We start from the raw sequence: 131,999 nt of genomic DNA on the forward strand, positions 1-131,999 counted from the left end.
CAATTATTTGGAGGAATTCGGTTGTGAAGTAGAAGGAACGGTGGAAGAGCAAAGACGCAGATTCGCTATGTTCTTGGCCCAATTGCACGACCCTGAAGCAATGAAGAGACTGCTGGAACTCCAAGCTATCCACGAGAAGGAAACGAAGACAGCATCACCGCGGAAGCTTAGTGAAACGGAAGGCGCAGCGTCCACACGGTTAGAAGTGCCATCCTCAAGAAGTCGGAAAACACTCGACCTGCAGAGTACCGCTGAGCAGGTTCGGAAATGGGGTATCAGTTTTACTGGGGAGAGTAAGCCGTTTGAATTCGTGGAGAGACTAGAAGAACGAGCCGAGATGTACCAAATTCCCATTAACGACCTTGTAAAAATGTTGCCTGAGGTTCTCCACGGACGGGCATTAATGTGGTTCCGCAATAACCGTAAGTCATGGCAATCTTGGGAGGCATTCCGTAAAGACCTTTTAAAGTTCTTCCTCCCTCCGCGATTCATGGAAAACTTAGAGGACGAGATACGCCAAAGGAAGCAGAAGCCTCGGGAGTTATTTAAGGACTACATGTTGTCCATGCAGGACCTAATGAGGCATACCGACTACACCGAGGAGCAAAGAGTGGAGCGAATCTTTAAAAATGCCCGTCCCGAGTATATGTGGTACATCAAGCGAAAGGACTTTACCGACTTGGCAAGCCTCCTGGAGATGGCGGAAGATCTCGAAGATATACCATCCATACCAAGCATTGCCAGAGACCACCATAGACAGATCGAGCATGTCGAACCAAGAAAGGACCAAGAAAGAGCTTTCAACCCTGCCAATGCCTGCCGTAGATGTGGTCAAGAGGGATACTTTGCCACCGGATGTCGCAACCCACTGAAACTCTTTTGCTGGGAATGTGGTCGACAAGGTATACGGACAATAGAGTGTTGCCGAAAACGTTCGGGAAACGAGCGTCGAGCCCGCATGGAAGTAGGAAATGTGGGTTCGATGACAGTTACCCCTACCACCGAGCCACAACCCTTTATTTCGCGGACTCACGTCTAATTGCTAAGATTGTGATAAATGATCGTGTGTATTCAGCCACGGTGGACACCGGGGCAACCAGAAGCTTTATGAGTAAGAAAATGGCGCAGACGATTGATCCCAAGGCAGTGAAAAGCATGCGAGGAACCATAATTAGGTTAGCCGACGGATCAGAGCGAAAAATTCACCAAATAATGAGAACAGAGGTATCCTTTGGTCGGAGTAGACCCCAAATCGACTTTTTTGTGATGACAGATGCCAGTGAAGACATAATTCTTGGGTTAGATTTCCTCCGGATGAGCCAGACAAGAATCCAGTGCGCCGGGCTGTGCTGCGATATTCCGATTCTCAAAGCAAACCAAGCTACAGTTACACACTCAGCGAAAAGTCGGCATCTCGCGGTGACATCCTCCAGCAACATATCAACCAATAAAACACTGCAACAGCGGATACACCGGACCAAGCTTCGCAGTCATCGACTCCAAGGCGAAATCAAGACAGCAAAGACCACGAGAAACACCCTTAAAAAGGGTACCGATTCGCCTACCACGACATACTGCAAAATACGACAACCTATTCCAGCCCAAAGAGTTCCAAAAGCGGAACCAGTACCAATGGTAACATGCATTTCGGCGAACGACAAACATGGCACAGCTCCGAAACTTAGGAAACGAGACATTAACACAACATCCAAATATCCGCGACCCGCGACTTCGCCGAAGTCAGTCCAAATATCGCAGCCAAACAATTACTCAATTACTTCTATGAGAAACTCAACCGTTGCCACCCATCGCAACGCTGCTACAAAGACTCCAGGTAGTATCACAGTATTTATGGAAAATTTTAGAGAGGAAACATCTAGACAACCCCAAGAACTTAGAAGCGTGGCGGCTACACCGGCGAGAGTGGAGTGTGACGTCAACTTTCGTTGTGAAGTAAGGCTTCCCGCGGATGTGTGCGAAAGTCTGCAGTCCCATATTAGGGCAGCATTAAAATTACATAGGCCAGGAGAGCAATATAAGCGAGTGGTTGCGGTCGAAAGCCGTAAATTTCGAGTATTGGTAGGACGCAAGGGTCACGTAGTTGTCATACCTCGAGCTTAAGGACCCCACCCCAGGAAGGGAGGAAGTGTGACGGCAAAAATCCTTCGTCATTTTTGCCCACACAAAACACTATCTTAAATCCCAATTGCCTAGCAAAATTCTTGCGAGCAACCACACTAAAGAGTGGTAAACCGTTATCGCAACAACACACAGCATCACTCATCACTACCATTGGCGGTGATGAGCACATGTGATGTTGTTGTGATAACCAAATTTTTCGTAAACAAGTTCCCGTTACTCCACTGCGAACACGTGGTGGAGCCGGGTATAAAAGGGCAGGCAATGGCAGAATCGGGACAGTGAGTGCAAAACAGTGAACGAGACAACACCAGACCGGTAAGTGCCTATATAGAAATTTATCCTGGACATCCTTGCCTAGAGTACTTATCCAGGTCTCCAGTCCTTGAATCCCAGTGGTATCCTTAAACATATCCTAGATCCTTGCAAACGTATCCTAGATCCTTGTAGTGCCTGAGTACTTATTAAGGTCTCTCGCAATCGTATCCTTGAACATCCTGTAGTGCTTGAGTACCTATTAAGGTCTCTTGCAAACGTATCCTAGATCCTTGTAGTGCCTGAGTACTTATTAAGGTCTCTCGCAAACACATCCTTGAACATCCTGTAGTGCTTGAGTACTTATTAAGGTCTCTAGCAAACGTATCCTAGATCCTTGTAGTGCCTGAGTACGTATTAAGGTCTCTCGCAATCGTATCCTTGAACATCCTGTAGTGCTTGAGTACTTATTAAGGTCTCTTGCAAACGTATCCTAGATCCTTGTAGTGCCTGAGTACTTATTAAGGTCTCTCGCAAACACATCCTTGAACATCCTGTAGTGCTTGAGTACTTATTAAGGTCTCTAGCAAACGTATCCTAGATCCTTGTAGTGCCTGAGTACGTATTAAGGTCTCTCGCAATCGTATCCTTGAACATCCTGTAGTGCTTGAGTACTTATTAAGGTCTCTTGCAAACGTATCCTAGATCCTTGTAGTGCCTGAGTACTTATTAAGGTCTCTCGCAAACACATCCTTGAACATCCTGTAGTGCTTGAGTACTTATTAAGGTCTCTTGCAAACGTATCCTAGATCCTTGTAGTGCCTGAGTACTTATTAAGGTCTCTCGCAATCGTATCCTTGAACATCCTGTAGTGCTTGAGTACCTATTAAGGTCTCTTGCAAACGTATCCTAGATCCTTGTAGTGCCTGAGTACTTATTAAGGTCTCTCGCAAACACATCCTTGAACATCCTGTAGTGCTTGAGTACTTATTAAGGTCTCTTGCAAACGTATCCTAGACCCTTGTAGTGCCTGAGTACTTATTAAGGTCTCTCGCAATCGTATCCTTGAACATCCTGTAGTGCTTGAGTACTTATTAAGGTCTCTTGCAAACGTATCCTAGATCCTTGTAGTGCCTGAGTACTTATTAAGGTCTCTCGCAAACACATCCTTGAACATCCTGTAGTGCTTGAGTACTTATTAAGGTCTCTTGCAAACGTATCCTAGATCCTTGTAGTGCCTGAGTACTTATTAAGGTCTCTCGCAATCGTATCCTTGAACATCCTGTAGTGCTTGAGTACTTATTAAGGTCTCTTGCAAACGTAGCCTAGATCCTTGTAGTGCCTGAGTACTTATTAAGGTCTCTCGCAAACACATCCCTGAACATCCTGTAGTGCTTGAGTACTTATTAAGGTCTCTTGCAAACGTATCCTAGATCCTTGTAGTGCCTGAGTACTTATTAAGGTCTCTCGCAAACACATCCTTGAACATCCTGTAGTGCTTGAGTACTTATTAAGGTCTCTTGCAAACGTATCCTAGATCCTTGTAGTGCCTGAGTACTTATTAAGGTCTCTCGCAATCGTATCCTTGAACATCCTGTAGTGCTTGAGTACTTATTAAGGTCTCTTGCAAACGTATCCTAGATCCTTGTAGTGCCTGAGTACTGATTAAGGTCTCCCGCAACCGTATCCTTGAACATCCTGTAGTGCTTGAGTACTTATTAAGGTCTCTTGCAAACGTACCCTAGATCCTTGTAGTGCCTGAGTACTTATTAAGGTCTCTGGCAACCCTAGTCTAGATCCCTATAGCGTATCCTTGAATATCCAGTAGCCTGCTTGAGTACTTATCCAGGTCTCTCGCACGGAATCCATCCCGAATCCTGAACACCTTGATCCTGTATCCTTGTCCCGTTCTCGAGTACTTATCCAGGTCCCGAGTGGAAGAACCACCAAACCCGGACCGAAGACGATTAGGCTAGTTAGAATATATAGAGTTTATATATAATTCAAATTCCTTTTTTAAATAAAACATAATATCAAAACGAAAACCACTGTCTTTCTCTTTCTGTCTCGATAAATAAAATATCTGTACGAACCCCTGGACCCCGACGAGCTATTCCAGCCCAAGGGGAGAAATCCTGTCGTTACAAGTTTCCCTTCAGCTCGTCTATAGAGTTTCACCCTGCAGCTCCCTAAAGATACTCTCCCTCCTGCTTGACAATAGAGACCCTCCAGCTCGTCGGTAGAGCTTTCCCAACAGCTTTTCTCTAAATAACCTTACCGGATAGCCTATATTTATTCATTTCACAGCTTGGCCGTCTTCTTAATTTTTCTTTTAGATTTTTCCAAGTCCCAGAAATGTTCTGTTAATTCTCAAAACTGAACTGATTTCCATAAAAAGGATATCATCCTCAGGGTTTTGGCAAAATTCTTTCCTAATGCCCAGCAATGCTCTTTCTTCCACCCCCCCCCCCCCCCCCCTGCTTCTTCATCTTCTCCATCCAGTTTGTGTTTATTGCACTCTATTTGTCTGCTACTAGTTTCATTTCCGTTTTCGAAGACACTCAGCTACAAACACACCTTGAGGACAGATTATTTTCAGCAGCAACAACAAAAACAACAACGGGAAACAACAGCAGATTCTCAATGTGAAATATGGATTTTGAAGTAGAAAATTTTACCGAGACAAGATGTGAAAGCATAAAAAAGTCAGGTATGAGGCGTGAATGGAGAAAAAAATAGCAACTACAACGACAACAACAAATATTTGGAATGAAATTGAGAGGTTCACTTGACACTGATGTGTCAACACCAGAACTAGGTAAGAATGCAATATAAGGCGTAAAAGATTTTAAGCTGCACACGTACACACATACATATGCATATCAAAGTGCATGTGTGTTGTTTCAAATGCTGTGTAGGAAAAAAATCCGAGAAGTTTTCATTCTTTTGACATGCATTTTAACCCATGACGTTGAAGTGGTTAACATATTTGAAATGCATGGAGGTACATACACGCACACACACTAACACCAACATACATACATACACCCATGTGTGTGTGTGTGTGTATATATAAAAATATAAGTGATTTTGTATGTAATTTGCCGGAAAGTAGCTACGTTCTACTTCTGCCAAAAGAGGATACTTGCCAGGAAACGATTTATTGTCGAAAAAAGAACGGGAATTTCTTTGAGAATCTTTTATCAAATTGTAATGCAGCAAGGAGATGGGAATTAAGGTTACTTAGCTACTTGAGAGTGGGTGGCGGGAATAGGGGTAGTGTTTAAGGGTAGAATAATTAAATTTATTTAAGAAATATGAAAATTACCCAGAAATCTGTACTCCTGAAGCCAATGGGTGATATTCTACATCGTTCGAATCACCCTGGAATTTTGATTCAGGTATAATCAAAATGATGAGGAAAAGCAGAAGCGATTTCTATAAACGAACTGGATGGAGTCTCTAGGAGCTAGGCGAGTCTTTATAGATAAACAGGATCGACTCTTCATAGACGAGCTGGAGAGGGTATGTCTAAATGCGCTGGGATAAAACTCCATAGACCAGCTGCAGACAGACTACAAAAAAAAAATAAAAATAAAATAAATTTCAAATCATTTGATCCCCATTTACAATCCTCCCCCATTCCGCCTAAAAATTCCCGAATTTTTCTAAGCTCTCCAAAGAAAACCAATTATTTCCACAATATTTTCATAACGACATTAGTTTCTCCATGTGAGGTAGTTAAAATCTCTTTCAGTTATCTTTTGTTTCATTATCATCATCATTTCGAGGTCTGAAAGGGGAGGGAGGGGGACATAATAAAAATCGCATGCTGCCAAAATTTAATGGCCATAAATATTTTCGTATAAATCTTCAACGTCACAGACATTGTTTGGAGTTATCTCCATACCCACACACACACACAAACCAACGACCTACAAATACCTCCACCCCCTTCTCTCACACGCCATCCTAAACAGCATTGCCCAATTAAATGCTCATAAAATGGCTAAGTGTTTTCCTGTCATGAAATCCACAATATAATGTGGTCCTTGACAATCAGAATCGGGAGGATCACGGGAGAAGAGGATGGGGTATTTTTTCCAAATGGAAATGACAGTAATCTCTGGAAGCATTGCAACGAAGTAATCTACATTTAGCAATCATTATCCATCCCCCTTTCAGCGTCCTTTTTTTTGCAATCGACCGACCATTGTTGTTGGAATGCAGGATAATTGCTTTTTAGCTAAATCATTTGTAATTGATGTTTTGTGGGAGGGGGAAAGAGCACCTCGACATCGCTTTTAAACACGGGAATGTTCTGCAATTAACTGAAAAACAAAAAAAGATTTATTGCCAAATAATTGGCGGAAAAGCTGAAGAGAGATTGAGTCAGAAATTGAAAATTGGGGTTTGGAGAATTATTTGCAGAAGTTTTTAAAGACGAGCTGAAGAAGTCTTTGTAGAGCAGGTAGAGAAAGTACTTTTTTAGACCAGATGGAGGGAGTCGTAGAAGGTGTCTCAATAGACAAATCGGAGGAAAATCCGATTCCTTCCCGAACCGAAGGAAGTCTTCACAAATTAGCTGGATTGGGTCTTTATAGATATACCGGAAGTAGTTTTTAGGAACGTACTAGAGGTAGTGTCAAGACGTCTCTATAGACCAAACGGACTGGGACTTTATAGGCGAGATAAACATAGTCTTTGTAGACTACCTGGAGAATGTCCCTAAGGATGACCTGGAGGTTGTCCCAAAAAATTAACCGGAGTGAATCTCAATAAATAAGGTGGATATACGAAGGGGGATGGAGTCTCTATAGTTCAGACGGGCTGAACAAAATCTCTAAAGACGAGCGAAGCTCTAGAGGCGACTTGAAGCTCTTTTTATAGACCAGGAGGAGGAAGTCCTACTGAGCAGAGCGAGTCTCTACTGAGCAGTCAGAGAGAGAGTCTGTACTGAGCAGCTGGGGCGAGTCTCTACTGATGAGCCGGAGAAAGACTCCACTGAGGAGCCGCAGCAAGTCTATACTAAAGAGCCGGAGCAAGTCTCTACTGAAGATCCGGAGCAAGGCTCTACAGACGAGCTGGATGGGGTATCTACAGGCGAGCTGGGGGAGTTTTTATAGGCCAAAGGTTGAGGAAGTCTCTACTGACGACCAGTAGCAAACATCTACTGAGGAGCTGTAGCGGATCTATACATAAGAACTAGAGTGAATCTCTGCTTCCAAGCTTGAGCGACTCTCTACTGACGATCTTGAGCGAATCTCTACTATTGCGCTGTAGCGGATCTCTACTGAAGATGTGGAGTGAATTTCTACTGTCGGACTGGAACGAATCTTTACTGACGAACTGGAGCGAGTCACTATTGACTAGCTTGAGCGAGTCGCTACTCTAACGACGCGCCGGAGCGAGACGAATCTCCACTGAGGAGCCGGGGTAAGTCTCTACTGAGGACCCAGGGCGAGTCCCTACCGAGGACCTAGGGCGTGTTTCCACTGAGGAGCCGGGGCAAAACTGTACTGACAAGCTGAAGGTAGTCTTTACAGACGAGCTGCAGCAGATTTTATAGACCAGATTAGGGAAGTCTCTACTTACGATCAGGAGCAAATCCCTACTGACGATCAGGAGCAAATCTCTACTGACGAGCTGTAGCGGTTCTCTACTGACAAACTGTAGTGAATCGCTACTGACGACCTTAAGCGAATCTCTACTGACGAACTGAAACGAGTCTCAGCTGACGAACTGGAGTGAATCTCTACTGACGAATTGGAGAGAGGTACTACTGACGAGTTCGACCGAGTGGCTACACTACTGACGAGCTAAAGCGAATCTCCACTGAGGAGCCGGGGCAAGTCTTTACTGATTGACTCAAGAGAGTCCCTTGAGACAAGATGAAGGATTTCTCTTAAGACGAACTGCGAAGGGAAACTCTGCCGAGGCGGATGGCGTTTTCATAGAAAAATTGATGAGAGTCTCTTTGGACCTTTTCTTAACTTAACAGAACTTGGCATCTTCAAAACACCCATGGCGAACTTCTAACTCCAAATTCGTCTAACGAGTCTAGGTTTCTCTTCAGGCGAATTAAGATTTACTGAAATCCTTGAGATCACCTATAAAGGCCCAGTATTCCCTCAGCTAGATTACAGAAATTACTTGGCCATTAAGCAGACCTACAGGGACTTCTTGGACCTTCAGCTCTCCTACAGTGACTCCGTGACCTTTCTACTCCCCCACAAAAAATCCCTGGCCCTTTTGCTCGTTAACAGAGATTCTTTGGCGCTTTCCTTTAGCCCGCCTACAGAGACTCTGCCGCCCTTCGGCTCACCTGGATAGACTCACAATTCCTCAAATGAGTCTAGATTCCTCTTCAGCGAATCAGAAGTTACTGGAATCCTTTGAGAATACAGAATCTTCTTGTACCTTTAACAGGCCTACATAGATTTCCTGGACCTTCAGCTCGCCTAAAACTCCGTGGTCCCTCTGCACCCCCAACAGGGACTCCTTGATCCAGCAGCTGACCCTTTTGCTCGTCAACGGAGACTCTTTGGCCCTTAAGTTTGCCTATAAAGAATCCTTGTTCCTTCACCCCTAGGTGAAGGAGAGTCCCTAATCCTTCAGCTTGACTACAGAGTCCCTTGACTCTTCAGCTCGGCTACAGAGACTTCATGGCCCTTCAGCTTGCCTACAAAAACTCTGTTGCCTTACAGCTTGCCCATTTTCTGTTTCTATTGAATATTAAAACTAAAACCTCCAACATAAAACAACATTGTTGCGGTACTCATGTTGTCAAACAATGTTGCAACATAATACCTACAACATCTCAACAAGATTTCATTTCGGAGCAATATCCTCTTTATTTTCAGAGTCTGCGCTCTCGAATCTACCTCATCTCCATAGAATGGCAATTAAAAACGCATTTTGTCTTCAATGAATGGATGGCAACAAAGTCGGAGAATTAGTCAAACTGAACACCTTCGAACAGATGATTATAGGTCAGCAGTTGTTCGGTTAGGCTTCATTGAATTTCAAAACAGCTTTCAACATGCTGTTAAAAATCCTTATGAATAATAATAACAACAACAACAACAACGAAAAAGGAAAATGAAAATGGGTTGTTGTTGTTGATTGATTCATCATTACAAACGAAATTTGCTTTGTTTTCACTTTTCTTGGGGGAGAGTAAAGAATCTGGAGGGCTGAGCTGGGTGTGAAGTGTCCGGAAAAGTCGAAACTCAAACCCCATGGAATATCAAAGAAAATTAATGATTATGATGGCTATTATGTGCTTTTCTTTTTTTCCCCTTTTATATTCTGCTGAGAGAGATTTTATTTTTATTTTTGTAGGTCGGAACTTATTTGGTATATTCTCTATGTTTTATTTCTTTCATCAAATGTGCTAATTAGAGGAAATTAATCATGATTGCCATCATGAATATATGTTAATGGGGTGATATATGTTTATAAATATATCTGAGTATGATAAGAATGCTGGGGGCATTGCCTGACTTCCGATTTGATAATGAAAATTGGGGTGAATTTTTCGCCAAAGAAAAGATCGAGATGAAAGAGAAATCAATCTTTAGAGCCTCTATCGACGAGCTGAAGGGTTATCGAACCGCTATAGACGAAATGAAATATCTTGAACTTCTATAAGTGAGCTGAAGTGTTATCGAAGCTCTATAGACGACCTAAGGCGCTATCGAAGCTCTATAGATGAGCTGAAGGGTCATCGAACATCTGTAGATGAGCTAAAGTGTCATCGAACCTCGATAGGTAAGCTAATATGTCATCGAACATATATAGACGAACTATAGCGCCATCGAACCACTATAATAAGCCTGAGCGCCAATAAAACTCTTTAGACAAGCTGAAGTACCCTCGAGGCTCTGCAATAACCTAAAACACCAGCGAGCACCCCATAGAATTCAAGGTCCAGTAGAGGGATTCTCTAATTCATTTTTTCATACCGTTTGTAACATCCCTAAATATTCGTCGTATACCCCATAAAGCACATGCAGGGTGAAATGAAAAAACTGCAGTCAACTTCAGACTGCTGTCATTTCTAAGCCACGCGTCCGACAGATGTTAAATTTATTCCAGTGACAGCTAACAAGCGTACAAAAGCATTTTGTTGAGAATTTTCCAGAAAAAAACGTTATTCCTGATGGAATTCAAGCGTGACAGTGTGATTTCTTTATATTTAGCTGGAAACCCACAAGTGGCTATCGTTAAAGCAACCCCGCATTTAAATGTAAATAAATCTTTTGTGTCTCATACCATCGCTCGTTACCGTGGTACTGGTAGCATAGCCCGACGTCAAGGAAGTGGACGGAAAAAAACAGCAACATCAGCAGAAATAGTTCGAAAAGTAAAGAAGCGACTTGATCGAAACACGCGTCGCAGAGGCCGTAAAATGGCTAGTGAACTGAAAATATCGCAATATTCCATTCGGCAAATATTGAAAAATGAGCTCGGAGTAAAGCCAAGACTCGAAAGAGCTACATTTATGCTTCGCTTGGCCGAAAGTGCTGAGGTGCCGAATTTGGTTTTCTCCGATGAGAAAACATTCGTTGTCCAGCAGTTTGCAAACAAACAAAATTATCGCGTTTACTTGCTAAAGAGGTCAGCTGAAAATTCGGTTGGCCACTAGAACTCAAAAGCCGGCCATGGGGATGGTGTGAGCCGCCGTAACAGCCGATGGCCGCTCTCCGCTCGTATTAATCGACCGTGGCATCAGAATAAATGCCGAATATTATCGCGAAAATATTCTGGAGGGTGTATTAAAGCCTTGGGTAAGCCAAAACTTTGGCCGCAGACCTTAGACAGGACTCAACAGGACTCGACACCATCGCACTCAGCACGCGCCACCTAAGAATGGTTACAAAATGAGGTTGTTCGCTTCATTTCCAGCGCACAATGGCCACCAAAATCTCCGGATGCCAATCCGTTGGACTATTGTGTCTGGAGTATTTGTATTAATAATAAGAATGAATAGCGACTATTATAGCGAAAATATTCTGGAGGGTGTATTGAACCCTTGGGCACGCAAACATTTTGGCCGCAGACCTTGGACATTCTAACAGGACTCAACACCATCGCACTCAGCACGCACCACCCAAGTATGGTTACAAAATGAGGATCCTCGCTTCATTTCCGGAGCAACATTTGGGCAGCGTGTGACGGTTTCATTAGCCGGTTGAAGGCCATAACTCGTGCCAAAGGTGACCAGTTCGAACAAATCGAAACTTATTCTAAAATTTGATGCTTTTTCCGACATTTTTTGCTTTCATTCAATAAAATTTAAAAATATGTTAAAATGATGACGTTTGACTTTGTTGCAGTTTTTTTATCTCACCCTGTAACGTACAAATATTCATGATCAGCATACAATTCTAAGTCGATTAAACGATGTCCGTCTGTCTGTTCAAATCACGAGGATGGTTGGTATTGATAACGAAATGTATCGGTCCACGTTTTGGTATAGCCACCATACAGCAGTACCTCCCAATATTCGGTATTTTTATGATTTTCCCCACATTTTTTTATGGATTTGTCTAAAAATTTGTATTTGTGGGTCATTAGGGGTTAGCTCCGGTGACGGAACATAGTATATATAGGTCCACGTTTTGGTATAGTCCCCATATAACGGTACTTCCCGATTTCCGATATTTATATGATTTTCGACACATTTTTTCACGGATTTGTCTAAAAACTAATATTTGTAGTTCGAAATGGGTTCTAGCTCCTGTGGTGGAACATAGTGTTTATAGGTCCACGGTTTTATATATCCCCCATATGACCCCATTTTTATGATTCTTGCCACATTTTTCCACGGATTTGTCTAAAAATTGTTTTTGTGGTTCGCAATCGGTTCTAGCTCCCGCAATGTGGATATAAAAAAAAAAAAACAAGAAAAAAAGCAGTAAGTTCGGCCGGGCCAAACTTTGAATACCCTCCACCATTTGGAACAAATTAGAGAATTTTCAAAAAAAAAAAAAATAAAACCCATTGAAAATTAAAATCTTTAAAATATCTAATATCGGAAGGTGCCGTTATATGGGGGATATACGATATTGTGGACCTATATAGACAAATATATGTCTGGGGTTAAAGTGCTCACAAAAAAATCCTTATGTGGATTTTCAGAGAATACCATTGGAATATATAGCTAAAATCATCAAAATGCCGAATATCGGGGGGGTACCGTTATATGGGGGCTATACGATATCGTTAACCTATATAGAGAACTCTATGTCAGGGGGTAAAGTGCTCACAAAGAACACCTTGTGTGGAATTTCGGACAATTCCGTTGAAAAATATGGGTAAAATCATCAAAATACCGAATATCGGGGGGTACCGTTATGTGGGGGTAATACGATATCGTGAACCTATACATAATTCTTTTTCAAGGGACGAAGTAATCACAAGTAACTCCTTGTGTGAATTTTCAGACCATTCCATTAGAAAATGTGGCTATAATCATCAAAATACCGAACGAATACGGTACCCCCCGATACCGTTATATGGGGACTATACGATATCGTCGACCTATATAGATGATTTTATTCCGAGGTATAAAGTACCCATAAGGAACTCCTTATGTGGATTTTCAGACAATTCCGTTGAAAAATGTGAGTAAAATCATCAAAATACCGAATATCGGGGTGTACCGTTATATGGGGGCTATACGATATCGTGGACCGATATAGCCCATCATCGAACTTAACCTGCCTGCAGACAAAAGAGAGATCTGTGCAAAATTTTAGCTTCCTATCTTAATTCGTTTAGACTGTAGCGTGATTACAACAGACGGACAGACGGACGGACAGTGCTAAATCGTCTTAGAATTTTACGCTGATCTAGAAAATATAAACTTCGTTGGGTCTAAAATGATTATTTCTATGACTTACAAACAGAATGACGAACTTAATATATCCTCCATACTATGTATGGTCGAGGGTATAAAAAATAAGTTAAAGCTCACCACATTGGGGTCTATCGGCAGGTCCTAGCGACTACTTTTATTTCGTCGCTTACTTATCGACAAATTTCGTTAAGTACCGAATTTTTAATTTTACCGATTATTGTCGGCTAAAAAAAAAACAATATTTAGAGAATTCCACAATATGTGTCTATATTGGCGAGTCACACTGTCTACAAAAGCCAATTGAGGGTATAGGAGACTATTCTCTTTTGTTTCAATTCCTCAGTATCATCTTTATTTTTGGCAAAAAAAAACTCGCTCCACTACTCCTATGGCACAAACAGAATCATTTTAAATATTGAAATTGAAAATTCTCTGTGTAATCTTGTGAATTACAACTAATCCCAGGGACAAAGGGACTTCTTTAATACTCACAAATGTTCATTTCATTTCTCCGCCAATAATGAACAGACAGAAGTGGGTATGTGTACAAATCCTCTTATGTCTGTAGTAGTCATAAGCCTTTGAATAACAACAAAAATCTACCATTTCTAGGTAGGAATCCTTTTTTGGGAATTTGCATAAAAAACTAAAATTCTAACTTTAACCATATCCTCAATTCACATCCTGACCAAATACGAAAAGAAAATATCCTTGAATAAATTCAACAAATATTTTTTTTAAAGCAATAAACAGTTTTTCTCTCCCTCTCTATGTCTCTCTCCTCGCAGCAGAAGAACGAACAGCAAGAATTGGTAATCTGCCCCAGCATTAAGCCAACAAAAGTTAAGGACATTTACAATTTTAAGGAAAATCCTCTAGAATTTCGAAAATAGTCAATATTTCCAAACTATTGAATTGTATGTGGAATGCTAATCCCTTTCCTTTTGGGTATTTCTAACTCTTAAGAATTTATTTGTTGGCTTTCGATGCCCGAGGAGAACAATAAAACAAAATAGAATACCCTTAAAGCTCTACCTTCAAAAAACGACACCAATACACCTCCATGTTATGGGTATTTGCTCCGCAATTCAAATGTATGTTTGTATGCACATACGAATGAAAGTCGTGTTACGGCGCGAAATTTGGTAGACAGGGTATTCGCTATCATCCTGACATGGGGCATAGTTTGTAACATGTCATGTTAACAATTTTGCAGTCATGTTTGGTTACATTTCTAAAAAATTCCTCCATAGATATTGACACCCAAAGGCAACAGCAATAACAACAAAACACAGAAAGAATATAACGAGAAAGAATGAAGGGATTAAAGAATATAGACGAGGGATGAAGGGTTTTATTTGCAGACTGGCTGAAGATTACGTTTTGAAGGGACCTAAAGACTATATCGATGAGCTGAAGGGCAAATAATAACGAGAAAGATAATCGAGAAATCTCTTTTGACAGGCTGGAGGCCAATGAGTCTCAAATGAGTAGCTGAATGGCAGAAAGTCTCCATAGACGAGCTGTAGGCCAGATAATCTCAAAAGACCAGCTGGAGCCCGAGAGACCCAGACGATCTAAACATCAGAAAGTCGCAACGGACGAACTAAAGGCTAGAGAGTCTTAAAAGACTAGCTAAAGGTCAGAAAGTCTCAATAGACGAGCTGGAGCCAGATAGACTCAACAGACGAGTTTAAATAGATGAACTGGAAGCTAAAGAGGCTAGGGCGCCTAAATAGACGTTCTTGAGACCAAAGAGTCTCGAAGACGAGCTGGAGGTTAGGGCGCCTCAATAGACTTTCTTGAGACCAAAGAGTCCTAAAGACAAGCTGGGTGTCCAGTAAGTCCACAAAGGCGAGATGAGAATGCTGGAAGCTAGAGAGTCTTACCAGAAAAACTAAAGCTCAGAGGGCCCCAATAGAAGAGCTCAAAACCAGAAAGCCACTATTCACAAGCGATAGGCCAGAGAGTTTTAATAGACGAACTAGAAGCTAAAGTTTCTTAATTGACGAGATGGAAGCCAGAGAGACTTAAAAGATGAGCTGGAGTCTAGAGGGCCTCAATAGACGTTCTTGAGGTCAGTGCTAGAAAGCTGAAGGCCGTAGAGTCTCAAAAAGGGAGCTGAAGGCTAGAGCGCCTTAATGGACGCTGTTGGCGCCAAAGAGTCTCAATGACGTGTTCGGGGTCGAGTAGGTCTCAAAGGCGAGCTTAGAATGATGGAGGCCAGAGAGTCTCAAGAGACGAACAAACCCAGAAATCCTCTATACCCGACCAGGAGGCCGGGAGATGGAGACGAACTGGAGGCTTAAGTTTCTCTATAGACGAGCTGAAGGCAATAGACGTTCTTGAGGCCAGAGAATCCCAGAAGACGAGCTGGGATCTCCAAAGGCGAGCTGAGAATCTTTATAGGTGAAATGGAGGCCAAATGGTCGCAATTGATGAGCTGGAAGTCAGAGAGAAGTCAAAAGAGGAGCTGAAGGATGACAAAATAGTCTTTAAAGACAAAAAAGTCTTTATTGACGAGCTCTAGGGGGAGTCTTTAAAGACGAGCTCTAGAGGGAGTCTTTTTAGACAAGCCGTAGAGGGAGTCTTTCAAGACGAGCGTTAGGGGGAGTATTTTGTGTAGACGAGCTGAAGAGGGAACTGTAGAGGGTGTCTTTCTGGATAAGCGGTAGAGGGAGTTTTTCTAGACGAGCTGTAGAGGGTGTCTTTATAGACGAGCTGCAGAGGGAGTCCTTATAGACGAGCTGTAGAGGGAGTCTTTATAGACGAGCTGTAGAGGGAGTCTTTATAGACCAGCTGTAGAGGGAGTCTTTATAGACGAGCTGTAGAGGGAGTCTTTATAGACGAGGGAGTCTTTATAGACGAACTGTAGAGGGAGTCTCTATAGACGAGCTCTAGAGGGAGTCTTTATGGACGAACTCTAGAGGGAGTCTTTGTGGACGAACTCTAGAGGGAGTCTTTATATACGAGCTCTAGAGGGAGTCTTTATATACGAGCTCTAGAGGGACTCTTTATAGACGAGCTCTAGAGGGAGTCTTTATAGACGAGCTCTAGAGGGAGTCTTTATAGACGAGCTCTAGAGGGAGTCTTTATAGACGAGCTTTAGAGGGAGTCTTTATAGACGAGCTGTAGAGGGAGTCTTTATAGACGAGCTGTAGAGGGAGTCTTTATAGACGAGCTCTAGAGGGAGTCTTCATACACGATCTGCAGAGGGAGTCTTTATAGACGAGCTCTAGAGGGAGTCTTCATACACGATCTGCAGAGGGAGTCTTTCTGGACGAGCTCTAAAGGGTGTCTTTCTAGACGAATCTTTTCAGACGAGCTGTAGAGGGAGTCTTTATAGTCGAACTGTATAGGGATTCTTTCAAGACGAGCTGTAGAGGAAACTGTTGAGGGTGTCTTTCTAGATGAGCGGCCGAGGGAGTCTTTCTAGACAAGCTGTAGAGGGAGTCTTCATACACGAGCTGTTGAGGGAGTCTTTATGAACGAACTGTAGAGCTGTAGAGGGAGTCTTTATAGACGAACTGCAGGAGGAATTTTCAAATGCCGCCACAAGAAATTTTTCATTGAGAATTCTTCATGTATCCTTTTAATCCCCCATCTTATTTCTCTCCGTGTACAGGCAATTTGTTAACATTTAAGACTGACAGCAATTACAACGACAACAACAGAAACAACAACAAAAAAGTGAAACAAAAAACCTTGCAACAAATCGACACATTTATCCGTTGTTTAGGGATCCAACCAACCATCATGGTTTCACCTTTTTTCTGTTTTGGTTTCGGAATTGTGGTGCGACGTTTTTATGGGTTGTCAGCAAAACATTTAGTATTTTAGACACAATCTAAGGAAAACAAACAGTCTCCAGTTACCCGCCAATGCATTGATACACACGTGCCCTGAAACAACCGGGGAAATGTGAGAAATAATTGAAGTGAAACGATGAAATGAAACGGAATCCATGTAGGAGTCTATGAAAATGTTTAAGGAAGTGTAATTGAATTTCTACCAAAAGTCATTCCAAGCGGGTGTTGGCGTTTTGGTTTTTCTTCAAATTCTTGGATTAAGGAATAGAAATGAAAATTTTTTGAAATTGGGAAGCTCATTACACCTAACCTTTTTGATTGAAAAAAAGTTACATTTTTCTTACAGCAATTTGTTTTGGGAATTAATTTCTAATATTTCCCCGAAATTATATGAAATTTCATGACCCTGTTTCCAAACTCTCTGCCTTCCTGCAGTCTTTAACAACTAGTTTATTTTCTATTTTTTTTCCTCCACTAATCTCATTTAATCAACCTCCTCTAAGTTTATCAATTCTTTGAACATGAACATTTTTTTCCTTTCACATCCTTTCAATTACGACAGCGACCAAACAACGCAACGTGTGCTGTAATACGGTCTGGCGAACATCAAACGAAGCATATACGTACGGGACCTTCGATAATATCGCCATTCACATTACCTTAATTCTCGCCAAACTTTCCGAAAAGTCATGTTCACAAAAGATGTTCTCGCTATTTTATTCAACCTCACGCTAGGCGGATTATCATCATGGCCATCTTCATCATCGTCAGCACCATCTTCGAATCAATAATCAAATTGTGTTGTATTTTTTTTCACAACAGGAATATTAAACAAGGCGTTCAGTGAAATCCTTTCCAGGGAAGGTTAACAGCGTGGATTGAAGGCAACAACAAAAACAAACAAATATTGAGTCTCTTTTTAACAAATTGCAACATATTGATCTTCAAACATAAGGATATACAAGTAGCAATAATAAATTCCAATGGGTAATATATAACAAATACACCGCTGAGCATTTGTTTAGGGACAAATTTCACAAGTACCTACAGAGAGAGAGAGAGAGAGAGAGAGAGAGAGAGAAGGGAAACAGTAGTGAGTCGTATAGATGAGGTGAAATGAGTTCTCTAGGCGAGAGGTCTTCATAGACCTGTTAGAACTGGTGGTCTTTATAGACCAGCAGGAGCTGTTGGTTTTCATAGACCAGCTGGTCCTGGAGAGTTGGTCTTCACAGACCAGCTGGAGCTGCGGAGTTGGTCTTCATAGAGCAGCTGGAGCTGGGGAGTTGGTCTTCATAGATCAGCTGGAGTTGGTCTTCATAGACCAGCTGGAGCTGAGGAGTTGGTCTTCATAGACCAGGTGGAGCTGGGGAGTTGGACTTCATAGACCAGCTGCAGCTGGGGAGTTGGTCTTCATAGATCAGGTGGAGCTGGGGATTTCGTCTTAATAGACCAGCTGGAGCTGAGGAGTTGGCCTTCATAGACCAGCTGGGGAATTCGTCTTAATAGACCAGCTGGAGCTGAGGAGTTGGCCTTCATAGATCAGTTGGAGCCGGGGAGTTGGTCTTCATAGATCAGTTGGACCTGGGGAATTGGTCTTCATAGACCAGCTGCAGCTGTAGAGTTAGTCTTCACAGACCAGCTGCAGCTGTGGTGTTGGTCTTCATAGACCAGCTGGAGCTGGGGAATTGGTCTTCATAGACCAGCTGCAGCTGTAGAGTTGGTCTTCATAGACCAGAGTTGGAGCTGGGGAGTTGGTCTTCATAGACCAACTGGAGCTGTGGTGTTGGTCTTCATAAACCAGCTGGGGGGAATTGGTCTTCATAGACCAGCTGGAGCTGGGGAGTTGGTCTTCATAGACCAGCTGGAGCTGCGGTGTTGGTCTTCATAGACCAGCTGGGGGGAATTGGTCTTTATAGACCAGAGGTGGAGCTGGGGAATTGGTCTTCATAGACCAGCTGCAGCTGTAGAGTTGGTCTTCATAGCCAGCTGGAGCTGGGGAGTTGGTCTTCATAGACCAGCTGCAGCTGGGGAATTGGTCTTCATAGAGCAGCTGCAGCTGGGGAATTGGTCTTCATAGAGCAGCTGCAGCTGGGGAGTTGGTCTTCATGGAGCAGCTGCAGCTGGGGAGTTGGTCTTCATAGAGCAGCTGCAGCTGTTGGAGCTGGAGTCTTCATAGACCAGCTGCAGCTGTTGGAGGTGGGGTCTTCATAGACCAGCTGCAGCTGTTGGAGCTGTGGTCTTCATAGACCAGCTGGAGCTACTGGTCTTCATAAAACAGCTGGAGCTACTGGTCTTCATAAAACAGCTTGGGAGTTGATTTAAATGGACCATCTCTTCGAAAATTCTCTGGTCATTCATCTAATCTTAACGACTCCCTGGACCTTCACCTCGCGTACGAAATTTCCATGGCCCTCAAATTCCTCTATGAACTCGCCCCACATCAATCATATCTATGTGTACCTCTCCTGAATTTAAACTTTCTATCTCTCTATGACATTCGCAAGTTTTCAGAGGCTGTCTTCAGTCTTCCGAAAAAGACTTCCTTTGTCCCCTCGTTAAAGACCAAAGTTTGCTACAGCTAGGCTAGAAAGACTTCTTCAAAAGGTATTCTTAAAAAAAAGAAACGATCATTTCTCTTGCTGTCTTTGAAATGAAAGCTAGTTTTAATCTCAAGGGCGCCTAGAAAAATCCTTTTTTAAACATTCGGACCCTTAGTAATTTCCCAAAAGATGTCTTATTTATTTAGCCCGCAGTATGACTTAGTTACATCGAAGGAAACCCATCAGAGTGACAGGAAGAAGAAAAAGAACAGGCAATAATTTATTTTTTTCTTCTTCTACTCATACGCACGTTTTATGGCATAACCTCAAACTTGAAAAGTTTCCAATATTCGTTGCCTCCCCAACTTTTGCCGGCAAATAGAAATGGCCAAAAGCGCCTCGTCACAACAATGTTGCAACAAAAAAGTTAAAAGTCAAAGTTTTACTTTTTGGCCATGGAACAAAGTATTAACGTGTATGTGTGTGGTTATGTGGTCTTTGTGTGTATGTGTGAATACCAGCGCCAAAGAAAGTAATTGAACGACGCCAACGACAAACACATCATAAATCTTTAGCCAACATTTTCATTGAAAACGCGCTGACATTTGCTTTAACATTCGTCAAAGTAAAGGAAGTAAATTTATCAGAACAGCCGCACATTTGCGAACGTCAAGAGAGGAAATTCCTCAAGAGGCTACAAAAAATCTATTACAGCCTAACACCTTTTTGTCTATTCGGAAAGTTGGGGGATTTGTCGATACTTGTTGGAACAAATTTCCAAAAGACGTCAAAGAATTTAAATAGCTTTAATGATAAGTATCGGGTAGGGATACAACTAAAACTGAAAGGGCACGAGAAATTTTTTTCAGGATATACTTGAAAGAATTTTCTTAAAAACCACTTTTGACCCTCTATGGAGGAGGTTCCGATGGAATGGACCAATATTGACCATTTCGTCTCGGACCTTAATAAGTATGATATACCAGAAGGTTCGCAGATATATATAAACTTCACAACAGATCTTGTGTTAGCAAAAATATTTGGAGTTGGATGCGATCTCTACCATCCTTATAACAGATCTTGTGTTAATGGAAATATTGCGATGTAACAAGTCTTGAATGGAATCGAATGTTAATTTCGCTTTTTAATGAGCAGAAGGAGTGCACCGATATTGCCCATCTCCGAACTCGATCTAAGTTTGATAAACATATTACGATGTACCAAGTTTGAAACAAATCGGATACTCCCTTCGAGAGTTATCGTGCTTGGGAGCCAGCCAAATGTCCTGAAACGGATTTGGTCCAGAGAGACCTAGCGTCTAAAACCGTTATTTTTACTAGGCACGTTTTGACTATATCAAATGATATATACCCTCTGTAGCCATATGCCTGAGGGTATAATGATCCACGTTTAGTCGTTAAAAAAAAATATATTCCGAAAAAAGTTCTTAAAATGCACATTTAGTCAAAGAAATCTTTTTAAAAAATTCACGTTTAGTCTCAAAAATGGCCTAAAAAATGTCACATTAAGTCCTTGGAAAAAGTGTAAAAAAGTCCTTGAAAAGTCCACGTTTAGTCCTAAAAACCGGATCCTAAAATTTCGTTTAGTTCTTGAAAAAAAAAAATAGAACTCTCAAAAGTTCCACATTTAGTCCTTGAAAAATGTTCTTCACAATATACTCAAAAATCAACATTTAGTCCTTGGAAAAACAATTCCTAAAAAATCACGTTTAGTCCTTGGAAAAACAATTCCTAAAAATTCACGTTTAGTCCTTGGAAAAATTCAGGTTTATGGTCCCTTGAAAAAAAAAACACTCTTTAAAAATTCTCGACAGTTAGTCCTTTGAAAAAAATATTGGTTTAAAAAATCCACGTTTAGTCCTTAAAAAAATAACACATATATTAAAACTTTGTAAGAATTATCAAAAATTACGCTTTTGGTCCTTAAAAATGTTCTTCATTTGAAAAATGTTAATCCTTGCAAAATGAAAAAAAGTTTATCATTAAAAATCCACGTTTGGTCCTTTGAAAAAATATTTTTTAAAACCACGTTTGGTCCTTACAAAAAAAATTTAAAAATCCACGTTTGGTCCTTGAAAAAATTTCTTAAAAATCCACGTTTAGTCCTTGAAAAAAATCTTAAGTCCTTGAAAAATATTCTTTCTATTCTTTAAAAAATCTACGTCTGTTGGTCCTTGAAAAAATTTTCTTGAAAACCACGTTTAGTCTTAAAAAAATAGCCTTAAAAACAATGTTTAGTCCTTAAAAAAATTCTTAAAAACCACGTTTAGTATTAAAAACAATGTCTAGTCCTTAAAAAAATATTCTTTAAAAATCCTCGATTGTTGGTCCTTGGAAAAATATTTTTTAAAAATCCTCGATTGTTGGTCCTTGAAAAAATATTCTTTAAAAATCCTCGATTGTTGGTCCTTGAAAAAATATTCTTTAAAAATCCTCTATTGTTGGTCCTTGGAAAAATTTTTTTAAAAATCCTCGATTGTTGGTCTTTGAAAAAATATTCTTTAAAAATCCTCTATTGTTGGTCCTTGGAAAAATATTTTTTAAAAATCCTCGATTGTTGGTCCTTGAAAAAATATTCTTTAAAAATCCTCTATTGTTGGTCCTTGGAAAAATATTTTTTAAAAAATCCACGTTTATTGGTCTTTGAAAAAAAATTTTCTTTAAAAAATCCACGTTTATTGGTCTTTGAAAAATATTCTTTAAAAAATCCACGTTCATTGGTCCTTGGAAAAATATTCTTTAAAAAATCCACGTCTGGTCCTTGGAAAAATATTTTTTTAAAAAATCCACGTCTGGTCCTTGGAAAAAATATTCTTTAAAAAATCCACGTCTGGTCCTTGGAAAAAATATTCTTTAAAAAATCCACGTTCATTGGTCCTTGAAAAAAATATTCTTTAAAAAATCCACGTTCATTGGTCCTTGAAAAAAAATATTCTTTAAAAAATCCACGTTCATTGGTCCTTGGAAAAATATTCTTTAAAAAATCCAAGTCTCGTCCTTGGAAAAAATATTTTTTTAAAAATCCACGTCTCGTCCTTGGAAAAAAATATTCTTTAAAAAGTCCACGTTCATTTGTCCTTGGAAAAATATCCTTTAAAAAATCCACGTTCATTGGTCCTTGAAAAAATATTCTTAAAAATCCACGTCTGGTCCTTGGCAAAAATATTCTTAAAAATCCACGTCTGGTCCTTGGCAAAAATATTCTTAAAAATCCACGTCTGGTTCTTCGAAAAAAATATTCTTAAAAATCCACGTCTGGTCCTTCGAAAAAATATTCTTTAAAAAATCCACGTTCATTGGTCCTTGGAAAAAATATTCTTAAAAATCCACGCCTTGGAACACCTTGAAAAAAATATTCTTTAAAAAATTCACGTCTATTGGTACTTGAAAAAAAAAATATTCTTTAAAAAATCCACGTTCATTGGTCCTTGAAAAAAATATTCGTTAAAAAATCCACATTCATTGGTCCTTGAAAAAAATGTTCTTTAAAAAATCCACATTCATTGGTCCTTGAAAAAAATATTCTTTTAAATCCACGTTTGTTGGTCTTTGAAAAAAATTTTCTTTAAAAAATCCACGTTCATTGGTCTTTGAAAAAATATTCTTTAAGGAATCCACAAATTTTTGGTCATTTGAAAAAATATTCTGAAAAATCCAAGTAAATTCTTTAGAAAAAAAATTTTTGTTGGTCCTTTGAAAAAATATTCGTTAAAAAATTTAAGTTCTTTGGTAAGTTGATCCCTAAAAAATATTCCTCAAAAAATACACGTCTGTTGTTCCAATGAAAAAAAAACTTTTTTTAATCCACGTTTGTTGGTCCTTCGAAAAAGAATTCTTTAAAAAGTCCAAGTTTGTTGGTCCTTGAAAAAAATTGTTGGTACTTCGAAAAAAGAATTCTTTAAAAAATTAACTTTTGTTGGTCCTTTAAAGATAATTCTTCAAAAGATCCACGTTTCTTGTTCATTTGAAAAAAAATCCACGTTTGTTGGTCTTTTGAAAAAATATTCTTTTAAAAAATTCAGGTTCTTCAAATAAAAATATTTTTTAAAAATTTTCGTTTAAATAAATTAATAAAAATTTTTCAAAATATTCTTTATCTAAAAAGGATATCCATTTCCTGATTATTATTTTTGAAATGTTTTAATATTCTTTTCCGTACCTCCTTTTCTGATCAATTTTCTATTACCCAACCTGGCCAGGAGTTATTACGTTACCATAAATGGAAAGAAATAAAATACTGAAAAATATTACCGTACTTGACCTTAACCGCTGGCAAGGGACAAGGCTAAATGGGGAAAAACGTCCTTTTACTTTCTCCAGGACCTCCAACGCTAACAAAAGAGTAATGGCTGGCCTCATTCAAACAGTCAGCCAACTAAGCGGCCAACCATTCATCCATCCAGTCAACTTTATTGTTACAAGTTTTAATTTATAGACCATTTTCGTTTTAGTTCCATCCTGAGTATCCTTAGCAAGGATATTATTTACTCAATCTTTTTTTTTTCCTGAACCCTCAACATGTTTGTATTCATAAAATGTAATGGCAAGTGATTTTGAGTGTGGGGAGGGTCTCTTGCTTTTTATGTTGCAGAAAATGTCCCAAAAAATGTGCTGAAAAAAATATTTGAAAATCATAAATTAGTCTATGGACAAAGGTCACAAGGAACTCCCTTACCACCACCACCCTCCCATTCATACAGCAATTCCATGCAATGTCAAAGATGATGACATTATGGCTGAAAGAATTTCGTTCCCTTCTCAGCGTGGCCAAAGTCATGTTTCATAATTCTCAAATATTCGAATCTGCTTGGGGCATAAATCCATAATATTTACCTCACAAAAGGTTTTCCCATCTCTTTGGGATATTTTTAGTGTCGATACAAGGGAAACATTTACTTCAGTGGAAAAATGGAGAAAATGCCATTAAAACATTCCTCTGGCCGTTAAGGAAGCTGACTGAGATGTAAAACGTCCACAAATGGCCCAAGGGTCATGAACTCAATTTTACACAGGGTGAGGTAAAAAAGCTGCAACAAAATCAAACGCCATAATTTTTACATATTTTTTTATTAAATTTTATTGAATGAAAGCAAAAATGTCGGAAATATCATCAAATTTTAGAATAAGTTTAGATTTGTTCGAATTGGTCACCTTTGGCACGAAGTATGGCCTTCAAACGGCCAATGAAACCGTCACACACTGCCCGAATGTTGCTCTGCGTTTGTTTGGTCCATTCCCGACGAAGCGCTTGCTTGAGGTGATCCAACGGATTGGTATCCGGAGATTTTGGTGGCCATTGTGCGCTGGAAAAGAAGCGAGGAATCTCATTTTGTAACCATTCTTGGCGGGCGCGTGCTGAGTGCGATGATGCTGAGTCCTGTTGGAATGTCCAAGGTCTGCGGCCAAAATGTTTCCATGCCCAAGACTTTAATACACCCTCCAGAATATTTTCGCATTTATTCTGATGCCACGGTCGATTAAAACGAGCGGAGAGCGACAATCGGCTGTTATGGCGGACCACACCATCACCATGGCCGGCGCTAGAGTTCTGATGGCCAGCCGAAGCTGCACATTTTCAGCTGATCTCTTTGGCAAGTAAACACGAACGCGAATGTTTTCTCTTCGGAGAAAACCAAATTCGGCAGTCCACCACTTTCGGCCACTTTCTTTTGAGTCCATTTTCTTTCTGTTGCGGTGTATGTTCTTGCACTTTTTGGAATTTCAATGGCTTTACCCCGAGCTCGTTTTTCAATATTTGCCAAATTTAATATTACGATATGTTCAGCTCATGAGTCATTTTTCGGCCACTGCGATGCGGATTTCGATCAAGTCGTTTCTTTACTTTTCGAACCATATCTGCTAATTTTGCTGTTTTTTTTCCGTCCACTTCCTTGACGTCGGGCTACGCTACCAGAATCACGGTTACGAGCGATGGTACGAGACACACACGATTTATTCATATTTAAATGCTGGAGTGCTCTAACGATAGCCACTTGTGGTTGTCCAGCTAAATATAAAGAAATCACAATATCACGCTCGAATTCCGTCGCGAATAACTTTTTTTTCTGAAAAATTATCACCAAAATGCTTTTGCACGATTGTAAATAATATAATTATCTGTCACTGGAATAATTTTAATATCCGTCGGACGAGTGGCCTTGAAATGACAGCAGTCTGAAATTGGTTGCAGTTTTTTCATCCCACCCTGTATGGTGGGAATATTTTTTTTTTTTTTTTTTTGGGAAATTGTGTCCAGTTTGAACTTATATCATTTTTGGTAAAATACGGGTTTATGTGTGTGTGATGCCTGAATCCTACATAAAATTCTAAGCACGAAATCTGTTACAAATACAAACACACAGTTATACACACATGCAGATTCACAACTAAAGGCTACATAAATTTCAACATAAAATCCCACATTCTGGACTAAATTATCTAATATCCAAGACAACAAAATTTCGATGCTGTGGCAAATATTATTGTTTTCGACCACATTACCACAAATCGACATATGTATGTATGTATGCATGCCTACATGTGTGCGTGTGTGTTTTTTGTCATACGAACACACATACCTTAAGCCACATTCAAATTCCATATTCGAATAATACAATTAATTAAATTGAAGCCCTTTAATTTCCATTAACCAACACACACTCACCATATCCAGCCATGACCCGAACACTTTCAGGTATTCTTTAATTAAATTCCACTTCCGGCGGTTAAATGATTTTCAATTCTAATTTTCCATTCATGTTTGAGGTGTAGATTTTATTGGGATCATGTTTTCATTGAATTCAATATTCAATTTGTTTAAAATTAGAATCTCATTATTCTCCCTCAGAACCACTTGTTGTTGTCGTTGCTACAGCTGTTGTTGTTGTTGAGGAAAGTGCTGAACATTTCCAGCTTAATGGCAATTTCGGGTCTAGATTGAATTCGATAGAATTGTCAAAACAGTTATTGTCATATATTATGGAAGACGTACGTACATACATATGTATCCATAGCAAGCAATAACAACAACATTGACAAGGACATTTTGAATGTCTTTGAGAGACATAGCTGGAAATAGGGCACAGTGTTTGAAAATAAATAAAAAATGAATTGGATGTTCTTTGTGCATTTGTGTTTGTCCGTATTGGATCGAAATCGGTTAAGATATAGCTATAGCTCCCATATATATTGTTCATCCGATTTGTTATTTTTGTCCTCCGCTGCCGTAATATGCACTCTGTAACAACAATATTTGGGGAAATATATCACATGCAGCTCAGAAATACCTTTGCTAAATTTTATCAAGATCTGTTCAGATTTGGATATAGCTCCCATATATGACTTCGTTCGATTTACTTTTTATTAGCAAGATTATTCTGCGGAATTGTTTCAAATTTGGTGTTTGAATGAATACTACAGCCTAAGACAGAAAATTGGCTGTACTGGCCCACGTCTTCTTATAACGGTACCACCCGATATTCGGTATTTTGATGATTTTAGCGACATTATTCATTATTCAAATTTTATATTCGAAGTTCGTTATGGTTATTACAGCCTATACCCGAAAATTGTCTGTGCAGGTCCACGTCATCATATAGACCCTAATATAACGGCTACATTCGGTATTTTTAAGATTTTAACAGTAAATTTTTTTTTATTTTTTTGAAAATTGCCAAATTCGATCCAAATGCTGGAGGGTATTCAAAGATCGGCTCGGCCGAACTTGCAGCTTTTTTACTTGTTTTTAAAATAAAAAGTTTTGAAAGTCCTTGCAAAAATATTTTAATAATCCACGTCATTAAATGTCCTTGAAGAAATATTTTTTAAAAGTTCACGCCAATAAATTTCCTTGAAAATAAATTTAAAAGGTCATTTTCTATTATATTTTTTAACGATCCACGTTCTTAATTGTCCTTGAAAAAAACCACGTCCTTAAATCCACGTCTTAAAAAATGTCTTTAAAGAATCCCTACCCTTAAATATTCATGAAATGTCGTAAAATATTTTAAAAAATCCACGACCTTAAATGCCCTTGAAAAAGTATTTTTAAAAAATCCACGTCTCTAAATTTCTTTGAAAAATTATGTCTAACAAATCTAAGTCCTTAAATGCCCTCAAAAATTATTTTTAAAAAATCCATGTTCCTATAAGTCATTGAAAAATATTTTTAAATATTAATAATTGTCTTTAAGGTGCGTAAAAAACCCCTAAAAAAGTATTTTTAAAATGACCCTGTCCTCGGAAAATTATTTTTACAAAATCCACGTCCTTAAATGTCTTTGAAATATAATTTTTAAAAAATACACGTCCTTAAATGTCTTTGAAAAATAATTTTTAAAAATACACGTTCTTAAATGTCTGTGAAAAATAATTTTTAAAAAATCCACGGCCTTAAATGTATTTGAAAAATAATTTTTAAAAAATCCACGTCATTAAATGTCTTTGAAAAATAATTTTTAAAAAATCCACGTCCTTAAATGTCTTTGAAAACTAATTTTTAAAAAATCCACGTCCTTAAATGTCTTTGAAAAATAATTTTCAAAAAAATCCACGTCCTTAAATGTTTTTGAAAAATAGTTTTCAAAAAATCCACGTCCTTAAATGTCTTTGAAAAATAATTATTAGAAAATCCACGTCCTTAAATGTCTTTTAAAAAATATTTTTTAAAAAATCCACGTCCTTAAATGTCCTTGAAAAAGTATTTTTAAAAAATCCACGTCCCTAAATTTCCTTGAAAAATTATTTTTAAAAGATCAACGTCCTTAAATGTCCTTGAAAAAGTATTTTTAAAAAATCCACGTCTCTAAATTTTTTTTTAAAAAATCCTTGTCCCTAATTTTTTTTTTGAAAAATTATTTTTAAAAAATCCACGTCTCTAAATTTTTTTTTTAAAAAATCCTTGTCCCTAATTTTTTTTTGAAAAATTATTTTTAAAAAATCCACGTCCTTAAATGTCCTTGAAAAATTTAATTTAAATTTAATTTAATTTAAAAAATCTACTTTAATTATCTTTAAAGTACGTAAAAAGCCCCTAGAAAAGTATTTTTTAAATGACCCTGTCCTCGGAAAATTATTTTTACAAAATCCACGTCTTTAAATGTCTTTGAAAAATAATTTTTAAAAAATCCACATCCTTAAATGTCTTTGAAAAATAATTTTTAAAAAATCCACGTCCTTAAATGTCTTTGAAAAATAATTTTTAAAAAACCCACGTCCTTAAATGTCTTTAATAAATGTTTTTAAAAAATCCACGTTTTTAAATGTCTTTGAAAAATAATTTTTAAAAAATCCACGTTCTTAAATGTTTTTGAAAAATAATTTTTAAAAAACCCACGTCCTTAAATGTCTTTAATAAATGTTTTTAAAAAATCCACGTTTTTAAATGTCTTTGAAAAATAATTTTTAAAAGATCCACGTTCATAAATGTCTTTGAAAAATAATTTTTAAAAAATCCACGTCCTTAAATGTTTTTGAAAAATAATTTTTAAAAAATCCATGTCCTTAAATGTTTTTGAAAAATAATTTTTAAAAAATCCACGTCCTATAAAGTCTTTTAAAAATATCTTTGAAAAATAATTTTTAAAAAATCCACGTCCTTAAATGTCTTTGAAAAATAATTTTTAAAAAATCCAAGTCCTTAAATGTCTTTGAAAAATAATTTTTAAAAAATCCACGTCCTTAAATGTCTTTGAAAAATAATTTTTAAAAAATCCACGTCCTTAAATGTCTTTGAAAAATAATTTTTAAAAAATCCACGTCCTTAAATGTCTTTGAAAAATAATTTTTAAAAAATCCACGTCCTTAATGTCTTTGAAAAAATTGTTTTTTAAAAAATCCACGTTCTTAAATGTTGTTGAAAAATAATTAAAAAAAAAAAAAACACTTCTTTGAATGACTTTAAAAAATAATTTTTAAAAAATCCACGACCTTAAACTTCCTTGTGTACACGTTTATTCTGTTTGGCAGTCAACTCACAACTGACTCGATTTATTCATACAACTCTTATTGTGTAGCAATGTGGTTATCGATTACTTGTTATCTTGCTACACTTGAAAAATTATTTTTAAAAAATCCACGTCTTTAAATGTTTTTGAAAATTATTTTTTTTTAAATCCACGTCCTTAAATGTCCCTGATTTTTTTTTTTTAAATCAACGACTTTAAAGGTCCTTGAAAATTATTTTTTAAAAACTGCACGTCATTAAATGTCCCTGTCCCAACCAAAATCTAGATTTGTAATGTAGAGACTGTCGGAGACCGTAGCATAGCCCGACCAACTAACCTCTGATACGAGTTACCGATCATCTACTCCTTTTACACGACCCGAACACCTACAAGCCAAAAGCTTTTCGCCAGAATTCCTCGATTGCAACCCGAACATCATTGTGGTCCCCGTTTTCCTGTAACACGAACATCATGATCCCCCACCTTTTTAGATGCTTAAAAATATATTTTAAAATTACACACATGTTGTGTTGTATCTTCTTTTAGCACCAGTTATGCTTCTATCGAAATAGTCCTCTCATTTCAAAACACTGTTATGCCTTCCTCTCTATCTCTCGCGCTCCCTCTCTCTATCCGAGAAAAATCAAATCAACACTTAACATTATGTCAAAGATATACTTGGGAAATTTCCTCGTGCAAGTTCATAAATATTTTGGCAAATGGCATTTTTGGTGGTAACAACAACGACAAACAATTTCAAATTAATAAAAAATTGTCATTGAACAGCAACTACAACAACTTGGGGGAAACAGCAACTACAACACTAACAAATTGGTCTGAAATAATATTCATTTACTCGATACCAATTCAATTCGTTTAATAAACAAGGGAGAAATGAGGGAGGGGGACACATCATCCACACGCAGAATACACCTGACAAGGAAAATCTTTAGCTATCGCCTCCCCCCGATCTGAGTAACTTCAATTAGGCAAATAAACATTTATAAGACAGACGAGCAAACCAAGTGCTTGGGATGATCAAAAGGTGTTGTATGACGACGATGACGACAACAATCCAATCCAATGAGACGACAACATCTCATTGCCAACAACAAGGAGATGATGTACTTCTGGATAGATTTTGCACAAATCTAGGTATTTGCACAATGTCAATACGATGGTGTCTATGTATTTGGTGTGGGTGGGGTGCGGGTGAGTGTACCATTGTGTAGTTTTAGAAGTTGTGTAAATATTTATGGCTGGCTAAGTACATCCGCCCATTCACCCCCTGTGCAAATGTGATTCCAACCGACCTTTCGTACAAGCAGACATCTCCTCTCCATTCTCCACCGTGACGAGACCCCATACAAGGTAAATGTAAATGAAAATCTTGGAAAATGTCTGTTCCTCTCCTGTCCTATTGTGGCTGTTGTTGTTGTTGCCAAACGATAAATAAACAAATAATATTTACATAAAATTAAATATCCCATGGCGTCAAAATGAATGACAATATTCTCTATTTCTGGATTAAGGACTTTAGTTGTAGTTGTGATGTAGGACGACACAACATTTCTATTCCATGTACATTCGTTGTCCATTGAGTGGTAGTTGTATCTGAAAGCTTATGTTGTCTCACATATTTACATTGTATTAATGGAAATGCACGGGGAGAAAATTTCGGGCGAGACCCAGCTAGGACGTATATCAAAGGTGTATTTTTGAAAATATTTTATAAAGTATTAAATGTTGAATTGAAAAAAAAAATAAAAGTAAAAAAGCTGTAAGTTCGGCCGGGTTGAACTTTTAATACCCTCCACCATTGGGATCAAATTTGGCAATTCTCAAAAAAAAACTAAATGCGTTAAAAATTCTGTTAAAATCTTAAAAATACCGAATGTAGCCATTATATTAGGATCTATACGACGTCATGGACCTGCATATGTAACACTTGTCATAAGCCATTACAACATTCAAATGCGAAAAAAATTTTGTGAATAATGTAGCTAAGATCATCAGAATATAGGGATGTACTACTATATGGGGGCTATACCAAAACGTTGACCTGCACAGACAATTTTCTGTCATAGGCTCTAGTATCTATAACTAATTTCAAATACCAAATTAGAAACAATTCCGGTGAATAATGTCGCTAAAATCATCGAAATACCGATTATAGGGAGGTACTGTTACATGGGGGCTATACGAAGACGTGGACCTTCACAATTTTCTGTCAACAATTGTCTGTCTTAGACTGTAGCATCCGTTTGGAACTTCAAATACCAAAAATGAAACAATTCTGGTAGATATCGGCAAAATCTTCAAGATACTAAATGTCAGGAGGTACCGTTATATGGGGGTTATACGAAGACCAGGATATGCACAGACAATTTTCTGCCATAGGCTTTAGTATCTATTACGAACTTCAAATACCAAATTTGAAACAATTCCGATAAAAAATGTCGGTAAAATCATTAAAATACCGAATATTGGGAAGTGCCGTTATATGGGAGCTATACGAAGACCTGGATCTGAACAGACAATTTTCTGTCATATTTTTTAGCATCCATTACGAACTTCAAATACCAAATTTGGAACAATTCCGGTAAATAATGCCGCTAAAATCATCAAAATACCGAATATCGGGTGGTGCCGTTATATGGGGGCTAAAGTAAGGCACCGACCTGCATGAACAATTTCTTGTCTTAGCCTGTAGTATCCGTTACGAACTTCAAATACCAAATTTAAAACAATTCCGGTGAATAATGTGGCTTAAATCATTAAAATACCGAAAATAGGTAGGTTCCATTATATGGGGGCTTTACCAAAACGTGGACCTACATGACCCATTTTCAATAAAAAATAAATAAGTTATGATTATTCTAATTCCCTTTATGGGGGAGTTTCCGAAGCAGTTGCCCAATATTGTCCAATTCGTATCTAACCCAAGGAAGGAAGGTATCAGAAGGAGGGAACATATCTCTACAACCTTCACAGCAATTCTTGTGTTAGTAGAAATAGTGGGATGTGGGAAGCATGAACAGAACCGGAAGCTTATTTCGAATTATATGATAGTTTTGGTCATTTAAAACTTTGACCCTTTGTGGGGGAGGTACCAGAAGTAGTAGACCGATGTATTATATTTTCACACCCGACCTTGGGGTAACAAAAAATCGAAGACAATCGGACTCTATAAAAGTTGTAATTTCTGAAAATGTTGACTCTTTATCGGGGAGGTACTTGACGGAGTAGACCGATATTGTCCATTTTCCCGCCTGACCTAGCATTGTCGCAAATATTAAGATTTCTTTTCTCTTTCTGTGCAGTAAAATGACGAGGTCTAAGTTTGATAATAATATTACGATGTACCAAGATTGGACCGAATCGGATACTCCCTTCAAGTGTTATTGTGCGCACCAGCCAAACGAATTTGGTTCCAAGAGACCTAGGATCTAAAACCTTTATTTCGATAAAGCACGTTTTGGCCGTATCAAATGTTTGGCAACCCAGAACCCTTAGACATTGAACTCGGTTGTCCTCACATCACTCCTCAACTTGTGACTTAGGTCGCCTTCGTTGACGTTGTCTGTGAAGGTGAGTTTTTCATTAAGTCGTTGGTCAAGGGTTCTCACTGTGTACGTCCAGACATTTGGTGTCGATTTAGCGATGTCCGTCCGTCCATCCATCCATCTGTCAGTCTGTCTACCTGCTGCTGCTCACGATAACTCTAGAAGAAAGTAACCGATTTGGTCCAAACTTGGTACCTCGCACTATTGTTGTCAAACTTAGATCGAGTTCGGAGATGGACAATATCGATCCACTTCTTCTGGTACCTCCCCCAAAAAAGGTCGAAATTCTTAAAAAATATTTTTCTGCACAGAAAGAGAAAGGATAATCCGATTTTGCTACAACTTTGCAAATCGTAATATTTGCATCAGTGCTAGGTCAGGTGAACAAATTGACAATGTCGATATGTATAAAGTACCTCCACACAAAGGGTCAACATTTTGAATAATTATAACTCTTATAAAATGTCATCAAATTGCACAGATTACAATATTTTGATTAACCTTAAGTCTGGGGTGATGATGGAATATAGCGGTCAACTCCATCTGGTACATCCCCCACAAAGGGTCAAAATTTTGAATATCCGTGAAGCTCATGAAATTCGAAATTAACATCCAATTCCATTTGGACTCAATATTTTTATCAACACAGGATCTGTTATAAAAATGATAGAGATCGGACAATTTCTTCTTGTACCTCCCCCACATAGGTTTCAAAATTTTAAAAAACAAAACGATCAAGGAAATCAAAACAAGCATTCATCTCTTTAAAATTTAATTTTTTATTATTTTAACTAAAACCTAGATTCTTGTAAATATTTCATTCTGTTTTTCTTTATTTTCGCAGTGTAGATCCCAGTCCCTGCATGAGGTAGACAAACTTTTGTTTGGCTTTTAGGGTTTCAAATCAATGTAGCATAAAATCTAAATAGACAAGCCGACACACCCATACCCTCGCACAGACGCACACATTTTCCTTCCCACGTACCAAACAGCATTCAAACTTTATAATACTGCGATTAGAACGAGCTAAGTTAGACCCAAGCAAATGAGAAGAAGCCAACAGAGAAACTGAACGGGTGTTAATAGAAAACAAGCTGTTGGATACTTTACCTAGCAGCAGCGAAGGCACTCAGCAATGGTATCAGGATCCTTAATGTATGTAAATTATCATTAATGGGATTTTGTATAGATGAAAATCGGTGCGTGTTAACCACCACCCAGGCGGCAGCAGAAGCAGCGTGCTGAAAACAGACATCATCAATGATGCCTAGGCAATTGGCAAAGTTCTGACTACCCATTGACAATATCGATGGATGCCATCAGCAGTGGCAACAGCAGTCTCAGGCAACGACAGACGTTAAAAATTAAAAATTATGTTAATGTTGTGTTCCGCTCCATGAAGATTAGGCAGACTGCCTGGCAGTCGGGCATTCTAAATTGCCACACCAATCTTGTAATCAAATTTCAATTACATGGATTTGAATTCATTTATTAATTAGAGAAAATTCGAAATTGATGAGCATCATCGTCATCAACACTTATTTCGATTATTAAATGGAGACAAAATCTCGACAAATGACCAGAGTTTTATCATCAGGCATCCTCATCATCCAGTATTGGTTGGTTGGCTGGCACAATTTTAATGAACCAAACAAAGAAAATTAGGCAATTAGAAAACTATTTGCTGGAAAAAAAGCTGGCCAACTGGTGGGCGATTGAAATTCTAGGAAATATTAAAATGTAAGTTTGTTGTTATTGTTGTTGATTTGAAAAATATCTTGAATATTTTATTTGTTTTAATGGCTAATTGCTGGCAATTGGATTTTATGGGCAATTGGGGGGAGGAATATTATGGAGATTTAGCTAAGGAGATTATAATGCTTCTAAAATCACGATGATGTTTGATCAACGTGAAATTCCGCATGCTGAAAATATCTTTTTCAAAATTGTTAATTAAAAATGCAGGAAAGTAGAGAGAGAAGAAGAAGAGAGAGGTGGGAAGAGAGAGAGAGAGAAGAAGGAGAGAGAGAGGAAGGCATACAGAGGAATGAGGAAGAAATGTCATTGACCCCATGTCCAAAGGTCACTGACGACTTCTCTTCCCACCTCTCTCTCTTCTTCTCTCCCCTCCTCTCCCACTCTTCTTCTTTCTCTTTATATTCCTCATATCTCTCTTCCTTTCTCTCTTTCTTCCTTTCCCTATCTCTATCTCTTCCTCTCCCTGTCGGGGGGTCATTGTGCCTATGTCCAGAGGTCATTGATCTTGAAAAGGGGTCAATGAACTCTCTTCCCTTCCTCTTCATATCTCCCTCTTCCTTTCTCTGTCTCTTCCTCTCTCTCTTTTCTTCTCTCTCTCTCTTCATTTCTCCCTTCCCCTCTCTCTCCTCCTCTCCCACTCTTTTTCTTTCTCTTCATATCTCTCTTTTCATTTCTCTCTCTCTTCCTCTCTCTATCTCTATTTCTGCCTCTCTTCCTCTCCCTGTCAGGGGGTCATTGTCCCTAAGTCCAGAGGTCATTGATCTTGATATGGGGTCAATGACCTCCCTCTCTCTCTCCCTCTTACTCTCTCTCTCATCCGCTCTCTCTCTCTTCCTCTCTCCCTCTTCCTCTCCTAACGAAAATTAGAGAGACTAAGAGAGAGAGAGAGAGGAGAAGTGAGAGGAAACGAGATAGGAAGAGGAAGAGAGAGAGATAGAGAGAGATAAAAAGATAAAGAGAGGTCCTTGACCCATATCAAGGTCAATGACCTCTATACATAGGGTCAATGACCCCCTGACAGGGAGAGGAAGAAAGAGAAGAAGAGAGAGAGAGGGAGGAAGAGAGAGAGATAGAGAGAGGGGAAGAGAGACAAGTTATTCATTGGCCCCATATCAAAGTCAGTGACCTCTTGACATGGGATCCTCTCTCGTCCTCCTCCTCTTCCTCACCCTCTTCTATTTCTTCTCCCTCTTCCTCTCTCTCCCTCTCTCCTTCTCTCTCCCTCTCTCCCTCTCTTCCTCTCTTCCTCTCTTCCTCTCTCTCCCTCTCTCCTTCTCTCTCCCTCTCTTCCTCTCTTCCTCTCTCATCCTCTCCCTCATCCTCTCCTTCTTCCTCTCCTTCTTCCTCTCTCGCTCCTTCTTTCCATCCATCGCTCTTCACCTCTCTCCCTCTCCCTTTGACCCCTGACATGGGGTCAATAAGAATTATATCTTGATCTCTCCCTCTTCGTCTCCCCTCTCTCTATTATTCTCTCTCTCTCTTTGACCCCCCTGGCATGGGGTCAATGACCACTCTTCCTCTCTCTCAACTTCTTACTCTCTCTTTCTCTCTTCAACCCCTGACATGGATTCAATGACCTTGACATGGGTCAATCCATTTCATTCTTTACAATGTTACCCTATATAATCTTAGAATTTTTAAGAACACATTTTCAAACTATAAATAACAATTAAGGCATGCCCATAAATTTTAATTGAAGTTCAAATTTTTTATTGCAGTTTCAAAACAACCATATCATTGTCTTCAATGTGGCTTCTTGAACCAAACAATGCTTGTTGCAATCTCAAAGCCCAGTTTACGATGTAACTGCATTGACCGTTCATTGTGAACAACGACAAAGGTAAACAAATCTAAATTGTGAAGTTTGAGTAACCGTTTAAGCTCCAGTTTCATAATCAGTGCGCCATAGCCCTTGCGCCGTTCCGACGGCATAGTATAGAGGAATCTGAAAATGCAAAAATTCGTTAGTTTTTTCTTAAAAGAAAATTTAAATTCTCTATAATAGAATCATACCCTGGTGACAAGAATTCATTCTCCAGGATCCAACACAGAGGCTGACTTTCACCGCGCCGAAACAGACCCAGACCACCATTGAATTCGATCGATTGTCGCACTAAACCCAATGAGGTTTCGTTTTTGTACTTCCAATTTTCGTTAATTGTGACAGCATGTTTTTCAGCATCCAGGTGTGCAACATACAAATCTTCGGGAAGTATTCTGAAAAGAAGGATAATATGTTAAGATTTTATAAAATAAAATCGAAAAAATACATGAAAACGATAAAAATATTGCGATTTGTCCAATTTGAAGACAATCAGACTCTTACATCTTATTTTATAAAAATTATAATTATTCAAAATTTTGACCCTTTGTCCATATTGCCCATTTTCGCCTTGACCTAGGACGGATGCAAATATTAGGATTTGCAAAGTTGGAGCAAAATTGGGTTATCCTTTCTCTTTCTGTGCAGCAAAATATTTTTTTGAACATTTCGACCTCTTGTGGGGGAGGTACAAGAAGGAGTGGACCGATATTGCCTATCTCCAAACTCGATCTAAGTTTGATAATAATATTTCAATGTACCAAGTTTGGACTAAATCGAGTACTCCCTGCAAGCGTTATCGTACGCACCAGCCAGACAGACGGATGGACATCGCTGGATCGACTCCAAATGTCCTGAAACGGATTTGGTCCAAAGAGACCTAGGGTCTAAAACCGATGAGGCACGTTTTGGCCAAATGGCTGAGGGTATACAAATGTTTACCCTAAACCTTAGGGTAAAGAAAACATTAGAACTCATTATGACCCACAAATAACAATTTTTAGGCAAATTCGTTATTATATAAAAATTATAATTATTCAAAATTTTGACCCTTTGTCCATATTGCCCATTTTCGCCTTGACCTAGGACGGATGCAAATATTAGGATTTGCAAAGTTGGAGCAAAATTGGGTTATCCTTTCTCTTTCTGTGCAGCAAAATATTTTTTTGAACATTTCGACCTCTTGTGGGGGAGGTACAAGAAGGAGTGGACCGATATTGCCTATCTCCAAACTCGATCTAAGTTTGATAATAATATTTCAATGTACCAAGTTTGGACTAAATCGAGTACTCCCTGCAAGCGTTATCGTACGCACCAGCCAGACAGACGGATGGACATCGCTGGATCGACTCCAAATGTCCTGAAACGGATTTGGTCCAAAGAGACCTAGGGTCTAAAACCGATGAGGCACGTTTTGGCCAAATGGCTGAGGGTATACAAATGTTTACCCTAAACCTTAGGGTAAAGAAAACATTAGAACTCATTATGACCCACAAATAACAATTTTTAGGCAAATTCGTGGGAAATTGTGGCAAAAATCATCAAAATGCCAAATATCGGAAGCAGTGTGACCGCTGGAAATTTTCAAAAAGTATCACAAAAAGTATCATTTCTTAAAAAAAGTGGCACATATCACTTTAAATGGTGGCACATAAAGTGGCACAATTTATTTCACATTTAATTTAAAACAAGTAAAAAAGTTGTAAGTTCGGCCGGGCCGAACTTTGAATACCCTCTTTTCACAAAAAAAAATAAAATAAAATCGGTTAAAAATTCTGTTAAAATCTTAAAAATACCGAATGTAGCCGTATATTAGGGTCTATACGACGACGTGGGTCTGCATAGGTAAATTTTGTCATAAGCTATTATAATATTTAAATGCGAAACTTGAAAAAAAAAATCTGTTTATAATGTAGCTAAAATAAATAAAATACCGAATATAGGGAGGTGCATTGGGGTTATAAAACGTGAACCTGCACAGACAATTTTCCGGCATAGGCTGTAGTATCCATTACGAAGTACAAATACAGAATTTGAAATAATTCCCGTAAATAATGTCGCTAAAATCATCAAAATACCGAATATCAGGGTACCGTTATATAGAGGCTATAAGAAGACGTAAACCTACATAGACAATCTCCTGTCATATGCTTTAGTATCTATTACGAACTTCAAATACCAAGTTTGAAACAATTCCGATAAAAAATGTCGCTAAAATCATCCAAATGCCGAATATCGGGGGTACCGTTATATGGGGGCTATACGAAGACGTAGACCTGCACTTATTTCAACTTACTTCATTTCGTTCGGAAGCTAGAGTGATTTCCACAGACGGACAGACGGAGGGCACAATGTATAAAAAAGTGGCACAAAAATTCAAAAAAGTGGTTCATTTAGGATCAAAATAAAAAAGTGGCACAAAGGTATCAAAGCCCAAAAAAAGTAGCAAAATTGATACTTTAGTGGCACAACGGTCACGCTGATCGGGAGGTACCGTTATATGGGGGTATACCAAAACTTGGACCTATGCATACAATGTTTCGCCACAGGAGCAGAACCCATTACCAATACCAATTTTTAGACAAATCCGTGAACAAATGTTGCAAAAATCATCAAAATATCGAATATCGGAAGGTACCTTTATATGGGGACTACAACAAATCGTGGACCGATATATATCATTCTCAATACCAACCATCCTAGAGACAATACAAATTGTTCTAATGTTATGTTACAAACGGAATAACAAAGTTAATATACCCTCCTTTCTAAGGTGAGGAGTATAAAAGTAATGATTGTGGCCGTCAAAGTAAATACAGAAGACCTAAAAACTATTTCTATTTAACTCCTTTAAAAGTCTTCCTGCTGATGTACAGAATAAAGGCCTTCCATAGACGAAAGATCTGTTTAGGTATTTTAACCTCTTATGGATCCTCCATTGATGGGCGATTTTAACAGAGAAATTTTTTGTGCTGAAAACCTATTACTCCTCTGTTGAGAGAAAATATTTAATTGACTCCTTGGATCATATACAGGTCTTCTTTTTGTAGCTACATTTTATTCCACTTACTCGTCTACTTTTAGTGCAGCAATCTTTTCCTTTGTTATATACATTATGTTCTCCAAAGAGTAACATTCCCAAGCTATATCCAATCTTTGGGGTAGCATTTCTTTCATCAGTGGAATTATGCTTTCATCGCATATCACATACATCGGTTTGGCTTGCCATTCAATTAAATTTGTCTTAGCAAGACATTCCCTCAGTTCCTCTTGGGATTCTTGTAGGCTAAAACATAAGACAATGTAATCCTGGAAAAAGAAATAACAACAAGAAATCGTATTTATCATTTATCTAAAAAAAAATCTCAACTTCCATCTTACCCCAAAACCATTCAAACTTATTAGCGTGCAATTATCCAGATTACCATAGCGATGCGTGTAGAGTCTCAAATTCCATTGTCCCGATTTCAAATGTTCTCGATTTGCATTTATGCGCTCGTAATGATAGAGATAACTGTAAATGAAATTGTGTTGTTGTATACGACGCGGTAGCTGGGATTTGAGAATATCCAACATTGTCCTCAGCTGTTGCTGGGAACATTCCAAGAGAATATCCAACATTTTGATGATTTTTTTTCGAATGGAAAAGTAGGAAGTACTCTTAAACGCCGTAAACAATTAACAAAGTCGTCTGTTTTGATATCGAATCAATTTGTATTTTTAAATCAACTGTAGAGATAAGCTATCACTGATTTCCACTAAAACATAATTGATCTTATCTATGTTTAGTTCAAATCATAATTATCCGACCGACTACGAAAAAAACGTACCGGAAACGATTAATTTGTCAGTTTTAGTGGAGGAATAAGTGCTGCCAATGTTCAGACTTTCATAACACTTGATATTTACGGTAATAGGAATCCAACCTCACTCTTCCCTTGTCAATTTAATTCTGGTTTTTATTTAAAAATATGTTCCTAAACTACTACTGAAACTAATCCAATTTAACCTAATCGCAGCCACACAAGTTATCTTATCTATTCTGATGTTGGATGGAAAACATTGCAGGGCTGTTTGTTCCATCATTCAAGTGGTCTTGGCTGTCCACTGAACACATCGATATCTATGTGTTTAGGTCATAACCTTTATTATCTTACACATTATCGTCTGCGCATGTTAGAAGAATACAGGTCAACACTTGGAAATTTTTTAATGTTTTTGTTTTCAAAAAATGGTAGATTTTTATATTTTTCTTTTACGTCGCCAATCGAAGGTTGTTATGACGATGCGACTACCTGTACTCTTCTACCATGCGTATGCGGCAGCGCACAAGATCACTGCCCAGTTTTATTGTAGCTGAATAATTAATCATTTTTATTTTTGGAATATTTAGTTCTTAGATTTTCCCAGCGGAAATTTTTAAGTCAAAAATTCTAAAATCTTAAGAAAAACAAGTTAAAAAGCCGTAAGTTCGGCCGGGCCAAACTTTATATACTCTCCACCATTTGGAACAAATTTGTCAATTTTCAAAAAAAAAAAAAAAAAATCGTTAAAAATTCTGTTAAAATCTTAAAAATACCGAATGTAGCCGTTATATTATAATATATACGACGACATGAACCTGCATAAGCAACTTTTGTCATAAGTAATTACAATGTTTAAATGCTCAGCTCGAAAAAAAATCGGTGAATAATGTCGCAAAAATCGTCTAAATACCGAATATCGGAGGGTGCCGCTATATGTAAGCTATATGTAGACGTGGACCGGAAAAGACAATTTTCTGTCTTAGGCTGTAGTATCCATTACGAATTTCAAACACCAAATTTGAAACATTTCCGGTGAATAATGTCGCTACAATCATCAAAATACCGAATATCGGGGGGTGCCGCTATATGGGAGCTATACGAAAACATGGACTTGCACAGAAAATTTCCTGTCATAGGCTGTAGTATCTATTACGAACTTCAAATACCAAATTTGAAACAATTCCGGTCAATAATGTCGCTAAAATCATCAAAATACCGAATATCGGAGGGTGCGGCTATATAGGAGCTATACGCAGACGTTGACCTGCACAGACAAGTTTCTGCCATAGGCTGGAGTATCTCTTACGAACTTCAAACACCAAATTTGAAACATTTCCGGTGAATAATCTCGCTTTAATCATCAAAATGCGGAATATAGGGAGGTACCATTATATGGGGACTATACGAAGAAGTGGACCTGCACAGATAATTTTCTATCTTAGGCTGTAGTATACATTAGGAACTTCAAACTAAAATCATCAAAATACCGAATATTGGGAGGTTCCGTTATATGAGGGCTACACGAAGACGTGGACCAGCACCTACAATCTCCTGTCATAGGCTGTAGTATCCATTACGAACTTTAATAATGTCGCTAAAATCATCAAAATACCGAATATTGGGGGTTGTCGCCATATGGTGGCTATACGAAGACGTGGACCTGCACAGACAATTTTATGTCTTAGGCTGTAGTATCCATAGCGAACTTCAAATATCAAATGTGAACATTTTCGATGAATAATGTCGCTTAAATCACCAAAATACCGAAAATAGGGAAGTACCATTATATGCGGGCTATACCAAAACGTGGACCTACATGGCCTATTTTCAATACTAAAAGTCCTGCAGACATAATATACATTTAAGTAAAATTTTATCAATCTACTTTATTTCTTTCGGAAGCTAGAGTGATTTCCACAGACGGGCGGACAATCGACATAGAATTTTATGCTGATCAAGAATATTTATACTTTGTGGGGTCTAAAATTTATTTTTCGAAGTGTTACAAACGGAACGACAAACTTAATATACCATCCATGCTATGGTGGAGGGTATAAAAACACAAGACATATTGTGGTATGGCATGGCCAAAAATTTTTATTTAGATTTAAATTTTCTATTGCTCTTTTAAAACACCCATTTCATTGTCTTTAATGTGGCTTGCCGAACCAAACAATTCGTGTGGCAATTTCAAAACCCAATTTACGATGTAACTGCAATGACCGCTCATTGGTGACAATGACATAGGTAAACAAGTCCAAATTGTGGAGTTTGAGTAGACGCTTAAGTTCCAGTTTCATAATTAATTCGCCATAACCTTTGCGCCGTTCCGATGGCATGGTATAGAGGAAACTGAAAATACAATAAGTCATTATTTTTTCTCTAAGAAAATATAAGTTTTATTCACGAAAGCATACCCTGGAGACAAAAATTCATTTTCCAGCATCCAGCAAAGCGGCTGACTTTCGCCGCGGCGAAACAGTCCCAGACCACCATTGAATTCTATAGATTGACGCACTAAACCCAAGGAATTTTCATATTTGTGAGTCCAATTTTCGTTAATTGTGGCGGCATGTTTTTCAGCATCCAGGGGTGCAACATATAAATCCTCGGGTATGATTCTGGAGACGAAAAAATGTGTTAAGATTTTATTAAATAATACAAACAAGTAAAAAAGTTGTAAGTTCGGCCGGGCCGAAATTTGAATGCACTCCACCATTTGGAACGAATTTGGCAATTCTTAAAAATCAAAAAATCGGTTAAAATTTCTGTTAAAATCTTAAAAATACCGAATGTAGCTGTTATATATAGGGTCTATGCGACGACATGGACCTGCGTAGGTAATTTTTGTAACAAGCCATTACTATATTCAAATGCGAATCTTAAAAAAATCGGTGAATAATGTAGTTAAAATCATAAAAATACCGAATATCGGGAGGTACCGTTATATGGGGGCTATACGAAGATGTGAACCTGCACAGACAATCTCCTGCCATAGGCTGTAGCATCCATGTCGAACTTCAAATACCAATTATGAAATAATTCCGGGGAATAATGTCGCTAAAATCATCAAAATACCGAATATAAGGAGGTACTGTTATATGGGGGCTATACGAAGACGTGGACCTGCACAGACAATCTCCTGTCATGGGCTGTAGCATCCATTTCGAACTTCAAATGCCAAATTTGAAACAATTCCGGTCAATAATGTCGCTAAAATCATCAAAATACCGAATATCGGAGGGTGCCGCTATATGGGAGCTATACGCAGACGTTGACCTGCACAGACAATTTTCTCTCATAGGCTGGAGTATCTATTACGAACATCAAATACCAAATATCGGAGGGTTCCGATATATGGGAGCTATACGCAGACGTTGAACTGCACAAACAATTTTCTGTCTTATCCATTACGAACTTCAAACACCAAATTTGAAGCAATTCCGGTAAATAATGCCGCTAAAATCATCAAAATACCGAATATCGGGAGGTACCGTTATATGAGGGCTATACGAAGACGTGGACCTGCACAGACAATTTCCTGTCATAGGCTGTAGTATCGATTACGAACTGCAAATACCAAATTTGAAACAATTCCGGTGAATAATGTCGTTAAAATCATCAAAATACCGAAAAACGTGGACCTACATGGCCCATTTTTAATACCAAAAGTCCTGCAAACATAATATACATTTAAATAAAATTTTATCAACCTACTTCATTTCGTTCGGAAGCTAGAGTGATTTCCACAGACAAACAGACGGACGGACATCGCTAAATCGACATAGAATTTTATGCTGATCAAGAATATACATATATACTTCGTTGGGTCTAAAATGTATATTTCGAGGTGTTACAAACGGAATGACAAACTTAATATACCCTCCATACTATGGTGGAGGGTATAAAACCATAACACATATTGTGGTATGGCATGGCCATAAATTTTTATTTAGATTTAAATTTTGTATTGCTCTTTTAAAACACCCATTTCATTGTCTTTAATGTGGCTTGCCGAACCAAACAATTCGTGTGGCAATTTCAAAACCCAATTTACGATGTAACTGCAATGATCGTTCGTTGGTGACAATGACATAGGTAAACAAGTCCAAATTGTGGAGTTTGAGTAGACGCTTAAGTTCCAGTTTCATAATTAATTCGCCATAACCTTTGCGCCGTTCCGACGGCATGGTATAGAGGAAACTAAAAATACAATAAGTCATTATTTTTTCTCTAAGAAAATGTAAAGTTTTATTCATGAAAGCATACCCTGGAGACAAAAATTCATTTTCCAGCATCCAGCAAAGCGGCTGGCTTTCGCCGCGGCGAAACAGTCCCAGACCACCATTGAATTCGATAGATTGACGTACTAAACCCAAGGAATTTTCATATTTGTGAGTCCAATTTTCGTTGATAGTGGCGGCATGTTTTTCAGCATCCAGGGGTGCAACATATAAATCCTGGGGTAGGATTCTGAAAAGGAAGAAATTGTGTAGATTTTATAAAATAATAAAAACAAGTAAAAAAACTGTAAGTTCGGCCGGGCCGAAGTTTGTATGCCCTCCACCATTTGGAACGAATTTGGCAATTCTTAAAAATCATAAAATCGGTTAAAAATTCTGTTAAAATCTTAAAAATACCGAATGTAGCTGTTATATATAGGTTCTATGCAACGACATGGACCTGTGTAGGTAATTTTTGCAATAAGCCATTACTATATTCAAATGCGAAACTTAAAAAAGTCGGTGAACAATGTAGCTAAAATCATCAAAATATCGAATATCGGGAGATACCGTTATATTGAGGGCTATGCGAAGACGTGGACCTGCACAGACAATTTTCTGTCTTAGGCTGTAATATCCATTACGAACTTCAAATACCAAATTTGAAACAATTCCAGTGAATAATGTCGCTAAAATCATCAAAATACCGAATATAAGGAGGTACTGTTATATGGCGGCTATACGAAGACGTGAACCTGTACAGACCATTTTTTGTCTTATGCCGTAGTATCCATTACGAACTTCAAGTACCAAATTTGAAACAATTCCGCTGAATAATGTCGCTAAGATCATCAAAATACCGAATATGGGGAGGCATCGTTGTATGGGGGCTTTACCAAAACCATGGCCCAATTTTCATACCGAAAGTCCTGCAGATTAGTATACATTTGAGTAAAATTTTATCAACCTACTTCAATTCGTTTGGAAGCTAGAGTGATTTCCACAGACGTCAAACGGACATCGCTGAATCGACATTGAATTTTACGCTCATCAAGAATATAAATACTTTGTGGGGTCTAAAATGTATATTTCGAGGTGTTACAAACGGAATGACACACTTAATATACCCTCCATACTATGGTAGAGGGTATAAAAATAATATTTTTGAAAAATTCACGGCTCTCTAAGTATATTCAGAAGTAATTAAAAGTTATTCTATTAACGGAAGACCTCTTAGGGTCTTTTATACATAAGAAACCTCTTATAGGATTCACCATTCAAAGACGATGTCATTAAAACTTGCATTCAGTGTATCTTCTAGATACCATTTGAACGTATTCTTCTATAGACAGAAGCTCACCCATGGATCCTCTTTTGACAGAAAACATTTCATTGGTTTTATTGGACCATCTACGGCTCTTCCTTCTGTATAGCAACATATTTATTTATTCCTTAGGTAGAAAAAGGCCTCTGCGCCACTAATGCATTTTCGAGGACCATTTATATGCAAGAAATACTAATCAAATTTTAAAATGTTCAAAAAAAAATGGTTTTAAAGATTTATCACAAAAGCTCATCAACATTTCCTAACAGATACTTTTTAATTTCTGATCCATAAAGTAAATAAATCTTTATTCGACTTACTCATCAACTTGTAGTGCAGCAATCTTTTCCTTTGTTATATACATTATATTTTCAAACGGCGTACAATCCCAATCTATATTCAACCTCAGAGGAAGCATCTCTTTCATCAGTGGAATTATACTTTCATCGCAGATCAAATACATACGTTTGGCACGCCATTCGATTAAATTCGTTTTGGCAAGGCATTCTCTTAGCTCCTCTTGGGATTCTTGCAGGGTAAAACATAACACAATGTAATCCTGAAAAAACAACAGCAATTCAATTCTTCTGAATCTTGGAAAAATAAGACAAAACTTACCCCACAACCATTCAAAGTTATAAGCGTACAATTCTCCAGCTTGCCATAGCGATGGGTATAGAATCTCAAATTCCATCGTTCCGATTTCAGCTGTTCTCGATTTGCATTTATGCGCTCGTAATGATAGAGATAACTGTAAATGAAATTATGTTGTTGTATACGACGCGGTAGCTGCGATTTGAGAATATCCAACATTGTCCTCAACTGTAGCTGGGAACATTCCAAGAGAATATCCGACATTTTGATGATTTTTCAATGGAAAACTAGCCAGGGCAGTCAGTCCAACGACTGCAACGGAATCACAAAGGCGTCTGCTTTGATATCGATTTGATTTGTATTTTTCCACAAATCATTTCTGTTTGTATGAATGGAGAGTGCTTAGCCGGTGAATTGCTTTGAAAGAAATGCTTTTGATTAGTCTGCACACAAGTTCATTGTAAACTACAATAAAAATAAAAATTGCCAAGCTAGAAAACAGCTGTTGAGATAAGCTATCACTAATTGTATACTAATTCAATTGTTAACCGAAACACATTCAACACATTCATACACACGACTGTATATTAGAACATATTTCTGTTGGCAATAGATTTAATTTGAGAGGGCCCAAAGAAAGTCACCTCAGCAAGCAGATTATAACCCCAACAAGTATTTTAGTTTCTAGACCAAAGGTTCTATTGGTTCTATTTACTGCAACCTAAAAACAAAATTCACAAAAATCATTAGTCTTCGGACTTCCAAAACGTGGATATATATTAACGGCAATACGTACAAACTAATCCAAAGTTGTCTTCGAAGTCTAGGGCAATAACCTGGGGGATACTTCCATTTTAGTTCAAATTGAATATGCAGTAAAGTGGGTTTAATACAAATTTTAATTTCTAAGACAGGTTTTTAGTCAAACTCCCACTAACTGACCCTCAGTTTTTTGTGGTGCTTAATATACCTTGATCTTCACTTGAAATGATGGCCTTTTGTTTTAACTTATTTATTATTTACATAAATCCATTACCTTCAACATAAAACCACAATCTTAACGCCATCAAATATGAAAGCTGTCAATATTCATTGCATTCATTGGCAAATCTTTGTCATAATGACAAATTAATGAATATCCTGACACGATGTGTAACCGCATCGATTTACATGGCATACCACAACTAAAAAGGGGTTTTATTTTAAACCATTACACAACAAAAACACGCACGCGCACACAAATTTCAATGCATTTTAGAATTCGACCGGAGCGAACTTTTAATACCTTCCACTATTTTGAAGGAACTTGAAAATTAAAAAAAAAAACTAACCCTCTCTTATAGGGGGGCCTATACGAAGACGTGTTTTTCTTCTCTTTACACACTCTTCAGGGGGAAAACATTTTAGTTTTACCGGAAACAAACTTTTGTACCCTTTACCAGGCGGAGAGGATCAGGAGAAACCACAAAATGCCCATCTTCTCCAAAAACTCGGAATTCAAAGAATAGTGTTAGCATTCATAACAAAATAGGAAACCAATTTCATGTTTTAATTGAGAATGGTAACGCCGCTACACTGGATATATACTAAATCCAACATTTGATATTAACATTTTCATGCATTCAAGCAAAGCAAAGAAGAAGTTGAAGTGTCGTTATATGGGGGCTATACGAAGACGAGGACTTGCAAACGCAATTTTTTGTCATATGTTGAAGCATCCATTACGAACTTCAAATACGTAAATTGACAAATTCCATCGAATAATCTCGCTAAAATCATCAAAAAAAATTTTTTTATCAACCTACTTCATTTCGTTCGGAAGCTAGAGTGATTTCCACAGACGGACGGACATCGCCAATATCATTACATTATTTTAATAGGATTATTGTAATGCTATGTACTACTTTATTTTGGCCTGAAGGCTTCTGTGTTACAAGCGAATATATAAATAAATAAAATAAATAAATCGACATAAACTTTTATGCTGATCAAGAATATATGTACTTTATGGAGTTACAAACGGAATGACAAACTTAATATACCCTCCATACTATGGTGGAAGGTATAAAAATGATTTGGGTGAAAATGAGAGATTTTAGAAATTGAATTAGAAAAGTACACTCTTTAAGGGGGAAATGATTTTAGTTTTACCGGAAACAAACTTTTGTATGCTTTACCAAGCGGTGTAAGTGATACAACAAAATACCCATCCTTTGCAAAAACTCAAACTTAGTCGCCTGCATTGTTTTTTTGTGTGAAAGTTAGCTGCTCGTTCAAAAACAAACTTCCAAATTCGAAAACTTATGGAAAAATTAAAATAAAACCTGTAAATGCTTCCAAAAAGACAATCTAACTATTAAAGGATGTTTACCAAAGAGATTTTGAAGGCCTTTTACAGAATTTTAAACTAGGTCCTTGAAGAGAAATTAAAGCCATTTCTATAAATCTTAAAATGCTTATATCTATAAAAGATTTTTCTATCTTTGAAAGACTTTAAGGTTTTTATATCTTTAGGAGACAGAATTCCTATACAAGAAATTTAGAACGGAAGACTTTTCACAGCTCTTCTATAGAAGGTCTTTAACAGGTATTCAGAAAAATGCCTCCGAAAGCTCTTTTAACTGCTCTTCGGCTTCTTTGGGCTCTCAAAAGCTTTTCTACAAAAGGCCTTATATTTTCTATTGGTCTTCAACTGCTCTTCTTTGAAAAGCCTTCAAGAATTCATCTATAGAAAGACTACAAGCTCTTCCGATTTTAGATATAATAAATTGATTATAATTTTACTCACATACATACTTTGAAAAAAATGTATAATAAAAAGATATATTAAACCGAAAATGTAAAATTGGTTGGAATAGAATTGGTGTTATTACCAGAAACAAAAACATTAAAAGGTACTTTAGTGTTGAATTGTGATCATCATCTGATTTGTGAATTGCTTCTGTCACATTCTTGTTTTGCTATTGCATCATACAGCCTTAAGTTCGTTTTCACAGAGCATTTAAAAAAATAAAATATAATTGAATAGCTCACATCAATGTAATGATTAGTGTATCCGTTGAAAACCAGTTTAGATAGTAGTAGAAGAATGCAGGTAGATGCATCAACAATTGTGAACATTGATATGCCAAAAATATTATAAAATATGTTCAAATATAAATAGATTTTAATATAATTTCTTATACGATGCGGTTCTGAGGTTGATATGGTATGTGATTTTCAACAAATTTCACTAATTTAAACAATTTTTCATTCCACAGTTTGAATTCCAAATTTTAATTCCAAATTTTTGAAAGCTTATTGAACCAGCAACTTTTTTGATGGGCTTACCTATATCATTTTATCATGGATAGTAGATACTTTTGTATTTTTTTCTATCCCATTTTTAAAAACTCCATTTGACAATTCTTTGACATCCCTATAGTTTTCTTTAAAATTTCTTCAAACTTTATATCCAATTCCGTCTATGTAATTCACATTTGATGCAAATATATACAAATACATGTAATTACAAAAATTGTACAAACAAATTTTATTCTTGTAATGTTCTCTTTCAAGATGTTTATATCTTCCTTCAAAACGTTTAACACTTAAAAAACCAATATTTTATTACTGTATATCAATTTCCATGTAACCATCGGCATGTGTTAAATGTTTTGCCTCCAATTGTGATCCTTCGTCCACAATGAAATTGGCACCAACTAAACAATTTTTCAGTTTTGTACCCTTCTTGACAACGGCCTTTGGACCAATAATACAGTTATCGATATTACATCTGCAAAAAAAAAAACAATTAAGGAAAATGTACTAAAAATATTTTGAATAATCGTACCCCTCCTCCACAATTGCATGGGCCATAATCAGCGATTTATTAACAATATTCTTGGGATTAATAAAGCAATTTGGACCGAATACACTGAAATTCAGTGAAGTCTTTTCCGAGAGTTTGGCATTATCAGCCACGGCAATTTCTTTAGTCTGTGTTGAGTTGACAACAGCATTGGGGGAAACTAAAGGCAATTCCAAGCCACCACAAAGTATAGGCCAAATAGATGAGAGCTAATGGAAACGCACAATGAAATCAATTTAAATAATCGAACAATCGATTCCTTTACCTTTTGATTAATGGCAAAGAATGACAGCGTCGTGTTGACTCGCACACCAATTGCTTCTTTTGGAGCCTCCAGGGCATAACATCTCAAAATATCACCATTATACAGGGGTTTTGTTCGATTATCATTGAAGAGAGTTGTTTTGAATATTTGTTGTTCCAAATTTGATTGTGGTATAAACTGAAATGGTAGAAAGAATAGTTTGATATAAAAATATAGAGATCAATATTTCTCTGTGCATTACTTACATCGAAAATGTTATCACCTTGTTTGGTTCCCAGGCCCAATTCAGACTGTGTATCGGATACAGGATTTGTTGTCGAGTGACCACTTGCTTTGGCCATTTGTTTTTTAATTAAATATGGCAAAAATTCACCCTTCAGGGTGGAGAAATTTTCATTCTGCAAAAAAAAAAAAAAAATATACTTGAATTAGGAATTCTCAAGTTACTATTCATACCGATTAAGTTGGATGATCTAAAGTAGTACAACTGTCATACGACAAAAGACATGGATATAAAGTTAATGACAATGGAATTAGCAACAATATTAGCGCTATTTTGTCTGCTAACAAGGCACATTAGCGCATCGATAAGTGAAAGTGTTTAAGTCGACATTCTGGGCATTTAAAAGGCAGCGGAGGCCATGGAAGTCATTAAAAGTATCATTAGAAAGGCGATACCTATACATGTCAGTAGTCAAAGACCGGGTACCAAAAACTAGAAAATCCTCCAAGTTTGTTCTGGTTTTGAAACATACTATTTTTCTATGTTTGGGAATGAAGCGACATATAAACTACCTAGTGAGGCTCAAACCATCAATTATTGGAAGCAGACGACACTTGAAATAGGCCTACCATGGGCACTATTATGGTTGATAGTTGGGAAAATACTTTAATGTTTTTTTTTAGAAAATGGACCCCAATCCCATCATTAGCTTTCTCAAAGACTTTATATCGATTTGACAAAAAAACCTCTATGTACTAACAAGTAAAAAAGCTGTAAGTTCGGCCGGGCCGAACTTTGAATACCCTCCACCATTTGGAACGAATTTGGCAATTCTCAAAAACAATAAAAGCCATTAAAAATTCTGTTAAAATCTTAAAAATACCGAATGTAGGGTCTATAGGACGACATGGACCTGCATAGGTAATTTTTGTCATAAGCCATTAGAATATTCAAATTTGAAAATTAAAAAAAAATTGGTGAATAATGTAGCTAAAATCATCAAAATCCCGAATATCGGGAGGTACTTTTATATGGGGTCTATACGAAGACGTGGACCTGCACAGACAATTTTCCGACGTAGGCTGTAGTATCCATTACGAACTTCAAATACCAAATTTAAAACAATTCCGGTGAATAATGTCGCTAAAATCATCAAAATACCGAATATCGGAAGGTACCGTTATATGGGAGCTATACGAAGACGTGGATCTGCACAGACAATTTTCTGACGTAGGCTGTAGTATCCATTACGAACTTCAAATACCAAATTTAAAACAATTCCGGTGAATAATGTCGCTAAAATCATCAAAATACCGAATATCGGGAGGTACCGTTATATAGGGGCTATACAAAGACGTGGACCTGCACAGATAATTTTCTGTCTTAGGCTGTAGTATCCATTACCAACTTCAAATACCAAATTTAAAACAATTCCGGTGAATAATGTCGCTGAAATCATCAAAATACCGAATATCGGGAGGTACCGTTATATGGGGGCTATACGAAGACGAGGACCTGCACAGACAATCTCCTGTCATAGACTGTAGCATCCATTTCGAACTTCAAATACCAAATTTGAAACAATTCCGATGAATATTGACGTTAAAATCATCAAAATACCGAATATCGGCAGGTACCATTATATGAGGGCTATACCAAAACGTGGAACTACATGGCCCATTTTCAATACCAAAAATTCTGCAGACATAATATACATTTCAGTAAAATTTTATCAATCTACTTTAATTCCTTCTGGAACTAGAGTGATTTCCACAGCGATGTCCGTCCATCGCTATCGACATAGAATGTTATGCTGATCAAGAATATATATACTTTGTGGGGTCAAAAATGTATATTTCGAGGTGTTACAAACGGAATGACAAACTTAATATACCCTCCATACCACTTACCTGTTTCAAAAACTCCAATACCCATTTCTTCATAACATAAATATGAGAGTCTGTCATCCTTGAATATATTGTCATTTTACCGTTCTTCCTCAGCAAGTGGGCATTAACACTCATCACCTCTTCGAAATCACTTGCGGAGGCCAGAAACAGTAAACGTCTAGTTTCCGGATGTATGCCAATCAAATCTCTCTCCGGTTTATGTTTTGTCTTGGGACCTGGCAACGTAACATCCGATTCAAAACCACTTTTGAACAACAAAGCCGTAAATGAGGCATCATGTTGACGGAATTTGTTAATTAAAGGAAACAAACTGACATTGGAAACAATGTCACAGCTGAGGACTAGGAAGTCCGATTGAATCTTATCGTGAATATAACGCAAACTGTCGGCAGTACCGAAATCACTGTCTGTGGGAATGCTAACAAAATCCAGTTTCATTTTTAGCGATGTCTTCTCCAGAGCCAATTGGATTTCGCTGCGTTCACTTTCCAAGACAATGATTATGACCTCTAGAATGAATTTTATTTCGGATTAACTCATATTTTATTCAAACCATTTGCCACATACCTTGGAAATTATGCGTTTGCAGCAGATTTAGTGGGTACCACAACAAGGGGTATGGACCAACTGGAAGAAGACATTTGGGAGTCTTTCCCAATACTTCGGGCAGACGAGTACCACGTCCCGCAGCCAAGACAACAGCCTGAAATTCTTGTGTGACCATTTTTCTATTGTTTCAGTCAAGGTTCTCCCAATTGTTAAATCCCAACACCACCGTTCGAAAAGTATGCAATTCTTCACACGTCGGCCAAAATGTCAAAATCAGCTGTTTGTTTTGTTTTCTTCTGGTGCGTTGCCAATTGTTATTTAGACAACAATTATCAATGCAAGTCCGGCAACGCAGCAGAGGTCTTCGCGGCAACAGCGTTGACAATTGAATATATAGACAACGGAATGTTGTTTTCTTTTTATCCAGATGGCTCTTAGCACGCTTTTGCATGGCCAGTCGACCTACACAAATTCGAAACACACATTTACTGGTTGAGTGACTTCATTTTTATACCCTCCACAATACACAGTATGGAGGGTATAATAAGTTCGTCATCCCTTTTTTAACTCATCGAAATAATTGCATAAAATTTCATTCTAAAATCAAAAATCAAGCACAGATCAGTCTTTTGCCCGCAGACTGGGCTATATCGGACCTCGATATCGTATAGCCCCCATATAACGGTACCCGCCGATATTCGGTGTTTTGATGATTGCAGCCAAAATTTTCAATTAAACTGTCTGAAAATCCACGAAAGGAGTTCCTTCTGAGCACTTTACCCCCTGGAAGAGAAATGTCTATATAGGTCCACGATATCGTATAGCCCACATACAACGGTACCTCCCGATATTCGGTATTTTGATGATTTTAGCGACATTATTGTTGTTTCAAATTTCGTATTTAGAGTTCGTAATGGGTGCTTCAGCCTATGACAACAAATTGCGTTTGCAGGCCCCTGTCTTCGTATAGCCACCATATAACCGTATCTCCCAATATTCGGTATTTTGATGATTTCCACATTATTCACCGGCGTTGTTTGAAATTTCGTATTCAGAGTTCGATTTTAGGTACGTTATTTACCGGAATTATTTCAAATTTCGTATTTGAAGTTGGTAATAGGTACTCTAGCCTATGGCATCCGCATCTTCGTATAAGCCCCCATTTGACGGTACCTTCCGATACTCAACATTTTCATGATTTCTGTGACAAAGCCTCACCACCGACAAATTTTTAAGATGTTTTTTTGGTCGTAATTTTAAAGCGAATTACCGTAAAATGATAGTTTGCAAACATCCTTGCAAAGTTCTATGTATATAGGTTTAAGTTTTGGGATAGTTGGGTCATATTTTTCACCAATAACAGAAAACATTCTTCGTATAGGCTATGGTGCAATAAGGAGGTAGAACAGCTTCGTAAAACTAAAGAAGTACAGCCCTGAGGCTATGCCCGCTTCCTGTCAAATTTCCATACAAACAAGTTATTTTTCATACATTCAATATTTTTCCTCATTTTTAATATCACTTAAACAGCGGGAAAAATTAATTAAATGCCTGCATCTTCTTTCAAACATATGATCTAAAAAGTTACATATTTCATTATATGGTAAAACTGGCGAATAAATTTTATGCGCCTCTCGCAATGTACGCGTCTCCCATTCATTGATTTTGAAAATATTCTGTTTTTAATTTTCAAAACAATAAATACATACACAAAATTGACATAAGTCGGGCACACTTAGAAACAAATTGTAATCAACTGATAGCTCTACCTTACCTTTTTATTGTACCATGGTATAGTACTCATATTGCAGTACCAACAATTTTTTTTTTTTTTTGAAAATTTCTATCGACATAAAATATATATGCATCTTCAATACTGTGAACAGTTCGGCCTGAGCGAACTTAACTGCTTTTTACTTGATTGAGTTAAAAACTAAAATTTTAAAAACTTATAAAATAACTCCCATGTCTAACTTCCATGGAAAACAATAATACACAAGAAATATGATTTGTTTTTTTTTTTTTTTTTTTATTATACTTTATTTCGAAAAATACATTTTAATACATTCAAAATATTAATTTAAAACTAGATTGACTTACCGATGTAGTAGCAGATTCCTTGAGTGCCATGATAAGAGAAATAATACATTGCATCAAAGGAAAAGGCAACTCTGTATCGTATTAGTAGGGAACTCTGGAATTTTTTAGAAAGTCTAGAAATTTAGAATTTTTTTATGGTTAATGCCAATTTCAACTTTTTCAGGTATGAGATGTTATCAATCGATGAATTTTAAAAATGGCGATAGTTTCAACTTTTTTCGCTATCTGTTTTTTTTTAGGTATAAAGAATTTGATTGAAATAATGAGAAAACAGAGTCCAAAATAATTGTTCATTCAAATTATTATTATACTATGTTTCTTTTATGCTTTTTTTCTAAATTTTGCATCGATATTCGATATTTTTCATCCCATACGTGATTTGTTTTACAAACTATTTTCTTTCATTATGGTTTTATTTTCCTCATATTTATTTATTAGATATTATAAAGAATTTGCAGTTAGCTTCCTTGGATACCAATGTTAATTTTTAATTTTATATTTATATAATATGAACTTATTCGATTCTTATATTATATAGAGAAGTTTTCATTTTTAAGTATTTTTATATTTTAGTTCTGCAATTTATTGCGGTTATATTTTTATATAACGTATTTTTGTTCCTTATGCATTAAAAATATTTTTTATATATTAAATAATATAGATTTTATAAATTTAATTATTATTTGTTAGCAGACTTTAATCTGCTTCTTTAATATCGCTTTATAGGTATGTATACGATTGTTGTTAAATATCATCGTAGATTTTTTTTATTCCAATTGTGATTTTATTTCAGTTTCTTATGTTATAGAGGTTTTTGCGTCTCATTATATTGTTTTATAGATCGTTAGGTTTTTATGGATTTGCTTTGGGTTTGAATGGTGAATTCCTGGCATATGGTTGCTTACGTATGTTTTTATATCTTGGAACAATTGGTGCTGTTTCGGTCCGTTTTATTTGTTTCTCTAAAATTATTTAAAATTTATGTTATTCATTTTTTAATAATGTTTTATGGAAATATTATTTATATATGGGGTTTATAGTAAGTATTATAATTATATTTTAATTTATTAGACAGATTTGTCAATATGCAGTGTGGTTCATCATATCAGATATGTTGGCTGAGGTGGAACTTTCATATTATTCTCTTAGAAACTCAAGTTTTACTAAAATGTTGCTTTTATATTTTTTCTGAAACCCCAAAGCATTACAAATTTTAGTGCAGAAATAAGTAATTGGTCTAGCCTCTCAATCCTTCCAAAACATAACTTTAGAAAAATAGTTTAAAAATAGAAATTTATTTCTAAGTTGAAATTTGTTGAAGTTATTTTGAAAAACAATTTGGGAAACTAGATAAAATAATAATAAAGGTAGAAGTACAAAGCAGATATTTTTTATTCGCTTAAGTCATTGGCATCTTCGTTTAAGAACAAAAGAGCGTGGGTTATGTAGGGAGATGACACAGTAAAAAAACTTGTTCTATAGGGTGAAATAAAAAAACTGCAACGAACTTCAGACTGCTGTAATTGCTAAGCCACTCGTCCGACAGCTGTTAAAATTATTCCAGTGACAGCTCATTATATTGTTTACAAGCGTACAAAAGCATTTTGTGAGAATTTCCCAGAAAAAAAATTATTCACCATTATCGCGTAAAAATTGTGAATATTTGTTCGCATGACAATTGTGAATCCCCATTACCAAAATTAATATAATTATAATTTCTTTTTGTGAACTTTTGTGAAAAAAAGTAATGATTGCATTTTTGGGAATGGTGAATCTTTTTTTTGGGAAAATTTATTACGCGATAAGGTGGAATTGAAGCGTGATAGTGTGATTTCATTATATTTGGCTGGAGAACCACCAGAGATTGAAACCCGCGTTGCAGTGGCCGAAAGCTGAGCTGAACATATCGCAATATTTCATTCGCAAATATTGAAAAATGAGCTCGGGATAAAGCCCTAGAAATTCCAAAAAGTTCAAGAACTTACACCGCAACAGAAAGAAAATAGACTAAAAAGAGCTAGGGAGTTGCTTCGCTTGGCCGAAAACATTCGTTGTCCAGCAGTTTGTAAACAAACAAAATTATCGTGTTTACTTTCCAAAGAGACCAGCTGAAAATGTGCACCTTCGGTTGGCCACCATAACTCAAACGTGATGGTGTGGGCGCCATAATAGCCGATGGTCGCTCTCCGCTTGTATTAATCGATCGTGGCATCAGAATAAACGAATATTATCGCGAAAATATTTTGGAGGGTGTATTTAAGCCTTGGGAGCGCAAACATTTTGGCCGCAGACATAGGACTTTCCAACAGGACTCAACAACATCGCACTCAGCACGCACCACCCAGGAATTGTTACAAAATGAGACTCCTCGCTTCATTTCCAGCGCACAATGGCCACCAAAATCTTCGGATACCAATCCGTTGAACTATTGTGTCTAGAGTATTTTGGAAAGCAAGGTTGCCAATAAAAAAATACCAAAGTGTCGATCATCTCAAGCAAGCGCTTCCCGTGAATGGGCCAAAATAACGCAGATCAACATACGGGAGGGTGTGACGGTTTCATTGACCGTTTGAAGGCCATAATTCATGCCAAATGTGACCAATTCGAACAAATCTAAACTTATTCTAAAATTTGATGATATTTCCGACTTTTTTGACTTTGTTGCAGTTTCTGTTAGGCTATCTATGTGGGCATACGAAGAGAAGACTTCGCAGTAAAAGGTGACTACGTTAAAAACGCTAGATTCTACTTTTGGCCACAAACAAATATTGAAAAACGCTCGAAAAAAATACCTAACGACAACATAATTATGACGGAATATAGGTAAGGACGAGGAGTTAACATCACATGCTATTTATCGCTAGATAAAAAGTCTTATAGACAACTAGGATGGAGTTTAAAGAACTGCATCAACCGTGAGCTAAGGTACACTTAAGAGTAATCCCATTAAGTGCCTTTATACCGTTACAGGCTTCGAAAGGTTCCCTAACTCTCAATGAACTAAAGTTGGGTCTAATCTCTCCTGAAAAGGATAACAATCCGTATGGGATATTTTAAAGGCATAGCAATATTCTTCCAACAACCGAATATAAACGCGATTTTACTTGTTTTATGTTTGATCTATAATATATGTTGTTTAAGGAAATTTGGCGGAGAATTGGTACATATTGGTCTTACCTGAAAAGCTATGACTGGAGGGTGAATGGTGATCTTCTTGTTCCCTAAAAGAGAAAAAAATGTTATTTTCCACATAAACAATACTTAACAGATATTTAATGTTAAACAGGAAAAGAGCTAATATTAGGTAGGTACATTGACTTTTTGCGACCCTTTTCGGAAAGGAACAATTTATTCTTGATATAAGGTTGGTGTTGAGGTATAGCAAAACTACAGATTTACTGTTCGTTTTTATTTTACTAATATATGAATACTAAAAGGAAAAGAGATCGCATTAAGAAAAATTATTTTTACATTTCTCCTAAAATCCACCTTCTAAATATTGAACTGCAATTTCAATAAAAAAAAAAAAAAACTAAAAAGAAAACTTACTCTCTTTGACCCAGTTCTGCTAGTTTTTGGAACATCGATCTGAAAGAAAAGGAAACATTGTCATGAAGTTCAAAATTAAAAATTATTTCCCCACTTACTTGTGTGGCACAACAGGCTTGGCGCCAAATGACGTTTTCACCAATTTCGGATCGATTTCCATTAGCTCTCGATACTGTTCCTGTGAAATATCATCATTCTTATCGGGTATTATGTATTTACGAATCTCTTTCAAAGCATATGCCATGCGAGCATGTGCTTCGGCTGGTGATGCCACCGTTGATATTTCAACAAAAAGATTCTTATTCAAATGATTGTAGGCTGGATCACCGGACTGACGTAGCGCTTCCTCACGTTCTGGATCACGCATTGAATTACGACCCTTTATGGCAATGCTACAGAGTGTCTCCTGATGCAATCGCTTCAATGTATTTCCCTTGGGACCCAGAATTTTACCTTGAAAGTTAAATTTCGGATATTGTTTGACGGGTAAATAGACATTTTGTGTTAGCTTGATAGGTTTCTGTTGATACACATCGGCCTTCAGTTCTTTGCCTGGTGTACGCCCCGTGGCGTAGATTCGATCCATGGCTGTAAGTGAAACAAAAATATATTTTAGTATGGATTGGTACATAAAGTTGTTTACTAAAAAAATGGAAAATCTTAAAGGTGTCTTCTGAGATAGATATGGTGAATTTGTATCCCCCATCCAAGCGTGCCAGGAAGAACATACATAATCTAGAAAGGGAGGTCCAACGCTATAAGAGAGGCTCTCTCTCTCTATATCATGAAGCCCATCAGGCAGGTCTGAATGGCATTCATATTGATGCTATCACAGATACCATCAGGAATTGCAGGATGAATTCCGTCCTCGGAGTCCACCCCCATATCCATTGCAGCCGAAGAACGTCAACTGCCTATACAAACCAGGTTTGTTTTGACGCAATTACGCACCATCCTGAGGTGCAGTCGTCTCAATTCGTATTGGGCACGAATTGACGAAGATGTGCGTGACGTCTGGCCGGCGTGTGATACAGACCCGCACAATACGCTACACCTCTTTAATTATATCGCCAAACCTACCCAACTCACTGCAGAAGATCTCTAGTTACAGCCTATACACCATTTTTTATAGTGGCTTAATTTCTACTCAAATATCGGTAGCTGTGCTTAAACACCTCTGTTGAAAACGGTTTGAAGGAAACATTTGTTTCTTTTGCTAACATTCTATTGAGCTTTCGATCATCACTTTGGTATGCTACGTTTTAATAACACCCACGGACAATATTTCCTATTTCGATTTAGCAATCGAGGAGTGGTTGGTGAATCATTAACATCAAACTAGAGAAGCCGTATATGAATATTGACCACTTCAGATGCCCACCTTCAACGTTACATATGTGGGTGCAATATTCATACTTATAAAAACAACTAAAAAAGCTGTAGTTCGGCCAGGCCGAAATTTTAATACCATCCACCATTTTAATACCATCCACCATTTGGAACGAATTTTCCATTAAAAATTCTGTTTAAATCTTAAAAATGACGAATGTTGCCTTTATATTATGGTCTATACGATGCGAAACATGTACCTATAATCATCAAAATACAGAATACAGCGATATACCATTATATGTTGGCCATACCAAAACGTGGACCTGCACAGAAAATTTTCTGACATAGGCTGTAGTATCCATTACGAACTTCAAATAGCAAATTTGAAATAATTCCGGTGAATAATGTCGCTAAAATCATCAAAATACAGAATATTGGAAGGTACCGTTATATGTGGGCTATACGAAGACGTGGACCTGCACAGACAATTTTCTGTCTTAAACTGTAGTGTCCATTACGAACTTTAAATAGCAAATTTGAAACACTTTCGGTGAATGATGTCGCCTAAGTCACCAAAATACCGAAAATAGGGAGGTACCATTATATGGGGGCTATACGAAGACATGGACCTACATGGCCCATTTTCAGTACCAAAAGTCCTGCAGACATAATACACATTTGAGTAAATTTTTCTCAATTTACTTCATTTCGTTCGGAAGCTAGAGTGATTTCCTCAGACGGACGGAAATCACTAAATCAAGATAGAAATTTATGCTGATCAAGAATATATATACTTTGTGGGGTCTTAAATGTATATTTAAAGGTGTTACAAATGGAATGACAAACTTAATATACCCCATACTATGGGGGAGGGTATAAAAAGAACGGCGACTTAGATAGACCTCCCCAAACTTGATATCATACTGACGGCCTATTAGGTATGGATTATTTCCCTATTATTTTTTAGAAATTAATTTTGATGCGTAATAAAACTAATTTTTACTCTTCAAATCATGCTCAATTCTTTCTTCTTCGCGTATATATGTATACTGTTGTTTGTGTGTATGTTCAGCGATGCATTTACCGGTATACATACACAATTTTGTGGCTTCCCAACATTGGCTGCTTGGCTGGTGATAATGCCATAGCAGTTGATGTACATTTAATATACATATATTTTTATTATTTTATTATAAACAGCAGTTTCCTGTTCCATAGATCCATGGACGCTTCCACAAAAACTTATATATTCTACTCTAAATAGATTTTAATGGATTGATATCTTACCATCTCTTATTAATTCAGCACAAAGTGGAAATTCCTTGGGTAGGCGGGCTTCCTCCTTTCGCAGCGCTTCAATATATTCCTGGGCATATTGATTGATTTTCGGGACATAGCCTTCATTGTGTTTTTCATTTCCATTGTCATAACTCATTTTTTTTCTGTCTTCTTTCACTGACTTATTGTGGGCGATTTATAAAATAGCGACGACTTCTTCTTCGTATGAAAACTGAATCAACACTGGCAGAACTGTTGATGGTGAAATACTTGGGGTTGGAAATTTCATTAATGGTACGAAAAAGTGTACAAATCCATTAGGGATGGCAAACAAATGAATGAATGAATGTGCTGCTATTTCGTGTGAAAACTGAGTATTTCGAAAAAGATAAATAATTAAAATAAAAATAATTTAAAAAAAAAATTAAGGAAAATAAAATAAAATTACATAGTCCGATTTATACTAGGCGAGCATAGTGTCGGCAATTTTTATCGTTCTCTTTCGAACTTTCCTCTTGCATTTATAAAAGGCTATTATTTCAGCAATTTTCTTTTTCATTGTTATATTTTCTATCAGTTTTATTATTTTTATTGTAGTTTGGCCACAAAAATGCAATTTTTTACCGTTTCTATTCCCCTTACCCATAGTAGAAGAATACAGGTAGTCACATCGACACGTCTGATGGGACAATGAACTGTCAAACCAATTTTGGGATTGAAATTTTTATATGAAAAATTATTCAAATTTGTAAAAATTGTTGAAAAATACATATCATTACAACCTCCGATTCGCGTCATATAAGAAAACATATAAAAATCTACTTATATTTGAAAATGCTTTAAAATTTTTTGACATATCAATATTCCCAAGCGTTGATGCATCTACCTGTATTTTTCTACCATACCCTTTCCACACACCCCCGTTTGGGAGATATTATAAATGGTTCTGAACGGAATGGAAAGGCTAGACTAAAGCCGAGAATATATAAAACGCTTTTCACTTGTCAGCATTTCTTTTCAAAATTACACAATTGACATCTCGTTGTCAAAATGTATATCTATAATTCTCATGGTAGAAGAATACTGGTAGTCGCATTGAAACAGCTGTTGGGCAAATGAACTGTCAGACCAATTTTGGAATTGAAAATTTTGAATGAAAAATTATTAAAATTTGTAAAAATTGTTAAATAATACATATAACTTCCAATTTGTGTCGTACAAGAATACATATAAAAAACCTACTTATTTTTGACAAAAGATTTTAAAAATTGATCTGAACTGATCATTTACACGAGTTGTCAAAATAATTATTGTGATTTGAGTCATCGTGTGAAACATGGTCCAAGTCATGGTAGAAGAATATAGGTAGACGCATCGACACAGCTGCTGGGACAATGAACTGTCAAACCAATTTTGGAATTGAAAATGTTGAATGAAAAATTATATAAATTTGCAAAAACTGTTGAAAAACACGGATTATAATAACCACCGAATGAAAAATCTACTTATATTTGAAAAAACATTTAAATTATTTTGACATATAAATGCTCCCAAGCGTTGATGCATCTACCTGTATTCTTCTGCCAAGTATAAGGCCCAAAACCAAGCCATCTGACTACCAAATTTAATAGAAGAATGCATTATTGTGATTGAAATCACAATAAAAGATAAAACATGGTAGAAGAATACAGGAACGCTTGGTAATATTGGTAAATCAAAATCTTTAAAATGTTTTGTCAAAAATAAGTAGATTTTTATATGTTTTCTTATATGAAGCCAATCGGAGGTTATTATGATATGCATTATTTAAAAGAATTTACAATGTTCAATAAATTTTCATTGAAAATTTTCAATTCCAAATTTGGTTAGACTGTTCATCCTCCCAGCAGCCTACCTGCATTCTTCTACTATGAGATAAACATTATAGAACGAGAATTGATCCCAAGTTCTGCATTTTCAGTCATTTACCATCTCAGCTTTAACTGCATGAACAACAGGATCCGAGCTCTGATTTTTTATATATGTAGAAGATTTATAAATATACATTTTGATAATGAGTTGTCATTTTGAAAAAATTGTAAACATATGATTTCACGATGTTACCTTTTTAATTCTAACATGATATACAAACAAATCTGTGAGTTTTCTATGCGGTTAGATTTGACAAGAATATTACAGAAAATGCAGAGATAGACATTTACCTCTGAAAAGAATTGGATGTAGTTTAAGTACACCAAAAAATTAAAAATGAGAAATGTGGTGTAAAGGGATCTAAATGAAGTAGATTTCACCTTTTCTTCGACCCTTTGACCACAAAACTCACTCTTCTTTCCGACAAGGTACAAAAATCCTGCCATCGAATAGGGATGGTAAATCTTCATTTATTATTCGCTCTGAAAACTGTGTCTGTCGAATTAAGTAGAGTGTTAAATAATTAAGCGAATAGAGAGCAGTGCAAGTCCCGTGTGAACTTGGTATAAGGGAACGCCTTCCGAATAAAACGCGCAAAAGTTGAAGATAATCACACGTAAAGGATCACCTGGATGGACACCAGTCATACATAGTATTCCAAAAAAACTACCTAACAAGTTCGAACAAAGCTATTTAGATTTGAATCAGACGCCAGTCATACATAGTATTTTCTAGAAAGGAGCTCAACACATGTTTCTTGAGGTAGGGTGATACCTCCGAAATTATTCTTTCTAGGTTTCATAAATTGTACAACACCCAAACGGTATAGATTCCGTTTATTATGTAGGTTATGGTACGATTATGACGTCCAGTCGTATATGTGTATAAAGTTGAAATCGAAATGATCGAGTTTAGAGTCCATTTCCATGCGAAGAACATGAAGATATCTATGACGAAATCAACGGTACTACACTTTACCACGTAAACTGTAGGAATCTGAATGAGTTTTATTTACATTTTCTTTGGACTAGTCACCTTTAAAAAGGAAAACTCTGGTCTTTATGGACATAAAACTTTAAAGTAGATTTGTGTAAGAGAATCTTCAAATGATGTTCTTTAGAGAGTAGGGCTCATGAGGTCCATAACTAACTCTTACGTTCTACGGGTATTTCAACAAGGTTTTTTTCTACCTTTAGCAGATTTCCTATAAAAATAAGAACAGGTATTCCATAGATAGAAAACATCTGACCAAGTCTTTTGTAGATTAAACATGTTTCAACAGGTCTTTTAGATGTAGAACGAACCCCTGTCTAAACCAAGACTTAAATACGTAAAATTTTGACAAAACTCATTTCGAGAAAATGGCTTGTGGCTATAATATGTAGAGGAACAGATCATGCCTATGTATGTTAATAGTAAAAATTCAAGTGTAGAGCAGCATGACAAATAAATGCTCTGTTCCAGAACCTGCAATAATTTACTAGTTTTGTCATATTTTCGATATCATAAAGGAAAAATCGGTTATTGTAGTAAAGACTTTTAAATTCTTGCAGTTCTGGAACAGATAAAACATTTACACCAGACCAAATATATGGCCACAAATTGTACTCCATTAACGTTAAAACGTAATATAATATCGACTGAGCGGTTAAAATCAATTAATATTGGTAACTATGTTTTTATGACATCATAACAACAGAATTATATCCACCTAGTATCAATATTTTGAGTCTGCAATGTCCCGCTTCTGTCCTTGTAAAAAATTCAAGAGATCTTCTAAGCGGTAATGTTTTTTTTTTTTTTTTCAAAATCTATTGATATATCTTACATATTTAAATCATTTAAATTCATTCATTTATATTTTATTGTATATTCTTTTATTTTCATATGTTTTACAATTATCAGATTTAAAGTTATATTATTTATCCCATTATCAATTATGTTATTTTTGTGGTTGCAATAGTCATACAAAATTATATTATTATTTTATTGTTAATATGAATATTTAGGCTCTCAATGGGTGGAACATTACATATTTTGAAACAACATACAGTGTTGCTTCGCGCGTTTGTGTTTTTTTTTTTTTTTTGTTTTTATGCAAAATTGTCAATGTTCAAATTTACGGGAGTCCTCTTACTTTTTATACATTGAAAAAGACTGGTAGGGTCTTGGGCGATATTCTTTTCTGTCATGAAATGGTGATGGTTCTGGTGGACGTCTTGGTGCTGGAGCTATAAATAATTGTTTAGTTAAATTTATATGGTTATTATTTATTTTTAATAATTATTTTTTATTCTTATATTATTTATTTCTTGTTGATTACAATTTATGTTTTATCCATAACTTATGTTTTACTGAAACCATTCAGGCCAATAAATATTCGTTACAAAATCCTAAGTAAAACGTAGCACTAACTAGTACACTAGTACCCAGAATATACACAGAATATTGAATTCAATATTTTCTTCAATTTAATTCTACAAATTAAATATTCCTTGGATTTATTGGTATCACGCAAAAGGTATTTAAATACAGAAAATAAGTATATTTTATTTCTCTTTCCTTTTCGGACGGGATTTTTATTGTTTTAATGGAAAATACTTAAACGCTACCAACTGGTTCTAAATATGAAATAAAAAAAAAAATACTATACTTAGGTATGTTTAAACAAAAGAATGACATGCAAAATTCTACAAAATGTTAACGTTTACCTTGACATTTTAATTTTTTCGAACAAATCTTTTTTGTTGTAAATTAAGATTACTTGAATTTCGAAAAAACATAAACTTACCTCTATAAGCTCCTGCAGATCTAGATGAAATTGGTGGCGGTGGTGGAGGAACCGGTGTTGCATAGTGTGGTTCATATTCATCATAGTCATCATATCTACGAAAAATAAGTAATTTTACATGCATTATTTCATAAGTTATCTTCGCAACCAAATGGTGGACTGACCTAAAGATACTTACTCAGTTCCATGATAACCTCTGTAGCTCTCATGACCTCCGAATTTGCCTAAAACTGACCTAAACCACAATTCAGCTTTAAGTATTATAACAAAATAACTCTATACATGATTTACATCTTACCTATATGCAATGGGTGGCTTTCCCCTGGCATATTCTGGATGCATTTGCATTAGTTCACGATATTGTTCCTGAGAAATCTCATCATTTTTATCCGGTATAATATATTTACGTATCTCGGCCAGGGCATAACCTATGCGGTTATATGCTTCGGCTGGTGGTGCCACAGTACTTATTTCCACAAATAAATTCTTGTTGAGATGATTAAATGCTGGATTTCCAGATTGTCGTAGGGCTTCTTCCTTTTCTTCATCGCGCATACTGGAACGACCTTTAATGGCAATGTGACACAATGTCTCCTGATTCAATTTCTTGAGACTGTGACCTTTGGGTCCAATTAGTTTGCCAACGAAATTAAACTTGGGAAATTGTTTCACCGGTATGTGGACATTTTGTGTTACCTTTATGGGCAACTGTTTGTACACATCGGCCTGTAATTCCTTGCCGGGTATACGTCCCGTAGCATAGATACGATCAATGGCTGTTGGAATTAAAAAAGTACCGAGTAAAGAAAAGATAATTTGTGGCGCGCTGACCTATCCATACACATACCATCATCAATTACTTGAGCACACAGCGTGAATTCTTTAGGCAATCGAGATTTTTCCGCTAACAAATCATCAATGTACTTCTGGGCCACATCATTTATTTTCGGAGTAAACGCCTCGTAATATGATTCACCACCGCCTTGTGACATTTCTTTTAGGAATTTTAAATTGTTAAGGATCCTTATTAATTCTCTTTTAGATGCGTCGTCCCGGAATGAACTAGTTCAATTAAAAGATGCATTAAAATGAGATTCGTTCCGGAAAAACAAGTGTGATTGAACTATTCATTAAACTGAGCGCAGGAACTAGTTCTGGGTTTCATTTCCCTTTAGAGAATAAAAAAATACATTAGAAAAATAAGAATTATGAATGTAAAATATGTAATTAATTGTTGAAAGTATAATTGGCTAAAGGTAAGAATGCATACAACGCTTAAGTCATCGGCTGGCTTCTTTGCAAGGTAGAAGAATATAGGTAGATGCATCAACGCTTGGGAACATCGATATGTCAAAAGTTTTAAAATGTTTTATCAAAAATACGTATATTTTTAAATACTTTCTTATACGACACAAATTGGAGGTTGTTATAACATAAATTTTTCAACATTTTTTATAAATTTCAATAATTTTCCTTCAACATTTTCAATTTCAGAATCGGGTTGACAGTTCATCGTCCCAGCAGCTGTGTCCATGCGACTACCTGTATTCTTCAACCATGCTTCTTTGTAAAAGAGCAAAAGGACATAGGGTGAACAAGTTTAAATTATGGACCGAAATAGAACTAAGTCGTCCTAAACCTCCTTTGTTCTTTTACGAATAAAAAACAGTTCTCATATGTGTGTACACATGGTAAAATTAAGATGGTAAAGTCATTTCAAATAAGCATTCCCACGTCTGCATTTTCTGTAATTTACCTTGTCAAATTTCACTGCAAAGAAAGCAGGTTCCCATCTTTGATTTGTGTATGTACAATGGATTTAAAAATAAACATTTTGACAATGAGATGCTGTCAAAAAATTATTTAAAAAAATTGTAAACATATGATTACCGTCTTAATTCTACCATTTGTATACAATAGATTTATAAATATATATATATTGACAATGAAATGCTGTCAAATGAATAAAAAAAATAAACACGTGACGTGATTTTCTAAATTTTACGATAGTTACTATATTCAACATACAAAAAATAAATTGTTCAATTATTAATGTTGAAAAGGTTCAACCTTGTAAATTTTGTATGCCTGACGTATTTGGTTAAAATTCATTTAAATACGGGTGAAAAATAGAGCGCATATTTGTCTGGCTTCTTCCTAGATGAACCAAGGAGTTTTAGGTTGACTCACTTCGATTTTGGCCCTAGGTTCCTTTGTTCATTTCCGAAGAAGCCAGCCATATAAGCGCTATAAGTATTCCCGCCTTTAAACTTGTTTGGTGAAAAACGTCAACCGAGTACGTCAAATGTTAGGTAACGCTGTAAATTTGAAACATTTTGTAATACATCAAATCAAAATCCACTGAATTTGAGAGTCCTTATCATTTGACGGAAAATTACAATTGGAATACACTCGATTTAGTAAGTGTAAACGTACTTTTAACCCACATTATCAGGATTTATTGATTAGCCTGGATTTATTCGACCTGTGTGGGTTTTTGAGTTGCCGACAAATATCGGTAAAATGAAAACAAAGAAATATGAATGAAAATTGTTTATTATAGTTGGCAGAACTTTTGCTATCGGTAGACTTAATTTCGGACGCTTCATTTTGGTAATTACTGAAAATATAAGCAAAAAATTAAAAAATTCTAAGGCTGGAAATACATAAAGCGCATATTTGGCTGGCTTAAGTCATCGGCTGGCTTCTTCGTAGATGAACAAAGGAGTTTTAGGTTGACCTAGTTCGATTTTGGCTCCTTTGTTCATTTCCGAAGAAGTCAGGCACATAAGTGCTTTATATATTCCATGGTAGAAGAATATAGGTAGACGCATCGACGTAGTTGCTGGGATAATGAACTGTCAAACTAATTTTGGAATTGAAAATATTGAATTAAAATTATTTCAATAAGTAAAAATTATTGAAGAGCGCGAATTATAATAACCTTCGAATGGCGTCGTATAAGAAACATATAAAAATCTACTTATATTTGAAAAAAACATTTAAAATTTTTTGACATAGCAATGTTCTCAGGCGCTGATGCATCTACATGTATTCTTCTATCATGGTATATTCCCACCTTAAATATTTTTGTCGATTACCTAAAAATTGAGTTAGAGAATCCCACTTCTATTTTCTGATGAAAATAGGGCTCGCTGTGATCGAAAAACTACATGTGTTTCACCACTGAAATGTAGTCCATATATCACACGATACATATCGAAAAGTTGACACTACATATGTAAAACCCTTTTCGTCTGAGAGCAGCGGAAGTCAGTAAAAACCTTGTTCTATGCGTTCTCGCCTTTAGAGAATCCCAGATCCAATTTATACCGATCTAATTTAACTTCATTGAAAACAGGTTTTATCTCTGAGGTTAGCATTTTAAATCATTAAAAGAATGAAAATATAATGGAAATTGAAAAAAAATGCTTGTAAAGCTTTAAACATTTACACAATTTTTTTAATTAGTATTATGTTCTTTATAAATGTATTAATTTCAAATTTTCATAGAACTGGGATCAAGGCCCTGGGGTGAATTTAAGGATTTAACAAATCGAGTGGATTTAGGAATGTATCTATGCAGATGTTTTTAGAAGACTTTACCAACATCATTTATTATAAATGTCACAAAAAAATACCTTATCATTTAATGCGACATTGTTTTCGCGTTGCCAATTGTCATAAACCACAAAAATTTATTATTTCATATCTCAGCTGCTATTCCAAATAAAGAAAAAAAACATGAACAATAAAAAGAAAATGCAACCATGGCAAGGGGTAAATACATAACAGGAGTATGTACGAACAATAAGTTCATTATTTTCCTTTACCCGAAAAGGGTTAACCCGGATAAAAATTTGTATGTAAACATACTTTTACATTTTCCACCTGTAAATAAATTGAAACAAAAAGTGTATTTTTTATAAACATATTTATTTTTATTTATATTCGTACTAGAATCAAAAAAAACTTATATTCAAAATAAATCTCATTTGTTGTTGTTGCTGGTTTTTTTCATTTTTGTAATAAGGAGTATTTTGCTTTCTATATATGGGACTATTCGCAGTATTTCTTCTTTATTTCGTGAAAAAAAAGAAAAAAAAAACTTAATAAAATTAAATTAAACTTAAAATAACTAGAAAAAGTTCTTGTTGTTGTTGTAGTAGTAGTAGAGCGATATAAAGCAATAAAATTATAAAATGGATATAAAATACAAATTAAATAAATGTATGTAGGTATGTGGGTGGTATTGTATATTGACAAAATGTGGGACAAGAGGTGAATTGGGTGAAAATAGAATATATTCAATACTGTGCCAAGAGGCCAAACATGTGAAGGATGTGATTATTGGCAAAAATTCTTTTTGTTTTGATCCAAACATTTGAGGAAGCTCAGGATGAGAATAAATGGATGAAAGGCCAAGACCGCGATCAGGTCTTACTTTCTTTCATACAAATATTCATCCTCATAATAGCGCGGTGTAGTACTGGCTATGAAGATCTGGGGACGTCGCTGTTGCAGTGAAATATTGATTTCTTCGGGAGTTCTATAGACTTGCTGGTGTTGAGGTTGTTGCTGTTGCAAATGGTGCAATTGTGGTGTGGCCGTAAAGAATCGATAGGGTGATGGAGTTGCGGTCGGTGTTGGAGGTTGCGAACGAATTTGTTGAATCTGAGGTTGAATTTGGGGTTGAATTGTGGTCACTGGCAAGGGTTTGCGATAAATCGTGGTTTGCTGTGGCTGAGAGTATTGTTGCTGTTGTTGTTGCTGTTGCTGATGTACGGGCTGATGGCGAATAGGCTGTTGCAGAGGAGCCACAGATGTTTGGGGTCTTTGGTATTGCGGTTGGGTGTGATGTTGTTGCTGCTGTTGTTGTTGGGGTTGTTGTTGGTGATGGAAGCCGACTTGAAGCTGGAATGAAATTATATTTATTTCAAAAATTTTTGAGAATTTGAAAAGTATCTTTGAGGCCATTTATGAGAAGACCTTCTGAAATTTCTGACTTTCTTCTTTGGGAAGGCTTTACTGGCCTTTTATGAGAAGACCTTCTGGCCTTCTATGAGAAGACCTTTGGCCTTCTATGAGAAGAATTTCTGGCCTTCTATGAGATGACCTTCTGGCCTTCTTTGAGAAGACCTTCTGGCCTTCTATGAAAATACCTTCTGGCTTTCTATGAGAAGACCTTCTGGCTTTCTCTTAGAAGACTTTTTGCTCTTCTATGCGAAGATTTTCGGCTCTTCTCTGAGAAGACCTTCTGCTCTTCTTTGAGAAGACCTTATGCTCTTCTCTGATAAAACCTTATGTTCTTCATGAAGACCTTCTGCTATTCTCTGAGAATACCCTCTGCTCCTCTCTGAGAATACCTTCTGCTCCTCTCTGAGAAGACCTTCTGCTCTTCTCTGAAAACACCTTCTGGCCTTCTATGAGAAAACTTTCTGGCCTTCAATGAGAAGACCTACTGGCCTTCTACTCCTCTTTGAGGAGACCTTCTGCTCTTCTCTGAGAAGACATTTGCTCTTCTCTGAGATGACCTTCTGCTCTTTTCTGAGAAGATATTCTGCTTCTCTCTGAGAAAACCTTAAGTTCCTCTCTGAGAAGACCTTCTGCTCCTCTCTGAGAAGACCTTCTGCTCCTGTATGAGAAAACCTTCTGTTCTTCTATGAGACGACCTTCTGCTCTTCTATGAGAAGACCTTCTGCTCTTCCATAAGAAGACCTTCTGCTATTCTATGAGAAGGCCTTCTGCTTTTTTTGGGATATTCTATGAGAACTCTTTGTTATATCTCATTAAACTACTTACAGGTTGTCTATGATGTTGGACACGTTGTCTGGGAGCATCATCCTCTTCATCATAACGATCACGATCTTGATCATAGAAATTCTCGGGATAATAACGTTCCGAATAGCGTAGAGTTACATTGGGTTTACTTTGATGTTCTTGGAGATTGACTGGCTTGTAAAGATACTCATTGACAATGTGATATTTCGAAGATTGTTGGCATGAGTTGTCGTTGGAGGGAGGCATGCAAATCAAATGGATTTGATGGAATGTAAAACCTTCGGGACAGATCCAGGAGTGGCGTTGATTTTCCTGACAATAATGGAATACTTCGCAGTTGAGTGTGTCATCGGCGTAGTAACTAAAGAGAGAGAGAGGGAGAGAGAGAGAGAATTTAATTAAGAGACTACTATTTAATGGAAGATTTCTCTTTACTTACCCTGTTGTCTTTCCATTGCAATTGAATTTCGATTGGGCCAACAATAGTGACAGACGATCTGGTTCCTCTTCTTCCTCCTCGACTTCTTCTTCGCTTGATTGTTTCTTCGATCCTTTGCCACCCTGATATTGTTGCTGTTGTTGTTTACGTGTTTGATAGACGGGACGTGGTGGCTCCTCTTGATCCTCTTCCGATTGGGAATAATCATAGAGCGGTTGTTGTTGCTGCTGTTGGTGTTGTCTATAACCTAAATGTGTTTGGGCCTGTGTCTCGAAGAGATCATCATCGTTGGCCTCTATGGAACGTGATTGAAAGCCCTGAGGCTTGGCCGTGGTTGCGGAGGCTGTTAAACTATCGGTGGCCGCTGTTTGACTGTAACCGATCAGACAGGACAGGAGGGAGACTAGCAGCAAGAAATACAAGCTGGAAAAAGAGAGGGATAATGTAAAAAATGTACATCAATTTAAAGTATTTTGAATTTTAGAAAGTGTTGGATTCTCTAAAAATTTTAAGTATTGGTCCCAAAAATTGAATAATTATTTTCCATGAGAAAGTAAATATTAATGTTGTCAATAGTTTTAATAACGTCATTTGCATTAAACTACAAATGCAGCTCATATGAAATTCAATCAGTTTCGATTTTTTTTTGGCAGTCACATTGGCAAAAACAACCGTAGATCATTGTTTCAATCATCTCAAATACAGTCACGTTCATTAACCACCTGTTATCTGTAAAGTATGGGTTTAATTTATGCAATGACTTTGTAATGACCTTACCATTTGACATTTGCCAAAAAACATACAAGAAACATAACAATATTAAGGCGGAAGGAAAATATTATGGTTTTGTCATGGGAAAATATGAGAATTTTGTAGTCTGAGGTATCAATAAACTGGTATTGAAAGTAAGATTTGAAAATATGGAGAGCTATGCAACCGACACAAGCAGATCAAGGCGAAACTATAAACTGAAAATGGGCCTGGGAATAAATCATGTGGGACATATTTTCACTACAACCCTGCTTAATATTGAATTAAAATCAAAGGATGGAGCCCAAGCTTTATACCAGTTTGGAAAAAATATCACTTTTGTTAGTACTTTTTAAATAATTCTGATTTGAGTTTCCTTGAGGAAAATATAGGAACTTTGTAGTCTGAAGTATCGAGTGACTGGTATTGAAAAAAAAATGCAAAAATGGAGAAGTATACAACAGACACAAGCAGATCAAGCAGATTTTAATGAAAATAAGTCCGGAAATAAAACATATCGGACAAAATTTAACACAAACCTGCTTAACCTTAAAATAAACTCAAAAAATGGCGCCCTAGATGCATACCACGACGGATAATAAGACCAATTTTGATAGTTGTTGTTACACAATTGTGATTTGAGTTTCCTTGAGGAAAACATAGAAACTTTGCAGTCTGATCTCAAAGTAAAAGCAAAGAGTGGCGCCCAAGATGCATACCAGGGCGAACAATAAGACAGTTTTTTACAGGTGGTTTGAATTACAATTTTGAGTTGCCTTGAATTTAAATACTTTGACAGGAAATTTAACGGGTAAATTGACTTACTCACCGTTCTCCATTTATTATGGCTACTCATAACACAAGCTGTCAAAATACTTACTGTCGCTATAAGGTCTTCCAGAGAGAAAATTCTCTTAAGATCTTTAATCTGACTTCTAAGTATGATATGATAGATCTTTTTTTTTAAAAAAACAAGAGGGCATAGAACTGAAAGTCTTTTCATAGAAGAGCTTTAGCTGCTCTCAAAGAAGAGCAGTAGTTCTTCCCCAAGAGAATATGTAGTTCCTCTTCTAAAAGAGCTGGAACTACTCTCATAGAAGAGCTGAAGCTCCCCTTAACGAAGAGCTGAAGCTCCCCTCAACGAAGAGCTGAAGCTCCTCACATAGAAGAGCTCTCAACGAAGAGCTGAAGCTCCTCTCATGGAAGAGCTAAAGCTCCTCTCATGGAACAGCTAAAGCTCCTCTCATTGAAATGCTGAAGCTCCTCTCATAGAAAAGCTGAAGCTCCTTTCAACGAAGAGCTGAAGCTCCTCTCATGGAAGAGCTAAAGCTCCTCTCATTGAAATGCTGAAGCTCCTCTCATAGAAAAGCTGAAGCTCCTTTCAAAGAAGGGCTGAAGCTCATCTCATACAAGAGTTGAAGCTCCTATCATACAAGAGTTGAAGCTCCTATCATAGAAGAGCTGAACCTCCTCTCATCGAAGAGCTGAAGCTCCTCTCTCATAGAAGAGCTGAAGTTCTCTCTCATAGAAGAGCTGAAGCTCCTCTCTCATAGAAGAGCTGAAGCTCCTCTCTCATAGAAGAGCTGAAGCTCCTCTCTCATAGAAGAGCTGAAGCTCCTCTCTCATAGAAGAGCTGAAGCTCCTCTCTCATAGAAGAGCTGAAGCTCCTCTCTCATAGAAGAGCTGAAGCTCCTCTCTCATAGAAGAGCTGAAGCTCCTCTCTCATAGAAGAGCTGAAGCTCCTCTCTCATAGAAGAGCTGAAGCTCCTCTCTCATAGAAGAGCTGAAGCTCCTCTCTCATAGAAGAGCTGAAGCTCCTCTCTCATAGAAGAGCTGAAGCTCCTCTCTCATAGAAGAGCTGAAGCTCCTCTCTCATAGAAGAGCTGAAGCTCCTCTCTCATAGAAGATCTGAAGCTCCTCTCTCATAGAAGAGCTGAAGCTCCTCTCATCGAAGAGCTGAAGCTCCTCTCATGGAAGAGCTGAAGCTCCTCTCCTAGAAGAGCTGAAGCTCCTCTTATAGAAGAGCTGAAGCTCCTCTTATAGAAGAGCTGAAACTCCTCTTATAGAAGAGCTGAAGCTCCTCTCAGAGAAGAGCTGTAGTTCCCCCATTGAAGAGCTACAGCTTATCTTATAGAAGAGCTGCAGCTCCTCTCTTGGAAGAGATGTAGTTTTTTCCTTGAACAGATATAGTTCCTCTTGAGGAAGTGCTATGGTTCTTCTCCTAGTAATGCTATAGGTCTTCTATAGAAGATATATCTCCATTCCTAGAATAGCTCTAGATTTTTTTCCTAGAACAGCTGTAGCTTATATACTAGAGATGCAACCCTCTTCAAGAGGAGCTATAACTGCTCACAAAGAGATGCAGCTCCTCTCCCAGAAAATCTGTAGCATCAGACATTGAAAAGCAGAAGATCCTCTCAGATAGAGTCCTAGCTCATTTCATAGAAAATGTGTAGGTCCTCTCATAGCGGAATAGTAACTCCGCTTATTGAAAATCTGTATTTGCTCTCCTAGAAAAGTTGTAGCTGTTCTCAAAGAAGAACTGTAAATCCTCGCAATGAAGATCTGATACTCCTCTCCTAGTAAAGCTTAAGCTTCTCTCAGAAAGAGCTCTAGTTCCATTCATAGAAGTTGTTTAGCTCTTCTCATAACGGAATACTAGCTCCTTTTATTGAGAATCTGTAAAAGCTCTCCTAAAAAAATTGTAGCTGCTCTCGTAGAAATACTCCAGCTCCTCTCTTTCTAATGAATTCATATCACAGAGTTCTTCTCGTTTCGTTTATGCCTGATGTACCTACCAGAGAAATATGGAATAATTTATAACCCTTACATGACAATGCATCCAAATACATAAAACAACAACCACAAGAAAACTGCATTTCATTTTCAATTGCAATAGGTTAATTTTTACAACAAAAAAGCCAAACGATGTTGTTTAACAATTTATTTTATTGTTGTTTATTTTCACCATGCAACTGGTTTCTGTTGTTGCAAATGCAAAACAGTTCCCATCATAAAAAATCTGAAATATATGTGTGTGTATATATAATGGCATGCATACATATGTTTTCTTTGACGTCACTACTTTATCAACAGCTGAAAACCCCCTCCTCCTCGGCAGATGAGCTTAGTTGCAATTTTCTGTTGCCAGTAAATTTCAATAAACTGCATTTGATTATTGTTTTTGTTGTTGTTGGAACGGTTATCTCGTAAAGGTTGTTGCTACTCTGCATGCTAAGTGAGCCCAGAGAAATAGAAAACAAGAAAACAGATGAGCTGCTCTTTGTGAAGAGGCTATGTTAAATAAATTTTACTTTTTTTTTCGTCTTGGCATGTTGGCGCATCTTCAATTTTTATACCCTCCACCATACTATGGAGGGTATATTAATTTTGTCATTCCGTTTGTAACTTCTCGTAATACTCATGTCAGACCCAACAAAGTATATATATTCTTGATCAGCTAAGACGATTTAGCCATGTCCGTCTGTCTGTCCGTCTGTCTGTTGTAATCACGCTATCTTTCGAAAGAATTGAGATAGAAGACTAAAATTTTGCACACATGTTTATTTTGCCAGTAGGCAGGTTAAGTTCGTAAATGCACTATATTGGTCCACGTTTTCATATAGCCCCCATATAACGGTACCTCCCGATATTCGATATTTTGATAATTTTAGCGAAATTATTCACCGGAATTGTTTCAAATTTGGTGTTTGAAGTTCGAAATGGATACTACAGCCTAAGACAGAAAATTGTCTCTGCAGGTCCACCTCTTCGTATAACCCCGATATAACTGTACCTCCCAATATTCGGTATTTTGATGATTTTAGCGACATTATTCACCGGAATCGTTTCAAATTTGGCATTTGAAGTTCGAAATGGATACTACAGCCTAAGACAGAAAATTGTCTGTGCAGCCCACGTCTTCGTATAGCCTCCATATAACTGTACCTCCCTATACTCGGTATTTTGATGATTTTAGCAAAATTATTCACTGGAATTGTTTACAATTTGGCATTTGAAGTTCAAAATGGATACTACAGCCTAAGACAGAAAATTGTCTGTGCAGGTTCACGTCTTCGTATAGCCCCCATATAACGGTAAGTCCCTGTATTCGGTATTTTGATGATTTTAGCGAAATTATTCACCGGAATTGTTTCCAATTTGGCGTTTGAAGTTCGAAATGGATACTACAGCCTAAGACAGAAAATTGTCTCTGCAGGTCCACCTCTTCGTATAACCCCGATATAACTGTACCTCCCAATATTCGGTATTTTGATGATTTTAGCGTCATAATTCACTGTAGTAGTTTTAAATTACGTATTTAGAGTTTGTAATGGAAACTACAGTCTGTGACAGAAAATTGTCTATGCAGGTCCAGATCTTCGTATAGGCCCCATATAAAGATACCTCCCTATATTCGGTATTTTGACGATTTTAGGTACAATACCCACCGAAATAGTTTGAGATGTCATATTTGAAGTTGGTAATGGAAGCTACAGCCTGTGACAGAAAATTGTCTATGCAGGTCCAGGTCTTCGTATAGCTCTATGCAGGTCCAGGTCTTCGTATAGCAGAATTTTTGGCGAATGTAATTTTTTATCGAAAATTTTCCAAATTCTTTCTAAATGGTGGAGGGTATTCAAAGTTCGGTCCGGCCGAACTTATTGCTTTTTTACTTGCTGTTGTTGTTTTTGCCATCATGGACGGCAATTGTTGGCCACTGTGAATTAGCTGGCAGCCAATGGAGTTTCGGACTCCAACATCACATAAGGCTTTTTTTTTTGAGAGTAGTTAACATATTTCACTTTGTAACGCATTTGTTGTGTCAATATTTAAAAGGTCAGTTGCAAGTGCTGGCAATCAGAGGGGCAGACAGACAGAAACACACTCACACAGTCGATATATGCTTGTACATAGACAGCAAATTGCATGCATGCATATACGTCATGAATATAACATTGTCAAAATCTATCAGCAAATAAATATCTTAACTGTTAAGTAAAAGTGATGATCTTTGTTGAGGTGCCTCTTGATGGAAAATGTTACGAAGATTTTTTTTTTTCCGAAACTTTTAGAGAATTCAAGAAGCTTGTGATTTTTCGCCATAAAATATGACTGTGAGAAATATTAAGAAGTGTTTTTTCTTGATAATTGAAAAAAAAAATCATCCTCATCAGCCAATTTTGATTGAAACGATAGCCATTTACGAAAAGCGTTTGTGTCTTAAGTCTTTCGTTTCGCATCTTCACTTTAGTTTCTTGTTTTTTTTTTTTTAATATTGTGATTTATTGTCCCCTTCATTTAGCCACATTATTTTTGTTTGTGTACATGTGTGCATTGAACTTTTTAATTAGATTTGACCAACATTTTTATCATTGTAGTTTTGTTGTTGTTGTTGCAATACATTTTTTGTTAATTGCAATTACCATAATAAGGTGACAAGCGGCAAACAAGTTGTGGCTGGAAATGCAACAGGTTTTGAAGTGTTTGAATTTGAAATCGTCTTTTTTCGTAGACGGCCTTTGCTTCCGTTCAATGTTTGTCACCAAATGCTTGTTGTGTGGCGGAAAAAGAAACCAGGGAGGAAATTGTATTTAAAAACTAAGCTATTACATTAATGTTCGGTTAACTACTTTGGAATTGTGTGTCAGTTTATTACATTGACTTTGAGGTGGTTATGTGCCAGAGGAAGCACTTTTTTATGGTTATTTTGTATTTATTTTTTTTCTTGTATTTGAGAAACGAAAACTTAGAAAAGTTTTTTTTTTTTATAAAAAAGGAACTAAATAATTTAAAATTTAACTTTAATAGATCTTCTATTGAATAAATACCTCCTGTAGATCTTTGATTGAAAGTAGAAGTTCAAAAAGTCGATTATATATATTTAATAAAAAAAATACTTTCAGAAAACAGAAATTTCAGAAAAACTATCTTCAAGAATTCTTTCATTGGTAGTAGACCTTTAACAATCTTCTAAACAAAAGTAAAAAAATGTTAATAATTAAGATAAAGGAGACTCTTTAAGCTGTCTTTCAAAATGTATGAGACCTTTAAGAATCCGTCTATATATAAAATTACCTTAAAGCGGTTCTATAGGCAGATAATCTTTCAATAGGATTTCTATAGACCCAAACATTTCGAAGATTTTTTATAGACAGAAGATCTTTAAGAGGTGACATAATAACTGCAGATGTTATTCGGAAGATGGTACTCTTTAGGCGATTTCTAAAAAGAGAAGACCCACTGGTTTTTTCTCAGAGAAGACTCCCTGGTTTTTCATGAGAGGATATCCCATGGCATTCTATAAGAGAAGATCAAGTAATCTTCTATGAGAGAAGTCCCACTGGTCTTCTTTTAGGGGAAGGTCTTATATGAAAAAGACCCACTGCTCTTCTTTGAGAGAAGTTTTACTGGTCTTCTGGTCAGAGAAACCCCACTAATCTTCTTTGAGAGACGATACCCAATGGTCTTCTATGAGAGAAGACCCAATAGCCTTCCCTCAAGGAGTCCTTCTATAGCAGAAAGATCTTCAGGATGCAATGAAATAGCAAAATAACCTCCCGATGTTTGTTTTATGTACAAGACAGTCAATAGGTCTTCGATAAATAAAGGGGGCCTGAAGAGTTCCTCTATGAATAGAACACCACTAAAAAGATCTTTTGTGGGTAGAAGTGGGCTCTCGTAAGATTCGAAAATCTCACTTGGTTGCCTAGAGGGCCCCTCAAAACGCCTTCTATTAAGATTTTATAGTTGGAAGACCATAAATAAGGATTTCGTATATGGAAGGTCCTCGAAAGGTCTTTTATGAATAGAATTTCCTCAATAAGGACCAGACCATTTGGAGCCCTTTTAAGAAACCTTATCTGGTCTTTTTTAATATAAAACGCTCAAGATGATTCTTAAGATGTCATCTATCGTTTGGAGATCACCAGGATGTCTTCTAAATGATCTTCCATAGATAGAAGACCCTTAAGCGATATACTTGTTACAAAATATTCTTAGGAGGTTTGAATGGAAGGATGGTCCTATAAAGCTTTCCTATATTCTCTATGAATATAATACCCAAAAGAGGTATTCAATAGACATTAGACTCTGAAGAGATCTTCGACAGCTAGAAGGCCTCTAAGAGGTGTTTTAATCCAATATCTTCAAGAGGTCTTCTAAAGATAAAAAGCACGTTACATATAGACATGCCTTCAAGAAGCTTTCCAATTAGCAGAAGACTCTTATGAGGTCTATTATATACTTAAGACCCTAAGAATATCTTCAATTGATAGAAGACCCTCACGAGGCCTTTTCTGAATATGGAAGACCCTAAGGAGATCTTCTACAGGTAAAATGACCTATCAATAGATATTCAAAAAAGCTTCTCAAGTAGTCTCCCCCAGACAAACGACTTTCAAGAGGTCTTCAATAGCCCCTCGAAATATGACGCCTTCTATGAGTAGAGTTTCCTACAGAGACCTTCTACCCACTCCAGTGGTATTTTATAGGTAAATATGGAATACCCTCAAGGACTTTCAAGAGGTCTACAATAGACCCTCAATATATAGGATGCCTTCTATGAAAAGAGTTCCCTCAAGCGGCCTTCTAAAAACTCCAGTGGTCTTTTATAGGTGAAGATGGAACCCCTTTAAGGATCTTCAATTAATAGATAGCTGACTCTCAAGAGATCTTCTACAGATATACAGTTGGAGGCAAAAGCTCTTTCTTTGGCAGAAGATCCTCAAGAAGACACTGAGGAGTTTTTCAGTAAAGACGAAGACCCGAAAAAACTTTTCTATAAAAGAAATTATTCTCAGGATAAAAAGGAACATATTTCGGGAACCTTAAATAAAAAGAGGATCCTTATGAAGTCTTCTTCTTCTTCCTCAGGCAGTTTGTTCTATAAAAAACAACCTTAAAAAGTTCTACAGAAATATGTTCAGCCAGATGTCTTATATTAGAAAGTATTCTGTAAATAGATTCTCATAAAGTCTCCTACTGAGTGAAGATATTTAGGAGGGCTTCTATATGAAATAAGTAAAAAATCTGTAAGTTCGGCCGGGCCGAACTTTTAATACCCTCCACCAATTGGTACAAATTTGGCAATTTCCAAAAAATAAAATCCGTTAAAAATTCTGTTAATATCTTAAGAATGCCGAATGCTTATACGACGACGTGGGCCTGCATAGGCAACTTTTGTCATAAGTTATTACAATATTTAAATGCGAAACTTGAAGAAAAATCTGTTATAATGTAGCTAAAATCATTAAAATACCGAATATCGGGGGGTACGGTATATGAGGGCTATATGAAGACTTGGACCTATATAGCCCATTTTCTTTTTTATGCTGCAGTATCTATTACGAACTTCAAATACCAAATTTGGAACGATTTCGCTAAATAATGTCGCTAAAATCATCAAAATACCGATTATCGGGGACTACCGTTATATGGGGGCTATATGAGGACGTAGACCTACAAGGCTCCTTTTTTGACTTTGGATTACGAATCCATTACGAACTTCAAATACCAAATTTGAAACGATTCCGGTAAACAATGTCGCTGAAATCATCAAAATACCGAATATCGGGGGGTACCGTTATATGGGGGCTGCACGAAGACGTGGACCTGCACAGATAATTTTCTGTCTTAGGCTGTAGTATTCATTACGAACTTCAAATGCCAAATTTGAAACAATTCCGGCGAATAATGTCGCTAAAATCATCAAAATACTGAATATCGGGGGGTACGGTATATGAGGGCTATACGAAGATGTGGACCTACATGACCATTTTCTGTTTAATGCTGCAGCATCTATTACGAACTTCAAGTGCCCACTTTGAAACGGTTCCGGTAAATAAAGTCGCTAAAATCATCAAAATACCGAATATCGGGGGGTATGGTATATGGGGGCTATACGAAGACGTGGACCTGCACAGATAATTTTCTGTCCTAGGCTGTAGTATCTATTACGAACTTCAAATGCCAAATTTGGAACGATTCTGTTAAATAAAGTCGCTAAAATCATCAAAATACCGAATATGGGGGGTACCATTATATAGGGGTTATACTAAGACGTGGACCTACATAGATTATTTTCTGTCTTAGGCTGTAGTATCCATTACGAACTTCAAATGCCAAATTTGAAACAATTCCGGTGAATAATGTCGCAAAAATCATCAAAATACCGAATATCGGGAGGTACCGTTATATGGGGCTATATGATTTCTTGGACCTATATGGCCCATTTACGAACTTAATCTGCCTACTGGCAAAATATACATGTGTGCAAAATTTTAGCCATCTATCTTAATTTGTTCGAAAGATAGCGTGATTACAACAGACAGACAGACACACAGATAGACAGACGGGCATGGTATTTCGAGGAGTTACAAACGGAATGACAAAATTAATATACCCTCCATAGTATGGTGGAGGGTATAAAAACACCTTGGGGGCTTGCTATATATAAAATATCCTCAGGATTTTTTTTATGGCTCAGGAGGTCTTCTGCAAACAGAAGGAACTCCTATTATATTCTACCAATGTATAGATAGATCCTTCAGGATTTATTAGATTAGAGATCTCCAATAGTTCATTTATCGCTCAGGACAGAGGACAGGACAGAAGGGTCTCATTTTGTCTTCTAACGAGATCTTCTATAGTTAAAATATCCTCAGTGGGCCTTCTTAATATATGGAACATCCTCAAGTGGTCGAGGATACAATTATGAAGTTTTCTATAGATAAAATACTCTCAAGAAGCAGAAAATGACCCCAAACGGTGTAATATGGACAAAAGGCCTTTAGGAGGTCTTCATGCATAGAATACATGAAATGTTCTCTGTACCCAAACACTTGTCCAGATTTAACTCCCAAGTGTATATTTTCCCTTCCTGAATTATTTTCTTACCCCTTACCACGTCCCTGTTAGTTCCCACAGCACAATGGGTATCTTCTTCTTTTTCCATTGTTGTTAGTGTTTCGTTTTAAGTTTTTTTTTTTTCAAATAAACAACAACAACACACCACCAACAGCAGCAATGACAAGCAACAGCTTAAAATGCAATCAATGGAACATCTTTATGATATGGGAAAAATCCCAAATACATCTCCAAGACACACACACACATAGACACAGCCAGCACGGCAGGCAAAAAGTGCGCGGGAAAATATTGGTGTTTTTATTAGTTTTTGTTACGTCGATTGCGGGACAAAGGGGTTAGGCTGCCACAGAACAGCGAATGGTACAAAAAGTACTTAGTCAAGTACTGAAGATGACACCAGACCAAAGAAGACAAAGGCGAAGAAAGAGCAACGAAAAATAACATTAAAACAAGTTAAACCACGTTGCCAATAGCGTTTTTTGTGCGATTCTTTGTTGTCATATTTGTTGTTGTTGCTGTTTGTTAGCTAGACTGCCACCAGCCTCAAAGTCACAGTCGTTGAGACTACATTGCTTGCCACTATTATGCAATGCAAGGCAACCAAAAATTTGGCAAAAAAATCAAAACTTGAAGAAAAATCTTCTTTTTAGATTCGTTTCATGTGGTTTTGTGGCGTTTCGTTTTCGGCATCTTCTTCGTCTTCTTCTTTCTAAATGATTATGTATTTTTGTTGTCGGCATTTCGCCTGGGAAGCTGGCGAAGAAATGAAAATTGTCGTTATGCCTCTATCAACACCATTGCCAGTTTTTTCGGCAAAAAAAAAAAAAAAAAAAACAAAAAAAGGAAAATTTTTCTTGTTTCCTAAGCAAGGTAAACCTTTGGAGGGTTCCTCGAGCTGCCGTTGTCATGTCAAGTAGCAGCCACTATTTTGTGAACTATTTTATGAATGCTATATTTTAGTGATAATCGATTGAATGGTGTCTATCATTCATTAATTGATTGAATGTTTTTATGAGATGTTTACATGAGAGAAGAAGGGTATTCTTGATAGACGCAAAAACGAAAGACTTAAGACACATACATGGTTGTTTGATTGGAAACTTTTTTTGAGAGAGAGATGTACATATGTAATGAAGAACGTAATAAAATTTGTCTAAGTTCCTCCGCTAGGTCCTTTTAACACACCGGGACTGTTTATACCCTCAGCCATATGGCTAGAGGGGGTATATATCATTTGATACGGCCAAAACGTGCCTCATCGAAATAACGGTTTTATATCCTAGGTTTCTTTGGACCAAATCCTTTGCAAGACATTTGAAATCGATCTAGCGATGTCCGTCCGTGTGTCTGCATGGTTGGTGCGCACGATAACTCTCGAAAGGAGTATCCGATTTAGTCCAAAGTTGGTATATCATAATATTATTGTCAAACTTAGATCGAGTTCGGAGATGAGCAATATCGGCCTACTTCTTCTGGTACCTCCCCCACAAAAAAATATCCGATTTTAAGAAAAAACATGTTGACAGGATCAGTCGGTTTTAACGACAGATGTCTACCCCCAGCCTTTAGTTATGATTATTCAAACTGTTGACCCTTTATGGGGGAGGTTCCGAAGCAGTTGGCCATTATTGTCTAATTCGTATCTGACCTAAGTCTGATATAAATATTACAACATGCCATATTTGGACTATATCGTCTACTTCTTATACTTTATATGAGATATATGCACATTTTTGGAAAATGTGGTAGTATGTGTAAGGTACCAGATATAGCGGACCGAAATATTCCACTTCTAATACAGATAAAAATATTGGTATGTGTAAAATTTGAAGGAAATCCAATTTTTTGCAAAATCATAAATTCCGATAAATTACAATATTCATATCAGATTTCTGGTTAAGAGAAATATTTAGATATTGGAAGCTGTATAAAATCGGAGACTTCTTTCAAATCATGACAAGTTGTGATAGATATAAGTATTGGAAATTGTGATTTTTTGTGGATGAGATACCAGATCGGGTTGGCAGATATCTATTATCTTCACAACAGATTTCGCATTAGCAAAGATGTTTAGATATGTGAAATTTGAAGAGAGTTGGATGCTTATTTCGGATTTTATGACCGTTTTGCTTATTCAAAACGTTAACCCTTTGTGGGGGAGGTTTCAGAAGAAATTGTCCGATCTCTACCATCTTTATAACAGATCTTGCGCTGATGAAAATGTTGAGATGTACCAAGTCTGAATGGATTCGGATGTTAATTTCGAATTTTATTAGCTTCATGGATATTCAAAATGTTGACCCTTCGTGGTGGAGATACCAGAAGAAGTGGGCCCATAAAATCCATCTTCACACCAGACCTTAAGTTAAAAAAAATATTGCCATGTGTGAAATTTGAAGACAATCGGACTCTTACATCACATTTTATATGAGTTAAAATTATTCTAAAGTTTGTCCCTTTGTGGGAGAGGTACTTCATGGAGTGAACTGATAATGTCCATTTTCGCACCTGAAATTTTAGGATTTGCAAAGTTGGAGCAAAATCGGATTATCCTTTCTCTTTCTATGGAGAAAAATATATATTTTGAATATTTTGACGTTTTTTGGGGAGGTACCAGAAAGAAGTGGACCGATATTGCCCATCTCCGAACTCGATCTAAGTTTGATAATAATATTATTAGGATGTACCAAGTTTGGATCAAATCTGGCGCACCAGCCAGCCAGACAGACGGATGGGTGGACATCGCTAGATCGACTCCAAATGCCCTGAATCGGATCTGGTTCAAAGAGACCCAGGGTGTAAAACCTTTATTTCGACCAGGCACGTTTTGACCGTATAAATAATATATACACTCTCTAGCCATATGGCTGAGGGTATAAAATAACGTATGAATGGGAACAACGAAATGCTTCCTTGACTTTATCTCTGATTTTTGGAAATCAAACTCAATTGGGCCCTGAAGAGACTTACATTACAAGTGGTTTTATATTGGCAATTTTTGGAGTGTCAACTACTGAAAAACAAAATACCAAATAACAACTTTGTAAAGAACTCTGCCTGACACTCTCAAAATACCCAATAGGAAGTATCATTATATAAGGCCTATATATAATAGTGCACTTAGCTTCACAAAATTTTGTGGGGAAAGATTCTTAAAATACCTAATATTTGGTCAATACATAATGGTGGAATTATATTCGCAAAATTTAGCAGGGAGATATTTTGCCGGCTAAGAACTTAAAATGTCAATTTGAAATTGACACCGAAAATTAGAAGGTACCGTAGTATGGGGCGTATATCAAATACTGGAACAATCTTCAAAAGTTTCAGCAAAGAAGAGATTATACCTCTCAGAACCATGGTACAATAAAGAGATAGAACAGCTTCGTAAAACTCCAGAAATACAGTCCCGAGGCTATGCCCACTTCCTGTCAGACTCATTGAAAATTATATACAACAAGTTATTTTCATTTTATTTTTCATAGTTTTCTTCATTTTTTAAATGAGTTAAATAGCGCGAAAAAAAATTAAAATACCTGAATTTTCTCTCAAAAATATGATCCAAACTGTTCAATCTTTCAATTTCATGGCTTAACTTGCGAGCCACAATGTACGTCAATGTAATGTAAATGTCTCAGAACCTTAAATGTCAAGTTCCACATGATTTGGATTAAAATTGTGGTCAAAGTATTTAAAAAAAAAATTAAAAGAGTAAAAAAAACATTAAGTTCGACCGGACCAAACTTTTAATACCCTCCACCTTAGGGCAAAGGAAACATTAGAGCCCATTATGACCCACATATACCAATTTTTAGACATTTTAGAAATGTGCCAAAAATCATCAAAATACCGAATATCGTGAAATACGGCTATATGGGGCTATACAAAAACGTGGACCTATACCGTACCGTTATATGGGGGTTATACCAAATCGTGGACCCTTACATTATGACCAACAAATACCAATTTTGAGACACATCTGTGAAAAAATGTGGCAAAAATAATCAAAATACCGAATATTGGGAGGTACTTTTATATGGGGGCTATACCAAAGCGTGGACTTATACATGGAATGTTTTGCCATACGAACTGGGACCCGTTATGACCTACAAATATCAATTTTCAGACAAATCCGTGAAAAAATGTGGCATAAATCATCAAAATTCCGAATATCGGGAGGACAATACCAAAACGTGGACCGATATATCTCATTTTCAGTAGCAACCATCCTAGACGGAATATAAATTGCTCTGCTTAATTTTGGCGCTCTACGTTAAAAAATGTGGGCTGTATCGTGATTTCAAAAGACGGACAGACAGACGGACATCGTTAAATCGACTTAGAATTTTATGCTATGAATATATATATATATATATATAGCTATGAATATATATATATATATATATATATATATATATATATATATATATATATATATATATATATATATATATATATATATATATATATATATATATATATATATATATATATATATATATATATATATATATATATATATATATATATATATATATACTTTATGGGGTCTACGACGAATATTTAAGGATGTTACAAACGGAATGACAAAGTTAATATACCCTAATTTGCATGGTGGAGGGTATAATAAATTACCGAAACTTGGACCGATATGTCCCAATTTTATTACCAAACATTCTAGGGGTAGTATAAATGTCTGAACAAAATTTCATGACGGATGAGTAATTCTACTCTCTACAATTAATTTTTGTTACGTATTTAAAACATTTCATTTCATTCAATACTAATGAAACAGTTTGCAACTCTCTTTGAATCACCTGATAACACTAACTTTCTTTTTCAACGACAAATTGCACTTACCACCCATAATTTATGTGCAGAAACGTAACAAAACTGAGCAAAATAAAAAATTGTTCAAAAACCAATTTTACCAAATATTGCATAAAAATGTTTATATGTCGCCGTTCGCATGACAACATAACGCAGTATATGTTCGTCGACATTTACGTGACCATTTATGGCGAGCACTAGGAAATAGTTTGGGATAGGGGGATATTTTTTCGTTTGTTTTGGTGTAGCTTTTTTGACTTTGGAACTGGTTAATGCAAAGAAGAAAAGTAGATCAGCAGGTTAAACGTGGCAGCGAAGTCCTTACTCGCTGTGGGTTTTGTTTTTTTTACAATAATTACATATTTGGAAATGGTAATTCACATTTTTTAAGACTTTGAGTTATTGGATTATGCTAATATGGCTAATATTGAGTAGATATTTCCTGTTTACAAGACTAATTACTTAATAATACAAGAAAATGGAAGAATTTGCTAAAATTATAATAAATCAAGTTGTGAAGACAGTTTTATTAAAAATATATGATTATAAATATAGGAGCAGAACTGGATGCTTATTTCGGATTTTATAATCGTTTTTGTTATTTAAAAATTTAACCCTTTGTGGGGTAGGTACCAGAAGGAATCCTCCGATCTCTACCGCATTTATAAACAATTAAGCAAAGGCTCTAGTCGTGCGGGGCCGACCATGTGATACCCTGCAACACTACAATATGTTCGAAGTTCCCTTATATCCAAATCCATTTTGGAAAATTTCGTTTTGGAAATAATGTCAAAGAGCCCCGCCCAGAGGTTACCCTTAGTTTTTGGACCCGGAGAATTTGGCCAATATTTATGCACTCCGTAGTGTTGTTAAGTATTCCAAACAATTTCACACGAAAATTGTGGTCCATTTTACAGCTAAATATAATCCAATGGTCATCCAAAATGCTAGACTTCTTCCCTGTGCCTACATCTCTTCTGATGCGAAATTCCGTGTCGAGCGACTACACAATTAGGAAAAATTAAGTTTTTTTTAGTCCAGGCTTTAATTCTGACCCTAACCCTACCCTCATGCAAAATTTCGTGAGGATCGGACGATAATTGCGATATGCATATAATACCGTGGTAAAACGTAGTGTTGAGGGGGGGTGTAAAAATTTAGAAAATTTACAATTCAAAATTGTAAGTCAAATTGATAAAATCGCATGCGATAAAAAATATGATTAAAATTGAAAAAATTCGACAAAAAATATTCACTTTTTTATTGGTATATTTTTCCGCGATTTTCTTAGATTTTTTGCTTTTCTGGCAAAATACCATTCCGAATTGATGGGAATTGTGAAAATCGACCCAGCGGTTCTTGATTTATAAACAGAATAAATAAGATCTCTTTCTTTTACATATATATTGTAACTATTTTGCTATATATCCGATTTCTTGGCAGCAGTAATGGCCAGAAGTGATCTATCAATGTATTTGTAATTTGACTGGGATTGAAAATATTCGCGGTTTAGTGGACATTTTCCTATTTTCTAATATAAAAGTTAGGGTCTATTTAACCCGCTAATTATTGTCCGATGGCCGCACAAATTCTGCCCACTCCTAAACTTTAACTCCATGTAAATTTTCGCGTCGATTGGTTCATAATTGTGGCCAATAGAGCAACTGCAAAATCAGGATTTTTTTCTGTTTTTGGTCCATTTCAACCCCTAAATATCGTGCGATCATCTCCAAAAACAATAGCATTCTATTCTAACCATATCCCCACCTTCATTTTCAATTTCGTGAGGATCGGTTCATAATTGCGACCTGTAGCTTGATTACATATTAACATGGACAGACGGACGGACGGACATGCATAGCTAGATCGCCTCAGCTCGGCGAGATAGGAAGATCCATATATACTTTCCTATGTGGAAAATCAACATTTCGAGGTGTTACATAATTTTTGGCCCAATCAAACTTATAATACCCCCAACACATAGTGTTGTAGGGTATAAAAATACACGTGTGTCGAAAAGTATTAAAATCCCTCTTTGTAGGGGGTACCAGAAAGAGTGGACCGGTATATCCCGTCTTCGCAGAAGATCTTGTGTTAGTAGAAATAATGGAAATAAAAAGTGTAAAATATCAGGAGAACTGGATGCCTCTTTCGGATTTTATAATCGTTTTGGTTATTCAAAACTTTGACCCTATGTGGGGAGGGATATTTTCCATCTTCACGCCAGACCTTGGGTTAATAAATATATTCTGATGTGTGTAACTTGAAGACTCTTACATCACATTTTATACGAGTTATTATTATTCAAAATTTTGACCCTCTGTGGGGTAGGTACTTGATGGAGTGGCCCTGGCCCAGCAGTGATGCAAATATTGGGATTTGCAAAGATGGAGCAAAATCGGATTATCCTTTCTCTTTCAGTGCAAAAACTATATTTTTCGAAGATTTCGCCCTTTTGTTGGGGAGGTAACAGAAAGAGTGGACCGATATATTCCACCTTAACACCATATCTTGGGTTAGTATAAATATTAGGATGTGTGAAATTTGAAGACAATCGGACACTTACATAAAATTTTATAATAGTTGTAATTATTCAAAGGACGCTTTGTAGGGGAGTTACTTGATGGAGTGGATCGATAGTGTCCATTTTCGAACCTGACCTAGCACTAATGCAGATATTAGGATTTGCAGCATTGGAGCAAAATCGGATTATCGTTTCTCTTTCTGTGCAGAAAATACATTTTTGTTTTGAAAATGTCGACTATTTGTGGGGGAGGTACCAGAGGGAGTGGACCGATGTGTTCCATATTAACACCAGACCTCGGGTTAGTAAATATTGGGATGTGTGAAATTTGAAGACAATCGAACTCTTACATCACATTTTATATGAGTTGTTATTATTCAAAATTGTCTCCCTTTGAGGGGAGGTACTTGATGGAGCGGATTTATATTGTCTATTTTTGCACCTGATCTAGAACTACAAATTTTAGGATTTTAAAAGTGTTTTCCCTATTTGTGCAGTTAAATATATATATATTTTTTTTGAATATTTCAACCTTTTGTGGGGGAGTCAACAGAAGGAGTGGACCGATATTGCCCATCTCCGAACTCGAAGTACCAAGTTTGGGCCATACCAGATACATCCTGAGGCAGGGTTTGGCCGCATCAAATCAGCCATATGGCTGAGAGTATAAAAAACCAAGCGCCGACAGTGCTCGTCAAACAAATCAGGATTATAGCTCGGATAGTTTTAATTTTTTTTTTCGAGGACTATGGGTCTGTCAAAAATCTTTCAGAATATCTTTGACTATAATTTAAGTAATAAGGATGATAATTATAATTATTATAATTATAAGTATTTGTTTAAATCCCCTTCTCTGCCCAATAAAGGTTGTAACAGTGCATCAATGTAACCTTTCGTTTACGGGGGTATTATGATTTCAAATACAATTTCAATTAGCCATGTCCATTTTATTTCCATTTTTTATTCCATCACCAATAACAAAAACTTTATACACAAAAAAATCCACACATAATTGAATTTAAAAAAAAAGTATGTCAAAACTAATAATGTCCACATTTAATTGAAAATCATTAATTATTTTAATGCCAAGCCATTAGCCTGACCAATCGGACAAATAGATGCAGCTTATTCAATCGCTCACAGCACTGGCGGTTAAAAATGAATTTGGGCAAAAAAAAAAAAAAAAAAAAAAAAAAAAAACAATTATTATTGTTAACATTTGGCGCGTATTATTAAATGGTTTTCTTTTCATTTTTGTTTTGCTCCATTCATATTGGCGCTATTTTTGCAATTAAGCCTCAGTGGCGATTTCATCAGGAACTGAACGTTTGCCACTTGGCTTACGCGCTGCATATAATTGAGGTCATAAAGGGGTTTAAATGATGACAATCGAAAGTAAAAATAGAAAAATAGACTTTTACTGATTTTCCAAAGGAATGTCGAGTATTGTAGAAAACTCTGAGAGGAAAATTTGCTGCTGGAATGTGTAGACGGGAGAGGATTTTTTCTCTTAGTTTTTGAGATGTCTATAAATCTACAAATTTTTTTACTAAGTGACTTATCAATGTCTTCTTTAAAAAAAAAAAAAAAAAATAAATAAATAAATAAATAAATAAATAAAAAATAAATAAATAAAAACAAGTAAGCAAAGGCTACAGTCGAGCGGGGCCGACCGTTGAATACCCTATAACACTATAATAAATAATACAGTTTATATGGGCGAGATACTCGAAAGAATTCCACAAGATATTGTGACAAATAATAAAAGAAAACCATCAGGTTTCGTTCTCTAATTTTCGAATAATAGCAACTTAAACTAATTTGCTTATTTCCAATTTATTGGAAGATGTTGCACGTAAATGGTCTTCCTAGATCTGGAACCAATATTTCCCAAAGACATATTATCTCTCAGAAGTGGCAAAAGATTAACATTTATTATTGGTTTTTGACTAAAAGGCACCTATATGAGATACAGACATTTGACTATATTCTTCAACGAAATCAGCCTTAACGAAATAGTCAGAAGTGCGTCTTTCCTGTATTTGTGAATACTCCAAAAAGTCACTGGAATGGACATTTTCGTATTTTGTCTACAAAAGTTGGCAAACTATTTCACACAGTGAATATTTTTGGATGGCCATCCAAAGCTGCTTGGCTTTTGCAATGTCCGGTAATCCCCATTCAAATGTGCGTGAGGATCGGGCGATAATTACGACCTGCTGACAATTTTGCAGTTTTTGGTCCATTTCAACCCCTAAATATAGGGCGATCATCTCCAAAAAGAGTAGGCTTCTATTCTGACCCTCATCTTATCCCCATGCAAAATTTCGTAAGGATCGGGGCACAAATGCAATCTGTATATGATATCCTGATATGCTAACTACTTAGTTTTGTTAGCTGTAGAAATATTACCAAATGTTTAATTCAAAATGGAAATATGCCAAAAATGTGACAAAATTGAAAAAAATATGAGAAAATTTTACAAAATCAATATTTTCATCTTTAGAGAGATATTTTTATGCGATTTTTTAGACGTTTTTTCTTTCCTGCCAAGAGGCCATTCTGAATTAATGAGAACTATCGAAATCAGTTCAGCCGTTCTCGACATATATGAGATCTTTCAAGCATATCTTCTTTGATAGACATATATATCGCATATATTTTGCTATATATTCGATTTGTTGGATCTTAACATCAATGTAAAGATCAGAAGTAACCTTGTCATGGCTTTGTGATTTCGCCGGGATTTAAAATATTCGCGGTTTAATAAAAAATTTTGAATTTTTTCAACAAAAAATATATGATCTATTTTACACGCTAAATATTATCCGATGACCACCCAAATTGGTAGGCTTCTTCTCCGCCCTAAACTCTAGCTACATGCGAAATTCCGCGTCGATTGGTCTATAATTGCGACCTGTATAGCTACTGCAAAATCCGAATTTTTTTCAGTATTTAGTCCATTTCAACCCCTAAACATTTGGCGATCATCTCCAAAAGAAATAGGGTTCTATTCTGACATTAACCCTACCTACATTTTAAATTTCGTGAAGATCGGGCCATAATTGCGACCTGTAGAGTGATTACAAATTAACATGGACAGACGGGCGGACGGACATACATAGCTAGATCGACTCAGCTCGGCGAGCTAGGAATATCCATATATACTTTCCTATATGGGAAACCAATATTTCGAGGTGTTACATAAATTCTGGCCCAATCAAACTTATAATACCCCCAACACATAGTGTTGTAGGGTATAAAAACTCGCTTAAAAAGTCAACACACAACTGGGATTGAATACAAATGAAATTAGCATTCGCAAAACAATTGATTTATGTTTACTCTTGAAAACTGTTGTTTGAAAACGTTTAGGTATGTGTAGCAAACATAAGTGGAGCAAATTTTTCAAATACAACGGGATATTACTCATGTCTATAAATAAATGGGTTCGTAAACGCACATGTTTACAATTTGTTTTTAAGTAACCCATGGTATATCTGACATTCCACTTGAATAATCCAACAATAGCCACATACAAGTTAACGGCTCACCCTAATAAACATCAAACTAAATATGCAAACCAACTAGTAAACATTCCCATCATTATGCTGCGCAAGCAGTCCGACAAATCAACAGGAATATGACACCAGGGCAGTCATCCGCCACAAACACGCGCACTAATACCAGCGCACCGCAAGTGATGACTCAGCGTAATAACGAGCACGACCAGGCTGCAGTATAATATTAGTTTTAAGTTGAAGTAATTCATAATTGTAAATCCAACAAGAGAGGTGCATAGCACCGCAACATAAATGTTAGTAACAAAATAAAGAAACACCATAGCAGTGTGAAATAAACTTTAACTTCTAACATTAACTGGCGCCCAACAACTACAAGGATCAACACATCCTAGAACCCAACAACCACAAGGATTAAAACATCCCAACAGCCGGTACGAGAACCGTTCCTGAGTAGGAGTACGAAAAGGATGTTACGTAAGAACTAGCGGACTACCGGGATATAAGGAAAATGATCAAATTATTATTAGTAAGTTATTATAAATTTAACAAAAGTAAAAAAGAAGAAATGTTAAAATAAAATTAAACAAAATAAGGAATAACACAGAAAGTGAAAGTGTGAAATCTAATTTACAAAAAATCATATTTGTGCTAGAATACGTTTAACAAAAATAACAAAGTAAGAAGAAAGAAATGTTAGAGTAAGGTAAAACAAAAAATAAAGTGTGACATCTAAATTTACAAAAAAAATCATATTTGTGCGAAATTAACAAATGTAAGAAATATGAAATGTTAGATTAAGTTAAACAAAAAAATAGAGTGTGGCATCCAAATTTAAAGAGTCATATCCGTGCTGAAATAAGTTTAAAGAAATTTTGATAATAGATTTGTGACGAGAACTAGGATTTGGTGTTTCTTTTTCTCCTTTTTTTCGAGCGGCCAATGCCGGAAGATTTAAACAACTTAATAACAAGGGTCGAAGCTATGAGTGTTTCAGGACAGACATCTTCGCCTTCTGGGGCAGCTCCCGTAAGGTTTAATCCCTTTACGGAAAGTCAGACTAATGAGGTGAAACGAGTAATAAGTGAGACGGTGGCAAACCTTCTCAAACAGGGGGAGGATGTTACCGCCACTAAAGATGTCGACATAGAAGGATCTGGGGATATCTCAGAAGGAGAGAGAATACCAGACATAGTGAAGACGTTAAGGGAATTCTCGGGCAAGCCAGGAGAATTTAGTTCGTGGAGGAAAGCTGTTGATAGGATCATGAACATTTATGAGTCACAAAGGGGAACAACCAAATACTTCACAATTCTACACACTGTTAGGCATAAAATTGTTGGTGAGGCCGACACGGCTTTGGAGTCTTATCGGACCCCATTAAATTGGAAAGCGATAAGAAAGTGTTTAGTGCTTCATTTTTCAGATAAGAGAGATATTTCGACCTTAGAGTATCAAATGACCGTCCTATCTCAGGGTGGGCAAACCATAACAGATTTTTACCAGAAGGTTTACCACCATTTGTCTTTGATTCTGGACAAGATTGATTGTCTGGATATAGGGAACGAGGCTTTGGATGTATTGACCCAAACATATAGGGACAAGGCTTTGGACACCTTTATTCGAGGACTTAATGGTAATCTTCCAAGCTTAATGAGTGTTACAAACCCGACAAGTTTGCCTCAGGCTCTAAATGCCTGTTTAAAATTAGGTAATCTAGGTGTGCGTATTCAACACGCTACCGAGAAAGGATCTAGACCAAACAGGATCCCCCAAACTAACCCTCCTAGACATTTTTACCCACAGCTGACGATTGGTGATAGGAATTTTCAAGGTGACCAAAGGTACAGAGGCCCTACTCAATATCGTTATCGGAATTTCCGAAGTGGAGAACAACAATACGGAGGGCCGGCGAACTTTTCGAATCGACCTCCAGTAGTGAATAATTTTGGACACCCCCAATACGGAGGATACAGACCCCCACTTCCTCCTAAACCTGCTGTACCAATGGACGTGGATCAATCAATACAGACTAGGCAGGTAAACTATCAGAATAGGCCACAGTTGAGTAATGCTTTTAACAATGTTCAGCCTAACTTTAAGAGAAATAATTCAGGAAATATTCATCAGCCGCAAAAGCAGCAGAGAGTGTTTAATGTTGAGGCCCAAATACGTGAGGATGCAGAGCCGGATGAAATGAATGGTTCTGATGAACAGGAATATGAGGTTTCCTATGACGAAGCGTACGAGGAGGATCTAGACGATCAGTTGGCAATTGTAGATGACGTTAATTTTTTAGACTAGCTTCAACGTTGCCATACCTCCCTTTCAGAATGAAAAATGGCAACGAACTTAAATTTCTTATAGACACCGGTTCGAACAAAAATTATATTAATGGCAAATTTATTAGAAACCCTCTAAAGAACCAGAAACCTTTTCATGTTAAGTCCGTAGGCGGCATAGTTAGTATAGAGACCCATAGTTTTATTGACATTTTTAATTGCGGGATCGGAAAGTTAGAATTTTACATCCTTCCTGGTCTAGAGACCTTTGATGGGATAATAGGGAATGATACCCTGAAATCTTTGAATGCAGTGATTTACACTTGGAGATCCTATCTCACAATTCTGGATGGAAAGAAATTTCCTTTGAAAGAGCTGCAAATTGATGAGATTAATAACATGAATCTACGTTTAAATCATCTAAATCCCGAAGATGAAAAGGAAGTCAGGAATATTTTGGATGACCATCCAAACCTTTTTGCAGATCCCAATAAAAAACTCACTTATTCAACAATCGTACAAGCTGAAATTAATACGAGTAGTGATAGTCCAGTTTATTCAAAATCCTATCCGTATCCAATGGCACTGAAATCCGAAATTGACAAACAGATAGAAGAACTATTAAGGGACGGGATAATTCGCCCTTCCAGGTCCGCATATAATGCTCCAGTTTGGATAGTACCAAAAAAACCAGATGCTTCAGGTGTGAAAAAATACCGCATGGTTATTGACTATAGGAAACTTAATGAGATAACTAGACCTGACAGATACCCCATACCTGAAATTACAGAAATCTTGGCTAAATTAGGCGAACAGAAATACTTTTCCACCATAGATTTAAAGAGCGGATTCCATCAGATTCCACTTAGGGAATCCGATATTGAGAAAACAGCTTTTTCCGTCAAGAATGGAAAGTTCGAGTTCACAAGACTACCATTTGGACTACGTAACGCGTCTGCAATATTCCAAAGAGCTCTAGATGATATTCTTAGAGAGCATATAGGGAAACGGTGCTACGTCTACATTGATGACATTTTGATATTTGGTAGGACTAAAAAGGAACACATTGAAAATTTGAGGATAATATTCCGCACTTTGGAAGACTCTAATCTGAAAGTTCATTTGGACAAGAGTGAATTCTTAAAGGAAGAAATTGACTTCTTAGGGTTCAATGTAAAGGAAGGAGGTTTTTCTGCAAACCCAGACAGACTTAAGGCCATAGTTAATTTCCCTCAACCTAGAACAGTTCATGACTTGCGATCGTTCCTGGGTTTGACCGGACATTATCGGAGATTCATAAGGGGCTATGCTCAAATAGCCAAACCATTAACTTCCATGATGAGAGGCGATATAGGGAAAACCCCGAGAAACCAGTCAAAAAAAATCAGTGTCAATTTGAATTCCGAACAGATTGAAAGTTTCAAACAGCTCAAGAACTGTTTGGTATCGGAGGAAGTCGTTTTGAACTATCCCGACTTTGATAAGCCCTTTGAACTCACTACTGACGCCTCGAAATACGCTTTAGGAGCAGTTTTATCTCAAGGCAATAGACCTATCACATACCTTTCTAGAACTCTCAGTAGGGCAGAAGAGGAATATGCGACAAATGAGAAAGAAATGCTGGCGATAATTTGGGCTTTAAAGGAATTGAATTGTTACTTGTATGGAGCAAGAAGCATAAAGATATTTACCGACCATCAACCTTTGACATTTGCGCTAAGCAACAAGAACACAAATGTGAAGATGAAGAAGTGGAAGGCACAGTTAGAAGAATATAATTACGAGTTAATTTATAAACCAGGTAGCACGAATGTAGTCGCGGACGCGCTATCGAGACCACCGGTGACAGATGTTAACTCCCTAACGCCCACGGTTCACAGTGCCGAGGACTCATCGGAAGACCTAATTCCTTCCGCTGAGGTGCCAATAAATACCTTCAAAAATCAGATCATTATTGAGGAATCATCAGCTTCCTCATATGAATTTAACATTGTATTTCCCTCCTACCATAGACATATCATTAAAGAAACCAGTCTAGCGGAATCAGATCTGAAAGTCATATTAAAGAGATACTTAAATCCTACAGTAGTCAACGGCATCAAGACCTCAGAGCCAGTTATGCTTATGATTCAAGCACTGTACCCTCATCACTTCAGAAACATTAAAGTACGATTCGCTCGAACAATGGTTGAAGATGTTACTGATGAGGAGAGACAAAAACAAATCATTATTGAGACTCACAACAGAGCACATAGGAATAATGCCGAGAATAGGAGACAAATTTTAGAGAGCTATTACTTCCCTTCCATGACTAGGAAAATAAAGAATGTGATCAATATCTGTAAAGTATGTAAAGAAAATAAGTATGAGCGACATCCGAACGCTCCCAAACTTAATAAGACACCTATGCCAACTTATTCTGGGCATACAATCCACATAGATATCTTCTCTACAGACAAGTTTCGAGTTTTAACCGCAATAGACAAATTTACAAAATTCGCAGTAACCAGAATGATAAATGGCAAAGGCATTGAAGACATTAGGAAACCATTGAGAGAAATAATTTTCTACTTTGGGGTCCCGAAGTCAATTGTATTTGATAACGAGCGATCTTTCAATTCTCAGACCATTCGGTTTATGTTGGAAGACGAACTTGGCATGGAAATTTTTACGGCACCGCCTTATAAGAGCGAGGTTAATGGGCAAATAGAGAGATTCCATTCGACCTTATCGGAAATTATGCGTTGCAGTAAGTGTGAGCGACCCGATTACTCTTTTGAGGAGCTATTGCAAGATAGCGTTAACAAGTACAATCACACAATACATTCGTCAATTGGAAAGAAACCCGTAGATCTATTTTTTGGACGACCGACGACCTTTGGACCAGAGGACTACGAAAGGACTCGCCTTAACAACTACGAAAGACTCTTGAGGAAACAGGAAAATGATTTGGCAAATCATAATCGTATTAGGGAAGAACCAGAAGAATATCAAGAAGGTCAGAAAATATTTGTCAAACAGAACAAGAGATTAGGAACCAAATTATCTAAACGTTTCAAAGAAGAAGTTGTAAAGGAGAATAGGCACTCAACTGTCCTGACTCAATCAGGGAGAATAGTCCATAAGAGTCATATCAGAAACTGACTTACTTATTTACCGGGTTTCCAGTTCTTAATTACAGGTTGCCTAGGGGTCACAGAAATATTGGACTACTCTCAATCAGAAGTGGTTCTTATAGAGAGTGGAATAGGAAAAATACAAACAGGGACATTCAAAATTTTGCATGTTATTAACATCAAGGAATATCATGACACTCTAGAGAGGATCAAGGACGACTTGGCCAAAGGAATTCCAGACAACCACCCACTACTCCCCTTCCTACATAATGACATCACTACCCTATCTCACCTTATAAATCGGCTAATGCCTGAAGAGAGATCTAAAAGATCTCTTGATGAGATTGGAACGGCGTGGAAATGGCTGGCAGGTAGTCCAGACCATGATGACCTTATGCTTTTGAAAAACAAAATCAATGAGTTAACAGACAACAGCAATAACCAGTTAATAATCAACAGAGATCTAATAGAAAGAATGCAGGAGATAACGAATGCGACAAATAGTATTTCAAAAATTTTAAAGACTAGTGAGGACTTCCGTAATACCCTCATATTGCAGGCAAAGTACAAAGTTGAAATTTTAAAGGAGGAAATAACGAATATTAATTCGGCCATTCATTTAACAAAATCCAACATTGTAAACACATTTATTTTATCGGAAATAGAAATTAGGAAAATAGAAGAAATATTTAATCAAGATGAAATCCCGTTTCAAAACATTGAACAAGCTTTAAATTTCGCACGAATAAAAATTGTAAACAATAGTACTAATATAATTTACATTATAAGCATTCCCAAAACTGTAAAAGAAATTTGTAATGTCATAACCATAAGACCTGTAAAAAATCAAAATACTGTTTTAAATCTTGATTATAAGAAAATTGTAAAATGTGAAAGAGCAACATTTGGAATTAAAAGTCCTTGTCAAAAAATAAATGGTATTGAATTATGTCTAGAATCTAATGTAGCCAATATAACAAACAATACATGTATTCCTAAATTAGTAACTAATAGCCCACATAATTGTTCAATAGTAAATGCAGATCACATTAATAATTTAGAGGAAATAGAACCTGGATTAATTTTGATAAATAACATAAAAGAAAATATTGTCATAAATGGAAACGAAAAAAATGTAACAGGAACTTATTTAATAAGATTTAGTAATTCTACAATTAGGATAGGCAACAAAAATTTCACCGTCGAAGAAGCTGCTTACTCCAAACCGTTGCCTGCGCTACTAAAACACTCAGCTAGAAACAACTACACCGAAGAAATACTATCTCTACAACTACTAAAAACGTTGCACGTGAAAAGTAATAAAAGAATCGAGCGTCTAAATACTGAATTCAAGACCAGTTTATGTTTTAACATCAGTCTCATATTAGCATTGGTCATCCTCCTGATGGCAGTAAAAATGAGGCAAAGGCGCAAAACTAGTATGAAAATTATAAAAATGACCCCACATGAAGGAATGTCTAGACCTCAAATAGAAATGACTGTGTCAGAAAGCCAATTGGCAGCCGGCACAACAGAATCTGTTATCAAAACAAAACAACTAGCAAACCACAATATTAACTTGAATCAACGCGGCAGTCTTTATAATCTGCCATATTTCTAAACACATCAATCGAGACGCTTGATAATTCGAGAGGGAGGAGTTAACGGCTCACCCTAATAAACATCAAACTAAATATGCAAACCAACTAGTAAACATTCCCATCATTATGCTGCGCAAGCAGTCCGACAAATCAACAGGAATATGACACCAGGGCAGTCATCCGCCACAAACACGCGCACTAATACCAGCGCACCGCAAGTGATGACTCAGCGTAATAACGAGCACGACCAGGCTGCAGTATAATATTAGTTTTAAGTTGAAGTAATTCATAATTGTAAATCCAACAAGAGAGGTGCATAGCACCGCAACATAAATGTTAGTAACAAAATAAAGAAACACCATAGCAGTGTGAAATAAACTTTAACTTCTAACATTAACTTACATACAATCCACTTCACCATACTACAAGACAATGGCCCAATTATATGCCACCAGTTTCATATGCCAAATTAGCTAGGTAATTTCCTTAATTAAACACTGGATGAAGATGAACAACACAGCACAACAAAAATTATATGAATTAAATTGACTTGATTTTGTTAAGCTTTTGTTTATGAATTATGTTAATTCGAATACGGTTTGGTGGGAGTTAATGGTTATTATGTAATGACAATGGATGGGAAGAGACGAATATTGATAGGGGAAAAAGCAAAACAAAATGGTGAGAAATGTGACCAACAAAAGGTTTGTGTCTTAAGTCTTTTGTTTACTTGTAAGGGAGACGCTGATCACAATACAAATTACAGCTAGTAATTAAAAACAAGTAAAAATGCTGTAAGTTCGGCCGGGCCGAACTTTGAATACCCTCCACCATTTGGTACAAATTTTACAATTTTCAAAAAAATAAAATCTGTTGCGAAACAAGTCAGCGATTCTTGACAACTAGTTATATCTAAACAAGTGAAAAAAGTTGTAAGTTCGGCCGAGAAGAACTTTGAATGGCCTCCAACAATTGGAACGATTTAGGCAACTTTCTAAAAAATAAAAATAAATAATAACCTGCATAGGCAACTTTTGTCACAATATTCAAATAAAATCATCAAAATATCGAATATAGGGAGGTACCATGGGGGTTATAAAACGTGGACAGACAATTTTGCTGTCATAGGATGTAGTATCCATTATGAACTTCAAATACTAAATATGAAATAGTGAATATTGGGATGTACCGTTATATGGGGGCTATACGAAGACGTGGACCTACATGGCTCATTTTCTGTCTTAGGATGTAGTATCCATTACGAACTTCAAATGCCAAAATTAAAATAATTCCAGTAAATAATGTCGCTAAAATCATCAAAATACCGAATATCGGGGGGTACCGTTATATGGGGGCTATACGAAGACGTGGACCTACATGGCCCATTTTCAATACCAAAAGTCCTGAAGACATAATTCAGATTTGAGTAAAATTTTATCAAACTACTTCATTTCGTTCGGAAGCTAGAGTGACTTCCACAGACCGATAGACGGACATACGGACGGGCATTGATAAATCGACATAAAATTTTATGCTGATCAAGAATATATATATAATGACAAACTTAATATACCCTCCCTACCATGGTGGAGGGTATGAAAAACAGGGACTCTCAGCGCTGAAAGAATTTGAAAAGACAAGGATTAAAAGGTGTAATTTTTTAGAAATTTAATACAACAATGTGGGCTTGTTTGTTCGGGATACCATAGTATTTTGTTGTTGCAAAGTGGTCAGGCTTAATCCCTTTATTGTTGTTTTTTATAAAAACAACGTTTGTTTATTAGTTGAGAACAATGGTAAAGTTAACCAGGTTGTAAGGCAGGGAACAACTAGGTTTCGGAAAGAGTCACCAATTATATGTCGCATTTGGGGCACAGAAATGCACACGCGATACACCCAAAGTGAGCTACTGTTTGGTGCGGATTTTGGTCCAGAGGCATAATTTGTCAATTTTTCTTCGAAAATGTTCAAAATGTGGAAGTTAGGTTATCGGACCATGCTGAGGGGATTTTTGTTAACACAAATTGAAGAGGAGGATATTGAAAACTTTTGGATTGAACAAAAATTTTGCCCTTTGGCTATTTTGGAAATGAGATTTGACTATTATTTGTGGGCTGTTGTCAAAGATAAGGGCTACGACGACAGGCCAGAGATATTGGTAAGATATAACAGCTATACACAGTCGATAATTGGACCGATCGTGTAGGCTGCCGCATCCTACCAACCTGGTCAGCCATTTGAATAAAATTATTTTCCACTATTAACCGCAAGGATTGTAATTTCAAATAAAATTTAATAAACAATTTAAACTTAATGTCCCAAGAAATTTCGGAATTTTTCCCAGAAAGAAAACAAGACTTAAATTGAGTTTATAGGTGTTAGACATGCCCCGGAGGAGATAATCACAAGTCCCGGGGAGGCCGGCTAGTAAAAAAAGCTCTAAAGTTCAGATAAATATTGGTGGAGAAAATCATGATTTTTATCACTTATATCCTCGAAATTGCAAGAGATATTAGCACAATGCAAGAGTATAGGCTATCGATCTTATTATCCCATAATGGGTCAATTTTCGACCTTTTCGGGGTTATTCAAAAAGTTCCGGAAAAATACCAATCTTCGTGTATTACTCCGGAACTGATTCAAGCAACCCAACCATATGACCACTTGTATAATAGGTATGATACCCATTTTGTAGAACCGGATAAAACCCGGATTTTATGTTCTAAATTTCGGGTCGAATAACCGGGTAACCAGGTATTTCCCCCAAGAAATATTAAGAATACCGCATTCCACTATGGAGGTTATGAGCGGAAAAATAACCATAATTGTAATGGATGTTATCCGTGGGGATTATGACACGGCACCTATAAATTTATCGATTGAAGGCGTGTGAAAAAAGTCCATGCATATGTTTTATAGATGTCCCGGGTGTTCTCCTGATTCTAATTTTTTTGAAGTTTTCAGGCATAATTACACTTCGATTTGTTCTTGTGGGCTAATTTCTCCATTTAAAAAAACAATTGTTCGAACTCCATTCAAAAAAAATTGGATAGAATTTATAGAACAATTCTCGAATAATAACATAGCCCCATAGTGATCTAAGAGATTTTAGAAGATCCAAGGCTTTTTTTTTTGTTTTTGTGGATGGACGATTAATTGCCTCGCTCTGCAAATGCCGCACAATGCCAATGACACATCACTCTGCCTTTAAACACCTTGCCATTAACAAAGAAAACATAACGTCAAGTTTACAAAAATGTCAACCAAAAGCCGAAAACAACCTCAAAAAATATTCCCAACTATAACAAAAAGCTGTTAATCAATTAACAACAAGTAGTGCAAATAAAGAGCCATAACCATGAAAATGACAACAATTAAAAAATAAAAACATTATTTTAGGGGTGCTACACGTTTTTTTAATGATCTTCAAATGAAAATAATGTGGAACAAATTGCAGAGCATTACCAAAAGCAACATGGCCCACCACAGCTGTTCACTTGCATTGACCTTAAACACGAGCGCCACTATTTTGGCAATAAAAATGAAGATTATTTTTGTAAATGACCAAAATAAGATCTAAACAGAAAATTCCGCAATTTAATGATGTCCATGTTGGTCATGTTGCAACCATGAACAAGAAATGGAATTGCAAAGTGGCTGGAAAACAAGAAAGTGAATTTGGGTCATTATTCTAAAAAAGGCTGCCGCCATAACTACCTTCACTTTTCTTCGGTTTCGTGTGTGTGTGTGCTATGGAAAAATTTCTTTACACATTTGTTTTGATGTTGTTGTTGTGCCTTTTCGAAATTGTAACAAATACCAATGTATTGTGTAATAAAATGTAATAACAAACGTAATCACAAAACTCACACAATATCGAGTGCGGCAGGCATTGCTGAGCGATAGATGCTGCAACAACATGATTTTTATGGTATGGCATTAGCTGACTGGCTCATAAGTGGGGTATGTTGTTGCCGATGCTGTTGCTGCTGGTGGCAGCAGTGGCAGCTTAAGTGCATCGGGGCAAAATGGGTTATTAAATCGGAACGAAGTTATTGAAGAGAAACTTATTCTATTTAAAAATCTGATACATTAGAGCCCCGTTTTACGTCATCAATAGGATTGTAGAAACGTGGCACAAATCGAATCACCCATTACTAAGTTAAAAAAAATTACAGAAATTTAATTTCTTGAAAAAAAAATATTCAAAACATAGCAACAATTGGTATACTTTGGTAGTTTTTAAGAAGCGATATAATTCGAAAGGATGTTTATCGGGGCCTTGGTGTATGAATTGAAATTTTCATGTTTGACTTCCAATATGTGTTCACATAACATTCCTTTTTATACACAGGCAGGTCAAGTCCGAAGATCGGTCCACGATATTGTATAGCCCCCATATAACGGTACCCCCCGATATTCGGTATTGCGATGATAGTAACCAAATGAAATGAAATTGTCCGAAAATCCACAAAAGGAGTTCCTTCTGAGTACTTTATCCCCTGGAAGAGTATTGACTATACAGGGTGATATGAAAAAACTACAACCAACTTCAGACTGCTGTCATTTCCAAGACACTCGTCCGACATCTGTTAAAATTATTCCCGTGACAGCATATTGTTTATAAGCGTACAAAAACATTTTTGTGAGAATTTTCCAGAAAAAAAGTTATTCAGGATTCGGATTCATGTGTGATAGTGTGATTTCTTTATATTTGGCTGGAAAACCACAAGTGGCTATCGTTAAAGCATTCCGGCATTTAAATGTGAACAAGTCTTTTGGGTCTCGTACCATCGCTCGTTACCGAGATACTAGCGTAGCCCGACGTCAAGGAAGTGGACACAAGAAACAGCAAACATCAGCAGAAATGGTTCGAAAAGTAAAGAAGCGACTAGATCGAAACCCGTGCAGCAGTGGCCGAAAAATGGCCCGTGAGCTGAACATAACGCAATATTCCATTCGGCAAATATTGAAAAATGAGCTCTGAGTAAAGCCATTGAAATTCCAAAAAGTGCAAGAACTTACACCTCAACAGAAAGAAAAAAGACTCAAAAGAGCTTAAGAGTTGCTTCGCTTTGCCGAAACTGGATAAGTGCCGAATTTGGTTTTCTCCGATGAGAAAACATTCGTTGTCCAGCAGTTGCAAACAAACAAAATGATCGTGTTTACTTGCCAAGCGCGCTTTCCAGCGCACAATGGCCACCAAAATCTTCGTATACCAATCCATTGGACTATTGTGTCTGGAGTATTTTGGAAAGCAAAGTTGGCACTAGAAAATGCCAAAGTGTCGATCACCTCAAGCAAGCGCATCGCCGGGAATGAGCCAAAATACCGCAGAGCAAAATTCGGGCAACTTGTGACGATTTCATTGCCGTTTGAAGGCCATAACTCGTGCTAAAGTTGACCAATTCGAAAAAATCTAAACTTATTCTAAAATTTAATGCTATTTTCGACATATTTTGCTTTCATTCAATAAAATTTAAAAATTATGGCGACTCTTCAAAAAATAATCTTTAAAAAATCCACCTCTCGGAGACTCTTCAAAAAATAATCTTTAAAAAATCCACCTCTCAAAGACTCTTCAAAAAATAATCTTTAAAAAATCCACCTCTCAAAGACTCTTCAAAAAATAATCTTTAAAAAATCCACCTCTCAAAGACTCTTCAAAAAATAATCTTTAAAAAATCCACCTCTCAAAGACTCTTCAAAAAATAATCTTTAAAAAATCCACGTCTCGAAGACTCTCCAAAAAATAATCTTCAAAAAATCCACGTCTCGAAGACTCTTCAAAAAATCCACGTTTCGAAGACTCTTCAAAAAATAATCTTTAAAAAATCCACGTCTCGAAGACTCTCCAAAAAATAATCTTCAAAAAATCCACGTCTCGAAGACTCTTCAAAAAATCCACGTTTCGAAGACTCTTCAAAAAATAATCTTTAAAAAATCCACGTCTCGAAGACTCTCCAAAAAATAATCTTCAAAAAATCCACGTCTCGAAGACTCTTCAAAAAATCCACTTTTCGAAGACTCTTCAAAAAATAATCTTTAAAAAATCCACGTCTCGAAGACTCTCCAAAAAATAATCTTCAAAAAATCCACGTCTCGAAGACTCTTCAAAAAATCCACGTTTCGAAGACTCTTCAAAAAATAATCTTTAAAAAATCCACGTCTCGAAGACTCTCCAAAAAATAATCTTCAAAAAATCCACGTCTCGAAGACTCTTCAAAAAATCCACGTTTCGAAGACTCTTCAAAAAATAATCTTTAAAAAATCCACGTCTCGAAGACTCTTCAAAAAATCCACGTTTCGAAGACTCTTCAAAAAATAATCTTTAAAAAATCCACCTCTCAAAGACTCTCCAAAAAATAATCTTTAAAAAATCCACGTCTCGAAGACTCCTCAAAAAATAATCTTTAAAAAATCCAGGTTTCGAGGACCCTTTAAAAAATAATCTTTAAAAATCCACGTCTCGAAGACTCTTCAAAAAATCCACGTTTCGAAGACTCTTCAAAAAATAATCTTTAAAAAATCCACGTCTCGAAGACTCTTCAAAAAATCCACGTTTCGAAGACTCTTCAAAAAATAATCTTTAAAAAATCCACCTCTCAAAGACTCTCCAAAAAATAATCTTTAAAAAATCCACGTCTCGAAGACTCCTCAAAAAATAATCTTTAAAAAGTCCAAGTTTCGAGGACCCTTTAAAAAATAATCTTTAAAGAATCCACATCTCGAAGACTACTCAAAAAACAATCTTTAAAAAATCCACCTCTCAAAGACTCTTCAAAAAATAATCTTTAAAAAAATCCACCTCTCAAAGACTCTTAAAAAAATAAACTTTAAAAAATCCACATCTCGAAGACTCCTCAAAAAATAATCTTTAAAAAATTCACGTCTCGAAAACCCTTTAAAAAATAATCTTTAAATAATCCACCTCTTCAAAAAATAATCTTTAAAAAATCCGCGTCTCGAAGACTCCTCAAAAAATAATCTTTAAAAAAACCGCGTCTCGAAGAATCCTCAAAAAATAATCTTTAAAAAATCCACGTCTCGAAGACTCTTCAAAAATTTTCTTTAAAGAATCCACGTCACGAAGACTCCTCAAAAAATAATCTTTAAAAAATCCAAGTTTCGAAGACGCCTAGAAGACTCTTCAAAAGATAATCTTTAAAAAATTCACGCCTAGAAGACTCTTCAAAAGATAATCTTTAAAAAATTCACGCCTAGAAGACTCTTCAAAAGATAATCTTTAAAAAATTCACGCCTAGAAGACTCTTCAAAAGATAATCTTTAAAAAATCCACGTTTCGAAGACTCCTCAAAAAAAACAATCTTTAAAAAATCCACGTCTCGAAGACTCTTCAGAAATATTCTTTAAAAAATCCACGTCTCGAAGTCTCTGCAAAAAAGTAATCTTTAAAAAATCCAAGTCTCGAGGACTCTTCAAAGAAAATAATTTTGAATTTCTCTACCTAGCCTGCTCTAACGCAACATCTTCTCATAATTCCTAAAATAATAACCTCATTTTCTATCTCTGCTATTTGTTTTATTTTTCATTTTGTTGTTGTTGTCGCATGTTGCAGCATATCAGACCATAACAGGCGTTGGCTGAAAATCTGTGGCAACTTGTTTTTCTATGATTACTTTCAATTCATGGCATATTGAGTTTAGACACTGAGGCCGGCAAACGCCAACAACGACACCAGGCTGACTACCCGAGTCCATACGCATTGAATGCAACGGGGAGATAATCCACTAGTATGGCAATTCAATTGAAAAGCCGACACACGCGCAGTGCATAATAAGAGAGGGAAAAATGACAGCATCTAAAAACCAGGCTAGTTGGGCTTCTCCACGACTTCTCCATTTGGCTGGCCGAACATTGAGTGAATGTGAGCGGTTGTAAATATTGCTCTTAAAGCGGTACCAAAATACAAATTTATATTTTTTCGTTGTTTGGACCAATTAAAAAAAAAAAAACGAACTGGACAATTTGTAATGTTTTGATAAAAATGAAAGAAAAATTATAGATTTTGCATGCAATTAGAGCTGTGAGTGGCCGCCCGAAACCACAAAGTGTTGTTGCTGTTGCAATTGTGACAGCAGTTATTGCTTACGCATGAAGGAGGCAAAAAACCTAAAACATAATAAAGTGAAAGATAGGTTTGTTGCTTAAGTCTTTTGTTTGCAGCTGCAGCAAAACATAATTTGTTTATTTGAAATTTATTGCTTCATTTATTTGAAAAGTTATTTGACTATTGGCTGTCTAAGGCATTTTATCCAGTTTACATTTGTCACGCCTTTTTAGCCATAAATTGTTGCAATTATATAATTTGTTATAAAATGCCTAATTAAGTTGACTGGTGTGGAATTGTCCCATTTTATACCCTACACCACAAGGTAACACTTTTGTAACAGGCAAAAGGAAACGAGATAGACCCATACTTCCATTTAAGGATCTGCAAAGAATCACATTCTAAGTCGATTTATGCATGCCCGTCGGTCCGTCCGTTGGTCCGTCTTTCCATGTATTTTTGTGAACCAAGTACAGTTCGCATTTATTACCCGATCCAGATGCAATTTTGCACAAATCATTTGTTTGTCCCAAGGACGAACCCTATTGAAATTGGAGATAATCGGTAAGAATTTAGATATAGCTCCCATATATATTCGTCGTCCGATTTGCCTTTTATTGTGCACCAAACGTGTAATATCAGTCCGAATAGTGTGGAATTTTGCACATAAAATCAAATTAGGCCTGAAAATAAGTATTTCAAATTTGATCGAAATCGGTTCAGATATAGATATAGCTCCCATATATATATTGTTCATCCGATTTGTTATTTTTGTCCTCCGCAGCCGTAATATGCACTCTGCAACAACAATATTTGGGGAAATATATCAAATACAGCTCAGAAATACCTTTGCTAAATTTTATCAAGATCGGTCCGGATTTGGATATATCTCCCATATATAACTTCGTCCGATTTACCTTTTATTGTGCACCAAACGTGTAATATCAGTCCGAATAGTATGGAATTTTGCACATAAAATCAAATTAGGTCTGAAAATAAGTATGTCAAATTTGATCGAAATCGGTTCAGATATAGCTATAGCTCCCTTATATATTGTTCATCCCATTTGTTATTTTAGTCCTCCGCAGTCGTAATATGCACTCTGTAACAACAATATTTGAGGAAATATATCAAATACAGCTCAGAAATACATTTGCTAAATTTTATCGAGATCGGTTCAGATTTGGATATAGCTCCCATATATAACTTCGTCCGATTTACCTTTCATTGTGCACCAAACGTCTAATATTTGCCCAAATGGATTGAAATTTGGCACTTACGACCGAATTAAGTCTAGAATCTAGTATGTCAAATTTGGTGAAAATCGGTTCAGATATAGTTAAGGCTCCCATATATATTTTTCATGCGATTTTTTATATTTGTTACCCACAGGCGTAATATGCACTCCGTAACAACGATATTCAAGGAAATATATAAAATACACCTCAGAAATATCTTTGCCAAATTTTATCGAGATTTGGATATAGCTTCCATATATATTTTTATCCGATTTCAAATTAATTGTGCACCAAATGGGCAATACAAGTCCGAATTTAAAAGATACAAATACTTCGGCATATTTAGTCCTGTGAACTTTAAATTATTCTTATAATCATAGAGTGTATGATTGAATTCTTCCATAAAAACGTTTAATTGTTATGTGGAGCTCTACGAAATTAGCAAAGTGGAGTAGGGTATCATAAAGTCGGCCCGCCCGCCTTTAAGACTTTCTTTTCTGGTTAATTTTGTTAATAAGTGGCCCAATTTTTTATGTTAGCATTTAAATCGGCCCTTGTTAATTACGAAAATTTTAATTCAAAATAAATGTATCGCTCAATATGACTAACAAATTTTTGTTTTCAATTTCAAACCAAGGCCACCGCGATTGGCAAAATCAATCACATGAAGTTTGTCAAATTAACTCCCTACGTGCTGCCATTTTTTGTATTTGTCACTGTCGTTGGTCAACAATCTCTTCTCTGATATTCGCATGCAATTTTCGAACTTTTCATTCAAATGCGTATTTGACCTCGACATGGCTATGGGAAAATTTGTGAGCTGAGCGCATTACGAGTTCGTTGCTTAAGTCTTTTGTATTTGGTTGAAACTTGATTTGTTTATTTGCCGCGCAAAAGGCAATTTGTAAAATTACCATTTTTTTGCATTGCATTGATCCGAATGTAACCAAAAAGAAGTGAATGAGTCTTTTTAGAAAAATTTAGTAAATCAAATAACAAGGCATGACTTATTGATGCCAATACTCCACCCAAATGGTAGCTGCGACGTGGGTATTAATATTTAATTCTAATCTGATCTTAAAATGCTAAACAAAATAAGAAAAAGAAGACGGCAAGTTTGAATTGGTTTAATGCCAGCTAGCCTTGGATTTCATATTGAAAATACATATTTTGTATAGTTTTGAATAATGTGAGAGTACTTCGAAAAATATATTACCAAAATACGTTATTCCATATTTTCTACTTTTTACCGATTTTTATACTATTCTCTTCCCTCTTGAAGGTAGTCTGCCTAAAAATAATCCCGTTAATGGAATCTTTGTAGAAAAATTTCTAGTTCTTCTGTCTTTATGACTTGTTGAAGGTCTCCAGTCCGTAGAGAACCTGTAGAAAATATTCTGGGTATTTTTTCTATAAAAGAACTTCAAAAAGTCGTAATTTTTAAAATACAGAGTGAGATGAAAAAACTGCAACCAACTTTAGACTGCTGTCAATTGTAAGCCACTCCCCCGACAGCTGTTATTTGTGTTATTTTAATGACAGCTGATTATATTGTTTACAAGCGTACAAAAGCATTTTGGTGAGAATTTTGCAGACAAAAGTTATTCGTGATGGCTTTCAAGCGTGATAGTGTGATTTCTTTATATTTGACTGGAAAACCAGCATTTAAAAGTGAATTAATCGTTTGTGCCTTGTACCATCGCTCGTTACCTTGACGTCGCCCGACGTCAAGGAAGTGGACGGAAGAAAACAGTAACTTCACCAGAAATGGTTCGAAAAGTAAACCAGTAAAGAAAGTCCTAAAGTCGGGTGGAGCCGACTTTATGATACCCTACACCACTTTGCTAATTTTGCTAGAGTTCCACATAACAATTAAAAGATTTTATTGGAGAATTTTATTATACACGCTATGATTATAATTGTAATTTAAAGTTCAAAGGACTAAATATGCCGAAGCATTTTTATCTTTTAAATTCGGACATGTATTGCCCATTTGGTGTACAATTAATTTGAAATCGGATAAAAATATATATGGGAGCTACATCCAAATCTGAACCGATCTCGATAAAATTTGGCAAATTTCTGAGCTGTATTTGATATATTTCCCTGAATATCGTTGTTACGGAGTGCATATTACGGCTGTGGGTAGCAAATACAACAAATCGGATGAACAATATATATATATGGGAGCTATAGCTATATCTGAACCGATCTTCGCCAAATTTGGCATACTATCTATTACTATCTTCTTCTCAATTCAGTCGTATGTGCCAAATTCCATCTCATTTGGGCAAATATTAGACGTCTGGTATACAATAAAAGGTAAATCGGACGAAGTTATATATGGGAGCTTTATCCAAATCTGAACCGATCTCGATAAAATTTAGCAAAGGTATTTCTGAGCTGCATTTGATAAATTTCCCAAATATTGTTGTTACGGAGTGCAGAGGACAAAAATAACAAATCGGATGAATAATATATATGGGAGCTATAGCTATATCTGAACCGATTTCGATCAAATTTGGCATACTTATTTTCAGGCCTAATTTGGTTGTATGTGCAAAATTCCATACTATTTGGGCTGATATTACACTGACATGCATAAATCAACTCAGAAAGTGATTCTATGGAGATCCTCAAAAGTAACTATTGGTCTATCTCGCTTCGTTCTCCATGTTACAAACAAATGCACAAAGACATAATACCTTGACCACTATGTGATGTAGGGTAGGGTGTAGGGTAAAAGCGACTTGATCGAAACCCGGTTCGCAGTGGCCGAAAATTGGCTCGTGAGCTGAACATATCACAATATTCCATTCGGCAAATATTGAAAAAATGAGCTCCGGGTAAAGCCATTGAAATTCCAAAAAGTACAAGAACTTACACCACAACAGAAAGGAAATAGACTCAAAAGAGCTTGGCCGAAAGTGGTGAACTGCCGAATTTGGTTTTCTCCGTCTCCGATGAGAAAACATTCGTTATCCAGCAGTTTGTAAATAAACAAAATGATCGCTTTTACTTGCCAAAGAGGTCAGCTGAAAATATACACCTTGGGTTGACCACCAGACCACTGCCGACCATGGCAATGGCGTGGGCCGCCATAACAGCCGATGGTCGCTCTGCGCTCGAATTAATCGACCGTGGCATGAGAATAAATGCCGAATATTATCGAGAAAATATGTTGGAGGTTGTATGAAAGCCTTGGGCACGCAAACATTTTGGCCGCAGACCTTGGACATTCTAACTGGACTCAGCACGCCTCGCTTAATTTCCAGCTCACAATGTCCACCAAAATCTCCGGATACCAATCCGTTGGACTATTGCGTCTGGAGTATTTTGGAAATCAAGGTTGCCACTAAAAAATACTAAAGTGTCGACCACCTCAAGCAAGCGCTTCGCCTGGAATGGACCATAATTCCGCAGAGCAATATTCGGGCACGCAAACATTTTGATCGCATACCTTGGCCATTCCAACAGGACTCAGCACGCCTCGCTTCATTTCCAGCGCACAATGTCCACCAAATTCTCAGGAAACCAATCCGTTGGACTATTGTGTCTGGAGTATTTTGGAAAGCAAGGTAGGCACTAAAAAATACTAAAGTATCGATCACCTCAAGTAAGCGCATCGCCTGGAATGGGCCAAAATTCCGCAGAGCAACATTCGGGCACGCAAACATTTTGGCCGCAGACCTTGGATTTTCCAACAGGACTCAGCACCATCGCACTCAGCACGCGCCACCCAAGCAATAATAGTTACAAAATGAGCTTCCTCGCTTCATTTCCAGCGCACAATGGCCTACAAAATCTCAAGATACCAATCCATTTGGCTATTGTGTCTGGAGTATTTTGGAAGGCAAGGTTGGCACTAAAAAGCACCAAAGTATCGATCTCCTCAAGCAAGCGCTTCGCCTGGAATGGGTCAAATACCGCAGAGCAACATTCGGGCAGCGTGTGACGGTTTCATTGCCGTTTGAAGGCCATAATTCGTGCCAAAGGTGACCAATTCGAAAAAATCTAAACTTATTCTAAAATTTGATTTCCGACATTTTTTCTTTCATTCAATAAATTTGAAAAAAAAAAATTATGGCGTTTGACTTTGTTGCAGTTTTTTTTATTTCTCCACCCGTACATCTGACGGCAATACCGATCCATACTTTTTAATAGTATTTTTTTATATTTTGTACATTTTACATGGAAAGCCTTTTTTCGATTGATATGAAGACATGTGTGGAGAAATACATCGAATAACAAATCCCTTTCCGGAATTCCACAAAAATATTTGAAAACTCTAAAATTATTTGAATACTCGTAGCTTATTTTGCATCCTACTCCGCTCAAGCTTTCACTGTACACCATGCACACTGTGGATTTCTTCACACTAAAACAATATGACACCTCTCCTCCTTCTCCTCCTCCTTTATCATTCACCCAATCACTTGTATCATATATCCGAATACACCTGCATTGCAAAAGTTTCCGCCATTCGCTTGGACAAAGAGAACGTGAAAAAGCGGAACTATATACTACTGCTCTCAATTCAATGGTCGTTGGCTGTAAATTATCTCATCCGCAAAATGTGATACGAGCAAGAGTTTCACAAACATTCTAGCATTACAGGCGGCAGATCAGGTGGCGGTTGTGAAGCTGATGCGTTAATGCGCTGGCTAGGTGGTGGCGGTGGTGGTTACACACTCACACACAGAGACAGACACTTTACACAATGCAACTTCCGATATGAAGCTGTGGGCGTTCTATTTGTTCTTCTAGCCTAGAAGCCCAGTTTCTGTTCTGAGATTTCAACGTTTCTGTTTTTGGTTTTTTACCACAAAAACCCAAAGGCGGCATTTTGCCAAACAAAACAGAGTATTGTTTCTTTTGCTTGTTTGTTGGTGTTGTTGGATTTGTTGGTTCTGACATCTAATGTGATATATGTGACATGAGAAGGTAAAGAGGCATCACCCAGCCAGTTAGACAGACAGAAGAGACCAGACCCGACGCGTATGATGTACCAACATGTGTAGCACAATTCAAGTTTGTTGCCTAAGTCTTTTGTTTTCGTTGGCAGTTAACAAGACCGCCAAATGAAATATGGCAGTATATTGTTGTTGTTGCTATTTTTATTAGTTGTTCCAAAGTATTTTGCACTATTTAATTTAATTTGAGAAACATTTACCAACTTCCATTTTAATTAAACAGAGACATGCACACGCTGATATTCACGCTTTAATAGTTGAATAGGCTTTACAAGGTCGTCAAAGTCCCTGCCCCGCCATTTCGTTGTGGAAGTTGGTGTTTTTGTTAATTACTCTTTTTTTGGCATGTTTGTGGAAAATATTGCGTGCATTAAAATAAAATAACAACATTTATTTTATAAGACCAAGAAAAAAAACAGAAACACAAAAACAATTAAAACCTATCAACAATTGTAGAAAACGTTATTTTTTCACTTTTGTTTTTATTTTTTCACTCTTCTTCCAATCCAAAACAATAAACATTTTTTTTACATTTTTTTAAAATGAAACGTCATTTCGCTTGGACGTTTAGAGCGTGTAGTTGTCGACTCCACGACTCTAACCTTGACATATGCCAATGAAAACAACAACAACAACAAAAATAAAAAAAATTTTGCAACAATTTGTCTAGTTGTACGAAATAATTTTACATGGGCAGGGGTGTGTTATGAGTATGAGTGTATGTGTGTGTACGTTTTGTGGTTTTTGAATTTCAAGATTTCATTGACTGTTTTTGTGAGAATTAATATTGGCTTTTATTTGTTACGCCAACTACAAGTACGTGGTCGGTAATGACCAATCATAATTTTTTTACAGAGAGCATTTTTAAGTGTCTACATGGTAAGAGACCTGCAAAAGCTTTTCTATCGATGGAAGACCTGTAGAATGTATCTTAAAAATGCTTTCTTTTTTTATATACATTTCACTGGAAGACTTGTAAAAGTATTTATAACTCACATGTTAAAGGTCTTCTCTTCATTGAAAAGTAGAAGCACGTATTTTATTCCTGGAAGTCCTTTAGCTAGTGTCCTCCCTATGAAATGTTTGGAAAGATTCAGAAAACAGTTATCTTTTGTTAAAGGCCTGTGGCATTGTTTCTGGATAAAATCTTCTCACCTAAATAATTCTGAAAATGTTTTTCACATCTCGAATATCTGCAGAAGAATTTTTAAGGATAAGAAAAGTGCGGAGCTGTAGAAGGATAAGACAGTCTTTCTCCCACAGGGAATCTGTTTTTGGACTTTTCTTTGAAAGAGTCCAAATGTCTTCTTTAAAAAATGTACCTACTATAAATCTTGCACTTATAGAACACCTCTCCTTTACGGCAGTCGTCTAGAAGGTCCTCTGTTTACTTTTCAATAACATATAAAAGTTTCTCAGGCTTGACGAAGGTGTCTTACTTAAAACAACTATGAAATGATGATTTGAGTTAAAGGTCTCTCTATATACTCAATATACGACTTCTAAAGTCTTCTCAAAGGTTTTTTGTATATCGATAACTCTGTTACAGGTCTTCTACCTTCGGAAGATGTTTCTTTTTACTGGAGATTTCTAAAAGGATTTCTAGCTATAGAAACAAAGAACTCTTCATAGTACAGAACATCTATCAAGGGTCTTCTGTTTAAGAATATATTTAAAAAAGTCATTTTTTCTGTAGAAGATCTCTTAAAAGGTTTGGTCCACAGAAGACCCATTAAAGGGTATTCATTTAGAGCACTCTATTCAAGAGCTGAAAATAGTCTACTACTTCTGCCTGTTGAAGGGATGAATTGAAACTGCCTATAGAAGATCTGCAAAGCGTATTTTGCCTAAGGAAGACATGTTAGATATTGTCTTTCAGAAGTTCTCTCACTTTCTCTCCCTCTCTGGACGTCTTAGGACATATAAATGAAACCCTCCCTCCTTTGCAAAAGACATGTAAATGGTCGTTTCTATAAAAAGAGTCTTTGAATTTTATTCTTTCTGTAGAAAACGTCTAAAAAGTCTTTCGTCTAAAGAATTTCTGTAAAAGGCCCTCTCCTTCTACAGGATCACAAATAGATGGTATTTTCCACTACTTCAGTTGGTTTTCTAAGGATGAGTTGAGTATCTTTTGCATTTTTAACCAAAATTTCATTGAGAGATTTGTGAAATTCTTTAATGCAGATATTTGCTCAATGGAAGATGTGTAAAAGTTGTTGCTTCTTTAGAATAATTTTCTATTAAAAAAACTCTCAGCCTTTCTGATGAGGGATTTTATTGAAAGAGTCTTCTCAGGATTTGTTTTTCTATCCGAAAAAGTCTGCTAAGCCAGCCAGATGAGAAATTTTTCTACACGAAAAAGTCCCCTCAACCAGCTGAGAAAAAATTTTCTTCACGAAAAAGTCTCCTCTGCCAGCTGAGAAAATTTTTTCTACATAAAGACAATTTTTCTACATGAAAAACTCTCCTCAGCCAGCTGAGGACAATGTTTCTACATGAAAAACTCTCCTCAGCCAGCTGAGGACAATGTTTCTACATGAAAAACTCTCCTCAGCCAGCTGTGGACAATTTATCTACATGAAAAACTCTCCTCAGCTAGCTGAGGATAATTTTTCTATAGAAAAAAGTCTCCTCGGTCGAACCAGCCAGCTGAGGATTGCTTCTTTACAAATAATTCCCAAAAAAGAATTAGAGAACAGACAAAAAATCTACGATGTGGTTTGTTTTCTATGAAAAAAAAAAAACAATAAACTCCCAAAGGATCCTTAAGAAAAAAATTCATCTGAACTGAGGAGAATTTTATTTTAGAAAATTATTTTTTATTTTATGAATTTTTCATATGTAAAACTTATTCTCAGTCTGCTGAGATATTTTTCCTTTAGGAAAGTCTGGTAGGGAAGATTTTTTATGTAAAAAAATAATATTATTTATGATAGAAAAATTCTACTCATTTTCGAAGCCATGTTATTCTATAGGAAGACAGCCACAAGGTGTATTTTTTTTAACAAATCTTCCCTTATCTTGAGAAGGATTTCCTTCTCTATATTTCTTGGATCGGAAATTTCTACCGAAAGTGTTTGCAGATAATGTAATGATCAGAAGCCTGCATTATTTTGTTTCTATAGGAAACTTCACCTGAAGGATTTTAGGATAGGAGAAATTCTGTCCAGATTACTGAGCCTTGTTGTATTCAGGATTTCTTTTCTATTAGGAAAATATACAACAATCTGTGCATTTTTTTTAATAGGAAAATGTCAGTTCAGAGACCAGCTGTATGTTATGAGAAGTTTGTTTTTTTCTACAGAGAAAATGTTCTACTCTGCGAGAGATAAGCCAAAAAAAGGAACAAAAATACAGTTTATGAGCTAACCACATATCCCAAACAATATCTTATTCTGCATTTTAAAATTTAGTTGTTTTAATTATTTAATTTTTTAACTACTGAAGTCATACTTTTGTGGATTTTAATTTATTATTTTCTGTAGTAAACCCAAAATAAGATCAAATACATCACGAATATCCCATTATCTAAAATCTAGGCTAGACTGCCGTGTCATTTATTTGAAATAATTACATGGTATTATGTCAAACAGTTTGAAAAGACCGGCATTACATTTTTGGGCAACAATGGGGGCGGACAGTGAAAAGGGTTTTGGTTTAGTTTAGAAAAAACGACAAATTGAGAGCTAATATACACATACACTCAGATATATGTAGGCTAAGATAGCTTAAAAAACAGAGCAATTATTTTCCAGTGCTGAGAGGCATTAATGTGACAGAGAAAAAACAAAAGACTTAAGACACAAACCCACGATAAACTCCACCAACAAATATTGACACCATCAATTGTTGGTTGTTTTATTATTTTAAATTACTACTTCCAAGGAGAGAAGGGAGGGGGGATTCCCCATTGATGGAAGTGTTTTACCACTGAACTGATTGGCAATTGTGTAGCGTCTGCATAAATCTTTATTTACAGCCAACATCAATATGAGTAATTGTCATTCTATTTGCCACACAAAAAATTAAATGCAACCAAAAAAAAAAAAAAAAACATAAAATAAAATAAAAAAATTGAAGAATAATAATAACATCATATCATGACAGACAACTTAGCCTGCCTGTCAGTCAGCCAGCCAGCCAGCCAGATACCTAGCTGATTTACACAAGTCTAGACTTTGGTTTGGATATGAAGATTTCTGTATTGAATCATTAGTCAAGGAAATCACTTCGAAAAAACAGCAAACAATTATTCATACGATCTATAAAATTGTAATGAAGAAGATTTGAAAATCTTGTGGATTGGAAAAAAACAAAAACAAAAAAATCTAGTCGGCAATAAACTCCCACAATGCAAAAATGCTAAATCATCGTCGAGAAGGAGAAGAAGACTGCTGGCCATGGTGGTAGAAGTGAAGATGATTTAATGATTATGATGATGATAATGATGAAGATGGTTGGGAAAACGAATTTCTGTTCAAGTTTTGCTGTATTTTTTCGATCTTTGGTTATTTTTTTTTCTTAAGCACTCGAAAAATAACAAAGTCTGGGTTTTTAATTTGCATATATCTTGTGGTTATAGCTTTTAATGTGGTAAAGTCGAAACCAAAACACAGCTCTTTATGTGATATTGCACTTTTGAACTTATTTGCAACACTTTTGTAGTTAAACTGAAACAGCTAAGGCCTTTGGGCTACAAGAAATCCATGAGTCAGCTTTTTTCAGAAATTGCAACACTTAATTATGGATCGACAAAAAAAAAAGAGTCCAGTATTTTGTTTATTTTTTTCTTGGGACTTACTTCATTTTGATTCTTGGTATTTGTTATCCACTTAAAGTTCTGGTAATCCTTTTTGTGGCTCGTTTGAATATTTCCAACTTTTTTCACTTTTAGTTTTTTTTTCAATTTTTTAGTTTATTTCGTTTTCAATTTTTTTTCGATTTTTCGTTTAAAAATTTTATTTTAATAATTCGTAGATTATATTAATATATTCTTTTTTATTTTTTTCTTTCAATTGATTTGGAACGCGTTTGATTTTTTTCTTTTATTTCGATTTTTGCTATGTTTTGTTGCCGTTTGATATTTAACAATTGAGCTCTACTCTTTAAATGATTCGTTTCCATTGAAACTTATTGTGTTTTATACTGCAAAAACATAATGAAAAGTCCAAGCATAGAGACAACAAACAAAGCTAAGTAGTAACAGCAACAACAACAACAACAACAAACACCCAACCACCTCCAAGAAAAATCCACTCCATCGATCCGACACTCTTATGTTTTGTTGCTTGGCTTAATGGCATGGCATGGCATGACATATTAACAAATGAAATTTATTATATTTTACTCGCATTTGTAATTGTTGTTAAATAAACAACAACAATAAAAGAAACAAACAAACAATAATAAATTTAAGAGATCAAAACATTATTGGCACTCTCTTAAGAGCAGCGATTTATTTCTACTCTCTGACTTGTGTGTTTTCCCTCATCAACACAGAGTTGCTGAATAAAATCTCGGCTCTCAAAGTGATAACTCTCTACATAGGCATTGAGGTAAGAGAATTTGAATGGCTTTACTCAAATAATCTCTCTTTATTTGTATTCAGCAAATAAAGAGTTTTTTGTTATATTTTGGTTAGGGTTTTAAGGGATTTGAGTTAAAACTCAATTGTAGACAGCCCATTTCACCCCCACCGTGAGCATAGACGACATAACTTTACATACAAAACTACTTTGAGTCGTGTTTATTCATGTTGGTTAATTTGATGATGTTTTTGTCTTAAGTCTTTTGATTTAAGCAACGTAAACCATGAGGTGTGCAATATCTTTTCTTTGTATTAATATTTGTAATTGTATGTCATTTCTAACATTTTACTGGCCAATGAAGTTGATGCGATTTTCAATGTCTTGTCTTTTTTTTTGGTTGTTTTCTGTTCGTGTCTTAAGTCTTTTGTTTTGGATTAATATTAATTTCCAAAAGTGTTATATTTTAATAATGATATTTACCAGGGGCAAGAGGATTACAATAGAGCTTAAACAAAAATAAAATTAAATGAAATGACCATCAGGTTCTCCCGGAATTTATATGAAACATACAATTTAAGCTCGTAGAAAAAATATAATACAGGTTTAATATCAAATCTTTATTTAGAGATATTCCCCATCTATGTGATTGGAAAAATTGTTAAAACCTTTAAAATTATTAAAAATTGGAATGCATCGTTCTGTGATTTCTATAACAAATACTTGGATATATACGTATTTCTGCTGAAAGAAATTGCAATTTGAAATATATCGATTTTAAATTATTCGTACAGCTCTGCTTGTGAACTGAGTAGAAATCATCAGATATAAAGAAACCGAAGTTAACAAAAAATTGTATATGGTAACTTGGCTGATTTTTCTGTCCTACTTAGAATTTAGCGAAAGTATAGAATTTTCTAAAGAAGTAAGTCTTCATAATAAAAACATTTCAAGGGTTGAAAATTGATTAAAAATTGGTATTTTTTGGACAAACATTTTCTAGAGGCCTCAGGTCAAAAGCATCTGGTATATTATAGTGAAGTTGCTTACTTGAAACGGCTGATATATTCCTTTACAATGGTGTTCCACAAATTTAATGCGTTTGTTAGAAAATTTCCACAGATTGTCCTGAATTGTGACAATTTTACAATACCGCAAATATCGAAATAAAAATGACTATGTTTGAAAAATTAATTAATTATATCTCTCGTAAGGAAGGAAGGACTATCATGAATAAAACCCCAAATTTATTGGCTTTCAATTTTAATTTAGGGTCATATATTTCATTTTTATACCCCTTAAAATTCAAAAACTTCCCTCCACAAAATAACGTCTTCTCCAAAAAGTGTCTTCTCCTAAATGATATTCCTGAAAAAAAAAATTATAGAAGACTACACGGACTTTTAACAGAAGATCTGGATGTCTTCACATAGAAGAACATGAAGTCTTCTCAACGTAGACAAAGAGATCTTCCCATAGAAGACCAGAGGTTGTTCTCCTGGCCTTCTCATAAAATTCAAGAGGCTTTTTTTATAGAAACCCAAAGAAGCCAGAAGGTTTCCACCATGAAGAAAAAAGGTATTTTATAGGAGCCGATAAGGTTTCTTCATAGAAGGTCAGGAGGTGTTCTCAAGAAAGGTCAGAAGGTTTTCACAAAGGAGGCCAGAAGGTCTTGTAAAGAATACCAGGAGTAATTTTCATAGAAGACCAGAAGGTCTTCTCATAGAAGACCAGAAGGTATTCTCATAGAAGACCAGAAGGTCTTCTCATAGAAGACCAGAGACTCTTTTCATAGAAGGCAAGGGGATGAGAAGACCCCAACTAGACCAAAAACTATTTTTATAGAAAACCAAATGATATTCTCACTAAAGGTAAGACCAGATGGTGTTCTTATAGAAGACCAGAAGAAGGTCTTCCAATAGAAAACCAGAAGAAGATCTTCCCAGAGAAGACCAGAAGAAGGTCATATCAGAGAATACCAGAAGAAGGTCTTATCAGAGAAAACCAGAAAAAGGTCTTCTCATAGAAGACCAGAAGAAGGTCTTCTCATAGAAGACCAGAAGGTCTTCTCATAGAAGACCAGAAGGTCTTCTCATAGAAGACCAGAAGATCTTCTCATAGAAGACTAGAAGGTCTTCTCATAGAAGACTAGAAGTTTTTCTCATAGAAGACTAGAAGGTCTTCTCATAGAAGACCAAAGGCTCTTTTCATGGAAGACCAGCGGCAGCAGCGAAGACCAGAGACTCTTCTCATGGTGAGCGAAAGGGTCTTCTCATAAAGGCCAGACGGTCTTCTCATAGAAGGCCAAGAGGTCTTCTCATAGAAGACCAGATGGTTTTCTCATAGAAGACCAGATGGTTTTCTCATAGAAGACCAGATGGTTTTCTCATAGAAGACCAGAAGGTCTTCTCATAGAAGACCAGATGGTTTTCTCATAGAAGACCAGAAGGTCTTCTCATAGAAGACCAGAAGGTCTTCTCATTGAAGGTCAGAAGGTCTTCTCATAGAAGACCAGAAGGTCTTCTCATAGAAGACCAGAAGGTCTTCTCATAGAAGACCAGAAGGTCTTCTCATAGAAGACCAGATGGTTTTCTCATAGAAGACCAGAAGGTCTTCTCATAGAAGACCAGAAGGTCTTCTCATAGAAGACCAGATGGTTTTCTCATAGAAGACCAGATGGTTTTCTCATAGAAGACCAGAAGGTCTTCTAATAGAAGACCAGATGGTTTTCTCATAGAAGGCCAGAGGGTCTTATCATAGAAGGCCAGAGGGTCTTCTCATAGAAGGCCAGAAGGTCTTCTCAAAGAAGGCCAGAGGGTCTTCTCATAGATATAACCGTTTTAGACCCTAGGTCTTTTTGGACTTGACTAGCTGGTGCGTACCATAACTCTCAAAAAGAGTATCCGATATGATCCAAATGCTGTACATCGTAATATTTATGTCAAACTTAGATCGAGTTCTGAAATGTTCAATATTGGTCCACTCCTTCTGATACCTCCCCACAAAAGGTCGAAAGTTTAATAGAAAACAATTTTAGAACAGGGTTGGCTTGTTTGTTCGGGATACCATAGTATTTTGTTGTTGCAAAATGGTCAGGCTTAATCCCATAAATTATGTTTTTATAAACAATTTTCCTTATGGAGTCCTAACATTTGCATCAATGCTAGGTCAGTTGCGAAAATGAACAATATTAGGCCACTGCATCAAATACCTCCCTCATAGAGGGTCAAAAAAATGTGAAATAAGAGTCCGAAGCTCCCCAAATCTTATGCATATTTCCACTAACACAAGATCTGCTGCGAAAGTGGCATACATCGGCCAACTTCTGCTGGTCCTCCTCCACAAAGGGTCAAATTTTTGAATAACAAAAAAATCATAAAATGCGGTCAACTTCTTCTGATACCTCCCCCATAACGTGCACAATTTTAATGCTTACATCTCCCCTATCTTGAGAGACAAGACAATGCATTTTTTTAAATTGGTATACATTTTTTTATTAAGATTTTAATAATTACAACTTTCAAATCTAATTCCCAATAAAAGAAATAATAAAATTTCAATTGTAAATGGTGTGATTGAAAATTTGTAAAACGTCACCTCCCTGACTGATTGACATCCTCTTTAAGCAGACTTATGTTCAGTCGATGTGGCTAGACGACGCTCAGAACAAATCTGTTTGGCAGCATACGAAGCAACAACAACAACAAAAACACCACCTCTATTGCCACACAATGGTAATGAACTCAAACTCAGTTGCCAAACCAAGGCATATTTAAAACCATATCGAACGGCTTAAGACACGAAACGCGTCTAATTGACACGAGGGCAGACATTGAAATTGACACAACCGATGGATGATTGGTTGAATAGTTTCATAAAATCAATACCTTTTTTATGTCGAAATATTCACTGTTTGTTGAAGTTTGACAAAAAATCAGTTCTCTTGTATCAACCTCAGTAGGTTAAGTACAGGTAAACACTTAGGGAATTGAATGAAATTCAATTTGATGAATGAATTTGGAAACTACAGTTTCGAATGTTGAATTGAGTGCTCCTCTTAATCGGGATCGTAGCAAGAAAAAATATTCTACAAAATTATTATTAATAAATATTTTGACTTGCTACGATCCCGTTTAAGGGAAGATTTTCAACCGTATTTTGAAAAGAAGATTAAACAAGTTAAAAATTATCTGTTGTTGACAGATGTATACCCCCAGCCACTGTACGTTTATTTAAATATATTTTGACTTGCGTTTAGATTATTCAAACTGTTGATCCTTTACGGAGGAGGTTCCAAAGGAGCAGCCCAATGTTGTCCATTTCATATTTGACCTATGTCTGAATTCGAGATAGATTAGTGAATTCGAGATACTTCGCCGTAATAAATGTATTTCAAATTAATTGTTGTGTTGTTTTTTAGTGTTAGCCTAAGGCGTTGTGGGTCAATGGTTCTTATTAAAATCATATCCCAATCTGATCCGATTTAAATATAATTTAAAAAAAAATACTTTTACACCAAATTCCGCCACACCTTTCATATTTCATTGAAATTGGTGCGTCAAATATGTGAAATCGGCCGAGAATATATATATATATATATATATATATATATATATATATATATATATATATGGGAGCTATATCCAAATCTTAACAAATTTCCAATTAATTTGTCATATTTATTATTGTAACCAAATTCCGCCACACATTCTGAATTTCATTGGTATCGGTGCATAACATGTATGAAATCGGCCGAAATATATATGTTAGCTATACCCAAACCTCAACTGATTTCAATATAATTTGGCAATTTTTTCTAGTGTCAGATTTCGTCTCTCTCGCTTTGGGTGCATCAAATATGTGAAATCGGCTGAGTTTATATATGGGAGCTATAATCAAATCTAAGCGTATTTGAATATAATTTGTCAAATTTATTTTTGTTCCAAATTTAGCCACTCATGCCGAATTTCATTGGAATCGGAAATACGTATTGTGTTTTGTGCATCAAATATGTGAAATCGGCGGAAAATATATATGGGAGCTATATCCAAATCTGAACCGATTTTAATATAATTTGACTAATTTATTTTCTAATCAAAATCCCGTTACATATTCCAAATTTCTTTGGAATCGAACATACATATCGTGTATGGTGCATAAAATACATGAAATCGGTCGAAAATATATATGAGAGCTATATCCGCTACACATTCCAAATTTCATTGAAATTAGAGATACATAGCGTGTTTGGTCCACCAAATACATGAAATCGGCCGAAAATGTATATGGGAGCCATATCCAAATCTGAACCGATTTCAATATAATTTGGGAAATCAATTTTTTAGATAAAATCTATTACACGTCTCAAATTTCATTGAAATTGGAGATACATAGCATGTTTGGTGCATCAAATGCTTGAAATCGCCGAAAATATATATGGGAGCTATATCCAAATCTGAACCGATTACAATATAATTTGGCAACCTTTTTTTGTTCCAAATTCCGTTACGCATTCCAAATTTGGAGACTGTATCTTTAACCGATCAATAGATATGTGCATATAAAATCTAAATTTTTGGGAGGTACCTCCGATTCTGATGCTATATCTCCAGTTCCAAGTGGAAATTCAAAAATGTATATAGCCTATCTTACTTTCAAGCTATGTTGCAGTATATATGGAAATGTTCAGGAAAAGCTATTCAGCGGTTTTCGAGTCCATAAACTACAAACAAACAAACAAACATACAAACATTTTCCTCTTTTATAGATATAGATGAAGAAATATTGGGATGACCCGGCTCACACTGTATGTGAGTTAAAAAAACTGCAACCAACTTCAGACTGTTGTCATTTCTAAGCCACTCGTCCGACAGCTGTTAAAATTATTCCAGTAACAGCTCATTATGGTGTTTACAAGCGTACAAAAGCATTTTGGTGAGAATTTTCCAGAAAAAAGTTATTCGTGATGGAATTCAAGCGTGATAGTGCGATTTCTTTATATTTGGCTGGAACGCCACAAGTGGCTATCGTTAGAGCACTCCAGCATTTAAATGTGAATAAATCTTTTGTGTCTCGTACCATCCATCGCTCGTTACAGTGATACTGGTAGCGTAGCCCGATATCAAGGAAGTGGACGGAAGAAAACAGCAACATCAGTAGAATTGGTTTGGAAAGCAAAGAAGCGACTTGATCGCAGTCGCAGTGGCTTGCCTAAAAATGGCACGTGAGCTAAACATGTCGCAATATTCCATTCGGCAAATATTGAAAAATGAGCTCGGGGTAAAGCCATTGAAATTCTAAGAAGTGCAAGAACTTACACCGCACCAGAAAGAAAATAAACTCAAAAGAGCTAAAGAGTTGTTTCGCTTGGCCGAAAGTGGTGAACTGCCGAATTTGGTTTTCTCCGATCACAAAACATTCGATGTCCAGCATTCTGTAAACAAACAAAATGGCAAGTAAACAAGCCTAAGCGGTTAGCTGAAAATGTGCACCTTCGGTTATGGTGATGGTGGGGGCCGATGGTCGCTCTCCGCTCGTATTAATCGACCGGCATCGGAATAAATTCCGAATATTATTCCGAAAATATTCTGGAGGGCATGCAAACATTTTGGCCGCAGACCTTGGACGTTCCAACAGAACTCAGCACCATCGCCACCCAAGAATGGTTACAAAATTAGGCTCCTCGATTCATTTCCAGCGCACAATGGGCACCAAAATCTCCGGATACCAATCCGTTGGACTATTGTGTCTGGAGTATTTTGTAAAGCAAGATTGGCACTAAAAAATATCAAAATCTCGATCACGTCAAGCAAGCGCTTCGCCGGGAATGGCCAAAATACCACAGAGCAACATTCGGGCAGCGTGTGAAGGTTTTATTGGCCGTTTGAAGACCATAATTCGTGTTAAAGGTGACCAATTCGAACAAATCTAAACTTATTCCAAAATTTTAAGCTATATCCGACATTTTTTGCTTTCATTCAATAAAATTTAAAAAAAATTAAAAAGTATGGCGTTTGAATTTGTTGCAGTTTTTTTTTTATAGAACTGAGTTAACTGCCCGCGCCAATTTTCAATAATGCAATTTTTTTAATTATTTTATAAACAAAAGGCTGCATATGGTTAGATTTAGGCGCAAAACACATTCTTAAATAAATGTGTTCCCAAAAATCTTCTTCGAATAAACCTGATTTTTTGCCTGAGATTTTCGACCACGGTGTTGTTGAATTTTTTTTCAAATATTATTTGTCATTGATTTTTCTATGATTTTACCAAGTATTCAATATTTCACTTTCTTCGCTGTTGAATTCAAACACGGAATGGTTAAAAAAGAAGTGAAACACATTTACTCTCAAATGGCTAACATCATAATTATTGAAGCGTATTAGAAGCCACTTTGGCGAGTTCAAGTGTTTGTGGCGGTGCTTCAGACAAGGCGCCTCTGCCATAATTGAATTGATGCTGATACTAGTATTGTTGTTGGTGGGTAGTGAGTGAAATAATGATTAATTTAACAATAATCATTACGAAGATGATAATGATGATGATGCATTTTCGTGTTACAGTGAATAAATTATTTTTTAATAGCGATATTTTACTGGTAATAAAACATTTTCAATTCAATATTTTAAACTATTTAGGATGATGAGATTTAAATCTTGGTTTAAAATATGAAAATATTTAAATCCTAGGGGAAAATATTACTTGCTGCTCATTCAGTCTCAACCCAATTATTTATAAAATAACTGGCAAATGCCCGCTACTTCGTCAGGGAAAAGTCCACCCTAAAATTTTAAATTTATTTTTATGACCAAAACTACAGTGACCTCAAATCAAATTTCAAAATTTTAGTCTATCCCTTCACCCAATGCAAAATTTAGTGACATTTAGTACGCATATCAATATCAATCGACATTTCTCCACCCTAGACACAAATAGTACTCCAACCTTAGTACCATTTAGTACTTTTCGAACAGTTCCAGCTCTATACATTCACCCAATACCAAATTTAGTACAATTAGATACTTTCGGTACAGAGACAGGGTAAGATGAAAAAAACTGCAACTAACTTCAGACTGCTGTCATTTCAAAGCAACTCGTCCCAGTGACAGCTCATTATATTGTTTACAAGCGTACAAAAGCATTTTGGTGAGAGTTTTCCAGAAAAAAAGTTATTCGTGATGGAATTTAAGCGTGATAGTATGATCTCTTTATATTTGGCTGGAAAATTACAAGTGGCTATCGTTAGAGCACTCCAGCATTTAAATAGTGAATAAATCTTTTGTGTCTCGTACCATCGCTCGTTACCATGATACTGGTAGCGTAGGCCGACGTCAAGGAAGCGGAAGGAAGAAAACAGTAACATTGAAAAAATGAGCTTGGGGTAAAGCCATTGCAATTCCAAAAAGTGCAAGAACTTACACAGCAACAGAAAGGAAATAGGGTCAAAAGAGCTAAAGAGTTGCTTGGCTTGGCCCAAAGTGGTGAACTGCCGAATTTGGTTTTCTCCGATGAGAAAACATCCGTTTTACAGCAGTTTGTAAACAAACAAAATGATCGCCAAAGAGGTCAGCTGAAAAGGGTCACCAGAACTCAAGTGCTGGCCATGGTGATGGTGTGGGCCGCCATAAGAACCGATGGTCGCCATCCGCTAATTAATCGTATTAATCGACCGTGTCATCAGAATAAATGCCGAATATTATCGCGAAAATATTTTGGAGGGTGTATTTTGGAAAGCAAGGTTGGCACTAAAAATCCCAAATTGTCGATCACCTCAAGCAAGCGCAGAGCAGCATTCGGACAGCGTGTGACGGTTTCATTGGCCATTTGAAGGCCATAATTCGTGCCAAAGGTGACCAATTCAAACAAATCCAAACTTATTCTAAAATTTGATGCTATTTCCGACATTTTGCGTTTGCTTTTATTCAATAAAATTTAAAATAAAAATGTAAAAATCATGGTGTTTGACTTAGTTGCAGTTTTTATCTCACCCTGTACGGTGCACCTTTCCAAAGAAAGCTCCTTATCTCGATTCCAGATACCAACTGTGACCTCAATATCAAATTCTAAAGTTTTAGCTCCACATCTTCACCAAATACCAAATTTAATATTACTTAGTACTTTTCGTACTTTTTCATATCATATTTCCGAATTTTATCTCTATCCCTTCGCTCAATATCAAATTTAGTACCATTTGGTATTTTTCGAACAACTCTAGTACACATTTCTAAAGCCACCTTTATAACTCAATCCCAGGTTTTGCAATTTCTTTCCAAAGCCATCTTCATAACTCAATCCCAGATACCAACAGAGACCTCAATGTGAAATTTCGGGATTTAAGCTTTATATATTCACTCAATACCAAATTTAATGACATTTAGTACTTTTCGTATAATTTTAGAACTAATTTGGATATCCGTTTCACATCTTATTCCTAGACACCAACATTTATCGCAATATTAAATTTCACTGCTTATCCCTTCACCCATTACCAAAATTTAGTACCATTTAGTACTTTTCGTACAATTATAGTGCACATTTTCGAAACCCCCATTAAATCTCAAACACAGATACTTTTAGTAATATAAATTTCAAATTTCAGAGTATTTTCTCTATCCCTTTACTCAATACCAAGTAATGTACCATTCTGTACTTTTCGTACAAATATAGGACACCTAGACACCAACAGTTATCGGAACACAAAATTTCACTGTTTCAGGTCTATCCCTTCACCCAATAATAAATTTAGTACCTTTAATTTCCATTTAGTACTTTTCGTACAATTATAGTGCACATTTTCGAAACCACCATCAAATCTCAAAGACAGATACCATCAGTAATTTAAATATCAAAATTCAGAATTGTGTCTCTATCCATTCATCCAATTAATAATGTAGTTCCATTTAGTACTTTTTGTACAATTATAGTACACATTTCTAAAAGCACCTTCATATGTCAAGGCTACACATGAACATCGACCCAAATACCAAAATTGTTCACCCAATAGCAAATTGTACCAAATATAGTACTATTTAGTACTTTTCGTTCTCTTGTAGTGCACATTTCAAAAACCGCTTCTTTATCAAAAATCTACCACGAACAGGGACTGCACTGCAAAATTTCAAAATTCAAGATCCATCCGTTCAACCTAAACCAAAATTTGTCTTTTTTAAATTTAGTACCATTTAGTACAGTTCGCACACTTAGTACACATTTCCAAAACCACCCTCATACATACTTTCCAATCTTGATTCTCATACCATACTTCAAGTTTTTAGCTCTCTCTGTTCATATAATGCCAAATGGTACTATTTTAGAAGTTTAGTACCATTTTAGAACTTTTCGAAACCATTAAAGTTTAAATTCCTAAAAACCCTTTGGTACATCTATCCTGCACTCCGTCAGTGATTCTCACTCCAAATGTCAGAATTTGTAGCTCATTCCTTTTATCCGTTTTATTAGATTTTTAATATATTTTAGTGCTTTTCCTGCCCTTCTAGTACAAATTTCCAAAAACTCAGCCTTAATTACAAGATTCTAGCTCCAGTGTAAAAAATGTTTCTCGACACAGTAGAACCATTCCCAGAGTCGTGAATATTTTAATTGCGTTCAAGTCAAAGGTCAATAGTCAATTTTCTGGACAATTTCCCATTTCTTGAAATGATGGTTATTAGCTCTTTTCAAATTAATTATTTTCAAAATCCCATCATTCCTCTGAAACAATATAAAGTTATAAAATGTTTCCATAATTTTTATTTTTCCAAAATCTGCTGTTACATATTTTCTGAACATGATTCGATAACAAACTTTAATAAAAATAACAACAAAATCGTTCAACTTTATAAATGTTTTGTTTTTTTTTCACATTTTTTCCCATTCAATATTTTCTTTCGAATCGTGCTATACCGGTCGAACACTGACCGCTGTCCAAAGTGTGGCCAGACTCCTGGGGGCGGTGGAGGCGACCAATAAAAGCAAAAAAGAAAAACAAAAAACGCAAGCAATGAACAGAAAAAATAATTTCAAAAATCGTTACGCTAGAAGAAAGTGGCGTTGG

At 36.2% G+C, this 131,999-nt stretch overlaps 6 protein-coding genes across 7 annotated transcripts; all 6 read right to left on the reverse strand.

Moving 5' to 3' along the window:
* Positions 1–36,622: 36,622 nt before the first annotated feature.
* Positions 36,623–40,539, reverse strand: LOC101900569 (uncharacterized). Its single transcript, XM_005188507.4, has 4 exons — positions 40,102–40,539; positions 39,791–40,029; positions 36,912–37,115; positions 36,623–36,843 (listed from the first exon to the last, which is right to left on the reverse strand). Exons 1-4 carry the CDS (start codon positions 40,339–40,341, stop codon positions 36,642–36,644), a joined length of 885 nt encoding a protein of 294 aa, XP_005188564.1. The 5' UTR covers positions 40,342–40,539; the 3' UTR covers positions 36,623–36,641.
* Positions 40,540–42,620: 2,081 nt separating this feature from the next.
* Positions 42,621–47,200, reverse strand: LOC101899881 (uncharacterized). Of its 2 annotated transcripts, none has more exons than XM_011296268.3 (4): positions 46,692–47,200; positions 46,394–46,632; positions 42,944–43,147; positions 42,621–42,878 (listed from the first exon to the last, which is right to left on the reverse strand). In XM_011296268.3, exons 1-4 carry the CDS (start codon positions 46,929–46,931, stop codon positions 42,677–42,679), a joined length of 885 nt encoding a protein of 294 aa, XP_011294570.1. In that variant the 5' UTR covers positions 46,932–47,200; the 3' UTR covers positions 42,621–42,676. The 2 variants fall into 2 exon arrangements, with proteins under 2 accessions (XP_011294570.1, XP_011294569.1); XM_011296267.3 differs by lacking the exons at positions 42,621–42,878; positions 42,944–43,147 and adding exons at positions 44,472–44,729; positions 44,796–44,999 and having other exon boundaries at positions 46,692–47,190.
* Positions 47,201–50,172: 2,972 nt separating this feature from the next.
* LOC101899708 (translation initiation factor eIF-2B subunit gamma) lies at positions 50,173–53,766 on the reverse strand. The gene is made up of 6 exons (XM_005188502.4): positions 53,483–53,766; positions 52,916–53,424; positions 51,028–51,180; positions 50,783–50,959; positions 50,500–50,726; positions 50,173–50,442 (listed from the first exon to the last, which is right to left on the reverse strand). The coding sequence occupies exons 1-6, from the start codon at positions 53,637–53,639 to the stop codon at positions 50,277–50,279; spliced, it is 1,389 nt and encodes a 462-aa protein (XP_005188559.1). The 5' UTR covers positions 53,640–53,766; the 3' UTR covers positions 50,173–50,276.
* Positions 53,767–56,107: 2,341 nt separating this feature from the next.
* On the reverse strand, positions 56,108–61,978 carry LOC101900049 (KH domain-containing, RNA-binding, signal transduction-associated protein 2). The gene is made up of 5 exons (XM_005188504.4): positions 61,733–61,978; positions 59,212–59,701; positions 59,114–59,152; positions 58,742–58,785; positions 56,108–56,526 (listed from the first exon to the last, which is right to left on the reverse strand). Exons 1-5 carry the CDS (start codon positions 61,878–61,880, stop codon positions 56,417–56,419), a joined length of 831 nt encoding a protein of 276 aa, XP_005188561.1. The 5' UTR covers positions 61,881–61,978; the 3' UTR covers positions 56,108–56,416.
* A 3,723-nt stretch (positions 61,979–65,701) lies between these two features.
* On the reverse strand, positions 65,702–67,513 carry LOC101899432 (KH domain-containing, RNA-binding, signal transduction-associated protein 3). Its single transcript, XM_005188500.4, has 5 exons — positions 67,273–67,513; positions 66,724–67,201; positions 66,604–66,660; positions 66,426–66,520; positions 65,702–65,865 (listed from the first exon to the last, which is right to left on the reverse strand). The coding sequence occupies exons 1-5, from the start codon at positions 67,415–67,417 to the stop codon at positions 65,768–65,770; spliced, it is 873 nt and encodes a 290-aa protein (XP_005188557.1). The 5' UTR covers positions 67,418–67,513; the 3' UTR covers positions 65,702–65,767.
* Positions 67,514–70,392: 2,879 nt separating this feature from the next.
* LOC101900220 (putative uncharacterized protein DDB_G0271606) lies at positions 70,393–120,376 on the reverse strand. Its single transcript, XM_059131050.1, has 4 exons — positions 120,223–120,376; positions 72,646–73,068; positions 72,228–72,567; positions 70,393–71,339 (listed from the first exon to the last, which is right to left on the reverse strand). Exons 1-4 carry the CDS (start codon positions 120,225–120,227, stop codon positions 70,866–70,868), a joined length of 1,242 nt encoding a protein of 413 aa, XP_058987033.1. The 5' UTR covers positions 120,228–120,376; the 3' UTR covers positions 70,393–70,865.
* Between the last annotated feature and the right edge of the window lie 11,623 nt (positions 120,377–131,999).

Source organism: Musca domestica, unplaced genomic scaffold (assembly GCF_030504385.1).
Source record: "Musca domestica strain aabys unplaced genomic scaffold, Musca_domestica.polishedcontigs.V.1.1 8, whole genome shotgun sequence".
Taxonomy (NCBI): Eukaryota; Metazoa; Arthropoda; class Insecta; order Diptera; family Muscidae; genus Musca; species Musca domestica.

What these genes read in the sequence shown, in the direction of transcription:
- LOC101900569 (XM_005188507.4), bottom strand. Translation starts at nt 40,341, where the DNA reads ATGTTGGATATTCTCTTGGAATGTTCCCAGCAACAGCTGAGGACAATG. An exon ending in TAAGTTTGAATGGTTTTGGG is followed by an intron (nt 40,030 to 40,101) that starts GTAAGATGGAAG and finishes TTCTTTTTCCAG; the next exon opens with GATTACATTGTCTTATGTTT. An exon ending in GCTGCACTAAAAGTAGACGA is followed by an intron (nt 37,116 to 39,790) that starts GTAAGTGGAATA and finishes CCTTCTTTTCAG; the next exon opens with AATACTTCCCGAAGATTTGT.
- LOC101899881 (XM_011296268.3), bottom strand. Translation starts at nt 46,931, where the DNA reads ATGTCGGATATTCTCTTGGAATGTTCCCAGCTACAGTTGAGGACAATG. An exon ending in TAACTTTGAATGGTTGTGGG is followed by an intron (nt 46,633 to 46,691) that starts GTAAGTTTTGTC and finishes TTGTTTTTTCAG; the next exon opens with GATTACATTGTGTTATGTTT. An exon ending in AATGAATTTTTGTCTCCAGG is followed by an intron (nt 42,879 to 42,943) that starts GTATGCTTTCGT and finishes TTGTATTTTCAG; the next exon opens with TTTCCTCTATACCATGCCAT.
- LOC101899708 (XM_005188502.4), bottom strand. Translation starts at nt 53,639, where the DNA reads ATGGTCACACAAGAATTTCAGGCTGTTGTCTTGGCTGCGGGACGTGGT. An exon ending in AAGGTGATAACATTTTCGAT is followed by an intron (nt 50,960 to 51,027) that starts GTAAGTAATGCA and finishes CTACCATTTCAG; the next exon opens with TTTATACCACAATCAAATTT. An exon ending in CATGCAATTGTGGAGGAGGG is followed by an intron (nt 50,443 to 50,499) that starts GTACGATTATTC and finishes TTTTTTTTGCAG; the next exon opens with ATGTAATATCGATAACTGTA.
- LOC101900049 (XM_005188504.4), bottom strand. Translation starts at nt 61,880, where the DNA reads ATGAGTTATGACAATGGAAATGAAAAACACAATGAAGGCTATGTCCCG. An exon ending in AAGCCTGTTGTGCCACACAA is followed by an intron (nt 59,153 to 59,211) that starts GTAAGTGGGGAA and finishes CTTTTCTTTCAG; the next exon opens with ATCGATGTTCCAAAAACTAG. An exon ending in GCAGAACTGGGTCAAAGAGA is followed by an intron (nt 58,786 to 59,113) that starts GTAAGTTTTCTT and finishes TTTCTCTTTTAG; the next exon opens with GGAACAAGAAGATCACCATT.
- LOC101899432 (XM_005188500.4), bottom strand. Translation starts at nt 67,417, where the DNA reads ATGTCACAAGGCGGTGGTGAATCATATTACGAGGCGTTTACTCCGAAA. An exon ending in TGCTCAAGTAATTGATGATG is followed by an intron (nt 67,202 to 67,272) that starts GTATGTGTATGG and finishes TAATTCCAACAG; the next exon opens with CCATTGATCGTATCTATGCT. An exon ending in AAGCCACCCATTGCATATAG is followed by an intron (nt 66,661 to 66,723) that starts GTAAGATGTAAA and finishes ATTGTGGTTTAG; the next exon opens with GTCAGTTTTAGGCAAATTCG.
- LOC101900220 (XM_059131050.1), bottom strand. An exon ending in TGCAATGGAAAGACAACAGG is followed by an intron (nt 72,568 to 72,645) that starts GTAAGTAAAGAG and finishes CTCTCTCTTTAG; the next exon opens with TTACTACGCCGATGACACAC. An exon ending in TCCAACATCATAGACAACCT is followed by an intron (nt 71,340 to 72,227) that starts GTAAGTAGTTTA and finishes ATTTCATTCCAG; the next exon opens with CTTCAAGTCGGCTTCCATCA.